Source organism: Mustela erminea, chromosome 18, assembly GCF_009829155.1.
Source record: "Mustela erminea isolate mMusErm1 chromosome 18, mMusErm1.Pri, whole genome shotgun sequence".
Classification (NCBI taxonomy): domain Eukaryota; kingdom Metazoa; phylum Chordata; class Mammalia; order Carnivora; family Mustelidae; genus Mustela; species Mustela erminea.
The window spans coordinates 38369943-38476906 of NC_045631.1; the positions used below are offsets into that span (position 1 = coordinate 38369943).

Sequence of the window (106964 nt, forward strand, 5' to 3'; positions counted from 1 at the left end):
AGAGGTGGCAGGCAGCCCAGGGACTGTGCCGCTTTCCTGGATCAAAATGGGGAGTTGAAGAATGGGCAAGGGGGTGATGGTGCCCTAGACACGGAGGGCCACACACGACTTGCACGGTCCAGTAGCTTCAGTAATAAAACACAATTCTTAACCTCCCAGTCTGATGGGGGGCAATGGACAGTCAGCCGGATGGGTCAGAGAGGAGGGTCTCAGGTGGCAGGACCTGGGGTGTCTCAGGGCTCAGGGAAGGCGGGGGAGGGGTGGGCTTGTGCCTGGGAATTGGTGTCTGGGGAAAGATGACAAGGGGAGAACTGCAGGAAGCAGGGCGGCTGGTTACACTGGAGGGAACAGTCTGCTAGAAGGTTCCCCTGGGGGGACAGGATGTCGGGGACAGAGCAGGTTTGCCAGGAAAGTGAGGATCCTGTGCAGGGCTCTGCCCTTCCTGGAATGAGCGCTGGGAAGGGAAGAGCTGCCCTCCTCCAAGCACTTCACGTGCACATAGCCCCACTTTACAGATAAGGAAGACGAGGCTTAGCAAGTTTAAGGAACTTGCCCAGGATCATCCACTGAATAATGGCACCGTCAGTGCTGGATAATGGAGTTAATAGTTCCAGAGCCAACGCTTTCCATATCGGCCTCCTGCAGAAGTAGACAGAGGGCACTGTCACCCAGGGCAGAGGGTGTCCCCTGTACCGCCTCCCAACTCCTACAGAGGCCAGCAGGCTTGTTGTCCTCTTTACTCAGGGAAAGAGCAGTTCTGGTCCTTTCTGGGGGCCCTCTGCCTCCTGGGGCACACCCACCTTGGAAGCAGCATCAGGGACTAGCAACCCATAACCACTGGGTGCCCTGCTTCCGCTAGCACCAGCTACCACCAGGAAACTGGGCACTCGCAAAAGTGAAACTGACTCGGCCGGTTTCCCGCCCCCGCGGAGGGAAATGGGGAGCAGCCTCGGCTGGACAACAACCAATTAGGCACTTTTTATTGCCCACACTGTCATAATCCTCCGAGCTTGGCCCCGATGAAGAGGAAATGGGATGGCAAGGAATTCCAAGATGCCTTCAGAGTTCACGTCAGCCATCCCCTTGCTTCTAGGTGCCCCCCCCCCATGCCATCAGGAGAATTTTCCCTCCAAGTGAGGTCCTCAGTCCTGGAAGTCAGCAGGACTTTGTGTCCAACCAAGTCCTTTAGCCTCTGAAACGGGGTGTTCTCTTGTTCTTTGCTCCAGCAACTCAGGGAAGAGGAATTCCACGCCTGTTTCTTTCCAGGACAGGGACAGCAGGAGCTCCTTTCTAGGATGGAGATGTGGTGGTGGAGGCCTCTGGTGGGTGCCCCCCAGGATGTGGGCATCAGGGGTCAGGGGAATTGCTGGTTTTTCCTTAGTACCCTCAGACTCCTCTCTCAGACTGGCAGCTCCCAGAGGACAGTGGACTTGTCTCTTCCAACAGATTGAAAATTCCTCAAGAAGCTATCTTTGCCAGAGAAAGTCTCGTTTGGATTCTGCCCTTTGCCTCAGTTGCCCAGAGCAGAGCTTTGTCCATAGTAGGTCACTCTCGCTGTCCCATACAACGACTGTGGCTCTGGCCCACAGTGGGCAGCCTTCTGGGCAGGAAGTATAACCTCCATCTGTCACAGTCTTCATTTCCACATCTGTAAAATGGGGGTAATAAATGGACCCACCTCAGCTGTAGTTGTGAAGATCACAAAGAAAATGTTAGCACCTGGCCCATACGAAGGGCTCAGAAAATGAAAGCTCTTGTTAGCTTTGGGGACAGCTGGCAGAAGGAAGACAGCAGCTTTCCTCCCGTTAGAAATCAGGATGGAATTCTAGCAACCCAGGCTTAAATAGGGAAGGCCAGAAGCCAGCCAGCCTGGCAGCTCTGTGGGGATCTCTGGCTGAGACCCAGGTGGACAGGTCGGGTCCCTTCTCTCTAGGAGAGAGCAAGAAGAGCTGCCATCAGCATGGGTCACCTCAGGGACCCAGAACAAAGAGGGCTACCATGAAGGGGGATGTCAAGTTAGGACCCTGCTGTCAAGGCAAGTGGAGAGAAGGGTTGTGTGCTTCATTCCCTTAGAAGGCCATGGCAGCCTCTTTGCCAGGGTGTTGGGGGTCTCAAACCCAATGGAGATGTTTATCCAGCAAGGTGGAGGGTTGGGCATGGATGGACACAGTCACCTCTCCCAGACCATGGGTCCCAAAATCACCTGAAGGAGGGGAGGGGACAGAAGGACGTGAAAACATACTCAAGGTGAGCACGCATTCATCTTCCCTTTCATGGGTAGACACACGCCTGGGTTCAGAGTGGACCACAAGCTGCTTTACATATCCATACTGCCTGTCCTTAAAGAGAAGGGGGTCTCAGGCTTGGCAGCTGCTTCAAGGAATGAGAGGCACTGCCTCCCCAGCTGATTCTGCCCTGAGGAAGGACCCTGGGTGGGGCTGAGCAGGCTGACACTGGCAACGAACCAGGGCCCTCAGGCAGGCCGGACAGGCAAATGGGAGGAGGATGGAGCACCATGCCATTACAGAAGAGCTGGGACAGACTCTACCTTCCTCGGTCTTGGGCCTGGAGGGGAAACAAGTAGGACAGGGAGCTGGGGCTGGAGGAAGGCTCTGAGGCTCTTCGGAGAAACTTGGTGGTGGGGGGGGGGGGTGGGTAGAATGCTCTCTCTTCTTCCTTTCTTCTTTTCAGTTTCAACTTAAGAGTTTCCACAGTGGGAAGCTTCCCCCCTTTGCTCCCTGGGCTTACCTTTGCAGGGACTTGTTTACTGAGTAGAGAACTGAACGCCCCTCCCGGCCTCCCTCCTCGACCACCAGTGGGCAGGGGAGGCCTGTGACCAGTCCGGAAGGCCACCCCTTCAGGGAGCTGTTGGTCAGATAGGGGAGACACAATTCTTGACCACAAAGATTTCCCAGACTGATGGGGGAGATAGAGCACATCCCTGATTCATCAAGAGTCACAAGGACGGGCAGCAGACAGATGCAATTCTTGAGGTGGGGCTCAGGGGCTAGGAAGACCCTCTGGGGAGCGGGCTGAGGGCAGTCAGTGGGGAGAAGCTCCTAGAAGAGAAAGTGTCGGAGACTTAGGGGGAGGGTCCCATGAATGCTATTTATCCTTAAGCCAGGCCCGTTTATCCAAAAAGGAAACTGCCTGGGACTTCACAGGAAATGTTCATCTGAGCCAGGATTCAAAGTTGTTCCTTTGCCCCAGGGGGGAGGAGGGTGCTAGGAGAAGGTGGGAGGTGGGGAGGGCTGAGGGACAGACAGGGGACAGACTGAAGGGGGAGGGGGAGGGGATGCATGCCATTTTGGTGAAGTTCCTCCCTGGCCCATGGATGAACCAAAGTCACTTAAATGAAAAAGAGAGAGAGAGAGGCGAGTTGAACAGGTCCCTGTCTGGCGGCTGTGAGTCAGGGAGCCGGTCCTCTGATCCTATGAGCCAAATCCCTGAATCTCCGGGGCTTTCAAGGCTCTTTGGGTCCAGCCTCAAAGCCACCGCCAGGTAGGGATCTGCCCCCTGCCTGACCTCCCTCTTTTCCTGCCCTTTCGCTGCTCTCTGACCTCCGACCCTGGGGCCTCCCTGGAAGGCTGAGTTACTTCTCCCCCTACCCAGATTTGGGGTAGACTTGGACAAAAGGGACAGAACGAAGGGGCTGTGTAGCCGGGCACAGGACAAGGAGCTGGAGAAATCCATGTTTCTCAGCCCTGGCTGCTGCTGGACCCCACTCTGGTAGCCACAGGGGAATTGGCCTATCAGAAAGGATGCCGGCATGCGTGCTTCAGGGTGGGAGGGGGAGAAGGAGGAACTAACGTGGGTCCCCAGAGCCCCCTCTGTGTGGGTGCTAACTGCCTTTAGAGGGAATTCCTTAGGGGGCACACTGCAGGGGCCCAGGAACCTTTGGCTCTGGGTCTGACCCTCTAGGGACCTCAGGGAACTCCCCGATCAGCCCCCCGCTCTGGGGAGGCCCATGTGGGACCAACCCGGAGGTTTCCCTTCAGGCTCTTCCCAAGTCGAGACCCTTGAACTGTCCTACTTCTTGGTGGGAAGGACCGTCTGGGGGGCACCGAGCCCATTCTCCTGTCCAAGGGGAACCCTCATGGGGGGTGGGTCCCCTTTCCTGAGCCAGTGGTTCCTGATGGCCCATGAAGACATGGTGGGACGTTGGGGAATGGTAAGGAGTGGACCGCGTGTTCCCTGTATTGTTGAGGGAGAGCCCCCCGGACACTGTCTTCCAGCCCCTGGGAGCTGGCACACGGGCCTGTGCCTGACTGGCTGGGGAAGGCTTGGAGCCTGGCTGAGCCCCAGTCTCAGGAGGGAGGGAAGAGCGTAGTGAGGGGGTGGGATGCCTCTTCCGCCCTGTAGATTAGGGACTCTGAGACAGGAGAGGGCCTGTCACCGGGCCCATAAATAAAGCAGCTGAGTCTTTCCCTCCATCTGTGTTTATCTGTCTGGCCTCGGGTTTCCGGGAGAGGAGATGTCTCAGCAGCCCCAGCAGCAAACCCTGGGCGCTGGTGGGGAGGAGGGCAGCTTCCTTGACTTCGCCTGGCTCTCACCCTCTGTTTCTCTGTCTCAAATCCCTGCCTCATGGTCGCTCTCTCTGCAACCTGGACACTGAGTCCAGCAGCCCCTCTGAGACCAGGCAGGCAGGGTGCGGGATGTGGTGGGAGGGTCTCTGACAGTTCTGCTGTCCCTCCCCATGGGTATGCACCCTCTTTGGGCTGTGGAGGAGAGCCCCTGGGGCCCCCAGGGAGGTGAGGGGCAGGAATCAACAGGGTGCTGGACAGGGGTTGGGGGGGTGGTCTGAGTGTGTGAACTCCTGGTCTGTGAGGGGCAGCCTCAGAAGAGGGAGGCAGGCCTGATCCTTACTGATGAGGGGAGATCCTGCTCTCCCCTTGCACATCCGCAGACTCTCTTCTTAGCACCCTCCTCCCCTCCCTGCTTCCCTGGGGCTCTGTGAGAGCTCCAGGCCATTCCCACAACCCAGGACATGTCACCAGGGCTCTTCCAGTGTGGGTCCCCAGACTACCTGCACCAACGTCGCGCTGGCAAAGACAAGGGAAAACGCTTCTCTAAATGCAATGTTCCTGGGCCACATAGACTTGCTGAACAGAGAGGGACCTTTCATTTTGTTCACTTTAAGGATTTCATTTATTTCACACACACACACACACACACACACACACACAGCATGTGTGTGCACAAGCATGGGGAACAGCCGGCAGAAGGAGAGGGAAAAGCAGGCTCCTCACTGAGGAGAGAGCCTGATGCTGGGTTTGATCCCAGGACCCAAGATCACTGCCTGAGCGGAATGCAGAAGCTTAACTGACTGAGCCACCCAGGCATCCTGGGACGTTTCATTTTAATGAATGTCCCAAATGATGAGCATGAGAACTGCCACCTCGTGCTGTCTGAGGTCTGGCTCTCTTGTTCTCCACCACAACCCCAGCACCCAGCTTGGTGCCCGGAACAGAGTAAGTGTTCAATATGAACATCCACCGATTGAATGCATTTCTAGAGGGTGACTACCCCTCCTTTCAGGTGGGGCCTTCTTCCCTGGCCTCTCCAAAGACCCTGAATCTCCCTGGAGGAGTGGGGGAGGGTCCCCAAGTTCCTGCTCTCAGAGGTAGTGGTGATACCAGAAGATGTCAGCCAGACCCCCCCCCCCCACATAGTGTCGCAGGACTGTAAGCGGAACACAACTGTATATATCACTGGCTCACACAGAAATACTCTCATCACAGGGATTTTAGGCCACTTGGGGAGCTCTCACTAGGGCAGGTGAGGCCTCCCAGCTCTCCTCGGAGTCCACAGGAGCCACAGCCTCCAGCACCCATCCTCGGGGAGCAAGAAGGGGCAGGAGGCTGGGAAGGGTAAAATCATAGAGAAGGGGAAGGACCAAAACTGTCAATGAAGAACCACAGCTAAATGAGGTCTGCGGGGAGAGGAGAGCACACCTGTTGCACAACTCAGGCCAGGGGTTCCTAGAATTTTCCAAGGGACTAGGCATCCCAGCCAGGAATGCCTGAATAAATCACTTCTCTTCTCTAAGCCTCAGTTTCCCTGAGTGTCAAATGACCATCTCTGGAAAGGAAGGCAAGGCTCCTCCAGATGAAGGGTCCTCTCCCTTGGGGGAGGGCCACTCAGGTCGCTGCCCCTGCACAGCTGGCTTACTCGGTGCAGCAAATAAATTTGCACTCATTTGCTTCCTGGATCAAAAAAAGAAAAAAAAATGTAGTCTGCAGATGAATAGAAAGCGGTAGGGTTCCAAGGTGAGGAGCCTGCCCAAGGTGGGGACTGGGATGTGGAGCAGGGAAACACGGGAGGCCTGGCCTCCTGCAGCTAGCAGGGGCCCCTCTGGCAGACTCTGAGAGCCTTTCCAGCTCCAGAGTGGAGAGGGCACTCTAGGCCTTGAGGGGCTGCAGGGTTGCAGACGCCAGGCCGTCTGGCAGGGGAGAGAGCAAGGGACCCAGGCATTCTGGGGGAGAGGGGGTAGTGAGGGGGCCCTGAGGGTGAAGGGCAGCTGAGAAGGGCTCTCAGGCCTCCCAGGGAGCCTGGAGCCAGCCCCAGGAATGTACCAGTAAGGCAGATGGCAAATACTTGCCCTGAGGCCCTAGAGAGGGATGAGGGAGGCAGGAGACTGAGAGAGGAGGAGGAGGAGGAGGAGGAGGACAGGGATGAGGCAGAGTGCAAGGAGTCTAGTTTCCTGAGGAAGAAGGAGGCAGACCCACTCTCGGGCAGGAGAGGGTGATGGCGAAAGTGGCCACCCTGGCTGTGGTCTGGGGTTGAAGGGGAGGCTGAGAAATGAGAAATCAGCCAGGGGAGACCTGGGAAAGGCAGGCTAGCTGGGTCCCTCCCCACTATCTAATGGCTCCAGCCAAATCCAGGAGGGGGTCAGATAGAGGAGGCAGCGTCCTCCACCCTAGGGAAAAGTCCTAATTGATGGCAGAGACACAGTCCCATCCAGATGGGGCCTCTATGTCCCACTGACACAACCCCAGGTCCTTGGGAAGTCCTTAGTCTCATGGAGGACACAAAATCCTTGCCTCAACCTGGGGTCAGGGGGCGGGGGGTTGGGGGTGGGATGCACGATGGGACACTACACATATCTTCAAATTACTTAGAAACTCAGCAACACAGCAGCAAGGGCACACACAGGGGACAGCTGTGAATGCTGAGCCTTTCCTAGATGGAGGGGACCCCAACATAAAGGAGCAATTAGTTTAGCAGAATGACTCAGAAGAGGCTCCCTCAAGTGGATTTTGAGTGAGATTTTGAAGATGCAGAAAGACAGGGGTTAGGGGTTCATCCTTGACTGGCCTGGGACTGCGATTGTAGAGCTGGTGAGGACAAAGAAGGGGACAGTTGACTCAGAGTCCTCTGGCCAGCGACACTGGATGGCAGTGGTGCATAAAGAGGACTCCAGGTCTGGAAGAGCCTTTTTTCCCCACCCCAGAGATGATCATTTGACATTCAGGGAAACTGAGGCTTAGAGAAGAGAAGTGACAGGATTGGAGTGAGCCAGCAAGTTAGGGGCAGAGCTGAGACCAGAGAGCAGATTTTAGGGCTCCTAGTCCTGCGCTCTTTCTCCTTCCCCAGCTGCCATGCTGACAACCTGGGGCCGTTGGCAGAAGGTTCCAGGAGCCATCCTCCAGGTGTTTTGTTAGTAACAGGGGAAAGTACCTAAATTTCTTAAGGCCTCTTTTTCTCCATCTGTACTTTGGGCTCTCTCATCAAGGAGGGGGAAGGCCTTTGCAGGAAGGCTCCACAGGATTCCAGGTTATTGGTAGGACTTGCTAACAGTTTTCCTGAAGCAAACATGGGTGGCCAGAGAGGGAGGCCAGAGGCTGGGGTACCCACAGCTGATGGGGACGTGCTCTGCTGCCACAGGGGCCTGATCTGATGATTTTTGAGGGGGGGGGGCGGAGAAGAGGACCAATTTGCATTTTATTTGCATATCAATTGCGTGAATTCCAGGCCTGGCCACGTGCTCGGGAATCTCCCTGGCTCTGGCTCCCTCCGCTGTGGTTTCCCCACCTGCCTGAGAGCCTCCTGGTTGCCAGTTGTGTGGCCACAGCTGGGGAAGGGGCGGGGGGAGGGGTGGTTCGGACGTGGGCCACTGGCTTCCCCGAGACCAACAAAGCAGAGCCTTCCACGCCCCAAGCTGGCGCCCCGGGCCCTCCCGGCCTCACTCCTGTGGGGTACCCAGGAGGCCTCCCCCGACGCCCTGCGGGAGGCTCCAGGCTGGCTGAGGGACGGCTCTAATCACGCCCAGGGCCTCCTAGCGCTCTGCCTTCCTAAACGTGGACCCCCCTCTGAGGGGGACCCAGCGGGAGTCCCTCGGGCCCTCCCCAGCTCACTGGGGAGAGCGGCCCCTGCACCCCCATCCCAGCGCCCTCAGCAGAGGCCGGGTGCTCAGCGGCAGTGGGCCGGCGAAGGGCTGTCCCCTCCCACTGGAGCCAAATAATTGCCTCCTGCTTTGTTGTGTGGTGTCTGGGGCCCGGGGCCTCTCATTTGTGGGGACGTGCTGTGGCGAGAGCCTCCCTGCGTAATTACCCCCTCCCCATCGCCGCCGCCGCCGCCACTGAGCCTCCTGCGTCCGCTGGGCCTTACTCACCCCGCCGGCCTGCAGCTCCCCCCACGGCCCAGACGCAGGGAACTCCCCTCCCGGGTCCCAAACTGTCCTCTTCCGGCAAGCCACCGCTTGGACTCTCCCTATGCGCCCCGCCCCCCCAAAACCGGGGTGGGCAGAAGTTGAGCCGATGGGGGTCTGTCTCCCCGAAGAGACCTGAAAGAATCTTTCTGATCTGAATACAACCCTCCCCACCCCGCCCCTGCCGACAACCAGGTCCTCAGCCGGGGAACCAGACCCAGGATTGGGCTCCGGGCACGCGCCTCGCGTTGCGCAACATCTGGACAGGGGTTGCACCTGTCGGGACTTGTTCCCAGTTCGGGTTGGAGCTACCTGCGACCCTGATACCTGGGAGAAAACACTCCACTCTAGCCACTCTAGCTCCGCTTTTTCTCTCTTTCTTTCTTTCTTCTTTCTTTCTTTCTTTCTTTCTTTCTTTCTTTCCTTCTTCTTTTTCTTTCTTTCTTTCTTTTTTTTTTTTTTTTGTTTCCTATTCCTGCTTCTTTGTCACCTGTTTACCTATTTGTTATAAAGGAAACGAAGAAGAGCCACCCTTCGAGCTAGCATGGGAGCCTGAGACACACCCACGCACCAAGGAAGGAACAGAGACACTCCCCAAGATAAAGGGGGAGACTCCAGCAAAGAAGCTGAGACCCAGGCCGCAGAGAAGCCTGAGCGGCCAGCCAGAGGCGCACAGAGGCAAAAGGAGGGAGGAGTGGAGAGGTTTCCATTTCTCTCAAGTGGAAACTCAAAAAGAAATAGAATGGACAAACAGATATAATGAAGCTCTGGTTTCTTGTTATATTTTATTAAATCTTGGGTAACTCTTGGAGACTAGACCACGGAAGTTGCGTAAAGGCTGGACTTGGAGGGGAGGGGGGAGGACAGAGAGTAAGAAGCCAAGATAGATTAGGAAGGGAGCAACTGTCACAAAGGTTTGTACACAGCAAGCACTCAATCATAAATAATGGCAGGGGGACCCCTCTCTTCTGAGGCCAGGACAATTGAAAATTTAAATGGCAACAATGCCCCCCTCCCCCAATCTGGCTGGCTCAGTTGGAAGAACATGTCACTCTTGATCTCCCAGTGGTGACTTCAAGCCCCACGTTGGTGGAGATTACTTAAATAAATAAATAAAGTTTAAAAAAATAAATAAGTGGCAGCAACAGGGATGTAGGATGGACTTTTCTGGAGGAGGGACTTTCCAAGCATAAGAACCATTCATGAAACAATAAATGTTTTTAGAGCCTCTACTATGTCCCAGACACTGTTCTGGGTGCTTCAGAGGCAATCAGTGAACAAAATGAACAGAGATCCTTGGGAAGAGTTGAGGAGGTTATGGACTCTGTCTGACGGCAGGAAGGTCAGAAGAACACAAATCCCTCTTCTCTGCACGTTGTAGAGGAGTTACTTAGAAAAGATGAGTTTTGAGAATTCTGGGATCTGCCAGAAAATTAGAGAAGGTGAGCTCTAGGTTTGATGACAGAGACAGCCAAACTGGTGGAGACCAGGTTGCCAGTGGAACACCCCCCCGAGTTCAGAATAGGAAAGTGTGGGCCCCTCCTGAGGTCACATAAAACAGGCAGAGTTTCAGTATCTGGTATGACCGTCAGAGTGCAACACCATGGAGCCTAGGATGCTGTAAGGAGATCTCATCTCTAGGCAGGTCGGTATTCAAAGCAACCTTCATCCTTCTCTTGGTTCTATTCTCACTCTCTCCAGGGATTTCTTCACATCCCTGTTATCAGGAAGCTGTCCCTGAAGGTCCAGCTCCAAGCCCTTTCCCTCAGTGGTAGTGGAGGCACGCAGTGTTTTCTGTCCTTTTCCAGGGTAGAAGGACAAAGAAACAAGGATGTCATTTGATGAGGTGGGGACCAAAGTCTCCTTCACAAACACCCCTCCACCTCTCCCCAGCTGCCTCTTTTAGGCCCTGAAGCAGAGGAGGGAGATGAAAGGGACAGAGGTGACCATGGGTGGGGTGTGTGTGTGGGGGGAGGGTGGGACCCGACTGGGAATGGATTTCAGGAGCAGATAGTGGGGGTGGGGCTGAGGCAAGCAGGGACTCTGGCAATCTCATTGGCTCCCTTGGCATCAAAGCTTCCATTGGCTTTCTGCAAAGTAGAACTGATTAGTGTGCTTGTGTGAGTGTGCTTGTGTTAGTGTGCTTGTGTTGACTCTGCAAAATTCCACACACACACACACCCACTTTTACCCGTACACACGTAGTCAAGAGATTCTCCAGGAATCCAGCCCTGGCCGATCTTCATTCTTGAGTGACCCCTGTGATCTTCCAGCTGAAGAAGGAAAGAGCCGTGAGATCCCCTTCAGGGAATCATAAAACAAAATTTTGGTTGGATGTGTAAAAAATGTTTTGTAATATGAACATTTATTGAACCATGACATGCAAATAGAAAAGTGTCGTAAGTATATGACCTAAGTAAATAATAAGTAAAAATATGGGGTGAACTTTCACCAAATGAACACACCCGGGTGACGAGCGCTCAGCTCAAGGACCAGAAGGTTACCACTGTCCCAAAGCCCTCACTGTGCCCTCTTCTGAACTAAATCCCCTAAGGGAAATGGAATCCCTGACTTCAAAGAACAAAGATTGGGTTGGGGTGTGTGTGTGTGTGTGTGTGTGTGTGTGTGTGTGTAGGTATTTTTTTTTTTTTAACCTTCCTATAAATGGTGACATGTGCTATGCACCCTGTGTCTGGCCTCTGTCTCTCCACATGGTTGTGAAGTCACCTTTTGTTTGAGTTTGAAGCCATCCGTGAGGGAAGAGATGAGATATATCAGAGACTGTCCCCTTTGGGGCTCAAACTCAGGCTCCCTTTCAGAATTTGGCGTCAGCATCCCCACTTTGCCAGTCCTCTGGACTCCCAAGTCCCAAACAGGATGAACATTCTGGGAGACCTTGTCCTCCTGGGGCTCCTATCCAAGCTGGGATCTGGGAACTGTTGGTCCCAGACCGCACCTCTCCAAAGGGACTCCAGAGGAAGTCCCCGACCTGGGCGGGGTTAATTAGATGGCGCTTTGAGATCTCAGGATGAAAGGACTGCCTAGAGCCATTGTCCTTGGCCTCTTGTCCAGCTTGGCGGGGGACGGGAGGGAGTACCTTGTCCCCTCAGGCCCCAGAGATGGGGGCAGCAGCCCACAGGACTGGCATTGCCAGATTCTGAAGGATTCTCTGTTCTGAGAAGCTCCTGCCCAGGGAGACAGGGTGCTCAGGGCTGAGATATTGGGGAGTGGGGAGTCCAGGGCCCACACCCCTGGGGTCCGCCTCTCCGCCTCCCGGGCAGCACCCAGACAGCCCGGCTCTGGTGCCGTGTGTGGTTTCAGGATAAGCCTCCGATGCCACCCAGAGCGCCCTGCTGACAGACAAGGATCTCACCCGCTTTCAAAGACGCCCTTTCATCTGCCAGGGCTTAATTACACCTGCAGAGCGGAGGAGAGGGCACGGGAGCCAGCCCCCTCCCTCTTCCCCCGTCCCAGCGCCCAAGCCCCCTGCCTCAGGAACCCTTCTCCTCCCTCCCTTCTGCCTGTCCTAAAGCTCTGGCGGCAGCCTCGGCACCTGCCAATTATGGCTTCCTCTAGGGACAAGTGGCCCTCTCTTCTGGGAGGGAGGGTGCCTGCGAGCAGAGGCTGGAAACAGGGCCTGTGTGTGGACCTGAGGATTGGGAGTCCGGGGGTCTGGACAGCACTGGGAGGCACTAGGGAGTGGGTGAGGGCCTCGTGAGGGGGAAAGTTCACATCTGGGATGGCAGAGGTTTAATGGCGGTCGTGAGCACGTGGGCTCTGACTCAGGCAGCTCTGGGTGGGAACCGTGTTGCACTGCTTTATCAGCTGCATGACTTTGCATCTCACTTATTTAAGCCTCAGTTTCCTCTTCTCTAAAGTGGGGATATGCCTGCCGACCTCATGGGGTGGTTGTGAAGAATAGATAAGACAATGCACGTAAAACACTTAGCTTGTGGCAGGGGTATATCTGAGCATGGGAAAGTTGTCACTTTGTGAGGGAAGGCCTTCGGGACCCCCAGGACTGAGTTGGTCTCCCAGTTCTTCATGCTTATTCCTCTTCCAGCACTTGAGGCTCTGCTTTTCAACAATCTGTTTAATTAGTCCTGGTCTCCGGGGCTCTGGGGTGGTACAGTCGGTTAAGCATCTGACTCTTGGTTTCAGCTCAGGTCATGATCTGAGGGTTTGTGGTCTTGGGGTTGTGAGATCCAGCCCCTGGATGGGCTTTGCGCTCAGCGCAGTGTCTGCTTGGGACTCTCTCCCTCTGTACCCCCCCCCCCCAAAACTCTCTCAAGAGTCTCTCTCTCTCTTTCAAATAAATAAATCTTGGGACTCCTGGGTGGCTTAGTTGGTTAAGCATCTGTCTGCCTTTGGCTCAGGTCATGATCCCGGGGTCCTGGGATCCAGCCCCACCTGGGGGTCCCTGCTCAGAGGGGAACCTACTTTTCCATCTGCCTCTGCTTGCCGCTCCCCCTACTTGTGCTCTCTCTCTCAAATGAATAAGTAAAATCTTTAAAAAATAAATAAATAATCTTTTTAAAAAATCAGCCCCAGTCTCCTTTGACCATGCAAGCAAATCCCTTGAAACACCATATCTATGTGTCTTCAGCCCCGTGCCTGGAACATAGCAGGTGCCCACTACAGGGGCTGCAGTGTGGAAGTCGAGAGTGTGATAGAGACTCATGAGGGAAGGGCTCCTCTGGAGTGGGGGAAGGCCTTAGGTCAGCGTGAGCGCGCGTGTGACCACCATGTGTCCCAGCAACACAACAGAGGGGCTATGGGCGTGAGCACGAGTGTGCGCACTGGTGGTTGCCGCGGGGTTGCCCATGGAGTGATTCTGCCGCGCCTTGTCTGCCCTGGGGTCTGAATGAGCCTCTCAGTGAGGGATGACCTGGGAAGCTGTGTGGGTGAGTGAGGTGTGTACGTATGTGCGTGTGTGTGTGTGATGTCAGGGGATCTACCTGTGTGATTCCATGCAGAACTCTGCACAGGAGAAGTCCTAGCCACCTGTGTCTGCAGGTGTGGGGGCAGCGGGGAGGAACATGCAGGTGTGGCTGCTCCTGAGCATCTGATTAGGGCTTCCCATGGGGCTGAGCTCTTAGACGAAGATGAGGTCCCCAATCGAAGGGCTTCTTCCCTGCCAGGCCCCTGGCATCAAGGCTGGGAGAGAAATGGGGTAAGAGCCCATCCCTTCCCCAGAGTGGGGTGAGTGGGAAGAAGCCACCACCCGAACATCACAGTCCTCCACGCCCCTCCTGGTCCCGGTGACCAGCTGAGCTGCTGGGGATGGATTTCTTGGGGAAGCCCAGGAAGCTGGGTGGGTCTGGGGAGCCTGGGTGGGAGAGTCAGAGCTCCCTGACTAGAGGAATGGGCAAGGTGGCCATCTGCTCTTGCATGGGACCCATGATGGCACACTTCCCATGTTGTCGGTAGAGTCCTGCATGCAGGCTCTTGGTGGTCCTATTACCCAAAAGCAAGAAAGTTCTCAGTGTCTAACCCAAATCCTCCATATTCCAGGCCAAACTGGGCCCTGTCCTCCCATTGTCAGAATCCTTACCTAGATACCTTTGACCACTGGTACTCTGATCCTCAGGCCAAGGGGCCCTGCCATCAGGCTTCCCCCCTTTTCCTTCTATCTTAGTCTTGTCATTTCGCTTCACTTCCTGCATCCCCTTCTCCGACCCTGTCCATCCCGGGGGAGAGGTCGTCCCCCAAGCTCATCTTGACAGCAGGTCGTTCTGGGAGCCTGACCGACTTCCCTGATGTTCTCAGGCTCTGTGAAGGGGCTGGGTGCAGGGAGTCCCCACTGGAACGGCGCGATGAGACGGGGTCTGACGGCCCACTGAGGTCACAGGCGCTGATGTACGTCAACAGTGGGTGTGGATGTCCCAGCGGGCCACACAACCTCCCTTTCATCCTTTGTTCCTGCCGGCCCGGCCCATTCCCACCGCGGATTCTCAGATTCCCAGCGTGGCGTGTCCGATGAGCCAGAGTCTTCGCCCTGACACGATCCTCTCCCAGCCCTGCCCTCTGCTCACCTCCTCCCTGTCTCTCTCCCCGCCAAGGGGAAACCACTGGTTGGGGGGGGGGGTGCAGTTGCCTACAGCCTCCCTCCTACCCCTCTCCTTGCCAAGCCTCCACTGGCCACCAGGGGAATTATGGTTGGACCCAAGGAGAAACTTCGAAGGGTGTTATCAAGTGGAGAACTTGGGCAGGTGGTAGGCCCCACTTTCCCTGGGAGCAACAGAATGCTGGAAGAGAAAGGAACAGTGTGCCCGGTGGGGGGGCGCAGAGAGGTGGGCCAGGTGACTTCTCCAGTCTCCCTTCCACCCTCGGACGCCATCCCCAACACTTTGCTCCCCACAGATGTCTGGCTGCTCCGGTCTGGCAGCCAGTCCCAAACATTTCTCCATCCACCCTGGCTTAAAACTCTGTTTCCACATCACTGGAAATGGCTGCCTCTGTTGGACCCTCCCAGCTGCCTGCTTGTCTGGGCTCCCGGTCCCTTCCCAGGCACCATGAGGCCTCCCCAACCTGGGTCCATCTTTTTCCACATCTCCAAGAGATGATGCAGCTTGGATTTTCTACTCCAAACACCTCCTCGCGTCTTCCTTCTGTCCTTCTCCAGGAAGCCCTCACTGGGGCCTGGCTTCCCCCTTCCTGCCTTGGCCCATCTCCCCAGTCCTGACGCACCCCCCACCCAACCCCCTTTTCAGTCAGAGTCTGCCAGTGTCTCTCCTGGAATGTGTGGTGGCTCTTGCTGAGGTAAGTCAGCAGTTCGCAGAGGATGAGGCTTGGATCTCGCTCTGCCCCGATTAGAAACACCCCAGAAATGTCCATGGGAGTGGGGCCTGAAGAGGCAAAAGGGGAGAGGAAGGCGATTATCAGGGGGAGGTGCTGAGAAAGAAGTGGCGAGAGCGGAAGTAAGAAGTGTGTCTCCCCTGAGCTCGGGCCAGGCTGGAGGGCAGCAAAGAGAGGGGTTATGAAAGGGTGGTTGGGGGCGGTGGGCGGGAGGAGAGAAGGTCCAACGGCTCCTCCAGTCGGTCTGACCGGAGGTTCCCTGGAAGAGTTTTCCAGAGCAAAGGTTTGCTGTGGGAGCCCGTTGTGGAGGGCAGAGGAAACCCATTCTGTCTGCCCATCGTCCCCTCTTTCTCCTCGCCTAGCAGGAGGATTTGGATGCCGTGGCCCGAGTGGAGCAGTTCAGAGCCATCAGAAGTGCAAACAAAAGTCCCCAGGCAGTCTCCAGTGTTGGCCTGGAAGAGAACCCACTGGATTCTAATCCTGGATCTGCCATTAATTAATTTGCTGAGTGATCTCTGGCAAGTTCCTCAGCTTCTCTGGGCTTCCCCTTCCTGTCCCCGCCCCTCCACCCCGCGAACAGGTGCCTGAGGGAGGAGGCGGGGCCTCTTCCAGGCTGGCTCTGAGGCCCCAGGATGGATGGGATGACCTCCCGGGTCCCTTTCAGCCATGGTCCTGGGCCCTTTCTCTGGCCAATGGAGGACGTTGAGGAGGCGGATAGAGGGATGTTTCATTCCTGATGGGAACATTAATCTCTCCACACCTTCTTCCTACCCCTCCTCAGAGAGCCCCCCACCGAATCCCCTCGCGTGCTCTGGGCCCCCTCCCCTGACACTCCCCATCTTCCTGCCCACCTGGGGGCCTTGCCTGGGAGCAGGAGCTAACTCTGGGGAGAGAGACTAGCCCAGCACTCCTGATGAGCAATAATTTGTTTTATGACAGAAAAGGAAATTGTCTTCAGTTTCACAAGAGCGAAACGAATTCGTTTGAAGTAGTTTGCCCCGCGGCGGCCCGAGAAGGTTTCTCTCCGAGCTTGCCTTCGCTCTCCTCTCCCCCTCTCTCCCTCTTCCCTTCTAATTACTGCAGCTTCCAAGCTGTTGGCCCGAGTCGATGCCAGCCTGTCAGATGCCAACTGCCCCAGGATCTCACCTCTTGGGTGTGGATGGGGGGGGGATGGAGCCACAGGAACAAGGTGGGGTGGCTCTCGGTTCAGCCTCTGCCGTGCCCGAAGCCTCGCCTGGCACCATCACCGAGGGCGGGGGCGGGCTGGGGCAGAGGGCGGCTCGCCAGCACCCGGGAGAGCAGTCAGCTCCCAGGCCTTGGACGACCTCGACCTCGAGGGAGCACCTTGATTCCCCGGGGAAGGGGCCTGGTGGGCTTTCCCGCATGTGCTGCCCCTGTAACCCCACCAGCCCCCCTTCTTCATCCTTGGATTTCAGTCTAGAGGCAGAACTCCCCGATGGCATCCAAGTAAGAGAATGGACGGACCATGGCTACCTCCCAGTGTCAAGACTCAAAGATTCATGTGGGGGCAGCCAGGATGGGGAGAAACGCATCCGTGAGCCATCAGTGCCCTCATGAAGAGTCCGGGGACTGAAAAATCCCAGGATCCTACTGGACCCCTTCTAAGGGTTCCCTCCTGCGCGCTTGCCCGTCTTCCACCTCTCCATCCTTCCTCCCATTCATCCACTCAACACACTTCCTGGAGTGTCAGGCACCCACTTAAGCCCTGGGAATGGTGGGACAGAAGCTCCCACTGCCCTGGAGCTTCCATTTGAGTGAGGGGTGTGTTAGAGACACAAGAAAAAGACTGTGCCCAGCACGTGCCTGGAACAGAGTAGGCGCTCGCAAATATTTGCTGAATGAGTGACTAAATGCCCAGGGCGAATCAGAGGTGACACTACAAAGAATTCAGCTGGTGAGGAGAAAACAGAATCACTTGTCTAACCCCTCTGCCTCCACGCCCGGCCTCCCTGCTCCCACCTTCTCCAGGGAGCCCTCCCACCATGGGCCCCAGGGAGGGCACAAAGGGGCCGCTGGCTGCACAGAGAGCAGGTAGCTGCTGGGTTCCGGGGCTGCCGACCTGGCACCGCTGCTTGGCGCGGGGCGCCTCTAAAACAACAAACTTCATGTCTCTAATTCGGCTCTTCCTGTTTGTCTTGATATTATCTCCTGTCCTTGAAGCCCACAGGCCCAATCAGAGACCGGGCAAAGGGCAGGAACTTTGGGGACTCAGAGACAGGGAGAGGCAAAGCTTCTCCCCTGTAGGTTTCTAGCCTGTGCCGTAGGGCAACTTGCCTCAGGTCTGAGGTCTCATTAATGCTCCTGGGCATCAGTGGGGAGCACCCACGCTACAGGAAGTTCCTAGATCCTGGGTTCTGGCCATCACCGGTTCTTGGATCAATGACACTCTCGCTGCTCTAGGACTCTTGGCTTTCTGAATGCTTCAGCAGAGGGAGAATTCAGGGTGGAAATCATCAAGCTTCACTGCCTTCTCTTTCTCATTGACAGCATAGCTGGAAAGTTTCTCCTCCTCCTCCTCCTCCTCCTCCTCCTCCTTCTTCCTCTTCTTCTTCTTCTTTAAGATTTTTATTTGTTGGGACACCTGGATGGCTCAGTGGTTTAAAGCCTCTGCCTTCGGCTCAGGTCATGATCTCAATGTCCTGGGATCAAGCCCTGCATCGGGCTCTCTGCTCAGCAAGGAGCCTGCTTCCCCATCTCTCTCTGCCTGCCTCTCTGCCTACTTGTGATCTCTGTCTGTCAAATAAATAAATAAAATCTTTTAAAAAAAAAAAAAAGCCTCTGCCTTCGGCTCAGGTCATGATCCCAGGGTCGCATTGGGCTCTCTGCTCAGCAGGGAGCCTGCTTCCTCCTCTCTCTCTGCCTCTCTCTCTGCCTACTTGTGATCTCTGTCTGTCAAATTAATAAATAAATAAATCTTTTTAAAAAAATATTTTTTATTTGTTTATTTGACACAGAGATACAGTGAGAGAGGGAACAGAAACAGGGGAAGTGGGAGAGGGAGAAGCAGACTCCCCGCCCAGCAGGGAGCCTGATACAGGGCTCCATCCCAGGACTCTGGGATCATGACCTGAGCCGAAGGCAGATGCTTAATGACTGAGCCACCCAGGTGCCCCAGGAAAGTTCTTCTTGATGTCTAACTTCAATATCTCTCACTAGCCTTTGGGGAATAGCTCTGATTTGGGGTGAACTGTCTCAGGTTCCTGAATCAGTCCTGTAGGCGATTTACAGATGAACCTTCTTCCAGATTTTGAAGTCTCCCTGGGACCATCTGTCTCCCCAATCAGCCCCTCATCTTGCGTGTGTCCACTATGCTAGGCATCGGGATGGCTATCCCGTGGGTGGTAGGATCAGGGCAAATTCCAGACAGGCCCCCACCCCGGCCAGAGGGGCAGCCTCTGCCACCCCCAGAACTCCAGGTAATAACCTAGGGGCCACGCCAGGCTCGCCAGCACCTGAGCCACCGGCAGCAGATAATGATGGGGGAGCTGGGCGGGCAGAGCCAACCCCTCAATCAGGAAGCAAATTAAAAAGGGGAGGAATCTCCCAGACAGACCACAACAATGAGACCGGCCCCCTTTCCAGGGCACTGCCTGCCCTCCCCACTACCCGCCTGATTTTGCCTGCCAGGTCCTGATACCAAGCCCTCCCCTCAAATTCCCCTCTCATGGGATCCTGGTGGAGGTTCTCGCGGCGCCCCTGGTTGCAGGTTGGCGGCAGTGTTCAGTGGACCAGGACACAGGGTGCAGGACCTGGTAGTGCCTTGTTTGCCAACCTGATCTTAGATTCCTAAAAGGGCATTCGGTACAATGGCGGGGGGCAGTGAATAAGGAAGATCAAGGCACACTTTTTGAACAGCCTCTTTAAAAAAATATATTTTTATTTATTTATTTGAGGGAGAGAGAGGGAACGAGAGAGGGAGCAAACGAGAGAGCACAGAGGGAGATGAGAAGGAGAGGCAGACTCCCCACTGAGCAGGGAGCCAGACGCAGGGCTTGATCCCAAGACCCTGGGATCATGACTGGATCAAGACCCTGGAATCATGAGCTGAAGGCAGACACTTAACCGACTGAGCCACCCAGGCACCCCTCAAGCAGCATCTTGATGCCCACAAGGCAAACGATGGGTGGCTGTGACAAAGGAATTTATAGAGAAGCCACCAACTTCCTGCCTGGCAAGCCCCTTATCCTCTGCCAAGGAAGCATATCAGTCTAGCACAACATTTATTTACTCTGCTCCATACTGGTCCCTGTAGGAGATGCTGGGGCAGGGGTACCAGGATGACCACAGAATGACCAGAGAAAATTCCAGTCTCCCAAGGGGCTCACAGATTGACACACACACAACTACTCTATCACCCACCAATGTTAAGCCCTCTATACTTTCGGACTCTGGGACACAGAAAACAGTAAGCTGGAATACTGCAGAAGGCTTCATAGAGGAGGGGGCATATGAGCTGGGCTTCACGGCATCAGTAGGAGCTCCCAGGCAGAGAAAGGAGGAAGAGCATTCCAGACAAGGAACAGGATGTGTCATAAAAATGTGTGGACAGGGGGACCTGCATGGCTCAGTCGATTAAGTAACCAACTCTTGATTTCGGCTCAGGTCACGATCTCGGAGTCATGAGATTGAGCCCTGGGTCGGGCTCTGCACTCAACAGGGAGTCTGCCTGCAATTCTCTCTCTCCCTCTGCCTTTCCTCCCCTTCTAAAGTAAATAAATAGATCTCAAAAAAAAAAAAAAAAAAAAAGTGGACAACAAGGATAGACTAGAAGCCTCCTGTGGCCGGGACCTGGCGAGGGAGAGGGGTGAGGCTGGAAGGTGGGCTGAGATCAGATGGGGAATGAGGCTTCCATTTCAGGCTGAAGGAATGGACTTTCTCCTGTAGGTAATGGGAAGCTAGTGAATGTTTTTGAGCTGAAGCATGACATAATCAGCCACCCTAGCAAGGATTTTAAGTGCCCACAGAGGGATAAAGGGAACTCTGCTGTTTCTGCCTCTGCTCTTCTCCATGGCTGCCAGCCCACCGGCTCTTTCTCTTAGTTCCGACTCATTGCTCTTGCTCCCTTTGCTCCAAACTTCAAGTCATTATTCCAAGCAGGCTGACAGGACAGAGCCTTCCCCCATCCCTCAGCGCTCACCCAAGCTCTGCGGGTCCCAGATATACTGCGGGGTCCTTCCATCACACAAGCAAGCAGGGGCCAGGGTGTGTGCGTGTGTGTGTGCGAGTGTGCATGCGAGTGTGTGTGTGTGTGTGTGTGTGTGTGTGTGTGTGTGTGTCTGGGAAGCTGGGCTCACTTCCTTCATAAATCTTTGGGTTTCAAGGCCTCTGTTGTGTCTTCCTACCTACCCCAGGCTTCCACCCTCACTGCTACCCTCCCAAACTGAGGAGCTTCTGGAAGTCTTGATTCCAGGGAAGCAATTTTCGAATTCACTCAGCCATGGCTTATCCACCTTTCTCAGAGACAGGTGCCAGGTGGTGTGCATGGCATGAGAAGGATTGCCCCTGGGGCGCCTGGGTGGCTCAGTGGGTTAAGCCTTTGCCTTCACATCTGAGGGTCCTGGGATGGAGCCCCTCATCAGGCTCTCTGCTCAGCAGGGAGCCTGCTTCCCCTGCCCCTGCTTCTCTGTTTGCTTGTGATCTCTCTCTCTCTGTGTCAAATAAATAAATAAAATCTTAAAAAAAAAAAAAAAGAAAGAAAGAAAAGAAAAAGATTGCCCCTGCCCTCCAGGAGCCTACTGACCGGTGGGAAAGATAAGAAAACAACTCCGTGGAAAGGGGGCATGTGGCAATTAGCATTCGGGAAGTTCTGAGGAGCAAGCCAAGGATGTGCTAATAAGGGAAGACCTCATTAGAGAAAGCAGGCTTTGAGCCAGGAGCTGGAAGGCTGATCTGCTTTCCTGGGGCAGAGATAGGGCAGCGGGGGCGAAAAGAGTTGGAGCAAAAGTAGGAAGGCTGGACATGTTTGGTGGCTGGACATGCATGCGGTGCTGGGCTGCAGGGTTTGTACAAAGATCAATGGAAGTGGAGATTGCAAAAGGGACAGAAGCCAATGGGTGGGTGGGGGGGTGTCTTCCCAGGTAGCACTGGGAGCCACTGGAGGACTTTGAGTTGGAGAGGGCCAAGTCGGACCGGCATTTCAGCATGATTCATCTGTTACTAGTTTAAGGGACAACTTAGGTGGCTGGGCCAGAAGTGGCAGAAATCCCATAGGAGATCTGAAAACTATTCCAGGAGAGAAGTAATTCCTGTTGCCAAGTTGACACTTCCCTGGAATTTTCACAGACAGTGCCCACTTCCAACCCCTTCCTTCATGCCTTCCTTCCTTCCAGGAAGAGAAGTAATTCCTGGAGAGAAGTAATTCCTGTTGCCAAGTTGACACTTCCCCGGAATTTTCACAGACAGTGCCCACTTCCAACCCCTTCCTTCATGCCTTCCTTCCTTCCAGGAAGAGAAGTAATTCCTGGAGAGAAGTAATTCCTGTTGCCAAGTTGACACTTCCCCGGAATTTTCACAGACAGTGCCCACTTCCAACCCCTTCCTTCATGCCTTCCTTCCTTTCTTCCTTCCTTCTTTCCACACTTATTTATTAAGCAGTTACTAGGTACCAGAAGCCATTTTAGGCTCTTTCTTCTTTACCCCTCCGTCTTGCTGACTTTCTTTCTTTCTTTTTTAGATTTTATTTATTCATTTGATAGAGAGAGACCACAAGTAGGCAGAGAGGCAGGCAGAGAGAGAGGGAAGCAGGCTCCCTGTTGAGCAGAGAGCCTGATGCGGGGCTCGATCCAAGGACCCTGAGATCATGACCTCCAAGGACGCTGAGATCATGACCTGAGCCGAAGGCAGAGGCTTTAACCCACCGAGCCACTGAGGCGCCCCTCTTGCTGACTTTCTGATGAGAAGACAAAGGTAAACTGTCGCTCAGGGCACCTGGGGAACCTCAGCCCAGACTCCTCATTTCTACTCAAACTAATCCGGTAGCTTTGGTCTTCAGAGCAGGTATATGGTGGGAAAATGAGAGAACCACATACGGTAAGGGTTTGTGGGTAGCGTGAGGTAGAAAAGCTTGAGGGCAGGAGGGTGAGCAGCTGGGGCAGAAAGCTGTTGGTGGATGGGAGGAGCAAAGCTGACCACGGAGTGTGGAGGAGATGGGCTGCCTGGGGGAGGGAGGCTGGGCAAGGAGGAGAAAGATGGAGGACTAGAAGGAGGCAGGCCTCTGGGTGAGGATGGGGGCCAGGAGGGAGGGAGGGAGGGACAAACCTGAGAGCTAGAGGAGGAAGTAGAGTCTTAGTCTCTTAGTCGCTGGAGGTGGGTGAAGGTGGAGGTGGGTAAGGGCGGAGGTGGGGGCTGGGAGGCTAGGGCAGAGGAAATGGGCCCAGTCGCTGGAGACAAAAGTCTGGGAGTCTGAGCCTCTGCGGAGCCACCTGGAAGGTGTAGGCAGCGGCAACATCAAACTTGGGATCCAGGGTTGGCTCTGAGAATGACTGTAGTTGGGGGAGGGAGTGCCGGGGGGTGGGGGGGTGGCAACTGGGGAGTGGGGGGAGCCGAGAGCAGGAGAGGGGCCTGGATGGGCCATTAAGGCCCCTGGTCTTCGGCCTCCTCCAGGGCTCCTCACCTCCCCTCTGAAGCCCAGATGCGGCTCCAAAGCCCCCCCACCCCAGCACAGAGCTCTAGGCCCCTGCTGTGCCCAGGGCAGTCCTCTCCCCTCCACCCCTCATCGCTGGTGGGAAAGCACTTTGTCGGGTTGTTCCCGAGGTGCGAATAGAAGGGGAAAAGGGGTCGCCTGCCAAATAGGGTCTGGGTCACCTTCATAGCTCCTCTCTCAGCAAAGCAGTCAGGGTCTCCATACATCCTTTACTGATCCAAAGGCTGGGAGAAGGCGTGTGGGCCAGCAGGTCCAGGCCAAGGACTAAGTCGTTTCCTCCCCCGCCAATCCCCCCACCCCAAGATTCTCCCATCTTTTGGACTGGACCTGCTACCTAAGCATATGGAACCGATTGAAAGAATTTGTATGCTCACCTTATAATTTATGCAAATCAACTCTGTAATTAACTATAATTTGGAGGCATCCTTTGGTATTTGAGACATTTATCCATGAGGAAATGCCCTAGTGATAATGCTCCCGTATTAACATTATTTACTCCACCTGTGTGGTCTCCCCAGCTTGTTTCCCCCCCCCTCACTCTGATTTTCTGGGCTGGAAGGTGGGGAGGGACAGGGAAGCCCCTCCCTGGAGCCCGCCACAGTCCTGACGCCTGGGTTCTCCCGGGGAGCCGCGTTGGCCCTGTCCTCCCAACTTGGCTTAGGATTGAAGGAAGGGGTGCCGCTCTGCCTCCGAAGTCCCCTGCCACGCTACTCTCCCCTGCCGGGTGGGTAGCTCTCTGCTGAGCTTTTGAGTGCTCTTCCGGGCTTCAGTGTTCTCATCTCTGAAATGGGGAGAGGAAGGACCTGTCAGGGCCTTTACAGGATAATTGCTGAAAAGCTAATGAAGGGACTGGGAATCCCCAGTCAGAGAGATTTCTGGGGGTGTAGGGGGAGGGGTAGGACAAGAGTTCAAGAGGAAGGCTCCCTGACTCACCCTGTGCTAGACTCGGTGGGGGAGGTGGCATGCAAGGCTTGGGTCACTGGGTTCTGGGCGGGTGCAGAGGATGCACAGCAGCGCCCGTCCTCAGCGCCAAGGGTGCTGGGCTATGGCTGAGCATGAGACGTGACCCCTGGAAAGGTCTCCAGGCCACTCTCCGATGTGGATCAGAATTGCTAGCTTCAGACAGCTGTGGGAAACCGGTCTTATTCTGTTTCATCTCCTTTCTCCTTCCTGGTCTGTTGTCCCCCTCCGCTCCAGGACATGCTCCTGTTAGCCAACATGCCTAAACTTACAACCACCCTAAAATTAAGTTCATGTAAATAGTTGGGGATGTGGGGCCACCACCTAAATTCCCCTCCAGGCCCCATCTCCCTTCCCAGGCCATATTCCCAGCCTTGTCACTCTCCTGGAGTCCCAGGATTCCTGAACTATCTGTAAATGTCCTTGGCTGGGCTCTAACTCTGGTCTTAGGTGACCTCTTCTTGTCCAACGCAAGCTGCTCCACCCCATCCAAAGTCAGGGAGATGGTCTTCCCATTCCATTTCACAATGACAGATCCCAGATCCAAGGAGTGGATTGGGTCCTGGGGGTTCCGAACTGGAAACTATCTGAAAAGGGAATGAAGGAAAGGAGAAGGAGAGGCTTCAGCAGAGGTGGGAGAGATGGCTTCAACAGGGATGGGGAGCTCTACAGGGAGGGATTGATCAGCTGGAAGGGTGAGTGTGTGTGTGTGTGTGTGTGTGTGAAGTCTTTAAAAGTGGTACTTCTTGGGGCGCCTGGGAGGTTCAGTGGGTTAAGCCTCTGCCTTTGGCTCAGGTCATCATCTCAGGGACCTGGGATGAGCCCTGCATCAGGGCTCCCTGCTCAACAGGAAGCCTGCTTCCTCCTCTCTCTCTGCCTGCTGTTCTGCCTGCTTGTGATCTCTGTCTGTCAAATAAATAAATAAAATCTTAAAAAAAAAAAAAAGTGGTACTTCTTTCTTTCCCACCAAATCCACAGAGAAAACCTCAGAAGGAGGGAGATGGAATGTGAGTTCCAGCCATCCGAGATCTCTCAGCTGGATTCCGTAAGGACCACTTTGTCCCTCTCCCCCTGCCTGTCCTACCTCTGGGGAGGGAAGGAGGGAAGACGTCCTGTTCTCCATCCCCCACCCCCAGCTGCCTCTTCTAGCTGAAATCCTCCTTTCCTGGCAGACCTCAGAGACTCAGATCTCATCCCCTACCACTCCCCCAGGAGAGCTGGGGGGCCACTGTTTCCTGGATTATCCTAAAAGCTTCCGAGAGGCCGTGAGGACTTGGCAGCAACCCTGCCTGGGGCTCTCACCCGCCCCCCACTCTGGCTCTGGCTGTCGCCTCCCTTATAAAGCTTGGCTCTCACATCACCCCTACCTGCCCCTCACTGCTGCCGCCAGCTCTAGGCTCCATGGACCGGTAAGAGGGGATGTTCCCTGTCCAGCTCAGGGGGCAAGAGGATCTAGTCTCCTCTCTAGAGGGACCGTTGAGAAGGGTTTGAAAGGCTTGATTCTTTCTGAATCGGGGAGGAGGAAATAAGAGGGAGATCTTGGGGGGCTTTGTATGGAGACCCAAAGAGGATTCCTTTGGAGGTCTTTGCACTGGGCCATGCTGAGACCTCGGGGAGAAATGGAGTGGTCATTAACCAGCTGCCAGGGGCTTCGTCCTGAGAGAAAAGATGGGCAGATATTAATAGACACACAGGGCACACACTCACCCCACGGAAATTTGTGCATTCTAGGACACCTGCAGAAGTAAGGGAGAAACCTCTGTGCAAATCCCATGGGGAACTCCATGATGGAAGAGAAGGAACAGACACCCCACCTTCAAGCCCCTGGCACACACAGGCATGATGGGTACACACACACAAGTGTGGGCACACACACATGTACCCCAGGATATGGATGCTCTAGACTCAGCTGGTTTCATCCTTTAGACTGAAGACAGATGTGGACACTAGTGATATTTGGATTAAAATAGAATTAGGATCTGGTGTAGTGCCCGGTCTCCCACGTAAACCCTCAGTAAGTGTTGGCTGAATGAAAGAGAACCATTTTGGCCCCAGCTCTGGATTCCGTCTAGTTTCCTAGGAACATAGGAGGGCAGGGTGGGAAGAGGGAAGGAAAGGAGGAATGTGTTGGTGTCCAGGATCATTAATTTGCAGGTTTCCAGGTGCAGCCTGAAAGTGGGGGTGTGGAGTGGAGAAGAGTGAATAATCAGGAATTAGGAAACCAGGGTTCTTGTCCCTGCTTTGTTTCTAACTTTCCGATGACTTTGAGCTATTTGCGTCTCTGTTCTGGGGTTCAGTTTCCCTACCAATAAAACGAGGACTTGCACTAGACCATTTTTATAGGCAGAAAAGCTTTGGTATTTTCCTAGTGCAGTCTCCACAGAAGGACAACTGAGGTTTAGAAGGGACCACAGATAGAGCTGTGACTTGTCCCAGCAATCCAAGATGGGACCAGTTTGTCCTTTTAAAGGCACGGTCATGGATGGCTTTGATCTGGACATTAGCTGGAGAATGCTATTTCCCTCACCTTCAGCATTTAGGGGAGCTGGACTCCAGGGGCCAGCACTGCTGCCCTAGCAAGGTCGGAAGGAGTGGCAGCCAGAACTGGGCTTTGGAGCCTGACAGATCTGGACTCAGTTTCCTTCTCTGTCTCACTTAATAGCTCTGTAATCTTGGGCAGGTCATTGAATTTCTTTGATCCTTGGCAGAATTCCTCCTCTGTACAATGGGAATAATAATAACAAGTTTGCTGCATGCCCATGAGAGTTCAAGACATTTGTGGGTTTGCTTTTTTTTTTTTTTTTTTAAAGATTTCATTTATCTATTTCAGACAGAGAGAGAGAGTGCATGAGCAGGGGGAGGAGCAGAGGGAAAGGGAGAAGCAGGCTCCTGGCTGAGCAGAGAGCCTGATGCAGGGCTCAATCCCAGGACCCTGGGATCATGACCTGAGCCAAACGCAGACGCTTAATGACTGAGCCCCCCAGCCGCCCCTGAAGATATTTGTGTAAAGTGCCTGGAACATAGTAGATGCTCAGTAAATACATGGTGGTCATGATGACCGTGAAGACTAACCTGGTCCAGGAGCAGAATGATTGCATGGTAGAAATGAGGTATGAGAAGAGGGGTAGCAGGATTGGACACTTGTGGCAAAATCTGTCTATCTACCCCTTTGGGGAAAGGAGGAAGCAAGACCAGAAATGGCCTGAGTCTTGGGCAAAATCTATTTGTGTGGGAGATGTGGTGGGCTGCATTGTCTAATTTTGAGAAGACATAAATAGTACTGGGCAGTGGTGATGTTGGCAGTCAAGTCGACATGAGACCAGGGGCACTGTTTAGTAGGAAGCCATCTGGCAAGGGGCTGGAGGGGACAGGAATCAGAAGGCGAGTAGAGGGCGACCTGAAAGGAAGATAGTACTCTGAGTGAGAGGCAGAAACCTAGGCAGGACAGGAAAGCAGGATGGCTGTTTTCTGAGATAACTGTATTAGGAGCCACAGGCAGATGGAGGGTCTTTGCTCCTGGGAACCCTAGGCGGCTGTCGGTCAGGGTAGGATGGAGTTAAAGGGGGGTCTGGGAGGAAAGTGGGGTGGGAAGTCTACCATCCAGGGGCTAGACCCGTTTCCCTGTTGCTTTCCAGGGAGAGACAGAAGGAGACAGGAAGATAAAATAATCTGGTGCCTGGAAAAAAGTGGGAATGGGGTGGGGGGGGGGACTCTGAGCAGATCCCTGCTCAGATCCCTTAAGAGCAGTAGCTTCTGTGGGCTGCAGGGAGGAAGGAGGCAGAGAATGCCTATGGGTCAAATCAGACTTAACACAGGAGCCTGAGTCACAGGCTCTGTTCTGGATGTGGTTGTGAGCAGAGTGAAGAGAGATAAAACCACATTGATAGAGAGCTGTCGATGTGGCAGTGGCCCCAAAGATCCTGAGCAGTTCTTGAGAATCAACATCATCACTGGCGTCTGAGTGTCCAGAAGACTACTGATCAGAAAGTATAATCCCTTGCATTCCAGCAACTTCTCCAGGCTTTCCAAGCGCCTGTCTTTTACCCTGCAGGGTAACTGCTCTAACTGCATTCTAACCCAGAGGAAACTGAGGCTCAGTGCAACCTAACCCACCAGATCAGCTTAACAAGTCCAGGGCCGGGGCAGGATTTTAGGTGAACCAAATTCGAGTCACAAGATCTTGCGAATATTCCTCAATCCAACAAACGTTTGCTGGGAACCCACTTATTTAATAATTATAACAATATCTTCCCTTTGCTGTGAGCTTACCAGGGGAACCAGGGGCTAAGTATTTTCCATACATCAATTCCTTTAAGCCCCAGAAGAGTCTTCCAACTTGAACTCAGGTGGCCCAGATGAGGAAATGGAATCTTAGAAAAGAGGCAGATGAACCCACGAATCAGACATTTACTCCGGATATAAGACCGTGTGTGTTTTGGGGGGATGGGGGGAATCACGCAGGCAAAGGCTGATTTTCAAGGGGCTGTGGATTCAGTTTAGTTGTTCTGTAGTGGCACTTTGAGTATGTCCCCAACAGAAAATCGAACCGGGTCAAGCAATGGTGGTGGAACAGAGGCTGTAGAGGTGAGATTGAATCATCCTAAATTCTGGTCCTGCTGTGCCTGATAGACTGTCGAGACAAAAAACGAAATTTAAAAAGCCGATGGCAAAGCGCGTAGGGAAAACCAAATAGCGCAAAGAAAAAAAATATGGAAATCGATCAGAATTCCCCTGCAGGAAAAGAGTTGTTTCGGGAAGTCCGCGCAGCGGGTGGAGGAGGCACGGATAGAGAAGGGAACAGCGGACTACCCGGGTTCACAGGCCAGTGGGGCGAGGAGGAGGAGGAACGCCTCTAATCACCGGCGCTCGCTCCATATCTCGACGAAATGGGACCTGGAGAGAAGTTTTTCGGTGGGGGCCGTGAACGACCTGAAATTTTTGCCAGAATGGTGCACTGTGTATGTGCATTTGTTTTCCTTAAAGGAAATCCCAGACTCTTTCCCAAACTTAGGAAACTTGGGTTTAAACATTCAGGTGAGAATCGTGGCAAGGGGTCGATCAGTTCTTTCCAGAAGTGTCCCTTCCCAGGGCCATTAGGGCGCCTCCCCAACTTTCAGAGCCGGGCGCGCAGGGGGGCAAAGGTGGAGGGCATACGGAGGCTGAGCAGCTCCGGGACTGAGGGGATTCGCGTATTTGAGAGATGGACTTAGGACGCGCCTGCGGCTGCTGCTTAAGGGGAAATGGGGAGTGAGAGCTGAGGGGGGCCTGGGAGACGAACAAGGGCAGGCAGGGGGGAATAAGGGCAAGTGGGGGAACAGGGGAATGGCAGAGGAGAGGAGGCAACCCAAAAAAGGCGAGTGGCCGGAGAGGGAGAGGAAGAAAGCCGGAGCCAAAAGGCCAGGGGGTGGTGGTGGTGGAGAGAAGCGGCGGGGGTAATGAGGTGAAGGAGGGCGGCAGCCCAAAGTTCTCACGGCCTAGGCCTGGGGTGGACCGGACACATCCTTGGCGCTCAGCCCTGTTTCCTTTTTCTCTCAGTACCCCGGCCAGCGCCGCCCCGCCGGGCGAGTGGGTCGAGCGCCGAGGAAGCAAGCGGCGCCCGAGGGACGCTCCTAATCGTCCCGAGGACCCGCCCCCTTCTCCAGGCCCCCGGGTCTGAGTCCCGCGTACCCCGCCAGACCCAGCCCGCTCCGGGGCAGTTTGGCTCCCGAGGGGCGGGTCTCGGAGCCTGGGAAACGCTCCGCCCAGGACCCCCGCCCGAGGAGCGGAGTGGCCGGGGAGGAGCCAGGGAGGGGCGGGAGGCGACCTAGTTAGCGAGCCCGCCCCCTCTCCTCCAGCCCGGCCGCGCGGGCCTCCCGTCCGGCCGAGCCCGCAAGGGTTAAAGGCGGCGGCAGGTGAGGTGGGCGGGGCCGCGGACTCGGGGAAAAAGGAGCGCGGGGCAGAGGATGAAGGCAGAGAGCGCGGGTGAGTCACGGGCGGAGCTGGGCTCGCTCGCTCGCTCGCTCGCTAGCTCCCTGGCTCCCGCCCGCCCTCCGCCCTCCCGCCGGCCCTCCGCCCCTCCTCCGCCGCCCGCTGCCGGCCTCCAGCCGCCCGCCGCCGGGTCTGGTCGCGGCCCCCGCTCGTCTTCGGCTCCTGTGCCTTGCGGTTGGAGAGCCCGCCGGCGCGCAGGGCCCATGAGCGCCCGTCCGTAGCGCGCCAGCCTGCCGTGCCCGGAGCCCGAGCGCAGCCTCGAGGTAGGAGCCAGGGTCGGGGCGGCGAGGGGTGCGCGCTCCGGGGATCATCCCAGAAAGACGCGCCTCGAACTCGCCGCAGCCTCCGGTGGCCTTGGGGGTGGTGGTCCTAAAGAATCTGAGGGGCTTAGCGTCCCCGCCGAGCGACAGCTGGGCGGAAGGGCGAGACGAGGGACCGAGGAGACTGAAAACCGGGGAAACTGGAGCGACTGGGACAACCGGAGGACTGGAACCTTGAGGACTGGGAGTGCGGAAGTCCTGACCACCTGAGCGCCGGTGATCGGGAGAGGGAGACTGCGGAAGGGGGAAGAAGGGTGTTTCTATCCGGCTTCCTGCACTGGGGAGCGGGAAGCCGAGAGTGCGCGCTCTGCTGTCTCCCTTCCCGAAACTTTGCAGGCTGGCCATTGCATCCCAGGGCTGGACTCCTCGGCTCTGCGTCGAGAGAGGCCACTCTGGAGCCTGGGTCGTTCACCTCCCCACCCCCTCATCCCTGGGGCAGTTCCCAGACGCCGAAAGCTATTAGGGTCCCAGGCCTCCCGGCTCCTGCCCAGCTCCTTCTGGGCTGCCCCACCTGGGCCCGAGGCTCTTTTCCTGCTGCTTCACCCTGTTCCTTTCTTGTGGTAAGGCAGCTAGAGGCTGAGTAGGCGCCCCGGTTCCCCTCTCTCCCCCTCTCCCAGAATACCAGGGCCACCTCTTTGGTCACAGAGGCCACAGGTAGCAGGGTCAGCCCTGCTGTAGGAAGAAGTCCCTGACCTAAACCACTGCACCTCCTCTCCCACCATCAGAGAAGGCTGGGCGACCAAACTCCACACCTGAAGGGCTCCCAGGTCTTCGGGAGAGGTGGTGGGAGGAAGAGGACCTTCGAGTCACAGATGCGTGGTTAAGAACGGGGTAGATGTCTTTAGGTTGCCAACCCTTTAGGGAAAGGATAACAGGTGGGGAGTCCAGGCACCTGGTTCACAGAGGTACATACAGTGCATACTGGTTGATTGAACAAGTAAATGAAAGTCTGTTCAAGTCATTTCTCCAAATACTGCCTGGGTTTCCTCTTTTTTAAAAAAAATAAGAGGGTTGGCCTGAGGCAATGGTTCTCAACACTTAGCTGCATATGGGAGCCATCTGCAGAACTCCTAAAAATGACCCAGGTCTAGAATGCACCCCCCTCTATAATCTCTTGGGGTAATTCGTAATTTCTGTGATTCTGGTTTTTCTTGTTGTCCTTCGCTGTCCCCACTGTGACTCTGCATCTCTTAACGGGGTGACAGTTTTACCTCCCTGAGCTGGTTAGTCAGCTCTTCTCTCGCTGGCCCCCTTCTGGGGGAAGCTGACCCCTCCCAGCTTCACATCTGAGTCTCCCCTAGATTGGAGGAGGGCGTGGATAGCAGCAGACAACTGGCTGGAGTCTGTGTGGGTCAGCACAGGAGAGGAGGAGGCTTACCTTTCTCTGGTGGGGAGATGTCCCCTGGTAACTAGCACTGTGGCTGCCCCCCCCCGGGGGGGGGAAGGGGTAGGGACCAGGCATGGAAGTGGGTTTGGGGGGGGTGGTGGCAACCCAGCCAGGCAGAGAGCTGAGGCGAATGGTACAGAACAGTGAGATGCTCTTCACCACTGAACATTCCTCAGGGATGGAATGAGGTCTCCCCCAGTATCTGAAAACCTGCGCTGGGCATGGAAAATCAGGTCACCTCAAGCTCTGAGTTTCAGAAACAGACCCCCACCGTCTCCTCATCTGTGTCCTGAGTTTAGACTAGGGAAGTAGAGATGGGTCTAGGCCCTCCATTGGGGGTGGCGGCTGGTCTGCAGGGGGGTAAATGCCACCAGCTCTCTGCGCTGGCCTGGGAACCCGGGGTCCGGATGGTCCTAGCATTTTACTGTAGGAGTTTTTGACTTACCAGCCTGGGACTAGCCCAGCTCTCGGAATGAGCTAGGTCCTGTAGGAGGGATCAGCTTCAGCGAGGAGAAGGTTGACTTACCCCCTTGGCTGAGAACCTGATATCCTCCAGCCTTCCTAGCTCTCCCCAATTCTGTTTACTGGTCTTTAGTCCCCTCAGAGCTGTGTCCCTCTTTTCACCTGCCAGGCAGCTACAGAGAGGAGCACTTTGCAGGGAGGGGATCTGGGTCAGGACTAAAAGTGAGTTGGTTACTTTCCTCATGTCACCTCTTCTTTGCCTCCTTTAGGTCCCACTTGAGGTGCCCCTGACCGTCCCTGTTCCCCACCCCACCCCGGATCCCGGCAATGCTAACCGCTGTCTGCGGCTCTCTGGGCAGCCAGCACACGGACGCGCCTCACGCCTCCCCGCCGCGCCTCGACCTGCAGCCTCTCCAAACATACCAGGGCCACACGAGCCCGGAGGCTGGGGACTACCCCTCCCCGCTGCAGCCTGGAGAGCTGCAGAGCCTCCCGCTGGGCCCGGAGGTGGATTTCTCACAGGGCTATGAGCTGCCGGGGGCCTCCTCTCGGGTAACCTGCGAGGACCTGGAAAGCGACAGTCCCTTGGCCCCGGGACCCTTTTCCAAGCTCCTGCAGCCGGACATGTCACACCATTATGAATCATGGTTCCGGCCGACTCACCCAGGCACGGAGGATGGCTCGTGGTGGGACCTTCATCCGGGCACCAGCTGGATGGACCTCCCCCACACTCAGAGCGCGCTGACCTCGCCTGGCCACCCCGGGGCGCTTCAGGCTGGCTTGGGGGGCTACGTCGGAGACCACCAGCTTTGTGCCCCGCCGCCCCACCCACACCCGCACCACCTTCTCCCGGCCGCCGGAGGGCAGCATCTCCTGGGGCCGCCCGACGGGGCTAAGGCCTTGGAAGCGGCCGCCCCGGAGTCCCAGGGTCTGGATTCCAGTCTGGACGGAGCAGCCCGGCCCAAAGGCTCCCGGCGGTCAGTGCCCCGCAGCTCGGGCCAGACCGTGTGCCGCTGCCCCAACTGCCTGGAGGCGGAGCGACTGGGGGCTCCGTGCGGGCCCGACGGGGGCAAGAAGAAGCATTTGCACAATTGCCACATCCCAGGTTGTGGGAAAGCCTACGCCAAGACGTCGCACCTGAAGGCGCACCTGCGCTGGCACAGCGGCGACCGTCCCTTCGTGTGCAACTGGCTCTTCTGCGGCAAGCGCTTCACGCGCTCTGACGAGCTGCAGCGCCACCTCCAGACCCACACGGGCACCAAGAAGTTCCCCTGTGCGGTCTGCAGCCGCGTCTTCATGCGCAGCGACCACCTGGCCAAACACATGAAAACCCACGAGGGCGCCAAAGAGGAGGCTGCCGGGGCGGCCACCGGCGAGAGCAAGGCCAGCGGAGCGGTGGAGCCCCCCGGGGGCAAAGGCAAGCGGGAGGCGGAGGGCGGCGCGGCTCCCTCCAACTGAGCTGCTCTGGTACCGCCCCCCACGCTGGTCTCTCCTGGGGGCATCAGAAGAGCTTTCGGGGCCTCCCTCCACTCCCCCCGCCCCGGCCTGATGCCTTTGGGGGTTGGGGGACTCGCGTCAGAGGATCAGGTGGTTATTTATTAAGGGGGAGGAAAAGTGGTGCGGGGTCAGGGGGACGGGACAGTAGGGGGTTTTTTAGTCTCTGGGGCTGGACGAGACGTGTTTGACTGGCTGGGCTGGGAGGGGCTGCGCATGCTGCTCTGTCCTCCCTGTCCCCACTACTCGCTCCAGTGCCCGGGCTGGGGGGTTGGGGTGGGGTACCCCTACCGCGGCTGCAGGGCGGAGGGGACCTGCTGGAAGAGACAGCGCGTCCCCGGAGCAGAGAGGAGTGGGGCCGCCGCAGGCGCTGGGGATAGCTGTCTGGACACGTCCTTAGTGCCTGGGAACCGGCACTTAAAAGCGCCTCCGGACCCGCCCTGCGGCCCAGGTCCCTTTCATCCCCCATATAGTACTTCTGTTCCTATGTTTCCCGAGGGAGCGCTCACCTGGGGTAGGGGAGACAGGGGTACCCTCTAAGGAGGGGTCTCTATCTGGTTGGGAGGGTTGTTGCCCTAGAAATAACTCCTTTTATGTGCCTCCTGATTAACCCTTCCCAACCCATTCTGATGGAGCCGTGAAGGAAGAGGGGAAGAGGCCAGAATCTGGGACAGCTTCCCAGCCAGAGCAGTGGGGTGGAGGGACAGCTAGACCAGGAGGGGGAGGGCAAAAAGTCCTCTTCTTAAAATGAGAGGAAGGAATTGGGTAGGGCAATGGAAGGAACTAACCCCTTATGCCTCTAACTCGGATTCAGTCCTTAACTCATGGTTTTCATGAAAAATAAAGTTCGGTGTGTAGTTCACATTCCCCATCCGTTACCTGATCTAGGTTTTCAAGGAACCAGAAGCCCCAGCCCCCACCCTAGAATGATGTAGTGTCTCATCCTGGCTCCCTGTTCCCACCCCTCCCCCCATCATTTGCTTTCTCCTTAGGGATGGAAGGAAGAGGGTTACCTGGGTTGCCTGGGGAGTAGGTGGGGTGTCCCAGCAGAGGGACCTCCAGCGGTCTCCACTCAGGGTGGATGTCCAGCCATCTTCTACTCACTGGGAAGAGAAGGCCCACTCTTTCTCTTCTTTCCCATCCCCTTTCTCTGCTGCCTGCAAGCCTTGCCCTTCCTGTAGAGCATTAGGAGGCTCCCTTCTCCCCATCTCAATTCTGGGCAGGGAGACTTCCCTTCCATATGAAGGAGGTGTTCTCCCATTGGAAGGGGTCTGCCTTCTGAGGTGATGTCCAAGAAGCTGTCCCTGTCCCCTTCTTTAGATGCTTGAGATCCATCCTGATTGTGATCTTGGAGTGGAGCCTGGGGAGGGGGAGAGCCTGGCAGGGATGGAGCCAGGCAGAGGGAAGGAAGCTGATAGGGGGTCAGAGTCTGGGACTAGTACCCTTTCCCAAGCTAGAGGTAGAGGCCCTAAGATTCCCTCTGACCTCCCTGGACCCCTTGCCCCCTTTCTCCACCCAGAGCCCTATGCAAAGATTAGTTGTGTATTGATTTTTAAGTTATAAGCAAAAGGTATTTTATTTAATATTAGGGCATGTGTGTGTGCATGTTGTTTGTACGTGTGTGTGTGTTGTGTGTGTGTTTCTCTACTGAGCCTGGGGTCTCCAGCTAGAGAGACCCCACCTTGTTCACCCTGTCCAGAGCCCTAGGTCTTAGGCTTACAGCATCTCTTCCTCCCTTGGGGATGCTGAAGTCCAGTCCCAGGACTGGGAGCTAAATGGGAAATGGGTCTGGGGTCTGGATAGGAATATGCGTTTGCATAGAAGGGAGCCCTTCTTAAAAGGGACAGGGTGACTCTCCCTGAGAGACTCATGGGCCTGGGGTAGTTTAAGAAGTAACGTTCTTTCTTTTTGCTCCCTCTTCCCCCTACCTCTTGCCACCCCAACCAGAGGTCCCTTTCCTTGCTGAGAGGGTTGGGGGCAGGAGAGAGCTCGCAGCGCCTGCAGGTTGCCTGGCCAGGCAGAGAAAGGGGGAGAGAGGGAGGGCACTGTGGGTGTGGGATGCCTTTCTCCTCCACCCATCGAAACCAGCCACCCCCTCCCTGTGCTACCAGGACAGCCTTCCCCAGTGACCATTGTAAGGGGAACTCCCGAATGGGTGTTGGGGTGGCGGGGAAACATTGATGTTCCCCTCCGGAGGCCTTGAGTTCTAAGGGTGCTGGTGAGGGTTTCGGATGGGTTTTCTTCTGCTCCCCTCGTTTATAGATCTAGGTTGCTTGGCTGTCTACCCCCTTCTAGGCAGCCCCCTAGAGGAGAAATGTAGGATTTTTTTTTTTTTTTTTTTTTTTTTAATTTAAATGATTTGAACCCAGTTTGGGGGGGAGAGGAGGAGGAAGAAACAGCCTGTGTTTTTTATGCCGTAATAAAGTCATCAAGCACATCATTGCTTCATTTGTCTTCCAGCTCTGGTTTTCTTTTTGACTCAGTGTCCCTCAGCAGTGAGGACCAGGCCCAGGCCGGCTGCAGGGTGGGGTGGACACTTCCTTTGATCCAGCACCCTGGCCTGCAGCCTCTCCTCCCTTTGTTTGGGGCAGAGCCCAGCTGATGGAAGGGTCAGATCCTTTCCCAGGAGGTGGCTGGTGTGGGGAATGGGGAGGAGCTCCCTCAGGGTTGATAGCTGGGCTGACTGTCCCTCCGTGGGGCTGAGAAGGTTCTAGATATTTCCTTCCTCCTCCACATGTAAGCCCCCTCTTTCTCCTCCCCTGAGAAGAACGCCAGTTCCCTGCCTTACCAGGGAGAGCCAGCCTCCCAGCCTGGTCACCCCGCCCCATGGGGGTGTGATCAGTCCCTCTGGCTGTGAGCGAGGCGGGGGTGACTGACAGCGATTTCTTCACCCAGAATGATCCCTATCAGGGACAAGGCGATGAAAGGCAGCCAGGCTATCTGATGGGCTCCCGCCCAGCTGGAAAGTCTGAGGGAAGGATCCTACTGCAACTCCCAGCTAGAGGGCCCGCCACAGTTACACAAACACCACACACCAGTGCACCCTCACCCGACCCACTGGGAGGTCTGGGATGTGCAGAAACGCCCATCTGTACACACTCTCCTGGGCTGCCCAGTGCCTGCGATGCAGCCGGTGCCCAATTCAGATGAAATGATTAAAAAACAAAAACAAAACAAAACAAAAAACGCTTATGAGTCCAGAGGCCCAAAGCTAGGAAGGTTGATAGCTGAGAAGGTTCAGGGTCCAAAAGGGCAGGCTGGACTTTGTGCTCGTTTACCTTCCCCGCCTTCATTTTGGCCACAGTTATCTTCCCTAGTGGGATTCCTGTTTCCCACACTCCACCCCGGACCCAGTTTCCTGGAGCCAACTCTGGTATCCACACTGGCTCATCCCATCACCTGTTTGGGAGAATCTGCAGTCACAGAGTTGAAGGTCACTTTGTGATAGGGGTTACAGAAGGAAGCAGACTGGTTTTTAGGGGAGGAACTCTTTGCTTTCTCTTGCTCCTGGATTTCGAAGTCCAGGAGGAGGAGGGGCAGGCCTATGCCCCACCCCACCCCCCTTGCCGGCCCCACTCTGTGGGCACCTCTTTTGTCTTCCTGGTTCAGTGGGAGTTAGACCCCAGGACCCCGGGGAGCCCCTTCCTCCTGCAGCCCATCGCTGCCCCCAGGGACAGGAGGGCAGCTGTGGGGCTGGCTGGGCCTGTCTGGGCAGGGCTGGGGCCACCCCTCCTCCCCTCACAGCTCCTCCTGCTGACCTGCATTCTTAGCGGGGGCCTTTGGTGGGGCTCTGATGTTTGCTCACTGGCCCGCATTGGCAGCAATGCTGCTCGGCTGGCCGGCCCCCTACCCCCCACCCCTGGAGCCCAAGGCCACCACTGACCCCTCAGATCTGACGCCCCCAGCGGGATGATCCTGGAGGGCCAGGGAGAAAGTAGGGAAATCAGGCCACGTGGGCTCACCCTTTGGACAACCTCTCTGAGCCGCCAACCTCCTCTCCTGGGAGGTGGGAGTACCGGCCCTGGAGGGTTGGTGAGTGAAAACAGGAATGGGAAAGTGACAGAGGAGCCGGCAGCCTGGGAACCGCAGCCTGGGGCAGCGCTGTGGCCCGCAGACACTCGCTTCTCCTCCGGCCCAATCCTGCCCCACTGCGGGCGGCTGGGGAAGTGAAGGAAGGGGCCCACTGAACCACCCGCCACTCTGGGTGCCCGCGTCCATAGACATACAGCCTTGACTTTTGCTTCTGGAATGACCCCCGACGGCAACCTCACGACACCTCCTCGTGGACTGCACACCCTAAGCAGCCTTCACTTTCCATTAATTCTGGTGAGCTCGACGGCTCAGCGTCCTATCAGTGTGGGTTTGAAAAGCAACTCAGGAACCCAACAGTCTGGCTGTCTCCACCCGGTACAGGGCGTATTAGAGACACCCAGGGAATTCCTGAAGCCATCCGGATTAACTCTCCAGCACTCCAAGTGATGTCCTTGGGGGTGTATTAGACCGGCGTTTCTCAAACTTTACAGTGGGGATGTTGTTAACATGCAGCTTCTGATTCACTAGGTCTGAGGTGGGGCCCAAGATTCTGCATCTTTTTTAAAAAATTATTTATTTATTTGGGGAGGGGGCAGAAGGAGAGGGAGAGAAGCAGAGTTCTTGCTGAACTGGGAGCTCCATGCGGGACTCAATCTCAGGACAATGAGATCATGACCTGCACAGAAATCTAGAGTCCACTGTTTAAAAGACTGAGCCACCCAGGCGCCGCAAGATTCTGCATTGTTAACAAGCTTCCAGTGACGCTGATGCTGGCCGTCCATGGACAGAGTATGAAAATATTCTGTTGTACAGTGGAAGTTGTGTGGTTGAAAGCAAATTGCTCCCCTCCACTCCCCACCCGTGGTGGAGAATCACAGATCTAGTTCAATGCTGTCATTTTACTACCGGGGAAACTGAGGTCCTCAAAGAAGTGACCTGCCAAAGAGACACTCCAGGTCCACTGCAGAAGCAAGACAAGATGCCAGTGTTCTGAGTTTCAGGTGATACTCTTCCCTGCTCCCTGCCCAGCTTCTAGATAATTCTTCTCTGCAAGTGGCAGTGCACCTTCTGAAAGTGAAGTCCATCTCCTTGGGGACAGCTTCCTTTTCAGAATCAGCCTTGGATACCTATAGGCAATTAAGAACTATCTCAGATTTCAGATCCCCCAATAGCCTTATCTGGTGCACCTGCCCATAGCCTGCCTCCTGGGGAAAACTTGGTCTTCATTGCCCTCCCAGGAATGACCCCAGGCTGCCACGCTGTCGCCAAGGGCTCTGAGCAGCAGCCTTATTTGTTGGCAGGATGGATGTGGGAGAAGTAGAGAATCTGCAGTATCTCTCCTGTCCCCAATCCTGGAGGGCTCCACAGAGCAAAAAGAGTAGCATACATTTGCTTAAGTGCCGGTTACAGAGAGGGTTAATAGGGGAAAATGACCTGGAAAGCAGAACATTTGGGATCAGAGTCCACCCACACAAGAATATGTGCCCCCTTGGCCAAGACTTCTTTGCTGGGGGCGCCTGGGTGGCTCAGTGGATTAAGCCACTGCCTTCGGCTCAGGTCATGATCTCGGGGTCCTGGGATGGAGCCCCTCTCTCTCTGCCTGCCTCTCTGCCTACTTGTGATCTCTCTTTGTCAAATAAATAAAAAAAATCTTAAAAAAAAAAGATTTCTCTTAAAAAAAAAAAAAAGACTTCTTTGCTGTTTCAGTTTCACTCTATTTAACCCACTGAGCCACCCAGGCGCCCCTAGTTTCACTCTATTTAAAGGCACCAAATCTTTGGACTAGAAATTTTCAAATATCCTTTCAAAGCTATCTTTCTAGGAGTTCAAGCACTGTGGGGCAGAATCCACCTTTTGGGGTCAGGTGGGTTTTGAGAATATGTGCGTTTTAAAAAATGCATTAACTTAAGTTATCCCTACACCTTCAGCCCTGTGACAATCTGACAGATCTTGCGCCCTGGTGGGGACTGGGGTAGGTCGCACCTTTGTAATTCAAACCAGGACACAAGTAGCTGAGTTCTCTCCTCCAGATGCCCCAGCAATCGGCGCTCTCTAACAGATCTGGTTTTTCTTTCCTCTCTTTTCACGTGGGCTTCTTTCCACCCCCAGCTCCTGCTCCCCATAGGGACCCCATTGGAAGTGCCCCCGGATTCGTCTCAGCCTTTTTCCAGCCTGAGAGCGGCGCCGGCAAGGACAGGTTGCCTAACAAGGTTTCCGAGGCCGCTCGGCTCCAAGAAATAGTGCTGGCGCGCGCCCTGGTGGAAGACGGTAGAACTGCAAGCTCTTGGTTCTGGCTCCGCCTCCCGGGCCAAAGCCTTCCAGGTCACCTGGGAGCCTCCGCCCAATGACCCGAACCGGAGGCGGTGGCGGTCGGGGCTAAGCTGGGGATCTGGGAGGGAGTGAGGTTAGGGGCAGACCGTATTGGGGAAGAGAGAAAATGGGGATAGAATAGGGGCGTGGAGGGAGGGGTAGGGTGGCGAGGGAGGGGGTCCCGCGACTGCGCCGGAGAGCCGGGCTCCCGTGCGTTCTGCGCCCGCCTGCGGAGCCGCGAGCCTGGAGCCCAGGCCGAGAGCTGGTGCCTCCGCCGCGCGGTGCCTTCGCCTGTGTACGGTGCTGAGCATCGCGAACCCAAAGGCAGTGACCTCCGAGTGTCTCTTGACACGTGTTGGGATAGGGGCTCCCAGGGGGCTGAGCTCTGGCCAGGATGGTGGAGAGGTCGCCCGAAGAGGACCCATTCCTCCCCACCTCTCCCCAGATGATGGCTTCTTGGAACCCCGACGCCCCACGTTCCTGCGATTGCTTTGTCTCGGTACCCCCGGCCTCTGCCATCCCCGCCGTGATCTTTGCCAAGAACTCTGACCGGCCCCGGGACGAAGTGCAGGAGGTGGTGTTTGTACCCGCAAGCACTCACCCCCCTGGGAGCCGGCTCCAGGTGGGTTAGGCCTTACGGAAGAGCTAGGAGCTGTGGCAGATCTGAGCCTCCGCCTCAGACCTGCCTCCTCCGCTTCTCAGGCCCCTGGAAAGCCACCACAGGTGCGGGAAAGACCATGACCTTCCGGTCTACCAGCCTGGACCTAGCCTCTGACTTAGCCTGCTCCTGGGCAAGTGGGAATACTAAAACCCTTTCTGAGTGGGCTCTCCCCTTCTCCCCTCTTACCTGCAGTGCACCTACATTGAGGTGGACCAGGTGTCAGAGACTCATGCGGTGATCCTGAGCCGACCTTCGTGGCTCTGGGGGGCAGAGATGGGCGCCAATGAACATGGTGTCTGCATTGGCAATGAGGCGGTGTGGACCAAGGAGCCAGTTGGCGAGGGGGAAGCCCTGCTGGGCATGGATCTGCTCAGGTGGGGACACTGCCCTCCCTTATCGTCTGGTGCTGGAAGTCTGAGAGCTGAGTGCCATTCCCCCGTCCCCTAAGCTCGGGTCATGGGACCCCCATCTTTTTGTCCCCCTTGAGAGCCCAGACAGGCTGCCCCCGCTCCTCCTCTCTCCCGGCCCCATCTCCAGTCTCTTAAGGAGCTCCCAAGTATGGCCCCTTCTGTGCCTCTCCTGGCCCAGAAATAGGGCAGTGGTTTCACATTTCTTTTTTCAGTAGAAGCGCTCCCCCCCCGCCCCCCAATGGAGTCCCAATGTATGAAGCGAGTTAAAGCAGAGCCACTCGGGTTGAAGAGAGGCTGGGGGGCCCGGTGCGCTTCTCTCTGTGGGACTATGTTTCAGGCCTCTTCAGGGGACCCTCAGAGCCAAACTTGAAAACCCCTGGCCTAACTGCGCTCCACACAACCACGGTGGGCAGATTGTGTAACGCGGGCCTCCCCGGGCTGCGTCTGTCCACTGGGGCTTCTGTCACCCGCCGCCAGTACCTCACTGCCCTTCTGGTCCCGGCCCGTCTCCCCATGCCAGGCTGGCCTTAGAACGGAGCCGCTCTGCCCTGGAGGCCTTGCACGTGATCACGGGCTTGCTGGAGCGCCATGGGCAAGGGGGCAGCTGCCGGGAGGACCCTGCCCCGTTCTGCTACCACAACACTTTCCTGCTGGCTGACCGGACTGAGGCGTGGGTGCTGGAGACAGCGGGGAGGCTGTGGGCCGCACAGAGGATCCGGGGTGAGGGCCTGGCACTGGGGCCTGCCTCCTGGAGGCGTCCCCTTTGGTCAGCCTTAGAAGGGGGTGGGATGAGGGCCGGGCAGGGCGGATCCAGGTGCAAACCTCAGGGTGGTCGGCGTACCTGAGGTGGTGGGAGATGAGCCCACTGAGGACCCTTTCCCCTTCGCTTGCTTAAATCCTTTGTGCTCTAGCCTGCCACTTCCTCTGGCGAGCCTTCCTGGACTCCCTGGCGGTTAGCCCCCTTCTCCCCCCGTATATGCAAGCAGGTGCTTCTTCCTTGCACTTGCCACAGCCTCAAGCTCACACGTCTGTCTCCGTCTCCACGAGGGAAGGGCTGTTTTCTTCACTGCCCTGTTCTCAGCCCCTGGCACAGAGTAGGTGCTTTATGATAAAGGAGCCATTCCCTCCCCTTCCCGCCTCCTCCACAGAGGGGGCCCGCAACATCTCCAACCAGCTGAGCATTGGCACAGACATCTCCGCCGAACACTCAGAGCTGCGGACCCATGCCCTGGCCCAGGGCTGGTGGGGTGGGCAGAGCACTTTCGACTTCGCTCAGGTCTTCTCCCTGACTCAGCAGCCTGTGCGGATGGAGGCTGCCAAAGCCCGCTTCCAGGCCGGACGAGAGCTGCTGCAGCAGCAGCGAGGTCAGTGAGTGGATGGCAGTGGCCTGGGGGCCCAAGGACCATGGCACTCCCGGCCTCTCTCCTCTCCCACAGACTTGACCGCGGGCCAGAGGGTCCCCTTCTGCCCTGGGGGCCCCTCAGCCTGTCCTCCTTCACAGGGGGCATCACGGCAGAGGTGATGATGGACATTCTCAGGAACAAGGAGAGTGGCATCTGTATGGACTCGGGAGGCTTTCGCACCACGGCCAGCATGGTGTCCATCCTGCCCCAGGATCCCACACAGCCCTGTGTCCACTTCCTCACTGCCACACCAGACCCATCCAGGTGAGGGGAATGAGGGTGGGGAAGGCAGGGGAGAGCTTGCCAGGCGGGGTATGTGTGTGTGTGTCCGGGGGGATGTGATAGCCTTCACTCCTTCCATCTCTGTCCCATTAGGTCAGTGTTCAAACCTTTCATCTTTGGGGCGGGCGCGGCCCCAGCCCCCCAGGTGGTGTCCCCCACTTTTGGAGCACAGGATCCTGTTCGGACCCAGCCCCGATTCCAGACTCAGGTGGATCGCCGGCACAGCCTCTACCGCGGACACCAGGTGGCCCTGGGGCTGATGGAGAGTGGGCAGGTAAGCCCCGGGGATTAGGGGCTACTCTGGGGACATGACTCACTTCTCCCATGCCCAGTTGGGATTCTGGAAATATGAGTGGACCTGGGAGTGGAGGGGAGACTCTAGAGCTGCCGGGAGGAGTCTCTGCCTTCAAAGCTAGCTGCCCAGGAGAATGTCGGGGACCCTGCCCTTTCTCCTGCTTGTGGGAGATGGCAGGTATCTCCCCGCGATCTGGAGGGAAGCCTGTCCTGGGGACTCATCTCTGCCTTTCCTGGGCAGGATCGGGGACAGCAGCTCTGGCAGAAGCAGCGGGACCTGGAGCAGGAAGGCCTGGAGGCTGCGCGGCGGCTGCTGGCCGGGGAGTGGGCCCCACCCCCACAGGAGCTGGGCGCCCTCTTCCAGGCCTTTGTGGAGAGGGAGAGCCGGGTGTATGGCTGAGCGCCACAGCTGGTCCTGGCCTGGGGTGGGCACAGGACCCCTGGGATGGCGGGATCAGCACAAGCCCTTCACTTCCCTCAGTCCTGTTCTGGGCGGCCAGCTCGGCCTTTGCCTTAATAAAGTACACTATTTCACTGTTCAGTGAACTTGATCCCGGCTCTAGTGGGGGTGGGAGAGCCAAGTGAGGGCAAAGGGCAGCCCTGGGCCTCTGGTTGTCTGCTGGGCAGCACAGTCTTCTCTTGGGGAATGGGGACTCGATGGGGGAGGCTGTGGCAGGGGTCTGTGAGGAGAGGTGGTCTCCCCAGGTGTGTGAGCGGGTATGCCCAAGAGAATGTGCCTGGCATACTATGGGGCTACTGTTTAAGGAGAATGAGGACCACGGGTTTTTGGTCCTTGGCTTGAACCTTGGAGGGCACGTCCCAAGGATGGCAGTGAGCTGTGCCCTCTGGAAAATGGCATCTTCCACACCGTGAGGCCTGCTCAGGGCCCAGGCAGCCAGGTGGGGACCTGAGGTGGGCCAGTCCTTTGGGTGGTTCCCAAATTGTCCAGAAACATGTTCAGTAGAGTTGGGTTCTGTATTTCTGTGACTCCTTCCCACTGCCTTGACTGCTTGATGCCCCCCAATGACATGAAAGACATACTCAGGGCTGGGTGACATTTTACTGGGGGAGCCTCCTGTCACAGGTGAGGGGAATGAGGAGGAGGGGAGGCCCCACCCATGCCCTTTTCTTCCCCCTTCCTCGTTCCTGTGGAATTGCTGGTAGGGACGGGCTGCCCTTCACTTCTTGATTCTTTTGGTCACAGTTTTGGTTGTGCTGGGGGCCCTCGACACAGAGGCCTTGGGGCCTGTGGCTGCTTTGGTCCCCTTCTTTGCCTGGACAGTGCTTTGCTGGCTGGAAACCAGAGGGCAGGGTTTCTTGGTGGCAGAGGTGGCTTGTGGCAAGGAGGCAGGCTTGGGGGGTGTCTCCTTCCCTTGGCTGGGGGTGACAGAGGGACTGCTGTCCTTAGCCACGGACCCCCCAGGCAGCAGGGGGAGGTCAGTGAGGGCGGGCTTCGTCTCCATCCTCTGAAGGTGCTCATTCAGGGCTGTCTGCTGTCTGCGCTCCTTGTGTCTGTCCATCTCCTGCTCCAGCTCCTGGAGGAAGCCTGGGAGGGACAAGACGGTAGGCGGTAGACGGAGCCCTGGGCTTGGCAGGAAGGCCCTTGGCAGGGAGGTCTCTGGCTGACCCTTGGAGCAGACTAACCTGCTGCCATCCCTACGAGGAGGGGCCCGGGGTTGGGGTGGGGAGGACACGTCACTTGCATCCCAGACTGACGCCTGGCCCTGGCAGGACTTAGCTGCCCCAGTGCCCCACAGGGCAGAGGAGAGTTCTAGAGAGGGTGCAAGCCTTGGAAGGCAGGACCACCTTGCTCTGTGCAGAACGGGCTGCTCAGCTCCGGGAACTCCTCCTCCTCATCGTCTGAGGCTTTCTCCTCCTCATCTGAGGCCCAGCGCTCTAACACAGGCTGCTTGTCCAGGTCCAGGAGCAATGGCAGGGCTTCTGTGACCAGCTCCCTGTAGGGAAGAAAGAGCAGAGGATCCCCCACCCCGGGAGAGCACCCATGGGTGGGGAGCTTGGGAGGAAGTGCAGACACAAGCCGCAGCAACCACACCGGGAGGGCTGGTGTTCACAGGCGGGGAGATGGGCCTGTGGTCAGTCCCGAAAAGCTAAAGGCTGGCTCCATGTGGACCTCGGGGTGGGAGAGAAAAAGCGTCCCACTTGAGCCGGGGTGGAGAAGGCGCCATGGATAGTGACCAGTTTGCAGGCTGAGAGGGGGCCTGCGTGGAGGTAGAAGGAGGAGCTCGGCCACCCCCCATTTCTTCCTGCCCTCATGTCTTCCTCACCTGTATCCATCCTGGTTGGTGCAGCTGTTTCCGGTCAGGTTGAGGATGAGAAGGCTCTGGGGGAACTCATCTGCGTGCACCAGGGAGAAGGGAACAAGGGTGTCCTACCCCTCTCCCTGCCCAAAGCCTCTGTCTCTTTCTACAGCCTTCCCAGACCCCCAGAGGCCGTGCTGCCAACGCAAGCTTGGGGAGATGGTAGCAGAGAAGTGGGGGGCCCACACAAGGCTTATCCCATGAGCTGGGGCCAGGGCCTTCCTACCCAGCTTCAGTGTTTCTATCAGGTTCTCAGAAAGGTCCAGAAACTGGAGATGTGGGAGGTCACGGAGGTTTTCCACCTGCTTGATTTGGTTTCCTGCCAGAGACAGGAAGCTGCGGGGGGAAGGAAGGGGTGCAAAGACAGAGCCGCATCATGGAACCACGGGAGGAAGGGAGGAGGACTCCAGGCACCCGGGGGCCCTGGCTGAGCAGCCTGATGATGAGTGGGGACTCGTGGCCCCCTGGGTGGGGGAAGCAGAGCAGGGCTTGTTGGGTCCTCGGTGGACAAGACATTAGGCTTGGAGAAGTCTGGACCAACTAGTTCTCTGGGGCATGGCTGGGTCTCCCCTTCTCCCCGCTCTCTCCCTCTCCCCCAGGCCTGAGCCCTGTACACCACGTACCGCAAGGAGGGGACACAGGCCAGGTTCTCAATCCGCTGGATCTTATTCTGCAGAAAGCAAACGAGTTGGGGAAACTGGGTAGACCCTGTCCCCTGTTGCCGCTGGCGAACTGGCGCTCTGGGAATGACCCCCTGCCCCCTGAACTGGTTCTCGCTACCCGGGGATGATTTGCTTTCTCTGGGTGGATGGTCAAGGGGAGTCAACTTGGGGGCTAGCTATGCTTCATCAAAGTATACGCTGCTCAGCCCACAACCACAGAGGGGCCTGGAAGTCAAGAAGGAGACCAAGGGGCCATGGGGCAGTAGTGGAGGCCTGAGCGGTGGCTTAGGTACACACAGGGAGTAATGGGCACACGTGACTTTGATTCATAAAGTTCCTGTGGGGAAAGACGAAAGGAGCGGGGTACAGTCAACCTGGAGGACCCTGAAACTCAGTCAGTCAACCACCACCACCACCACCACCTCCGACAACAAAACAGCCTTCAAGGTTCTGAAGGATGCAGTAGAATCTTCTGGCTCCCTCTTCCACTTCTATAAAACAGGAAATGGGCTGGAGCTATATATATATAACATGATAAGGTAGATATCAAAAAGAACTTTGAGGCCCAGAGAAGATGTTTGACAAAAAAACCAGTGATTCAAGAGCATGCTTAGGATTTCTTCAGGGAGGATTGCTCTTCCTACTGAAGAGAATTCCTGATTCATCTGGGAACAGTTCCTTCCTTCTTTTCTTCCCCTTCCCTCTTTCCTTCCTTCCTTCCTCTTCTTCCTTCCTTCCTTTTCTTTCTTTCCTTCCTTTCTTCCAAGTAATCTCTACACCTAATGTGGGGCTTGAACTTACAATCCTGAGATCAAGAGTTGCATGCTCTACAGATAAGCCAATCAGGCGCCCATCTAGGAACAGTTTCAATGAAGGTCTGCCTCCCTGAATGGCAGGGAATGGGCAAGGTGACCTGATTGGCTGTTTTTGGATTAAACAGACTTGGTCCACAGAGGGTGAAGGGGGAAGAAGGGCAGGAGGCAAGAAGTTACCGCTTGCAGATAAAGGCTGTGAAGGTTCTGGAGGCCCTCAAGATTCCCGATAGTGGTAATCCCCTCCCGGTCCAGGCGGACAGTCTGCAGTTCAGCCAGAGTGTGAAACCTGGAAGAACAGTCAGCAGGTGTTGTAATGGAATGCCACTTCTGTGTTGTCTCAGCAGGGAAGATGGGAGGGGGAGGAAAGGGGTTTCAAGATAAGTGCCTTGGACGAGATGTCAGGAACTCATGAGGCGGTGTCCCCATCATGAAACCATGAAACTGGAGCCCTGGATCTTGGTCAGAAGCACTGGGAAGGATCAGAAGGTGAGAGGAGTAGAAGGCCCTTGGACCAGGAAATGGGTGATAGCAGCTTATGGTTCCTGGAGAGACTCAGAGGCAAGGGAAGACTTCCTTGAACCAGCGTGGACGGTGGAAGCTGGGACCGGGGCAGAGATGAGGCAACTCGGAAGGAGGATCCTTCCTTCCTTCCCTTTTGAGTGGTCCATGGAAGGAACTTTTCCCCATTCACTCATTCATTCATCCCACAATATTTACTGCATGCCCACTCGAGACAAATGAGAGTCCCTGCCCATCACTATTCGAGAAGCCGGCCAAACATCTAGGACAAGTGGATGACAGACACAAGTACAAGGGACCAAAGGAGTGCCTGAACTGTGCATGGACTCCTGAATTGGGGGAAACGGAATGCTTCCCAGAGGAGGTGATGTAAGTGGGAGTTGGCTGGGAAGGTGAGAAGGGGATGAGGAGAAGGCATGTCAAACAGAAGGAACAGTGTGTGCTAATCCAGGCTTTCTCCAACTTTAATGTACCCATGAGTCCCTTGGAATTTTTGTTCAAATGCAGTTTCTGGTTAAGTAGGTCTGGGGTGGACCTGAGAGTCATTATAACAACCTCCCAGGTGATGTTGCTCAGCACTAATCTGAGAAGTAAGGCGCTAAGGTGTGAGAATGTCGGGTCTTAGAGGAATAGTGGAGAACGGCCAGAAATAAGGCTAAAAAGGCAGCAGAGCTCAACTCATGCTAAGGCATTTGGATTTTATTCTGGAAGTACTAGAGAGCCAAGGAAAGTTCCATCAAGGTGTGCCTGATCAGATTTGTCATTTAAAAGGATCACTGTGGTAACAGTATAGGGATCCAGGCCCGGGGGCAGGGGAAACTAATTAGGAGTTTGTTGAGAGGTGATGGCCTAAGAGCCTTATTTAAGGCAGTTCAGTGGGCATGGTAAGAAAAGAAAAGAAAAGGAATAGAATAATGTTTAAGGAGGCAAAATCAATTGGACATGACCACTGATTGAATGCATGGAGTAAGTAAAGAGAGGGATAAAGATGAGTTGACAAACCAGTACAGCTCAGGGGACTGGTCATCCTGTGTGTTTCAATCGTCCACCACCTCCTTCTCCCCCTGGCACTCACATCTTCTCTGACAGATCCTCATCTTCAGGGAACGTCAAGTTCCGCTTGGTGATAAGGGCTTCAGTAATGCAGACGCCCCGTTCCTCTGGACTCTGGGCAAGATTAGCTGTGAAAAGATGAGTCCAATTGTTACGTTTCTTATTCTTGGAAGCCCGACTGTACCGTTATCCGAATCTTCTACTCACCACCCTATCCCCTACTCACCTCCGGGCATCATTTAAAGGCTATTGGCCTAGCATGGGCTCAGGACGAAGGGAAGCCGACCAACTTGGATAGCCCCGGGGGTGGCGGAACCCAGGATGGTGTGAGGAGGGAGAACCTCGGAGACTCGAGGGATAAGGGAAAGGGGATGATTCAGAACATTATAATGCATGAGGTGCGGTAGAAGACAAAAGTAAATCTAGGCGGGGGCTCAGGAGTTTGACGAGTGAAACGGGGCTAGTAAAACTGGGGGATTGTGGGTAGAGAGTGGCGGGTGCGGATGGAAAGAAAAGAGCTGTGCCCCAGAGTCTAAGCGTCGTTGCTAGGAGACTGGACGCCCGGTTGGGCGTCAGTGGGGCGGGCTCGCAGCGGCTCAGCGCATGCGGATTGGTGCTCCAGCCGGCGGATTCGCAGGCTGTTTCCGGTCCCAGGACTTCCCACAATCCTTAGCTCCTTCTGTCCCTCCCGGCTCCCGTCTGTGCTTCCGGTGGCGATGGCTGCGGCCGTGTTTGGGATGCTGCGAGGGGGTCTCCTGCCCCGGGCGGGTAAGGAGCGGCCCAGGTCCTCATGGCGCGTTCCGGACGGCGCTGTCTAGTTCTGTCTCCCCTCCTCCACTACTGACCCTCTCCCCCAGTCTCTTACTCCAGACAGCTCCTGATGACCCCTGAACTCAGCTAGATCGCTGGTCTCCTTCCTCCGTCTAATTCCCTGTGGCTGCAGACATTAGTAGTAACAGCAGCGCAGCAACAATGATAACGACAACCACAGTGTTTCTTCCCTCCGCCCGAGGCCCCCTTCCTTCTCTGGGTTTCTGTAATCCACCACCCAGCTCCTGCTCGCCTCCACTTTCCTTTGCTTGTACCACTGCCCGCCCGGACCTTGGCGCTGTGCCAACCTTTTCACGGTCTCGGCCTAAATGTCACCTGCTCAGGCCTGCCCTGGCCACCTTCTGCAAAGCAGGTTTCTATTGTTAAAATGTGTATTTTGCAGCCTCTTTGTGGACCCCTTTCACTCCTCAGTCTGTAATTTTGCATTTTTTTATGTGTTGTTTCCTGTTTTAGACTTCACACTCGGTAAAGGCAGAACCCTTGTGTTCATTCAGCATAGCCGGCAGGTGGCGTGGTGCCTGGCATTAAGCATGCAATAGACATTTGTTTAATGAATGATTTCACTCACATAATGTAGGCCAGGCACAGTGGTAAATAAATGATTTACATGTATTATCTCATTTAAATCTTAAAGCATGTCACGGAGAAGTAAGTCATGATCATCTCCTCTTTACAGGTGAAGAATTTCAGGTTTAGAGCAGTTGAGTGACTGGTCAAGGTCACAGCTAGTAAGTGGCAGAAGAGATTAAAATCTTATTCCATCTAGGGGGGCACCTGGGGGGCTCAGAAGATTTAAGGATCCAACTCTTGGTTTTAGCTTGGATCCTGATCTCAGGGTGGTCAGATTGAGCCCATTTCAGGCTCGGTGCTGCTGAGCTTGGAGCCTGCTTGGCATTCTTGCTTTCCCTCTGAGCACCCCCCCTACCTCTTTCTCTTAAAAAAAAAAAAAAAAATCTGGTTCATCTGATCCAAAACCTGTGTTCTTAACTTAGGTTTTGTGGCTGCTGGCAATAAAACCTCTCACTCCAGTAAACCTCCATGCTCTCTATTAGAGCCACCTTCTAGCTGACCTTTTCCCTGAGACCCCATCCCAATCTTGGGAAGGGCTGAAGCTCTAGCCTGGGTCCTTTCATTGAAGATGAAAGGGTCAGTTAGGCTTACAGCTTTCAAGTGGCTCCCTTATCTTCTGAGGCGTGCTCTCCAGCGATGCCTGTAAACAAGAACAAGGGAAGGGGAGGCTTGTTTGGGGGAGCTGTGATGGCCGTGTAACTTCTTTTCCCTCTTGCTTCAATTCATGGGCGAAGGCTTCAGAGAAGTTCTAGAGCAGTGGTTTTGGACTTCAGCATGCATCTGTAACACTTGAAGGCTTATTAGAGACCACTGTTTGCTGGGCTCCCCTCCAGTGTTTCTGATTCAGGAGGACCAGGACAGGCCGTGAGAACTTAGGTTTCTAACCAGTTACCAGGATATGCTGATGTTGCTGGCTGAGTAAAGGGAGCACACCTTGAGAACGGTTGGCTTAAACCAGGGGTTGCCATATTGCGGCAGGACTGGTCACAATGTTTTATAAATAAAGTTTTATTAGAATACAGCCACTTCTGTTTGTTTCATATTGTCTAGGGTTGTTTTCATGATACGATGGCACAGTTGAGTAGTAGTTGCAGACTGTATGGTTCTTTAACTTTAAAGATTTACTATTTGGCTATTTAAGAAAAATTTGCAGGAGGCCTGGGTGGCTCAGTGGGTTAAGCATATGCCTTCAGCTCAGGTCATGATCCCGGGGTCTTGGGATCGAGCCATGTGTCAGACTGCCTGCTCAGCGGGGAGTCTGCTTCTCCTTCGCCCTCTGCCTCTCCACCCCTGCTCTGTGTTCTCCATCACATTCTCTCAAAGGAAGAAATAAAATCTTAAAAAAAAAAAATAGGAAAAAAATTTGCTCAATCCTCTCCCCCCTTTTTTAATGTGTTCAAATATACTTTCTCCCTTGTTCTTATCTACCCCCCCCCCCACCCATCTCTGTACATAGAGAAGAGCTGGAGAAGTGGGAGCCTCAAAGGATCAAACATTTGACCTCAGGTCACTCATTAAAGAGAAGGGAAGTTTGGGGGATTTAGAATTCCTAGCAGACAATTCCTTGTCCCTCTCTTGTGTTGGGTCTAGCTCTGTGAGCCATGGTTGTCTTGGTCAGGGGTGGGCTTTTTCTCCATCTGAGACTAAGGACTCCCAGAAGCTGCATGTCCCAGCGTTGCCATTTCCCCTCCTAGGTCGGCTGCCCACCCTCCAGACCATCCGCTGTGGCTCTAAGGCTGTTACCCGCCATCGTCGTGTGATGCATTTCCAGCGGCAGAAGCTGATGGCTGTGACTGAGTATATCCCCCCAAAACCCGCTATCAACCCAAGATGCCTACCGAGTCCTCCCAGTCCCCCACCGGAGGTAAGGAGGACACTGCCCGTCCTTGGTGCTGGGATGGTGGATTGATGTGACCTTGTCTCTGACGCCATAATGAAGTAGCTCTCCAGGACCTACCCCTCCACATCACTACTTCCCCTCTTTGACCCCGTGGGCCAGATGTTTTAAAATGAAATGCGCGCTTGAATCTGCTTGGCATTTTGGGCACTATGGATTGGATGGGCCTCCTGGATTTCCTTCATTCTATACTTGTCTCCCTCACATTGTGTGAAAGTTATGCAAGCAGGTGGAGATAGGGGAGAGTATCTCTGTTGTCCTGAAAGGACTTGAAGCTTCTATATTTTCCTAGAGGAACGGGAGGAACTTTTTTGTCCTTAAAAAGAGCAGAAAGACCAGGGGAATTTGTACCTTTATGCTTGTTGTCAGGCCCACATGCTGTCAATTTTGAGAAATACTGTCTTCAGAAAATGAAGTCTTCTCCTCGGTTCTGAATTAACACTGCAAAAGAATTATCTTATGTTTATAATTGTTGAATTGATTCAACATGAATGCAGCATCAGAGAGAGAAAGTAATTTTGACTACATTATTGTCAAATGTTGACTGGGTCAGACCAGTGACCAGGTCATGGGGACGAGCTTTGTCGGGTGTGACAACGCTGCTCTAAAGACCGTGGTTATCCGACAAAAACGAAGGGCAGAATGGGAGGGGGAGCATGTCCTGAGAGGCAGGGCCCCAACCCTCCTCCTGAACACCGATACTTCCCCCGTTTGGGCATCCCTGCAGGTCCCAGCACCCGTTCCCCTGGGGAGAAAGGGGGACAAGGAGAAGGGCAGCTGATGTGCCCTGGGTCATCTCTTCCTGACTACAGGAAACAGGCCTGATCCGCCTCCTCCGTCGGGAGATAGACACGGTTTTCCGAGAGAACCGAATGATAGCTGTCTGCCAGAATGTGGCTCTGAGTGCAGAGGACAAGCTGCTCATACGGCACCGGCTTCGGAAGCACAAGATCCTGTTGAAGGTCTTCCCCAACCAGGTAGGGAGCAGCCCTCTGGTGCGGGCACCCTACTCCCCTGCCTCCGCCAACGCGGACTGCAGGGCCCCTTCCCAGATCAGGTTCAACCCCCCCCACCCCAAGCAACCCTCCAGTCTGGTGCCTGCACTGTGGCTGGGGGCCGAGGAGACTGTCAGCTTGCACCCACAGCCTGACTTGGCCTGTGACTGGGGTGGGCAGCCTTTCCTCCCACTTGTCCCCTGGAAGCCGTTTATCCTGCTGTTCCAGGTTCTAAAGCCCTTCCTGGAGGATTCCAAGTACCAGAACCTGCTGCCCCTCTTTGTGGGGCATAACTTCCTGCTGGTCAGTGAGGAGCCCAAGGTCAAGGAGATGGTACGAATCTTGAAGAGTGTGCCCTTCCTGCCACTGCTAGGTGAGCAAGCACCCTTGTGGGTTGAGGATGGGGATTAAGGGGAGTGGGTGCTACCGTGGCCTGATGCCATCTGCTAAGTACACGTGAGTAGAACTGTGGCCATCCTTGTGGGGGGCCATCACTCACAGATGGGGCCTGAGTCAGTAGCACCATTTGTTGAGGGCTACCTGTGTCCTTCCGGAACCTATGTTGGCTCACCACTCTGCGTCTATCCATCCTTTCTTCTCCCTCCCTCCCTCCATCTCCCTCTCCCTTCTTTCTTTCTTTTTAATATTTATTTATTTTAGGGAGCGGGGGCGGGTGAGGGGCAGGGGCAGAGGGAGGTGGGGAGGGAGAGAAGCAGACTCCATGCTGAGCAGGGAGTCCCATGCAGGGCTGGATTCACAAGCCTGGGAGCATAACCTGAGGCAAAACCAAGAGTCGGATCTTAACAGCCGGAGCCACCCAGGCGCCCCCAGTCCGGCATCATTTCTGCCCTGGGGAGAAGAGGGGGGAAAGCAGAGAGGCCTCTGCAAGGAGAGGAAGTTCAGACACCTTGAGTCTAGCAGTGGGGTACAGAAAGCCACACAGACGGTGATACTTTTTTTTTTTTTTTTTTAAGATTTTATTTATTTATTTGACAGAGAGAGAGCGATCACAAGTAGGGAGAGAGGCAGGCAGAGAGAGGGGAAAGCAGGCTCACTGCTGAGCAGAGAGCCAGATGTGGGGCTTGATCCCAGGACCCTGAGATCATGACCTGAGCCGAAGGCAGAGGCTTAACCCACTGAGCCACCCAGGCACCCCATAGACGGTGATACTTAAAACAAACCCCCCCAGATAAGGGACACCAAAGGGCAGGGAGCAATGTTTCCCAGACTCCTCTGATGCTGGGGATCCCCAGAGATGGTTCTTTTATAGAGAAGACTGGTTTTATAGGTCTCTGTGGACCACCCCCGACCCCACTAATACACACCCTGTGGTTCTTTTATTTTTCTCAAGATTTTATTTATTTATTTGACAGAGATCACAAGTAGGCTGAGAGAGAGGGGAAGCAGGCTCCCTGCGGAGCAGAGAGCCCAATGAGGGGCTTGATCCCAGGACCCTGAGACCATGGCCTGAGCTGAAGGCAGAGGCTTAACCCACTGAGCCACCCAGGCACCCCGCGCCCTGTGGTTCTTTAAGAAAGTTTAGGAAACCATGACTTAGTGGCAGTTGGGCCAGGTGGATGTCCTATGTCAGGGTTTTCTAGGGAAGAGTTTGGAAGGAAGGGAGGCGAATAGTCCCCGACTGAGGGGGAATTGGGCAGGGCACGCATGGGAACCAGATTCGGGGAGGGCTGGGAGGTGGAGAAGGGCAACAGAGCATGCGTTGGGACCTCGATCGTTGTTTTCAGAGGAGAGAGGCATTCGTGGTGCCCGGCTGACCCTGTGTTCTTCCAGGTGGCTGCGTTGATGACGCCATCCTCAGCAGACAAGGCTTCATCAACTACTCCCAGCTTCCCAGCCTGGCCCTGGTGCAGGGCGAGCTGGTAGGAGGGCTCACCTTCCGCGTGGCCCAGACCCACCTCTTGCTTCAGCACCAGTCCTTCCAGCTGACGGCCCTGCTGGATCAGTACATCAGACAGCAACAGGCGGGGGACTCTGTCGCGCCGGCCGGCGGGCAGCCCACTTCTCCTGACCCTATTCCGAACTCCTAGTCAGCCTGTTGTACCCGGCCCACCCATAAACACACTCTGCCCCTGTGGGCCACACCCTCATCCATCAGAGATGTGGGAGCACTTGGGGTGGGGAGTGGCGTTTGTGACCTGACTTTGCTGAGCCTGACTTCCCAGACACAGGGCCACACGGGAATGCAGAGATACCCCATTTCCGAATAGAGGCTCTGAATCACTGTCTTTGTCTCCAGTATTCCCACCCTGGGACCTAACAGGAACAGGCTTTTGGCTCTCCGGGCCCAGGGCAGAGAAGCTGAACAGACGAAGTTGCACTCTGCCTCCATGTCATTGTCCCTTGCTGCACGTGTCTCCTGGCCTGTCCCCTCGACGGTGCGCTGTGCTGGATTGGTTCCCCCTCGGTGCTTGTGCTGAGAGCCAGGCTCTGCTCACCACTTGACATACCTCAGTTCTCACTATGTCTCCATATCACACCCATTTCACAGAGTTCAGTAGTCTGCCCAAGGTCATGCAGCTAATAAGAGGCCAAACAGGGACTTGAAATGGGCTCTCTCTCTGCTCAGAAGATTGTTCCCTGGATTTCTGCCCTCGAGCTTCCTCATTAGGGTCCGGGGTGTGCCTGAGTATTAATTCTCCACCCTCGGGGTGTGTCACATTATGGAAAGGTTGGGAGCACTGGTTGATGATAAAATGAAATGCATTTTACTTCCTCTTGTTTTGCTGTGTGTGAGCTGATATATCTTCTCTGTAGTCTTATTCTCACGGCCACCTCTGATTCTCGCTTCCCCTCCTAGAATGTCCTTTCTCTTTCCATGTCCAGGTCCCCTGCCTCCCTGGACCAATCCCACATGGCATCTCTTACTTGTTTGTCCTTTTGAAGGCGGCTGCCAGCTCTGCCCATTAGCCAGCATGATCCACGTGATTCTGAACAACAGCTGGGCCAAACGAGAATTCTGTATTAATGAGGGGGTCTGGAGGCTCTTGATGGAAGGCCTCATCCCAATCTTGGAGAACCAAAAGTTCCTAATGAATTAGAATGTTTAACTAGAAGCCTGCCCTTGTCCTTGATTGGAGTAGGGAAGGTGGCTGTTGTGCTTTCTTCCCAGATCTGAGGCCGTGCCACAGCCGCTCTGGCTGTGTTCTGTTCTGTGTCCTGGTCTGGGTCCGATTTCCCACGGTTCCCAGCTTGGTGTTATATGCCCCAGGGATGCTTGATCAATCTGAAGTGAGTTAAAAGGCTCCGGAGGCTCGTGGATGTCAGAGCTGGTCTGGCCAATGCTGCCCAATGCCCTCCCTGACTCCCAGACACCTGCTGGATGCCAGCAACGCCCTCCTGGGTCAGCAGGAGCTGTGCTGAGGCTATGAATGGCTGAGAAAACAGGCATCTCTCAAGAAATGTGTTGGATCCTGTAGGGTAAACCGAGGCCTGGGGGGAGGAGGTTGCCCATATTCCTTCTGGACCAAAGAACCCGCACTGCATCCTTCACCTGCTGCTGATGCCTGAGGCCCTGCCATTAAAAACTCACTTCCCAGAAAGCCTCACTGCTTAAAGCTGTGAGTCCATTTTGCATTCATTTTAACCAGGGTTAGACCTTTTTTACAAAGACTTTATTAAGAATGCATGTATGAGAGTGGGGGGAAGGAACAGAGGGGCAGAGAGAACCTCAAGCAGATTCTGCGCTGAGCCGGAGCCCTCCGCGGGGCTTGATTTCCAGACCCCGAGCGGAAGAGAGTCAGAGGACGCTTAACTGACTAGGTCATCCAGGTGTCCCAGGTTTCTTAAGAGTTTATTTTTTTAAATGATTTTATTTATTTATTTGACACTGATCAAAAGTAGGCAGAGAGGCAGGCAGAGAGAGAAGGGGAAGCCCCGACATGGGGCTCCATCCCAGGACCCTGAGATCGTGACCTGAGCCGAAGATAGAGGTTTAACCCACTGAGCCACCCAGGCGCCCCAAGAGTTGATTTTTAGTTAGAATCCAGTACTGAGCTCGACACAGTACTGCAGCAGAACAGAGGTGCTCAGAGAGGGAGGCCGGGGGTCCCTGAGCTGGCTCCAGTCAGCCCTTCCTAACAGCCACCTGGTCACTGCTGCAGGCCTGCTCCCGGTCCAAGGACTTCAAGTTGGGGATTTTGTGTTACGTGTATAGGTGCCTCCAGCCACAGTGGGTCCCGCCCCCTACCCCGGTGGCGGCTGCTGCCTGGCCCTCTGAGATGTGGCTGCGTGGCTGACTGTGCTGTTGGCACTGTCTACTGTGGTCCCCCAGGGGCATCCATCCCTTCCCGTCAACCTGATACCTTTGCTGTCTCCAAATTTTGCAGTCTATTTTCAGATGTAAAAGGAGAGGGGGGTGGTTAATAAGGAAATGGCCTTCGGTACTAACTGGGGTCAAGGCCATTCTAGTCCGAGTAAACCCTTTACCAACGCTGGCCCGAGGCCAGCAGCTCCCTAGTCCTCCGTGATCTGTCTGGAACGGCGCCCAGTGGGGACTCTGCCCCCACTCCCAAGCTACCTTGGTGCTGGGGAGTCCGTTCAGCCCTGAGTCCTCCCGGGAGCAGGGGGGCAGAGCTGAGCGGCTGCCCGGAGCTTGGCGGAGGAGGGGCCGGGGAGGGGCAGGTGGGGAGATCCGGCTGGAGGGGAGGCTCCGACGTCTCCTTCCTTCCTGGTTCCTGCAGCAGCTGCTGCCACTGCTCAGCTCCGTGAGGAGGGAGCGGGCCACTCGGAGACGGTGACTCAGAGGCAGAGCGGTGCGCGGGCCAAGGAGCACTGGCGTCCATGGACCCTGGGGTAAGGGGGCCGCGCTGGCATCAGCTGACATCCCCTGGGCAGGCTTCCTCCCCCCTGAAGCTGGTGGGTCTGCCCCTCCGGAGATGGGGGTGGGAATGGGAGTAGAAATGGGGCACCGACCTGGCTCACCTCGATCCCGCACCCTCTCGGGGCAGAGCCTCCGCCTCCACCCGCCTGCAGTGAGGATCCGGGATCCTCCACGGCCAGGAAAAGGGCACAGAGGTACCCAAACACTGGAAGAGTTTGGGAACTTTCAATGGCCAGAAGCAGGAGTTTTGCCCCCCAACCCCCCGGGTCAGCGTCTTGCACTCTGGACCCCTCCGTCCCGGCCTCCCGGCCACCACCACAACCCCACCGCGTCCCTGCCCCTTCCTGGTCTCAGCTCCTCAGGTGCTTGCTGGCTCCATTGGAAGATCTGAGCTGTTTGCCCAGCCTCGGGCCAGCCTCGCCCCTCCAGTCCCCTCCCTGTCTCACACACACGGAGCCTCATGCATTATTGATCTCCCCGTGGAGCCAGGACGGCCAGGGCTGGTGCCAAGGGCGCCTGTGGGCACTGCTGCGGGACCTGTGTGGACCTTGGCATATTCTCGGTCACCTCTTCTCCTGCACACGGTGCCTCCATGGGCCCAGTCCCCTGCTCTCTCCGGGTGGGTGGTACTTCTCAGGAGCCCCAAGGACTGGGAGGATAAAGGGAGGCTTTGTGGGGGGGTACTGAGGGTCTCAGGCAGGCATCCCACGGTGAAGGCGCAGGGAACAATGGGGATGGGGGGGTGCGGTCTCAGGCCTCAGTTTCCCCATGCAGAAGATAGAGGACCTGGAGACTGATTGGTAGGGAGTTGGGATAAAGGGGTTACGAGCGTTCTGCAGGGTGATCACGGCAGAGTAGTCTCCAACTGACGGTGGCGGCAGCGGGGTGGAGCGATGTCCAGGGGTCCTGAAGGAAGTCCAGTCTCTGAGTTCCTCTGTCCTTTTTTAGAGCCTCTTTTTTCACTCCCATGCCCCATCTCTGATCACCCCCAGGGAATCCTCCAGAGAAAGCACTGAGTGTTTCCTAGAGCCAGAGAGTGTGGGCCCAAGGTGGGGCTGGGTGGACTCTTGTGGTTTTCTCTTGGCACCGGCCTGCGGGCTGCATGCTAGTTCAGCCCTTTCACCTCTCTGAGCAGTGGCCGCAGCCATGGGGTATGGGCAGGGAAATCATCCCAGGGTGGGGAAGGGACAGACTCGGAGAGGCCTGGCCAGTGAGCAGAGACATCTGTGAGCTCTTATCTCAGACATTGCGGGATGGGGTGGAGGCGGAGAAGGTGATAGCAGGGCCTGTGCTCACGGGGTCTCTCTCTTGCTTCAAGGGTCCGCTCAGGACAAGGTGACATCCTTCTGCTTCCACCTGCTCCACCTTCTCGGCAGGGAGCAGCCGCTCCCTTCTCCATGGACTTCCAAGAGAGGGTCCCTAACTCGTTGGCCGAGAGCATTCAGTCTACAAAGCTGAGCAGTGCCCAGCAGGTCTGCGGGTGGGGAAGCAGGCAGTGGCGGTTGTGGGGGGTGCAGATAGAGCTTGGCCCAAAAGTGGGGGGCAGATTTGGTCACCTTTCCAGCCACTGTCCTTCCTCTCTGTCCTGGACTGCAGGCCTCCGAGCTGTGGGAGGTGGTCGAGGAGCCTCGGAGCAGGCTGGGAGCAGAGGGTGTCATGCCAGAGAGGAAGGAAGGCCACCTGCTCAAGAAAAGGAAGTGGCCTCTGAAGGGCTGGCACAAGGTGGGGTGGGCAGGGTGAAGGGAGGGGCCAGATGCAGGGGCGGGGAGGGGGGGGCGGGGAGGCGGGTAGGTGGGGGAGGTTGCGTGTGTGTGCGCACAGAGAAGAAAAGTCCACGTGTGTGGTTGCTCTCTCCCCAAACCCTTTTCTCTCGGCCTCCTGGATTCTCGTTCCTTCTGGGCCGCATCACAGAGATACTTTGTGCTCGAGGATGGGATCCTTCATTATGCAACCACGCGGCAAGACGTGAGTCAGGGCCTCTGCTGGGGGTCGGGGGGATAAGTGTGGCCCCAGAATGCTCCGAATAGGCAGGGGACTTCTGGAATCCACCAGAGCAGGGTCTGATCCCAGTTACACCATTTCTGGGTGTGGGGTCCTGGGCAAGTTCCTTCCCTGGGCCCCAACTCCCTCATCTCTAAGATGGAGAGAGTATGACCCCCTGTTTGTCGGGTTGTCCTCTTGGCAAAGGCCCTCGAAACACTGCCTGGCACAAAAATTAGCGTCCAGGAAGCAGGAGCTTTCTTATCTGTGCCCTCATCCCCTTCCTGTGCTGGAGACAGGAACCGAAGACCCGCGTGCTCAGGTTCTCCCTCCGAGAGGGTGTTTGCCTTCTCGGCCTTGCAGATTTCTGAGAGCAGTTTCCCTTGCTCCCTTACTCCCTGAAATTCAGAATGGGACTTGACATAGTGGGGTGTTGTGTGCTCGGGAGGATGACTGACAAGTTCCTGATGATGCTGTGACTTGGGGACGAGGGTGAACCCACTGCCTGACCCTTGAGCCTCAGGAAGATGGTGGCTCTGTGGTCCCCGGGGGCCTAAAAACAGTTCCATTTTCCCCCTGCCAACCCTCCACTCCAGATCACCAAGGGGAAGCTTCATGGCTCCATTGACGTCAGACTGTCTGTCATGTCCATCAACAAAAAGGCCCAGCGCATTGACCTTGACACTGAAGACAACATCTACCACCTCAAGGTGACATTCCTGGGAGCCAAGTAGTGGCTTGGGCCCCAGCCTAGCAGAGACACAAGGGCACTACTGGAAAGAGGAGTGGGGGCATGGGGTCTGTCCCTGAGGTTGACAGCAAGGGAGTAACCGTCTATGCAATGGCCAATGGCAAACCACCTTCCTTCTTGGTTGTTGGGTAAACAACCAAGGGGGAAGCTGTGCCCTGCCTCCCTGCAGGAAGCCTTTGCCCAAGCTGGGGACCACAGGGGGAGACTGCTTGCCTGGGGATCAGAGCCCTGACTTCCTGCCCCAGTGAAGCAGTCCTTCCTTTCATGTTTCTGTCCCCGTCTCCACCCCCTCTGCAGATCAAATCCCAGGACCTGTTCCAGAGCTGGGTGGCGCAGCTTCGTGCCCACCGCCTGGCCATGCCCCGAGGTTCACTGCCCGGCACCACTCACCGGAAGGTAAGAAGGGCCCTGTGCAGGGGCAGGTGACAGAGGGATGGTGGCTTCAGGGAACCATGAGACCAAGGGAGGCGGGAACTGTCCCGCCTCACCCTTGACTCACCCCACAGGTTCCTGGTGCCCAGCTTCCAGCAGCTGGCAGCGCCTCGACTCTACCTGGGGTTGGACCTCGGGAGAAGGTGTCTTCCTGGCTGAGGGACAGTGATGGGCTAGACCGCTGCTCTCATGGTGAGGGGCCCACGGCACTGCGCCTCTGTGGGCAGGGCCCGTGCTATTGGGTCTAGATGGCATCAGCAGTCACAAGAAGCAAGACTGTCCCCTGCCTCCGGGAACCTGGGCTGCTGGAGGAGACAGCCTTGGCCTCCAACTGACCAGGTCTACTTGGGCCTGCCCTGGGGAGCACCAGTCCTAGAGAGGAGGACAGGCCTGGTGCCCCGCACACACCGATAGGACTCAGAGCCCAGACTCCGCAACCAGAAGATACAGCATGCCAGTCCAGGGAGGGATGGGGTGGGCCCTAGAGCTGGGTTCCTGGAGGGGCGCCTGTGATGCTGTCCCGGGAGAGGGAAGGGCCAGCAAGTGGGGACAGAAAGGGTCAGTCTGTGCAGAAGCAGCAGAGTTAAGGTATGTCATGGAGGCTGTGGGGGGTTGGGATGGCAGCCCTTTCAGGAATCCAACATGAGGCCTGGCCCCAGGGTGAGATGTGGCAGCTGCCCTGGGCTCCTGAGCTGAGGGTCCGGGGTCTATGGCTGCTGGCTGAAGTGTTTGGAGGAGGACGGGAAGCGGAAGGACAGACTTTGGGGTACCTGGTCAGTGTTGGGAGAGGGACTTCCTCATTCCTTCTTCCCGCAGAGCTCTCAGAGTGTCAGGGGAAGCTCCAGGAACTACACAGACTCCTCCAGAGCCTGGAGTCCCTGCACCGGATCCCCTCAGCCCCTGTTATCCCCACGCACCAGGTGAGGGCAGCGGGGAGAAGCCCAGGGGACTCCCACCGCTTCCTTGGGACAGAGCCCCAGGTCCCCTTACAACGCTACACTTCCCTGGAGACCCATGCGTGTGCCTGGCTGGCTCCCCTTCCATATCCAGACTGTCTCCTGGTCTCTCTCTGCCCCTTGGGGCTGAACCTTTCCTGCTGTACCAGTGCATCTGTAGGGAGTCTTTCTTCTTCCTCTGAAATGTTTCTGGGGCCCCCCTCTGGGCCTGTCTGCCTCTTTCCTTGGCTTTTGTGGGTGCTGCCCTTCTCCCCACCTCGAGTGACACACCCCCCAACCTCCCCACCGTCTTCCATGTGCCAGGCCTCAGGGACAACCGAGAGACCCAGGAAGGGGAAGCGGACCAGCCGCATGTGGTGTACACAGAGCTTTGCCAAGGATGACACGATCGGGCGGGTGAGTCAAGGTGTGGACCCCAAGCTGCCTGGTGGGAGGCCCCAAAAGAGGCTGTCACCTTTGACCCCTGCCCTTCACCTACAGGTTGGTCGTCTCCATGGCTCTGTTCCCAACCTGTCTCGCTACCTGGAGTCCCGGGACCCCTCAGGCCCCCGCGGGCTGCCGCCTCCCGACTATGCCCACCTACAGCGGACTTTCTGGGCTCTGGCCCAGAAGGGTGAGTGCGTGGGGGCGGGGCAGCAGCGACCAGGCAGGTAGAGGGAGAGGAAGAGGAATCTGACGACTGCCCCCTGTCCCCACAGTGCACAACTCCCTCAGCAGTGTCCTGGCCGCCCTCACCGCCGAGTGGGACCACCTGAGGGACCTGCACCAGGGTTCAGAGCTGTCACGGACAGGGGTGAGGCTCGGGGACCAGGGAGACATGGGAGGAGAGGGCTGGAGGCCGAGGCCCGCAGGCCTGGGGCGAGAGCCGAGCTGGGTCTGGGGCGAGAGCGGTGGACAGAGGCAGAGATCAGCGTGGTGGGCGGGGGAGGGCTCTGTCCTCCTGGCCCCGGCCCCTCACCCTCTCCCTGCAGGTCTCTGAGGCCTCCGCTGGCCCGAGGCGCCTCCATTCGCTCTCCGTCTCCTCGGACACCACCGCAGACTCCTTCAGCTCTCTCAACCCCGAGGAGGTAGGAGCCAGGCTGAGCTGTGGGGACCCTTTCTCCTGCACCTTCCTCCTCGGCAGAAGTGAAGGCACCCTTGGTCTTCAGACCCAAAACAGGGCCCAGGAGTCCTAACTCCAGCCCTTTCTTGTAACATTGGCAATGGCCTCATCGTGGTCATTCCTGCCCGGCCAGTGTGTGCAGAGTGATTTTACCATTAATTCGGAGTCCTGTGAGGCCATGGTCCTTACCCTCAAGTTCATGGTGGAGGAAACGGAGACTCAAAGAATCTGACCGATGGGGGCCCAGGCTCCCACAATTGCGGCTTGAGGGTTGGCTGAGTGGGACTTAGGCATTCTGAGCACAGACTCTGGGGCCAGGCTCCATGGTTTCCATCTGGCTCCATTGCACGCCTCCTTTGTGACCCTGAGCCTCAGTGTCCTGACCTGTAAAGTGGTGGTGGGGGTGTTGTCCTAACTGTACCTGCCGCATAAGGGGAGTGTCGGGATGGCTTGTGTTAATACTCATGGAAGCCCTGGAGCCGGGCTCAGAGTCGGCGCCCAGGCTGGGTGAGTGGCTGCAGGGAACCTGTGTCTCCTTGCTCCCAGTTCCTTCCATCACGCCTTCCTGTTCCACCATGTTCTCTCCCTCCCCGGGGAGCCCAGCCTGACATCTGTCCTTCCCACAGCAAGAAGCTCTGTACATGAAGGGGCGGGAGCTGACCCCCCAGCTGTCCCAAAGCAGCATCCTGTCCCTCGCCGATTCCCACACAGAGTTCTTTGATGCCTGTGAGGTTCTCCTCTCTGCCAGCTCTTCTGAGAATGAGGTAAGGTTGTGGGGGGACCCTGGGGAAATTGGGATGGGGTCCGGAGAGACTAGAATTTGTAGATTCCCAGCCTTGACTGCTGTCTCTGGCAACACGTCCAGACCTGCTGGGTTTGTGTCCCTGCTCAGAAGTCTCTGCTGGGAACTGTTCCTCCAGTTTAGTGTGCTTTACCCGTCTCGGTTCTCCAGCAAGATGGCTGCCTCAGCCTCACCCCGCCATCTTCCTTCGAGCCCCTCAGCCCCAGCACTCCCCTGACCCCTGACCTCTGCCCCGGAGCCTGGATCTCAGCAATGCCATGCTGCCCTGTCCCTGTGTGCCACCAAGTCCTTGAGCAGTGAGAGGGCCAGGCATCCCCCTCCCAAAGTAGCAGGGCACACTCTGTGAGGCCGGGCTTCAGGCTCAGACCGCCATGCCCCCCTGGCCCGCCCAAATACACATCTTCCCCTTCCCATCAACAGATGAGCTGGGCAGAGTCTTGCCAGGCCCTGGGTACTGCCCAGCCGCCCAGGGAGGCCCAGTCTGCCCAGCCTCTCATCTGTCCTATCCCAGGGCTCAGAGGAGGAGGAGTCGTGCACCAGTGAAATCACCACCAGCCTGTCCGAGGAGGTGTTGGACCTCAGGGGAGCTGAGCGCCATCAGAAAGGTGCCCACTGGGTGTGTGGCCACGGAGGGGCTGGGGGAGGGGTAGAAATGGTGTTTGTCCACAGCCCACGCCCCTGGGAGGCAGTCTCACAGGGTGGCTGGTGGACTGACAGCTTGGGATGCTGACTGCAGAAGTGACCCCAGGAGATGAGGAAGGCTAAGCTGTGAGCTACAGAGTGTTCCCAGGGTGGCTCCGGGGAACTAGGGGCTAGCGTCTGGTGCAGGCTTCTGAGAAGGTTCGCATAGGGCCCGATACAGAGGTGGAAGCTGCCACCTTGCCACTCTTTAGCAGTGTGGCTTTGGACATGACATTTTACTTCTTGGAGTCTTGTTTCCTCATCTGTAAAATGGGTTGAATATAACCTGAAATCGGTTTCTGTGTTTATGGAGGGGAACTGAAGATAAGGGTGGGGGCTTCTGGGGTGCAGGGTTTCCAGCGGTGGGGACCGCCCCCTCGGAGTGATTCTCACCCCACTGTCCCCCTAATTGCCCAGAAGCGTGTTTGCAATTGACTCCCTACCTCCGCTGCCCTGAGTCCAGAGATGGGCTTGGGAGTGAGTCTATCTAGGAACCCCTCTGTGGCAGGGGCACCACCTTGGGCTGGCCTGTGCACCAGCTGGGTCTGGGTGCCGTGCCCAGAGGGGGAGTGACGTGGCCGGGTGGGCCCCAGGGGCGTCTGTTCCAGGGAGAGCTGCGGGGCCCCCGCGTCGCCGCTGTCTGCCGGCAGCCAGCGGGCCAGGAACCGATGTGAGCCTGTGGAACATACTACGGAACAACATTGGCAAGGACCTGTCCAAGGTGTCCATGCCCGTGCAACTCAACGAGCCGCTCAACACCCTGCAGCGGCTGTGCGAGGAGCTCGAGTACAGCAGCCTCCTGGACCGGGCCAGCCGCACGGCCGACCCCTGCGAGCGCATGGTACCCCAACATTTCCCGGCCCGGCTACTCCTCGCTGCCGCCCTTCCACCTCAGCCCTGGGTCGGTCCTTGCCTGCAGTGGGGTGGCACCCCCTACTCCCTGATCCCCCGCCCCCGACCCAGCCGGCTCTCCCCGCCCTCCCCCTGCAGGTGTACATCGCGGCCTTTGCCGTGTCTGCCTACTCGTCCACGTACCACCGAGCAGGCTGTAAGCCCTTCAACCCCGTCCTGGGGGAGACCTATGAGTGTGAGCGGCCCGACCGGGGCTTCCGCTTCATCAGTGAGCAGGTGTGGGCCTCGTGGGCTTTTAGGGCCGGGACCTGGGGGAGAGCATGGGGGCAGCCGGCCTTCTCCAGGGAGCCCCCTGCTGAGTGCCGGGGACCTACTGGAAACGAGGAGTGGCTGTGCCAGGTTCCAGAGCTGGGACCCCGGAAGCTCACTGGCCACTAGTCAGTTCCACCTGGGAAGGCAGGCTCTGGGGGCTGATGTCGGGCTAAGCCTTGAGGGAGGAACTGACAGGCACCAGGAGTATGGCGTGGGCGGGGCGTGGAGAACGGGATGCTCCAGACCGCATAAAGGGACAGCGGGAGCCTGGTTAGGACGAGCAAGAGACACAGCTGGAAGCCAGCCAGGGCCAAACCCTGAGCAGCCTGTAGGTGAAGTGGTTGTTTCCATATCCTGAAGGCGAAGGCGATGGGGGGGTTTAGGCAGTGGAGTGACAGGCTCAGAATTGCACTCTGTAAAGAACATTGGTGTGAGGCCGGGTGAGAGAAGGCTGTTAGAAGGCCATTGCGGTCAGCCCTGTGAGAGCTGCTGAGGACCTGCCCTTGGCCGCCGGATCGCGTGGACGTTGGACTCGGCAGCTGTGTGTGTGTGTGTGTGTGTGTGTTGCTCCTCATAGGCCTCGGTGGTCAACAGAATGTTGTTATGCCTAAGGGACAGGGAAGGTGGTCGACGGTCTGGAGACGTTGGGGTGGCCTGGAATTTCTGGTTTGGGGGATTCGGCAGGTGTGTGGCCGTGCCAGTGAGCAGGATGGAAAGGGTGAGAGGAAGGTAACTGAATTAGGGAGACTCCTTGTCCACGTGGGCTTGACTTCCAGGGGGAGATGTCCCAGAGGCCCTGAGCCCTGTGGGCACGGATCTCCTCGAGCACAGGATGGGGCCGACAGACCCAGGAATCGCCCGCTTAGAGGACGGGTGACGTCACGGGCTGCTCCAAGGGAGGGTCTGGAGAGGAGGGTGGGCAGGGGAGGCAGAGGAGCTCTGAGGGGAAGGGGTGGGCAGATGGTCCACAGGACTTCCAGAAAGTGTCGTTGGTTTAACCAAGTGAGGGAGGTTTCAGAAGAAGGCTGAGGGCCAAGCCGGGATTACAGTGGGTGTGTAGTAAAAAGAAGTAAAACAGAGAAAAATGTTACTTAAAATAGAATTAAATGGGTCATCTGGCTGGCTCAGTCAGTAAAGCATGTGACTCTTGATCTCAGGGTTGTGAGTTCAAGTCCCATGTTGGGAGTAGAGCTTACTTTAAAAAATAAAATTAGGGGCACTTGGGTGGCTCAGTCAGTTAAGTGACTGACTCTTGATGTCAGCTCAGGTCATAATCTCAGGGTCATGAGATCGAGCCCTGTGTGGGACTCTGTGCTAGGCAGGGAGACTGCTTGGGATTCTGTCCTCCCTCTGCCCCACCCCACTTGTGTGTGAGTTTAATCTCTCTCTCTCTCTTAAAATAAATTAAATTTAGATTAAATTAAAATAGAGAAAAATGCAGATTGTTTCCAAAAAATTTTTACCTGGAGGGAAAGAAGAGGGAGAGCGGGTTTCAGCCAGAGGTAGGGGTGAAGTGGAAGCAATTTTTTGTTTGTTTGTTTAGATTTTAATTGTTTTTTTTTTTTAAGATTTTATTTATTTATCTGACAGACACAAGTAGGCAGAGAGGCAGGCAGAGAGAGGGGAGGAAGCAGGCTCCCCGCTGAGCAGAGAGCCTGATGTGGGGCTTGATCCTAGGACTCTGGGATCATGACCTGAGCCGAAGGCAGAGGCTTTAACCCACTGAGCCACTCAGGTGCCCCTGTTTTTGTTTTGTGTTTTAAATGAATTTATTTATTTATTTGAGACAGAGAAAGAGAGAGAGAGAGAGAGGACTAGCAGGGGGAAGAGCAGAGGGAGGGAGAAGCAGGCTCCCCACTGAGCAGGAAGCCCAACTTGGGGCTCGATCCCAGGACCTCAAGATCATGACCTGAGCTGATGGCAGATGCTTAACCGACTGAGCTACGCAGCCTTTAAGTGTTTTCGAAAACAAAGTGAAAAGTTCACACAGTCCTAAAGTACGGTAGAAAATGATCCCTGGCTCACCCTTGTGAGGGAACCAGTGCTCCTAGTGTTGGTTTTGTGCATGTTTGGGCGAAGGTGTGTGTGTCCAGAAAAGAAAGATTTACTCTTTATTTTTTTTAACTCTTTTTTTTTTTTTTAAAGATTTTATTTATGTATTTTAAAGACAGAGAGAGTAAAGGGCAGGGGGGAGGAGCAGAGGGACAAGCAGAGTGCCCTGAGTGCAGAGCTGGCCGCGGGGCTCGATCTCAGAACCCCGAGATCATGACCTGAGCCGAAACTAAGAGTGGGATGCTCTTAGTCGGCTGAGCCACCCAGGTGCTCCAGGGTGGAAGAAAAGAAAGATATTTCTGCTCAGAGAGGAAGAGAAATGGAGAGGGAGGGCTGCAGGGCAGGGGGGATGGGGAGGGAGGAGCCTGCAGGGCTGGGCCTGGCAGTGGGTTTCAGGGGAGTGGCATCAGGGTGGGAGCCAAGTTGGTGGGAGGAGTTGCCCTCTCTGCTCTCCCTGATTGTGGGGGTTCGTGTGGTATGAAAGGGATGGTTTGGGGGTCGGTCCTCAAGTTCCCAGTGTGTTGTTCCCAGTGCTGTGTGCCCCCTGCGGCCCAGTGGCCGTGTTCTGAAGAGCAGGGAGCCAGGGCTGGGCACGGAGGAGGCTGACTGATGCTAGGTGTTGCGATGGGTGGTGGCGGCGGGTTGTCCAGGGTGCTGGGTGACAGGGTGCAGGTGATGGAGCGAGCTCAGCCAGGGGGGATGGAGGTGAAGCCAGGGCTGACGGGCCACTACGAACCAGAGCAGCCGGGCATTTTGGCAGGGGCCATGGGCCCCCAGGGAATGGGAAGAGAGACCAGGCTGTGGGCTGTGGGATACCCGAGTTCAAGTTCCAGATATGGAGCTGTTCCAAGGAGATCAAGGCCAGGTTTTTCCAGAGCTGTGGTGTGGAGGCTGAGGGAGAAGACAATGTGGGGAGAGAGGGTCCTCCGGAGGGCTGGCTTCCAGGCAGGGCACCGGAGGAGGCCCCAGCGTCACTGCTAAAGGACGTTGTCAGCTGGAACAGGGCTTCTGGGGCTCTCGGGGGAGTGAATGAGAAGGGGGAAGGTGAAGCCCCACGGGAGAAGAGAGGACGACAGAATTTGGGTGGTGGCCGAAGACGACAGAGACAAGCGACCTGGAACTAACTGGTCTTCTGGGTTGAAGGGGAACTGGGAATGGGGGTCAGGGAGTTCAGGAAGCCGTGGGGTCACCAGTGGACCCCACGGTCCTCTGGGTCAGTGTCAAAGAACTACTTTGCCCCCCAAGGTCTCCCACCATCCCCCCATCTCGGCATGCCATGCAGAGTCTGAGAACTTTGTCTTCTGGCAAGGTAAGGAGTGGGGGGCATGGTGGGGTGGATGTGGGGGTGAAGGGCACGTGGTGGGAGGGGGGTGCTGGAACTCTCTGGTCTCATTTCTCCCTCTCTCCCAACCCACCTCTAGACATGAAGTGGAAGAACAAGTTCTGGGGCAAATCCTTGGAGATTGTGCCTGTGGGGACAGTCAACGTCAGCCTGCCCAGGTGGGTGTTCATAAGTGCTCAGCAGCCCAGGCCCAGCCCACAGGCATCCTCTGGGCTGGCGTGGCAAGGTGGTAGGGACAGGATAGAAAGGTCTGGCCTGAAGCTGCTTGAGATGGGCCAGAATCTACCTTTTACACCTGCATTTACAGCGCTGTGCATGCAGAAAGGTGAAAAATCTTAGAATAGTAGAGCTGGAAGGGCTCATCAGGGTTATCTGATGCAGCAGCTTTCACACTTGTTTGACCATGACTCACAGTAAGAAATGTATTTGAGACTTCAAGCCAATGCACGGACACACCCAGACACCCCCACCCCCGAAATCTAAACTGACCTCAACACCAATCACAAACCACATTTGAAACACCCTCATTAGCTTGTTTTATTTTATTTATTTTTTAAAAGGTTTTATTTATCAGACACACACACACACACACACACACACACACACACACACACAAAGTACAAGCAGGGGGAGCAGCAGAGGGAGAGAGAAAAGCAGGCTCCCCGCTGAGCAGGGAGCCCAATGTGGGGCTCGATCCCAGGACCCTTGGGATCGTGCTGAAGGCAGACGCTCAACCGGCTGAGCCACCCAGGCGTCCCTCATGCCATTTTAGAAGTGGGGGCCACAGCCAGAGAAGAAGGGGGCTTAGCCTATGTGGCCCAGGTGTTAGCTAGAGGCCAGTGCACAGGCGGGAAGCCCCTGACCTTCAGAGTCCAAAGTCCTGTCTGGGAGTCTTGGTTCTGCCACTTAATAATTAAAGCAAGCAGCGAAGAGACTTGCCCCAGAGCCTCAAGTCTGCTCTTGTATAATGTAAGGGTAGTGAGCAGTACCCAGTGGCCGTGGGGAGTGGCCCAGGGATTATATGTGAGCATCGCTACCCGGGTCCCTGGCTCCCAAGGGCAGGGACCCTGTCTATGTATTTATTCCTGTGACTTCAGCCCTCAGGTACTTTATCAAATGAGCCGGAGACATATTGGCTCAAAATTTTCTGCGGAGGCTGCTCTGCTTGATAAATCCGTCAATCCCTCACAGCGGAAGCTGAACCAGCACCCCACACTCTCTCCACAGACCTCCTGTGCCCCGCTCCCTGGCTCAGGGGGGCACTTGCACCGGGCCGGTCAGCTGCCCTCCCCCGCTCTGTCTCTCTCAGGTTCGGGGACCACTTCGAGTGGAACAAGGTGACATCCTGCATTCACAACATCCTGAGTGGCCAGCGCTGGATCGAGCACTACGGAGAGGTGCTCATCAGGAACACACAGGACAGCTCCTGTCACTGCAAGCTCACCTTCTGCAAGGTGGGCATGCCACCCCGGCCCTGCCTGCCTGCCTGCCTGCAATGGCTCCGCTCCCCCCACCAAGGGAAGGGTCACGCCCCTGAGTGCCGGTCCCCAACCCCGCCCCCCATCCCAGGCCAAGTACTGGAGCTCCAACGTCCACGAGGTGCAGGGTGCCGTGTTCAGCCGGAGCGGCCGTGTCCTCCACCGACTCTCCGGGAAGTGGCACGAGGGCCTCTACCGGGGGACCCTGCCCGGCGGTCAGTGCATCTGGAAACCCAGTAAGTGGGGAGGTCAGGGAGGGTTGGGTGGGGGTGAGGGCAGCTCTGGCACCCTCCACCAGCCCCAGCCCCTTGCATTCCCCCCACCCCAGACTCGATGCCCCCAGACCATGAGCGAAACTTCGGCTTCACTCAGTTCGCCTTGGAGCTGAATGAGCTGACGGCAGAGCTGAAGCGGTCACTGCCTTCCACCGACACGCGGCTCCGGCCAGACCAGAGGTCAGTGTCTGCCCGGCCCCGCCCTAGAACCGCTGGGCTCCTCACTGCCCAATGTGGGTTTCCACCAGAGTGGGCCTGCCCTCCCTTCTTGGAGTTGCCTCAAGGAGATGGGTTCCTTGTGGGGGCAGAGCTGGGCACGGCATAAAGGGCTTGGGTCTGGAGGGAGCAGCTCCACTGACTGCCGTCTGGAAGCTCAGGTACCTGGAGGAGGGGAACATACAGGCCGCTGAGGCCCAGAAGAGAAGGATCGAGCAGCTTCAGCGGGACAGGCGCAGAGTGATGGAGGAGAACAACATCGTCCACCAGGCTCGCTTCTTCAGGTAGCTCTGCCCTCTCTCAGGGTCTCTGCCCTCTAGGCCCCCCTCCGCCTCCCCTAGCGCCTTCTTGCTCTGAGCGGGGGCGGCTGTGGGAGGCAGCATCCGGGAACCCCGGCCTTGATTCTGGCTGTTCCGCCCTCTCCTTCCCGCAGGCGGCAAACGGACAGCAGTGGGAAGGAGTGGTGGGTGACTAACAACACATACTGGAGGCTTCGGGCCGAGCCAGGCTACGGGAACCTGGATGGGGCTGTGCTCTGGTAGCCCCGGCCCTTGGGGGCAGGAGGCTTGGATTCCTCCCTCCTGCCTCTGCCCCCCACGGACACACGGGGCAGGCCAGCTTCCCCCGCTCACAGCCCCGGAGACCAAAGGGGCAGCTCCGGCTCTGGCTCCGTCCCTTCTGCCGGTCAGAGGGGCTGCATCTCAGCCCATTGCCCACCCTGTTTGGGCTGGGAAGCAGGATCTGTGCTTCCCTAGTCTCGTTGCCCTGGACAACCAGCATGTAAACCCCTTCTTGCTCCATCATTTCCCCTTCTGTCCCCCTTGGGGTCCTTGGGGGAGACTCCAGGCTCTCCAGGATCTGTTCCCCGTTTAGTGCCTTCCTAGGACACAGGGGACCCCTTGACGCTCCCCAGGCTTCCTATGCCCAGGGTTCTGGCCCCAGCTGTGCGGTTGGACTGAGTGAAGGAGAAGAGACGGTGTTTTCTTCCTCCCCCGTCCGCCCCATGCTGCTCTCCAGCATCTTCTGCCCCGTGCCCTGGCCCGGTGGGGCTCCCTTTGCTTGGCCCTTGACAATCTCTCCTATTCTCCTGGATCCCCCTTCCCCCAAATTGCTAAATGCCTGTGGCTTCTAGCTCCTTCGGCCTTGTCTTCAAGCGGTTTCCTTCCGTCACAGCTCAGCAGGTCCCTCCCAGAGGTGAGGAGGCCTGTCCCAGAGGCAGGGAGCCCACGGAGCAGGCAGGGCGCCTGGCCTCAGAACCCCCGAGAGAGTGTGAGTTTGTGTGGGAGTGTGTGCATGTGTGCGTGTGTCCGCGTACTGCTTGCAGGCGAGCAGGGTTCCCCAAGCAGCCTGGACAGCCCGTGCCGGGCGTCCACCCGTCCTGCTGCTCATTTCCACACGGGCTGCTTCTGAGAAAGGTGAATCACAGTGACATTCCAGCTCCAATAAAGACTGTCCCAAAGTTTGGCCTGAGACCATTCATTTGAAAACGCATAACCTCGGGGTACCTGGGCGGCTCAGTGGATTGAGTGACTGACTCGATTTCAGCTCAGGCCATGATCTCCGGGTCACGAGATCGAGCCCCTTGTCGAGCTCACAATCTCCAGATCATGAGTTCGAGCCCCACGTCGATCTCCATGCTGGGCATGGTGCCTATCTGGGATTCTCTCTCCCTCTTCCCCTGCCTCTGCCCCTCTCCTACCCACTAAATACATACATACATAATACATATATACATACACATATGCTCGAGCTCCGTGAAAGCCCACAGCTACCCACTTGCCTGGAATAAACGTCGCATGTCCTCTCTTGCATAGTCCTCACATCCTGTCCATTCTGTCTCAGATTTCTCAACTCTGGCTCCTTCTCTGGATTGCCCCGGATTTAGGCTGGGCCTTTAGCAACGCTTGCCTGGATTATCACCTTGAGGCCCCCTGGGGCACTTCTGATGCTGACTTTTGGGGTGATCTGTTAAAAGAGGGGGGAGGCTGTTTCAAATAACGCCCATTGCTTCCGAGTACCTAAAGGAAAACCTACACTCTTCAACCAGGCTGAAAACTGCGCAGACCCTGTCCCCCTCTGGCGTAGAGGGCTGATCCCCACGCCCGGCATCCGTGGTCAGGTCTCCTCCAACCCCAGACTGATGAGTGTCCAAGGAGAGGCGGGAGTGGGGCGCAGGGTTAGAAAGGACCAGAGAACAAGTTCTGCTCCCCACCCCCCCACCCCAAACCAAAGCTGAGTCCAAATCCCAGCTGTTGCCACAGCCGTGTGTGGTCTCAGTCACGTGCTTTCCCTTCAGTTCATTTGGCTTCTCTTAGGTCAGAGGAGCATGTATGGGAAGTGGCCCAAGCTCCCGATATCATCAGCTGTCCCTTAGCCCCTCACCCTGTCCCGCTAAAACGACAGGCCCCCAGGCCCTGCTCTGGTTTGACGGATGTGCCCAGAGCACGTCACACTTTCTTTGGGTGGGGGTGTGTGGCAGGAACAGGGGGGACCCCTGAACTATGGCAGCTCTTCCAACCCTACTCCTTTTCTCCCCTCCCCCCCATTTCCAGTTTATTTCGGGAGGGTGTGAAAGTTAAAACAAATACACTCATCCTGACACCACATACCAGAGAGAACCTCAACCCGTTCCCCAAAAAAAGCCAACGCAGGCATACATTGAGGTTTCTTAAATACATGGTCCGCTGCCCTCCTCCCCACCCTTTCCACTCTGGGCAACACAGCACCTGACCGGCCAGCGCACGTTCCACTTGCACGTATTTTAGGAACTAGAGTGTCCAACAGACCAAATTCCAGAGTTGTTTTTCAACTTCTTTGCCCACAGAAATCGGGCCCTCTGTGGCCTGACCAGCATCCTCCCCTATCCCCGGGTGCCAGCTCACTGGCAGGAAGATGGTCAGATTGGTTTTGCTCCTGGGAGGGCCTTCCCTGCCGAGGACTGTCGTCTCCTTAGAAACCCCCTCCTTCTGGCCCAGGTTTGGTAGGTCCCCACTGACAGGGCGCTCGGGCCAGACTGAGGGGAGTCTGAAGCTCGGTCCCTCGGCTGTGCTCCGTGGACAGTCTGTGCAGGGCCCACAGCAGCTGTGGGTACAGAGGACAGTGGCCACCTTTCAGCCTCTGGGAAGACAGGTGTGGGGGTGTCCGGTCTGGTCTGAGGAGGGAATGGTGGACCCCATTCTCAAGAGTATCTCAGTCTTGTCTGGTGACACATGGGAGCACAGCTTACCACTGGGCTTGGGGCAGCCCCCACAGACCTGGACCCTCAGCCTTGGTTGGAGGATATGGTGGTCCTTAGGCAAAGGGAAGGAGATGGTGCCACATCTCGGCTTGGGAAAGGTGAGAGGCAGAATGTACCTGGTCTGTAAAGCCAGGGACCTACCTCCCTGGGGGAGTAAGGGTCAGAGCTTGAGAAGCAGGGAAACACTGGGGCCCAGCAAGGCGGCAGAGGGAGAGGGAGGCGGACAGGAGGCGTCAGTCCTCACCTCACCCATTTTGGGCCCTCTGACCCCAACCTCTCCATCCAGAGAGAGGTAAAAATGGTCTTTTTAAATTTAGCTATTGAAGAGCTAATGGCGACACCTGGATGGCCAGGGGCAAAAAGGCCAAGAACACTTATAACCTCCAAATTTCCCAGATCTTCTGAATAAAGGGTGGTTTGGGGGTGTGGGCATATGTGTTTATAATAAACCAGAGAAGCGGAAGACTGCTGAGCCAGCCAGGGAGCTAGGTGTCAAAGATAAGCACATTAAAGGGGTGAAAACAGATTTTATTCCGTAACCACTGACAGTGGGGGGAAGAGCTGAGCTTCTTTCGACCTGTGCAGAGGTGACTGGGTTTTTCGAGGGAGGAGGGAGGGGCGAGTGGTGGGGTCGCTGGGGCGGGGTGGTGTCCAGTGGTCAGAGAAGTGCAAAATGAAAGGATTGGCCAGGGTAAATGCAATTAGGCCAGGGTTGCCTGCTAGCTGGCGATGATCAAAGTCCAGATTCTATCCTCCCACAGAGACTGGGAGCCAGGCCCTGTCCTTCCCTACGATCACATTTCAAAGGAATGGCTTTCAGATCCTTGAGAAAGACACTCCTGCATTGCAGGAGATACAGATATACCTCAAGGGGATGGAGGAAGGAGCCATAATTGTAAGCCCTTTTAGGGACATGCTCTAAGAAAGGCAAATGGAGGCCTATCAGCAGGTGCTTGCCAGAGCAAACACTGAATTCTTCGACAGGCACTTTAAAGAGGGGCTGGGGTCATCCTAGGGACATTTGAGGGATCCAGCCCTATGCTTCTAGAAGCTGTGCTAGAGTTCGGTGCACGGGGCTCAATACATTTATTAGATGCTGAATTCTGCTGTTCTTATGAGCACCTCACATCCCCTCCTTGAGATCAGGGTGAGGGCCTGGTCCCTCTGAAGCTGGAGCGGGTGTTCACGGCGGCGGAAGGAAGCCAACAGGCCAGCACTCGCCTCCCTGCTTTGCCTGAGGGCATGTGTCTAAGACGGATGGCCTGGGGTCTCCCTCCCCCACACTGTGCAGCAGAAGAGAGGTAAGCCATGGGAGCAGTGGTGGGCACCCACAGCTCCTGACCAATGCCATGGTACAAAATTCTCAGTGTTGGGGCATCTGGGTGGCTCAGTTGTTAAGCGTCTGCCTTCAGCTCAGGTCATGATCCCAGGATCCTGGGATCCAGCCCCACATCGGGCTCCCTGCTTCTCCCTCTCCCACTCCCCTTGCCTGTGTTCCCTCTCTCACTGTGTCTCTCTCTGTCGAAAAAATAAATAAAGTCTTTTTTAAAAAATTCTCAGTGTACAGTGTACAGAAAGGACTCCCTCCTTACACAGTAGGGAGCTGGAAGCATCTTCAGCAACCGCAGGTAAGTCCCAACCATTGTCACTTTGCCCCATGATACCAGGACCCTGAGGATGCTGGGTCCTCCTGGTTCCCAATAGGAGGGGGTCTCTCAAAATGCTGGGTGGGTCGGGTCATGGGAAAGGTGTAGGTGGAAGAGGAAATCGGAAGATCAGGCAGGAGCAGGAAAGGGAGGGAATGGGACTGAGAGTTGACTTCTGTTAGCCCAGGACCAAGATGGTGAAATTCTCCAAGCATCCTCAAGAGGGCGCCTGGGTCTCTTGAAAGGACCAATTCAGGCGCAACCTGAGCTCACCCCGCCGAAGGCTGTACCCACTGTCCGCTCAGAGCATAGCCCCCCCCAAGAATCTGGCAGTGGCCAGCGGCACGGGTCAGCAGTGATAAATGACTCGCCAGTGTAGAAAGAACGCGCTCTTGGCTAATGACTGATCGCCACAACTGTCATGCATTAGAATGGGGTAAACGCAGTGGTAAACACAGTGTAGACGCCGTCCTGCCCACATTCCCGCAGACTGCCGGTGCACTCGATCACTGGCCTCCTAGGCTTTTCGGAAAACACAGAGTCAGGAAACCCCTTCTTTAGGAGACCCAGGTGTCCCCAACCACTCCTAGCCACTGCCCAGGTGTGCTGGGGGGAGCGGTCAGGCCCCCTTTGCTCCCTCCCTCCCAGGTAACTGCCGGCGGAGGACAGCTGGTACAGGACCCCCTTCCCCCCTCCCCATAGCCATGAGAAGGGAACTTTCCCCTGGGTCTCCACTAACACCCGTCCTGCTTCTGCAGCCCCCAGAACTATCACACACTGGAGCGGGAACCATGACTGTACTTCACGGGACTAGGATCCGAGGGGCTGAGGGAATGAGCTATGGACTCCTCACAGATAACATTCTGGGTACCTGGGACCCTGGAATTCCTAATCAGCTTCTAGATCTTTCCCAGGTACACCCTGTCAAGGATGGACTGTGCCCACCACTGCATTTACCCCATTCTAGTGCATGACAGATGTGGGGATCAGCCATTAGCCAAGAGCCTGTTCTTTCTACACTGGCGAGGAGCTCAAGGGAGTGTGAGAATCCTAAATTCCAGCTAGCCTTTCCCGGTCATAATGAAGTTATATTCTGTGAAGGCTGGAAGACAGAACATATTTTAAGCTGTTAGGTCTGCTTGTCATCTTTAAGTATTTAGTGTACGATTTATGGGCCCATGTTCTACTCCCATCCTGGGCCATCCAAATGTTAAGGACAGGCCTGTGTAGTGCTCCTGAGGGTATGGCAGGGAGAGTCCTCTTGTGGCCTCCTGGGAGGGATGAGATTTGGGATGAGATTGGGGACAAGAAGGAAGCTGGGCCAGGGCCAGCTTGTCTGGTGGGGGAAGGCAACTCACCAAGGACCCCTGGGGAGAGCTAGCGAAGGCAGGAGGTGGGGAAGACAAGTATCATTGGTCCTGTCTCCCTTCTCTGTCCTTCAGCACGGCATTCAGGCACAGGGTAGGCTCTCTCCTCCTAGCTGGGCCACCGGAGGCCACCACACTTCCCTTCTGCCACCTGCCAGGCAGGGTGGGCAGGGAAGAGCACTGGACTAAGAGCCAGGAGACCTGAGATCAGGGACTGGCTCTGCAGTTTCTTCCCTTCCCGTTTCCCCTTTGCAGAGTGAGCATCATAACAACAGCCCAGCTCCTTCTTGGGTTTTTCTCTCCTTCATCAAAGGAGACCGTGGGACTCAGCACTGTCCCAGCAGTGGAGCACCAGGCAACTATGGCTTGTGTCACCAGTGGCTCTGGGGCCCCCCACTCCCAGAGCCCAAGCCCCACCCCCTTGCAACGGCAGATGCTCCCTGAGAGAAGGGAGCAGAGTTCAGAGTGGGGGTGCATGGACTCCAGTTGCTGCACTAAGTTTCCCAATACTTTTGCCAAGAAAAGATGCAAAGCATCTCTCCAAATAGTGAGGAGGTTCACACATTGGTCAAGGGAGGGGGGCAAACCCCCAACTCTGTGGTGCCCTCACTGTCAGCCTCTAAGACAGAACGCAGCATCCTTTTGTCCGCGAGCTGATGGATCCCCTCCCCAGTTAGGGAGCCCCCGGGGCCGTGGGAACTGCTGTCCCCCCAACTCACACGACCCGGGAAACCTGCCCAAACCGGCCAGACAGTCCTCAAGGCCGGGAAGCCAGGGCGGACAAAGGGGAAGGTCGAGGGGGCAGAAATGGGCAGGTGCTCCCGGGCATCCTCTTGAGCGCGTGCGCTGGCACGGACACCGGGTGGCCGCGGCCGGCGGGTGGCCGGGGCGCGTGCTGGCCGCCGGCGTCGCGGGAGCCCTGGGGAACTAGAGCGGCGCCGCCCAGCCCGGCGATGGGTGCAGCCGGCTCGGTGGCCGCGGGGCGGAGCCCGAGGACCGGAGACGCCCGAGCATCTGGCCTCCGCGGCGGGGAAGGAGCGGGCGCACCGCGTCCTGGGTCGCCTCTGGCCGCAGCGCCGCAGGCGCCCCGGTTGCCCCAGAGCCGGGCTGCGGGGCTGCGGGGCTGCGGCGCTCGAGACCCGCGGGGTGGCGGGGAGGCAGTCCTCGGACCCCGTGGCCCGCGGCGGGGAAGCCTGGCTGGGACGTGGGACGGAGGGCGCGGGGAGCCCCGACTCCCGGGCGGGACCGAGGAGGCCGGAGGCGCCGCGCACACTAAAGCGGGTCCCCTCCCCGACACGGGCACACGGGGACCGCGTCCCCCAGACGGCACGCCGGGCAGAGAGAGCTGGCACTGCAATCCTGGACGGCCTCCCCGGGCACAACACCCTCTACTCCTCGCCCCCTGCTCCATCTCAGTGGGTTTGGGGTGTGTCAGGGGGTGACTCTCTGAAGAAGAGTGTCCTGGCTCTGAGGAGGATGGAAAAGGGAGGAACAAGGGGCCGAAGAGCTACAAGGGGTGAGAACAAGAGGCGTGGAGGCGGGATGTCTGAGGCAGATTAATTTAGGGCCCCGTGTCTGGAAAGGAGGTGGTGACCAAGTTCTTTTTCTAGGTTGCCGGTTTCACTTTGTAGTTCTTTTCTCTTCTCTCTTTTTTTTTTTTTTTCTTTCCCTTCTCTTCTCTTTTTTCTTTTATTTTTCTTTTGACTATTACAAAAGTTTATTTAAACAAAAACTTTCCGTAGAAAATGCACATGACCTGATTTTTATGTTGTAGTGGAACAGGTGTTATGGAGCGGGGACATGTGGAAGGAGTTGGTTTTTCTGCTGAATACACTCATGGTTTATGTTCCGTTCAAGGCTTCTAACGTGATAAGACTATTTCTTCGTATTCCCACCATTCCAATATTATTCTGCTGCTCACTAGCTCCCATCTCCCCACACTCATCTGGCACAGGATTCATAAAGGTATCAAACCCCCCGCACCATTCAATGTCCATGATAATTTCTTGTCCATATATGTTTTCAACTCGGGAAGGGGAGCTTGGTTCATGGTGTTTATTTGGGAGCCCAAAGATGTCGCCAAAGGGAATTCATGGCGTCCGTCATGGTCTCCTTGTATTTCTTAAAAGGACTGCATAGGGGTTCCTGGGTGGTGCCCAGTGGGTTAAGTATCTGACTCTTGATTTCCGTGGAGGTCATGATCTCAGGGAGCTGGGGCTGGTTTTGGAGGGAGGCTTCACCCTGAGCGGGGAATCTGCTTGAGATTCTCTCTCTCCCTCTGCCCCTCCCCCTACCCCCCCATGTTATATATAGATAGGTAGATAAATAAATAAATAAAATCTTTTAAAAAACCACAAAACTCTGACAACATAGCACAAGTTTTTTTGTTTTACCATTTCTCACCCTTGTTAAAAGTAATGCATGTTCATTGTCAGACCATTAGAAAATAATGAAAAAGAGAAAAGCAAAAATACAAATAGTTCACCATCTCATATCCCAGGGACTATCTTTCTTTCTTTCTCTCTCTTTTTTAATTTATTTTTATTTTTTTTTATTTTTTTTAAAGATTTTATTTATTTGTTAGAGAGAGAGATACAGAGCACAAGCACAGGCAGACAGAGTGGCAGGCTAGAGGCAGAGGGAGAAGCAGGCTCCCTGCCGAGCAAGGAGCCCGATGTTGGACTCGATCTCAGAACGCTGGGATCATGACCTGAGCCGAAGGCAGCTGCTTAACCAACTGAGCCACCCAGGCGTCCCTCTCTCTCTTTTTTTTAAAAGATTTTATTTATTTATTTGACAGAGAGAGAGAGAGCGAGCACGCACAGTACAACCGGGGGGGAGGAGCAGAGGGAGAAAGAGAAGCAGACTCTCCACTGAGCAGAAGCCCACTGTGTTGGCCCCATCCCATGACCCCAGGATCATGATCCTAGCCAAAGGCAGACCCTTAACCTACTGAACCATGCAAGCACCCTATCTGTTTCCTTTTTAAAGGTTTTAACATTTTTTATTTTTTATTTATTTATTTTTTTAAAGATTTGTTTTTTAAGTACTCTCTATACCCAATGGGAGCTTGAACCCACAACCCCGATATCAAGAGTCGCGGACTTCACCAGCCAGCCAGGCGCCCCCAGGGACTTTGAATCGTTCACATTTTCTGCTATAAATATTACACGATCACACCATACATGGTTTTCCATCCTAGTCTTCAAAACATGATTTTTAAAGTATGTGGAGTATTCCATTGGAGAATAAGAGGCTTGGGTTTATATCCTTTAAAATATATCATAATAATATGGTAATCAAAGTCCTTGAATCTTTGTCCTCGTCTGACTTTTTAGGCTAAATTACTAAAAATGGAATTATTAGATCTAATTCAGTGGTTTCAAGCTTGGCTGCACATTCCATTGCTCTGGGGAGTTTTACAGAAGGCCATGGGTGGGGTCTGGGCCTTGTGTGGGGTTTTGTTTTGTTTCGTTTATTTTAATTTTTTTTGAGTAAGGAAGCTCATCACCTGGAGATCAAGAGTCACATGCTCTCCTGACAGCCACCCAGGTGCCCCTGGGTCTTACTATTTTGAAAATGTTCCTTCCCCAGGAGATTCCTGTGTGCAGCCCCAGTTTGCAGAGTAGGGATTTACGGGTAGAAACATTTATCTTAGTTTACTTTTATCCTGAAAGAAATATGTACTTCTAGAAAGATATTCAAACAGAAAGGAAGGAATAAAAGGCCTCAGACATAATACCTCAGACAAGATAACCAACCAACCCACTTTCTCTCCTACTCCTAGGGGATCCCCGTTAGTTGTTTGGGGCTGGTGGCCCTGCCTTTTTGTGTGCATGTGTATGTGTATAAATATACATATATGTTTGAAAACAAATATGTATATGATGGGTACACGGCAGATCAGGCAAATAACAGCACCCCCTTTAAACAAATAAATAAAATAATATCTACTCATTATTAAAAACAAATAAAACAATATAGTAGTATAATATAATAGTGTACTCCAAAAAAAAAAAATAGGTTCAGACAGCTGGCAACCTGAGTCCAGTACCACTGAAACTAAACCACAGTTCCCACCACTATCAGCATTGCATTTTGAACACTGGGTTTTGTGAAAAGATGGAATGAAGGGGACCCACAAATGTTTTGGGGAGGGTGGCAAAGAGCAAACTGTTCTGCCTCCTGCATAAGCTAGCACTCACTTAGCTAGTGCTATAAACCGAATGTTTGGGGCGCCTGGGTGGCTCAGTGGGTTAAAGCCTCTGCCTTCAGTTCGGGTCCTGATCCCAGGGTCCTGGGATTGGGCCCCACATCGGGCTCTCTGCTTAGCGGGGAGCCTGCTTCCCCCCTCTCTCTCTGCCTGCCTCTCTGCCTACTTGTGATCTCTCTCTCTCTCTCTGTGTGTGTGTGTTAAATAAATAAATAAAATATTTTTATAAAATAAAATAAACTGAATGTTTGTGCCCCTCTCACCAAAATTCATATGTTGAAACCCAATCCCCAGTGAGATGGGATTAGGAAGTGGGGGGACGCCAGGCTGGTTCAGTTGGTAGAGAATGCAACTCTTGAGTTCAAGCCCCACATTGGGTGTAGAGATTACTTAAAAAAAAAAAAAAAAAAAAAAAAAAAGCAAGTGTGGCCTTTGAGAGGTAATTAGGTCATGAGGGTAGAGTCCTCATAAATGGGATTAGTGCCTTTATAAAAGAAACCCCAAAGAGTTGGCTTCCCGATCCCCCAGTGAGAGCTCCCAGCAAGATGGCGGTCTGTGAACCAGGAAGTGGGCTCTCACCAGACAGCAAGTCTGCTGCTTTCTTGATCCTGGACTTCGGAGCATCCGGAATGGGTGAGAATTAAACTTCTGTAGTTGAGGGGCCCCTGGGTGTCTCAGTGGGTTAAAGCCTCTACCTTCGGCTCAGGTCATGATCCCAGGGTCCTGGGATCAAGCCCTGCGTTGGGCTCTCTGCTCAGCAGGGAACCTGCTTCCCTTCCTCTCTCTCTGCCTGCCTCTCTGCCTACTTGTGATTTCTGTCTGTCAAATAAATAAATAAAATCTTAAAAAAAAACAAAAAACAAAAAACTTCTGTGGTTAATAATACACCCAGTCTATGGTACTCTGTTATGGCACCTGAAGGAGGTGGTGGCACTGTCAGCCTTATTCACCAAGCTCATACACACCTGGTTCCCTCTCAGTTCCTAGACTCCACATTCACTGATCCGTCCAAGCCTCCCTCTAAAACCCTCTGCTTGCTAGTCCCTCTCTTTCCTGCTGCCCTCCAACCTTGGATCTTCCCATAGTCTGCTCCTGCATGTGGAGCATGAGTGTATGATAATTATATTTCAACTAATATTGTTGAAATAAATTCATTTGACAAAGAAAAAGTCTGGGTGTATATTCCATCTGCGGTCATTATCTGAAAACCACTCCATACACATTTTAAAAATAACTTTATACTTTCTTTATTTTTCTTCTTTTTTTTTTAAGATCTTATTTATTTATTTGACACAGAGAGAGAGAGAGAGTACAAGCAGCGGGAGAGGCAGAGGGAGAGGGAGAAGCAGGCTTCCTGTAGAGCAGGGGAAACTCGGTGTGGGGCTCGATCCCAGGACTCCAGGATCATGACCAGAGCCGAAGGCAGTGGCTCAACCAACTGAGTCACCCAGGCGCCCCAAAATAACTTTATAATTTCTATTGTTATTTATTTTTTCATTTGTTCTGTGGTTGGACACTAAGTTGTTGCTATTAAAACCAATACTGCAGGGGTACCTAGATGCTCAGTGGTTTAAAACCTCGGTCTTCAGCTCAGGTCATGATCCCAGCATCCTGGGATCGAGCCCCGAATGGTCTCTCTGCTCAGCAGGAAGCCTGCTTCCCCCTCTGTCTCTCTGCCTGCCTCTCTGCCTACTTGTGATCTCTGTCAAATAAACAAATAAGATCTTTTAAAAAAAAAAAAAACCAATACCACAATAAATATTCCTTGTTTGTGTTGTTGTTGTTGTTGTTTTTAAGATTTTATTTATTTATTTATTTATTTTAAAGATTTTATTTATTTTATTTGACAGAGAGAGAGATCACAAGTAGGCAGAGAGGCAGGCAGAGACAGAGGGGGAAACAGGCTCCCTGCTGAGCAGAGAGCCCAATGTGGGGCTCGATCCCAGGACACTGAGATCATGACTTGAGCTGAAGGCAGCGGCCCAATCCACTGAGCCACCCAGGCGCCCCTAAGATTTTATTTATTTATTTGACAGAGAGAGAGAGCTCAAGTAGGCAGAGCAGCCAGCAGAGGGAGAGAGAGAAGCAGGATTTCCACTGAGCTGGAGCCTGATTCAGGACTCGATCCCAGGACCCTGGGATCATGATTCAAGCCAAAAGTGGCTGCTTAACCGACTGAGCCACCCAAGTGCCCTGGTTTGTGCTTTTATATGGGATGGTTTCAAGATCCAGGTGTCAGGGTCAAAGAGCACTTCTCTTCATGAGTGAGTGAGTCCAGGGGGTGAAGCTCTAAAGCCTGAGGGCCCGAGCAGGAGTGAGCGCTGCTCAAGACCACAGCAAAACTCTCCATTGTCACCCCTCACCCCGCACCCCTACAACCCCCAGCCTTGTAGAAATCAAGATGCTTCCCTATTGCCTGCCAGCCTTACCCTACTCAGGCTCAGACGCTTTAACAACGCTGACAATTAGTACACCACAGCAATTAAAGTAACATTCATAAAGCTTTAGTAATGCCTGAAACTTCCTGTGGAATATAAAATTTTACATCAGTATGACCACAGCAAGGAAAAGGGAATGCACTAAATAGAAAGAAATTATCTTCGAAGGCGGCATTCGTCATGGTTTTCAGTGGCGGAAACATGCAGGATTATTTTGTCCTCCTTGCATTTCCACATTTTTCTGTGCATGAAGAGGACCAGGTTATTTTTAAATGGTATGGTATAAATGAAAAGTTGGTGGGCGTCTTTTATAACGGAGGCTTCAGGTGATTACCAACCGGAGCCACAGATCAGTATTGGCATCACTAAGAATGGAACAACCTGATGGTATGTGACTTCCAAGGACATGAGATGTGAAGTCCTTAGCACCGCCACTAAGCACCCCTGAAAGGTCCAATAGGAAACTTAAACCTGAATCTAATCAAGACTTTAGACCTGACTTTGTGTTCACAGGAAATACTGAGGATAAAGGAACAAGTTCAGTGCCATCGCAAAGGCACAAAACAGACAAATCTGGAATAGAGGACGTTGTACAGGATAACTGAGCTGTTTTCTTCAACAAGGTAATGGTATGAAGAAGGGTGAGAGCAAGGAATGCTCTAGATTAAGAGAGCGTGGACTTGGGGTGCCTGGCTGACTCACCAAAGGAAAACGAGACGCTTGATCTCAGGGTTGTGAGTTTGAGCCCCATGCTGGGTGTAGAGATTACTTAAACAAGTAAACAAATACATAAAGAAATAAACTTTTAAAAAAGAATATCCAGGGGTGCCTGGGTGGCTCAGTCGTTAAGCGCCTGTCTTCGGTTCAGGTCATGATCCCAGCGTCCTGGGATTGAGCCCTGAGTGGGGCTCCCTGCTCAGCGGGGTGTCTGCTTTGCCCTCTCCCTCTGCCCCTCTCCGTACCCCCACCCCCACCTCTCTCGTTCACTCTCTCTCAAAAAAAAAAAGTGTGTGGACTTAACCAGATCCAGATTCAAATGAGGGAACTGTATAAAAAGACATTCTTGGAACACTTGGAAAATCTGGAAAGCAATGGACTAGATGTCAGACAACACCAAAGAATAATAATAATAATAATAATAATTATTATTATTATTATTATTTTAGGCATCGTAACGGCAGTGTGGTTTTGAAAAAAAATCCATATGTTAGAAATGTAGAGTTGAAGAGATGTGAATTCTGGAGTTTCAAACACTTAATACCATAAAAGAATAGATTAGGCAAGTGTGCCAAAAGCTTGATAATTGCTAATTTTGAGGGACGGAAATATGGAGTTTCCTTGTATTTCCTCTCTACATTGTCCGTTTTATATTTTCACAGAAAAATTAATAATTTACAAAGCAGGTGAAGGTCACAAATAGCTGGTGGGCTTCTGGGAGTGACATTTCCAGGGGGAGCATCTTGCATGATGCAAACAAATGGCTTGTTTTCAAGTAGCTCTGATGAAAGTCCTCAACGGTCCCAGCAGTAAAAACAAGAATAATGATACCAAAGGAGCAATTTGGATCAAATAGTTTCATAAAATGAGAGAGCGACAAAGCAGTATTTCTAAATTGTATGATTCATCGTATTATTCCATATAATGCCTTTTAATAGAAAAGTGTAGTAAAACTAACTAGAGGTTATGAAAGAACTTTCAAAATTGCATAACGAGAGGCGCCTGGGTGGTTCAGTTGTTAAGCGCCTTGCCTTCAGCTCAGGTCATGATCCCAGGGTCCTGGGATCGAGCCCCACATCAGGCTCTCTGCTCAGTGGGAAGCCTGCTTCTCCCTCTCCCACTGCCCCCCTGCTTTTGCGTTCCCTCTCTCGCCGAGTCTCTATCAAATAAATAAATAAAATCTTTAAAAATAAATAAATAAATAGATAGATAAATAAATAAATAAAATGCATATGGAATGTTTTCAGGTAGACTACCGAATGAGCTCGGGTACATACTTTTTCTCCCTGCCAAAGCACCAGTAAATAAAATGAAATACATTTAGTCGAAGTATAATTATCATGCAGTAAAGTTTACCCTTTATAGAATGCAGTTCTATTACTTTTTTTTTAACAAATTTTAAGATTTTATTTATTTATTTGACAGAGAGAAATCACAAGTAGACGGAGAGGCAGGCAGAGAGAGAGGAAGGGAATCAGGCTCCCTGCTGAGCAGAGAGCCCGATGCGGGACTCGATCCCAGGACCCTGAGATCATGACCTGAGCCGAAGGCAGCGGCTTAACCCACTGAGCCACCCAAGCACCCCAGTTCTACTACTTTTGACAAATACATACAACGGGGAGACCACCACCACAATCACCTCCCAGAATTTGCTTTGTGTTGCCAACTCCTGCCCCTACCCCTAGCCCCCGCCCAATCATGGATAGGTTTGCCTAGTCCCCTAGTCCTGAATGGCCTACACGTGGGATGATACAATACTTAGCTTTTCAGTCTGGGTTCTTTCGCTTAACCATAATGCATTTGAGATTCTCGCGATTGTACGTATCCACAGTTCACTTCCTTGTGTCACGGGGGAGTTTCCCCATGTAAGGATGTGTTGTAATTTATCTGTTCACCAGCTGAAGGACATTTGGCTTATTTCCAGTTCTTGGCAATTATGAAGGAAGCCACAACAGACATCCTTGTACAGATTTTTGTGTGAACTTGAGTTTTCTCTTCACTTGGATAAATACCGAAGAGTGGAGGGGCGTCTGGGTGCTCTGTTGGTGGAAGCATCTGACCCTTGATTTCATCTTGGAATCATGAGATCGAGCCCTGCATCGGCTCTGCCCTGAGCATGGAGCCTGCTTGAGATAGTCTCTTTCCCTCTCCCTCTGCTGCTCCCCACACCTCTCTCTTAAAAAATAAATTAAAGGGGCGCCTGAGTGGCTCAGTGGGTTAAAGCCTCTGCCTTTGGATCAGGTCATGATTCCGGGGTCTTGGCATCGAGCCCCACATTGGACTCTCTGCTCGGCGGGGAGCCTGCTTCCTCCTCTCTCTCTGCCTACTGTGATCTCTGTCTGTCAAATAAATAAATAAGTAAATCTTTAAATAAATAAATAAATGTAGGTATACATGTGTATGTGTGTATATATATTCGAGGAGTGAAATTGCTGAACCTCATGCTAGGCGTACGCTTAGCTTTACAAAAAAACTATTAAGTGTATGTTTAACTTTATTAGAAACTGCCAAACCCGTTTCCCAGTGTGGCTGCCCCGTCTCTCATGGTGAGATCTGTAACTGTTCCACATCCTCATCCACCGTGGTCCTTAAAGCACTTCCGTTCTAATGCTGACTTTTAGGACGACATTTTGTTTTATTTTTTCAAAGATTTCATTTATTTATTTGACAGAGAAAGCAGGAGCGAGCGGGAAGGAGGGGCAAAGGGAGAGGAAGAAGCAGGCGTCCTGTTTTTAGCTATTTTAATAGACCTAGTGGCATCTCATTGTGGCTTTAATTTGCATTTCACTAAAGATCAATATCTTAGGATTTTTTCATGTGCTTGTTTACGATGAATAAATCTCCTTTGGGGAAGAAGCTATTGGAGTCTTTTGCCCATTTATTATTGTTTTTTTTTTTTCTTATTATTGAGTTTTAAGACTTCTTCATATATTCTAGGTCCAAATCCTTTATTGGATACATGTTTTGCACATATTGTCTCCCAGACTATGGTTTGTCCTTTTCTTCTCTTGAGAGTGTTATCTGAACAGTGTAAGTTTTTTGTTTTCTAAGATTTTATTTATTCATTTCAAAGAGAGAGAGAGCACAAGCAGGGGGAGCCATACAGGGTGAGGGAGAAGCTGGATCCCCACTGAGCAGGGAGCCTGATGTGGGACTTGATCCCAGGACCTGGGGACGGTGATCTGAGCAGAAGGCAGATGCTTAACCAACTGAGTCACCCAGGCACCCCCAGTGTAAGTTTTTAAGTTTGATGGAATCCAGTTTTTTCTCTGAGGGATCATGATTTTGGTGTGGTGTTTAATAGATTTCTGCCTAACCTAAAGTCAAAAATATTGTCTCCTGTATTTTCTTCTAGACATTTTTATAGTTTAACGCTTAGGTCTGTGATCCATTTTGGACTAATCTTTATAGTAAATGTTATTTAGAAGGATTAAAAATAAGGAAAAATGAATCTTACTGTCATTTGAATTTTTATGATTTCCACCACACTTCATTTTTTTTTAAGATTTTATTTATTTATTTGACATAGAAAGCGAGATCACAAGTAGGCAGAGGCAGGCAGAGAGAGAGGGGGAAGCAGGCTCCCTGCCAAGCAGAGAGCCCAATGTGGGGCTCGATCCCAGGACCCTGAGATCATGACCTGAGCCGAAGGCAGAGGCTTTAACCCACTGAGCCACCCAGGCGCCCCAACACACTTCATTTTTTTTTAGGCGGAGCCAAATTTCTGTCTGTTTTTGACATCCACAGCATTGTTTTTAAAAGACATTTACAGGGGTGCCTGGGTGGCTCAAAGGGTTAAGCCTCTGCCTTCAGCCCAGGTCTTGATCTCAGGGTCTTGGGATCGAGCCCCACATCGGGCTCTCTGCTTGGCAGGGAGCCTGCTTCCCCCTCTCTCTCTGCCTGCCTCTCTTGTGATCTCTGTGATCTCTTGTGATCCTGCCTACTTGTGATCTCTGTCTGTCAAATAAATAAATAAAATCTTTAAAAAAAAAAAAAGACATTTACAGACATTACCGACATTAAAGATGAGCACAGTGATTGAGATCGGAGACAGGATCCATGACATTTTGGAAGCTGAAAACCAACAGTGAGTGATAGCCAACCCAAGAAAGCTGCCTGTGGACCTGGCAGTGGGAAAAGCCTGGGGTGACCCTGATTTTTACATGGTTCCCCAAAGGCTCTGGCATGGAAGGTGCCAGGTACTTCTGGAAATGGGGTGAAAGAGAAGGTTGGAAAAAATGGGGAGGGAGGATTATTTAAGAGAATATTTAAGAAACAGTTATATCCTCTGGGCACCTGCGGGGCTCGGTCAGTTAAGCATCTGACTTCAGCTCAGGTCATAGTTCTAGGGTCCTGGGATGGAGCCCAGCATCAGGCTCCCCACTCAGCAGGGAGTCGCATTCTCCTTCTGCCCCTTCTCTACTGCTTGTGTGCTTGCTCTCTCTCTCTAGCAAAGATAAATGAAGTCATGGTTTTTTAAGATTTTATTTATTTATTTGACAGAGATCACAAGTAGAGGGGGTGGAAGCAGGCTCACTGCCGAGCAAAGAGCCTGACGATGCAGGGCTCGACCCCAGGACCCCAAGACCACAACCTGGGCCAAAGTCAGAGACTCAACCCACTGAGCCACCCAGGCACCCCTAAATAAAATCTTAAAAAAAAAAAAAAGAAACAGCTATATCCTCAGATTCTCTTCATACTCAACACGGCTCAACAACCTTCCCTTCCAATTCCCCAAAGAAAACTGGTAGCTTACTGTGTGGAGAGATTAGAATAAATGGTCTCGGAGCTGGCTGCTAGAGGCCAGATGTAGCAGAGGACAGGACCTCCCTTCAAGAACCAGAAAGATAATCAGGACACCTGGGTGGCTCAGTTGGTTGAGCGGCTGCCTCGACTCGGGTCATGATTCCAGCATCCTGGGATTGAGTCCCACATATGGCTCTTTGCTCTGTGGGAAACCTGCTTCTCCCTCTGCCTCTGCCTGCCACTCTGTCTGCCTGTGCTCACTCTCTCCGACAAATAAAAAAATTAAAAAAAAAAAAGAACCAGAAGGATAAGTGACATTTACATGTTAAATGTTGAGACCTTCTTCTCAAACCTCTTCTTTCACTTAGTGCCCAGGGTCTGGCCATGAGGCTTCAGCCCCATGGGCGAGGGGTCAAAGGGTCCTTTTTAGAGACTCTGACTAGCTCATGGGGGTAGACCCAAAAGGGTTCCCCACAAAAGATCCAGCCTGACCTCTACATAAGTCCGCTGTGGATAAACCCACTCATGAACTCAGCTCTTCCAATATGTGTTTAGTGCCCCATTCTCAAACAGAAGCAGACAAAAGGGTCGCTCAGTCTGCAAACCTGGTGGCAAGACTTTTCCAAGCGTTAGCCCATCCCCAAATGTGGATTTTTGACCCTCATATGTTGGAGCTAGCAGAAAGCTTTCAGAAGAGATTTCTTCAGTGAAGATAAAATAGATTCATATCAAAGCACATCATCACAAAACACACAGGCTAGTGATCTGGAGAAGAACCTACAAGCTTCCTGGGAGAGAGCAAAAAAGAGTTCACAGGTGAAAGATCAAAAATCAGAGAGGCTTTGGACCCCTCAAGAGTAACACTGGATGTTAGAAGGCAATGAACCATAACGTCTCTGAGGGAAAGTTATTTCTTTGAATTTTGTACCCAGGAAAACTCATAATTTCGTGTGAACTGAATGAAAAACTTTGGGGATGTGCAAATTCCGAAAATACTTACCTGTCACATAGGCCTTCTCAGGAAGCTGCTGGGGCATATACTCTACCAAAATGAGGGCGAAAACCAAGAAAGAAAAGACACGGGACAGAGGAATCAGGACTCCAGCTCAAGAGAAAAGCAACAGGACTAGCTAGGGTGATGATGGGCGGCAGTGTGGACAGGAATCAGCCCAGATCAGGGCAAGAGGGAAGATTTAGTTCAGGAAAGATACTTCCATCAGACGAAATGGATGAAAATTCTCGATGTCTCCAAGAGTATTGAGAAGAGATTTAGATAATTGGCAAAGTGTTTGGGATTGGAGTAGTGATATATTCATAGAACAGGAAAACAAAAGCAATTACTAACTTCAAAGGAAAAAAAGAAAAGCTGTTTCAGGGCACCTGGCTGGCTCAGTTGGTGGAGCTTGTGACTATTGATCTCCGGGTTGGGAGTTTGACCTTCACACTGGGCACAGACATTACTTGTAAAAATTTGTTCAGGAAAGTAATTCTATGAGTTTCAGTTATGAACAGGGTATTACATGGTCCCAATAATGTAAATATGGAATATTGATCTAGTGTATCACATTTCCAGCCATGTTTAGGATATAATTATATTGAGACTGTGTGGGGAAGCGAGCATGTTCATGAGATAAGGATTGGAGATGAGGACAGTAAATCCTTATCTTCCATACTGGGAAGTAAATAGATCCTGTCTCCAGGCAACTGAGTGGCTCAGCTGGTTAAGCATCTGCCTTCTGTTCAGGTCATGATCTTGGAGTCCTGGGATAGTGTCCTACATCTGGCTACCTGCTCAGCAGGGAGACGGCTTCCCTCTTTTCCTCTGCCCCTCCCCACTGTCATTCTTTCTCTCTCTTTCAAATGAGTAAATAAAAACTTTAAAAAATAAATAGATACTGTCTCCAATGTTCATACTTATGTGAATAAGTAGCTATATAAACATGTTATTTTGAGCTAAAGGAATCAAGGGAGGTTGCCTCGAGAACAACAGAGCTTTTCACAAGACTTCCAGAATAACTGAGCTCTTTAAACTACCGTATGATGAGAGTTAGAAAGAAAAAATAAATTTTAAAAATTAAATGATGAAGAAGATTTATATTTATTGACCAGGAAGGAAGCATTTTTATGATTGACTCTTGAATAAGAAAAGCAAATTTCATAGTAATGTCAACCACATGATCCCATATTCATTATTTTAAAGTGAAAAGAAAAAAATCATGACCCCATGTATATGTTTCCATGTTTCTAGAAGCAAAAAGAATGGTCTGTAAGGATAACACTAAACTCTAAACCGTGGTTGTCAGGGGGATGGAATAGGGTGGGAAGCGAGAGAAATTATTATAATCATCTTTATGCCTTTTGCATTATTTGGCTTGTTATTATGAATATATACATATATTACTTCTGTAACAAAAAAGTTTAATGGCATGCTCTTTACAACTTGACAATGTGATTCTAAATGTTACTGGTAGTCTAGAAGAATAAACACAGGAGACCACTTAAGAAAAAAAATTGAGGGCGCCTGGGTGGCTCAATGGGTTAAGCCGCTGCCTTCAGCTCAGGTCATGATCTCAGGGTCCTGGGATCAAGTCCCGCATGGGGCTCTCTGCTCAGCAGGGAGCCTGCTTCCCTTCCTCTCTCTCTGCCTGCCTCTCTGCCTACTTGTGATCTCTCTCTGTCAAATAAATAAATTAAAATCTTTTAAAAAAATTAAAAAAAAAATTGAAACACAGTCCCCCCGCCCAACAATCAAATGTTTAATTTTCAGGACTTGTGCATGTGTGTGTGATGTTATCTTGCATTCTGTTTCAGTTATTTCCTGCTGTTTAACCAACTGCCCCAAACTATGGCTTCAAACAACTATTTGCTCGTGGTTCTGTACCCTTGGCAGGCTCGGTGGGAGCTCTCTGGGTCTTGCCGTTGGCCCATATAGCTGTATTCAGCTGGCCGGTCAGTTGGGCGGAGTAGTGATCAGCGGGGACAGTCAGGCTTCTCTCTCTCCATGTAGCCTGGGGGACTTTCTGTTCCATCTCTACTTCATCTCCCCAGTGGGGGGTATCTGGACTTCTTAAATGGTGACTCAGGGCTGCCAAGAGCACAAACACAGAACACAAGATTGACACCCGGAGCTGGCACACTTCTACCAAAGTGCACTGATTCAAGCAGGTCAGAGGCTAGCCCAGGGCCAGCGCGAAAGGGGGACTACCAAGGATGGGGACATCAGGAGCTCTGGTTCACTGGGGACTGCCCATGTGTCTCACTGCCAGTAAGCCTCCTGGAGGTACTAACTGTACTTCTAGACGCATCTCTTGTTTGCTCACTTAACTCTCAGGATGTGAGACCTTCCCTTGGCAGCAAATGTGCTGCCAGGAGGGATGAGCTGGGAGTTCGTCTTCTGCACACGAGGACATCTAGATCCTGCCTTTTCCATCGTGGGGCTCACAGTCTGTTTCCACAGCTCTGCAGGTGGCACTCACGCGCGGGCCTCTCAGCAGCAGTGATGAGCAGGGGGACGGTGCTGCCTTCCCCCTCATCGCTGCTGCTCCCGGCTCCAGAGGCAGCACTGCCAGCTACCCTGACTCACGCTCCACCCAGAGCGGTCTTCTCCAAAAATGTGTGTAGTGAGCTGCTTCCTCAGGAAGGCTGATTTCCATATTTTAGAACTTCTTCAGCATTTCCAGTTTGCAGGCACTATCTCTGCACCCCTGCCTCTCTCCTGTCCTTCCCTGAGATTTGGTGTGAAAGGTGCAGAGGTGTGCCTCCTCTACGCTGCCAACGCAACTCCAATGCACATTTGCCATAACCTATGTGACAGTTTCTTCCATAAAGCCCTAGCCATGGGTACTCCTAGGACAGTCGTTTTCTCAGCCCTGCCTGGCCCAGCCTTGAATCCTGATCCCTCCTCCCACTGTCCTCCACCACCACCACCACCACCAGCCCGCCCCGCCCCCCCGCAACCTGCGAAGCTGACAGACACGTCTAAGAGGGTGGTGATACTGAGCAGAATATAAACTATGGGGTGGGGGGCAAGCAAACAGCAAGTGCACTTCAGAAGGCAATAGACTAGAAATTTTATCGGCCTGGACAGTCCTCCCTTCTGCTCCTAACTACGTGTCCCGGTCAAGTTTCCAGTCCCTCTGGTGGTCAAGCAGGAATACCAGATCCCAGATTCAACACAGTGCAATCCATGGAGAAAACAGGTCCTTTACGTCTAGTATCTTCTGTCGGATCCCCTCCCCAGTTAGGGAGCCCCACCCACCTCACACGCCCGGGGAAACCTGACCCAAACCCGCTAGACAGTCTTCAAGGCCAGGAAGCCCGGGCGGACAAAAGGGGAAGGAAGGTCGAGGGGGCAGAAATGGGCAGGTGCTCCCGGGCATCCCCTTGAGCACGTGCTCTGGCACGGACACCAGGTGGCCGCGGCTGGCGGGTGGTCCGGCGCTTGCGGGCCACCGGTGTCGCAAGAGCCCGGGGTGGGGGCGAAGGTACCAGAGCCGCGCCACCCAGCCCGGCTAATCGGCTGCAGCCCGCACCGTGGCCGCGGGGCGGAGCCCGAGGACCGGAGACGCCCGAGTGCGGGGCTTCCGCCGCGCGGAGGGAGCGGGCGCGCCGAGTCCTCGTTTGCCTCTGACCGGAGCGGCGCGGGAGCCCCGATTGCCCTGGCGGTGGGCTGCGGGGCTGGGGGGCTGCGGGGCTGCGGCGCTCGGGACGCGCGGGATGGTGGGGCGGCCGTCCTCGGACCCTGTGGCCCGCGGCGGGGAAGCCCGGCTGCGACGCGGGACGGAGAGCGCAGGGAGCCCCGACTCCCGGGCGGGACCGAGGGGGCCGGAGGCTCTGCCCACACGAAGGCGCGTCCCCTCCCCGACACCGGCACACGGGGACCGCGCCCCACCCAGACGGCACCCCCGGCAGAGAGAGCTGCCCACCGCACCCCGGCCACTGAGAGTTACTGACGGGACGGAAAAGGCACCTCGGGTCCCACACATTAAAGGACTGAGGGTCGAGAGGCGGTTGGATTGGGGGAGGGGGCACTTTGGAAGAAAAAGGCTGTGTGCACGCGCGGGGTAGGTGGGGGGGGGCGGTGGGAGGTGTGGGAGGCACGAGCCACTGCCATCAGCATCTTACACCATTTATACAGGGTCTGTGGACCCTTTCCAGGCTGAAATGCTCTTCGCATGTATTTGATTAAGTCGCTGCTGGCTTCTTTCTTGCAGATAAAAGCGATGCAAATCGATTGCAGAAAATTTGTGACAAGATTCAGAAAATTATAAGCTGCTCTTAATCTTACCACCCAGAGACAGTCATTGGTAAGCAAACTGTATTTAAATCCCTTTCCTGCTTTCAAGCTATAACATGATCTCAAGATCACTTTCCCATATCATCAAATAATCGGTGAAGGCATGATTTTTGAAGTTGTTCCCTATTTATGTGGAAGGCTATATGACCACTTGTTCAGCCAGAGTCTCTATTTGCTGGCTGGTGAGGCTGTCAATCTCTAAATAGTGTCTCGGAGCCGCAGCCAAGCCGCAGCCAACGTCCTCCCACAGGGATCTGAGCCCACGGGGGAGCTTAGTCTTTTAAGCATGAGAACTAAGAGTAGGATCATTGAGTGACTATACAAATGCTCTTTCTCAAATTTATTTGAATTCTAAAAGAAGTACCAGCTCCTTGGGAAATAAAAAAGCCAAAGAAAATACAAATTCCCTGTAGACAGCAACAACTCATCAAATAACATTAGGAAAGAAAGCAGAGTCAGAACTGAGAGCATCTTCCTGACTCACACTGTCCCCATATCTGCTTTCATGGTCATGGTGGTAAATCGAGGCCCACTCTCTGTGAGGGTCTAGAGGAAAGGCCCTCAGACCCTTGAACCTGGGGTGCTGGTGGGGAGACCCCAGAGTGGGTTAGTGCAGGTTGGATGGAAGCTATGATGCCAGTGCCATTAGGACCCATGGTTCTAGAGGACAGGGCGCTGTGCTTTGAGTGTCAGTGGTGGTGGTGGTGGGGGGGTGTTCAACAGGGAAGTCTGGGTTTCTCATGTGCTCCGGGGTGTCGATCTGTGTCTGTGCAAGAAATGCCCATCCTCTTCCAACCCTCGTTGCATGTAGGACAGGCCCCTCCCGTAGCCCTTTCCCAGGGCCTGGCTTTGGACAGGTTCGGAGGTGAGCCTAGAAGGGTTCCCCGGATCTCACTCCTGGTGCCAGGACTGAGCCAGTGTCCTATGAAGCCCTCTCACCTGGCTCTGAGCATACCCTAACCTGTCCTTCTGGCCAGAAATCCTCTTAGAAGCTTATGTTGTATCTCCTTATCCACCATGTTCTGGGTGCCCCTGCCTGGGCCTGGCTGTGCCCTGCCACTCAGGGCTTGTGTTCTGGTGAGGTGCCAAGGTAGATAACGATACTGAAAGATGTTGAGGGGTGTGGGGAGAATTTGGCCTTGATTTTGTACTTTTTCTGTGTAAAATGGGGCAATAGTATTCACCAAGTAGACTGGTACAAGGATTAGAAATAAAAAGGCATGTGAGGTACTTTGGATCCTCCCAACTGTGTTCCTTCCCTTTCTGGAATGTCTTTCCACCTCCTACTTAAGGGACTTTGAGATGACGCCTATGACGGTGTTTGCAGAGATCTGAGTTTTTCACACTGCCTGTTGACAGTGGTGGGTCTGATGTAGTGGGCTCCCTCCTGCTCTTTAGCTCTGAAGGCAGAGTTGACATCCCCCAGGGAACCCCTAGGGTGGGGTCACCCCCCCCAACAAGGCAGGTGAAAGGGGAAGAGGGTACAAGTCTCAACTCGGCTAGTTCCTAATTAAGTTCTCAGGTGTTCATCATTATCACAACAATTATGTTCTTTCTTTCCTAATGTTATTTGATGAGTTGTTGCTGTCTACAGGGAATTTATATTTTTCTTACAATGATTAATTTAATTTCAAATAACTCTGACTTTTGGTTGTGTGATCTGCTGTTGCCCCATCATACACACATATACAGTTTAGGTGTGTCTCTCCCTCAGTGTCTACGGGAAAATCTTGAACCCTCTCTACAAAAGTTTCAACAGTGAGTGGCACCCCAGGACAGTTAGACAAAGAGGGAAGGGGTAGGTGTTTGGTGGTCTCTTTTGGACCCTTAGGATGGCTTTTATATTTCCCAAGGAGCTGGTACTTCTTTTAGAATTCAAATAAATTTGAGAAAGAGCATTTGTATAATCACTCAATGATCCTACTCTTAGTTCTCATGCTTAAAAGACTAAAGCTCCCCCGTGGGCTCAGATCCCTGTGGGAGGACCTTGGCTGCGGTTCCAAGACACTATTTAGAGATTGACAGCCTCACCAGCCAGCAAATAGAGACTCCGGCTGAACAAGTGGTCATGTAGCCTTCCACATAAATAGGGAACAACTTCAAAAATCATGCCTTCACCGATTATTTGATGATATGGGAAAGTGATCTTGAGATCATGTTATAGCTTGAAAGCAGGAAAGGGATTTAAATACAGTTTGCTTACCAATGACTGTCTCTGGGTGGTAAGATTAAGAGCAGCTTATAATTTTCTGAATCTTGTCACAAATTTTCTGCAATCGATTTGCATCGCTTTTATCTGCAAGAAAGAAGCCAGCAGCGACTTAATCAAATACATGCGAAGAGCATTTCAGCCTGGAAAGGGTCCACAGACCCTGTATAAATGGTGTAAGATGCTGATGGCAGTGGCTCGTGCCTCCCACACCTCCCACCGCCCCCCCCACCTACCCCGCGCGTGCACACAGCCTTTTTCTTCCAAAGTGCCCCCTCCCCCAATCCAACCGCCTCTCGACCCTCAGTCCTTCAATGTGTGGGACCCGAGGTGCCTTTTCCGTCCCGTCAGTAACTCTCAGTGGCCGGGGTGCGGTGGGCAGCTCTCTCTGCCGGGGGTGCCGTCTGGGTGGGGCGCGGTCCCCGTGTGCCGGTGTCGGGGAGGGGACGCGCCTTCGTGTGGGCAGAGCCTCCGGCCCCCTCGGTCCCGCCCGGGAGTCGAGTTTCCCTGTGCTCTCCGTCCCGCGTCGCAGCCGGGCTTCCCCGCCGCGGGCCACAGGGTCCGAGGACGGCCGCCCCACCATCCCGCGCGTCCCGAGCGCCGCAGCCCCGCAGCCCCGCAGCCCCCAGCCCCCAGCCCCGCAGCCCACTGCCAGGGCAATCGGGGGCCCCCGCGCCGCTGCGGCCAGAGGCTACCGAGGACGCGGCGCGCCCGTTCCTCCGGTCCTCGGGCTCCGCCCCGCGGCCACCGTGCCGGCTGCAGCCGATCGTCGGGCTGGGCGGCGCGCCTCTGGTCCCCCAGGGCTCCGGCGACGCCGGCGACCCGCACGGACCCCAGCCACCGGGTGTCCATGCCAGCGGGCGCGCTCAAGGGGATGCCCGGGAGCACCTGCCTCCTCAACCTTCCTCGGGCTTCCTGGCCTTGAGGGCTGTCTGGCGGGTTTGGGTCAGGTTTCCCCGGGCGTGTGAGGTGGGGGGACAGCAGCTCCCACGGCCCGGGGGGCTCCCTAACTGGAGAAGGGGTCCGTCAGCTCACGGACAGAAGGATGCTGCGTTCTGTCTCAGAGACTGACAGTGAGGGCACCACAGAGATGGTACTACACTACACCGCCATCGTTTGAGAGGGAACTTAAGTCTCCAGTCTTCTCTGTTCCGCCCCCAACTAAACTGTTTTTTTAGGAACTATTTCTGAGTTCCACCTCTGGTTGGCAGGATTCCTGTTCCTCTCCTCCTTCTGAGGGATTCCATCTCCTGCAGGAACCAGACTGCCGCTGCATTGCCTGAGCTGGGAGATGTTATCCCTCCCCACTCCCCCACCCAGACTTACAGAGGAAGAGACAGGCTCAGGGAGGTGACAGTGGCCATGTGTGGAAGCTGGGTCTGTTCTAGAGCCCGGTGTCGTTTCCTCTGCCCCCCACTCCCTCTGTTCTGGGCAGCAGGGCTGCATCCTGGCCTTGCTGGCTGCTGGAAAGGTGGCCTTGGGCTGGATTGTAGGGAGGAAGGGAGAGGAGGAGAGAGTTTGGGCTAGACCTCCCTTCCCTAACCTCCACCTTCCCAACCCTTTGTGACCCAGGGGCAGTGATGTCTCTAGTCAGTCAGGAGTTCTGTACAGAATCAGGGCCTGGGCTTGTTCTCCCCACCTCAGCCATCACCCTCTCAGCGGGCAGACAGAAATCTCCATCTCCCCTCCTCTTCATCCCCCTCCTTACAGCTCTCTCTGAGAAACCATAGATGAGGACCAGAGCTGGATACAGCTTACCCAGCTCAGACTCTGGTCGGACTCGGGTAGCTAGGGGAGGGGTAGGAGAAGAATCTGTGATGGTGTGTTAGGACCATTTGAGGACCCAGCGGGTCTGACTCCCCCAGGGGAGGGACATCAGAGTGAGGGGACAAGCATATCTAGGCATGGGAACACCTGATGCTCTTTTTCCTAAATATCCAGTCAGTCCTCAGGAACACAGGTTCAGGGACAGTGTCTAAGGTTGGGGATATCTAGGTCTCTGAGTAGTGAGTATATTGGGGTGCACACAGCCTGAATTTGGAGGTTTCCATATGAGTCATTTCTCATGACTGGGTAGCACTGTCACCCATTGTCACCCACTTGTGGTCTGGGTCTGACTGACCTGCCTTGGAACAGATACTCCAGTAGAAGTAAATGAAGGCCTTAAGGCCCATGGGCTCTCCATTATGAAGTGGACTCTTTTGCGCAATTGGGTGCCCTCTTGTGGATACTTGAGAAATTTCACTCCCCCCCCCCCCCCCCCCCCCCGCCCCCAACGCCGAGTAGTTCAGGGACCCTTTCTACCACCACCACCTCCACTACAGGCCTATCCAGGGGTCTCTTTATTAAGGGCAAAATGTCTTCTGGTATCCCCAAATTGGATCTCCATGCATGAAATCCTAATATAGTCTGAACAGGCATTTGCATAGCACGTATTATGGACTTCACAAATAATAGCTCCTTTATTCCCTACAGCTAACCTGTGAGGTAAGTAAGTACTATTATCATCCTTACTTTACAGATGAGGAAATTGTGGCCCAGAGAAGTTAAGTGGCTTACCTGAGGTCACACAGCCACTCTGGATTCTAGACTGTCGCCATGCTGCCTCTCACTGGTGTGGGAGGCCTCACAGAGCAATGCAGAGTCACACTCAGAAGACAGCTGTGTGTACACCAGAAAGAATTTCCCCAGCTCCCCAGGCTTCTTCTCTGACTCCCCCAGAGCTCACCCCACACACCCCGGGGAGGACTCTGTCCTACCATGTGAATAGAGGATTGGGAGATTTACAAGAACCCCTCTTTTTGGACCTTTTTGGTTCTTTCTACCATTGTTGGGAAGTAGAACGTGAAGGAGGAAGCAGGGCTGCTCAAAATTCAGAATCTCAGGGAGCATCAGAGTTCCCCAAGACGATATGGTGCCATCACTAACTGAACCAGAAGCCAGTGTAGACACAGGCCAGTCAGGAGGCATCCACACTCTCTTTCCACTCTCGACCCTCTTGGCATGAACCGGGTCCTGGTGAATGATCTTAGGACTTGCCTCTCTTCTGAAACTTGAAACATGGGGGTGTATGGGCTCAGAAGAACTCCATTTCTACCATGTACAGATAAGGAAATGAAGCCTCTTCCTAAGACCTCCACTCACTCACCACATGTTAGCTGACAACCCACTATGGGTGTTGGGAGATGGGGACACAGAACAGGGTGAAGAGCAGCTCTCTGCCTTTGAGGAACTCTGTCTAGCAAGCGAGAGACAAATGAGGAAACCATAATTGCAGTCAGGGTGCTGGTGTACAGGAAGCTGACTGCTACAGCAAAGGAGACTGGACCCTGTTTAGGCGGGGGCAGGGAGGCTGTGAAGGAGGTAGCCTTCGCGATTAGTCTTAGAGGGTAGATTGGGCTTCATGGAGGGGAGGGAGAGTACTCCTGGTTGAGGCTCCTTCATACATGCAACGTTCTGGAACAACAAGGCAAGTGCACGCAGTAGTGAGCTTTACCTGGCTCCCACAGAGGCTGCCTAGGAAGAGGACAGGACATTGGCTGGCAGTTGGGGTCAGCTGGCAAAAGTCTCACTTGCCAGGCTGAGAAGTTCCGACTCAACACAGTAAGTGCAAGCAAGGGCCGGTATTGTCCTCTCCAAAGACCCTGGCTGAAGGGGTGTCCCTGCATGCTCAGAGGGGGTGAGGGTCAGGGAGACAGGCACTGGGGACGGTTCGTCCAGTCAGGTTTTCATTAAACTGTTATGGAGTTCTCTATTAGAACTCTTTCCCTTACAAGTGTTAAAAACCCACTCAAAGCAGTTTAAACAAAAAGGGAATTTGTTGGTTCGCATACCCAGGGGAGGTCCTGTGAGAGAAGGAGTGAGGAAAGGAGCCCAGGAGCCAACGGAGCTGGAACTCAGGAGTCAAGGCCATCAGAACTCCTTCCCTGCCCATGTCTTTTCTCCGCTCATCTCTGCCTGGCTGTGTTCTGCAGAGACTCCGTTCATGCGGAGGCACTGTTGGCTAAGCATCCGACTCTTGGTTTTGGCTCAGGTCGTGATCTCAGGGTCGTGAGATGCAGCCCCTTGTTGGGCTCCAGGTTCAACAGGGAGTCTGCTTGTCCCTCTTCCTCTCTCCCCCCCACCGCCCTTTCTCTCTCAAATTTATTTATTTATTTTAAGATTTTTTTATTTTTTATTTATTTGACAGAGAGAGAAAGATCACAAGTAGGCAGAGAGGCAGGCAGAGAGAGAGAGGGAAGCAGGCGCCCTGCCAAGCAGAGAGCCTGATGTGGGGCTCGATCCCAGGACCCTGAGATCATGACCCAAGCCAAAGGCAGAGGCTTAACCCACTGAGCCACCCAGATGCCCCTCTCTCTCAAATTAAAAAAAAAAAAAAAAATTAGCCAAGGGAAGAAAGGAAGAAGGAAGTTAAAAAAAAAAAAAAAGAGGACTATATAGAGGAATAGACCACACAGAAAAGGCAGGTTTCTGTCATGGACAAAAGGGCAAAACGTTTCGTGGTTCCTCGAAAGACGGACGCAGAAGAATGTTCTGTTCAGTGAGAGGAAGTGGCAAGTTCAGATGGCACATTTGGTGGGGAGTGGGGGGGGGGGGCGGCCATGGGTCAGTCGGGTCAGTAGATGACTGGATGGATCCAGAGGTTGAAGGAAAAGATGAAGCTGCGGAGATCATTCGGATTCATCCCAGTGGATGGCAGCCGGAGCCAGGGGAGGAGGCGTCACCCAGTGAGAGTGAGAGGAGAGCTGCAGACGCACAGCTGGTGAACACCCACACGGGCTGAAGGGGTGAACACAGAGGGCACAGGAAGGAAGACGTCTGCGAAAGGAACAAGTGCAGGTTAGTAACACATTGTGAGCAGATGCTCTGTCCTCCGCAGATGCACTTGTCTCTCATTTGAAACCATCCAGGGGATGATTACAGATTATCTTCAAAGGAACAAACGTCAGATTGTCATCAGACATCTCATCAGCAACCTCAGTGCAAGAAGACAGTGGTACAAAGCCTGCAGACGGCAAAGGGGATGGCAAGACTACTAGTTGTCCCCAGTCTCTGTTCCCCCAGAGGCAGGCCAACAGGAGGGCGGGTAGATGCTCCAGCATGCGTGTAATTCTACTTCAGAAATACAACTTTGGGGGGGTTGCCTGAGTGGCTCAGTGGGTTAAAGCCTCTGCCTTCAGCTCAGGTCATGATCCCGGGGTCCTGGGATCGAGCCCCGCGTCGGGCTCTCTGCTCAACAGGGAGCCTGCTTCCTCCTCTCTCTGCCTGCCTCTCTGCCTGCTTGTGATCTCTGTCTATCAAATACATAAATAAAATCTTAAAAAAAAAAAAAAGAAATACAACTTTGGGTTTTTAGCTGGTCACGTCGCCTTCCAGAACCGAGGGTACATTTCCCGCCTCCCTCGAAGCTAAGTGTGTCCGTGTGACTAAGTTGTGGCTGTCCCTTTTTCCTTCTTTGGACCTTCTCCCATGCATCCTGCTACCTGGAAAGTTAATATGAGGCCATCGTCTTGGACCATGAGGACAAGGACCACAGCTTGCATGAGTCAGAGTAGAAAACTGGGAGACGCCTAGCCCCCAGAAGTCTTTTACATGAGAAAAAAATAAACTTCAGCTTGTTGGAGCCACCGCTATTTTGGGTCTCTTATTTATAGATAATCCTAACTGATATTAGGGGGACATTATACCCAGCCAAAATATCAGCCATATATGGGAATAAAATAAAGTTATTTTTACACAGGTAACAATCCACAAAGAAGTTAGGAAATAGACATTTAAATATGTTATTTATAATATATATGTTATAATGTATATTGTCTGGGAAACAGACAAAGGTCTCACTTAATAACCTTTTATTTTTTTATTTGATGTTATAAAAATGAGCACTTTTTTTTTGTTAAAAAATTTTAACATATATATGTTTATTTATACATATACATGTACATGTATATATGTATATTTAAGCATATATATAAAATTTAAACATATATATATTTATTTGACAGAGAGAGAGACAGCGAGAGAGGGAACACAAGCAGGGGAGTGGGAGAGGGAGAAGCAGGCTTCCCGCTGAGCAGGGAGCCCGATGCAGGGCTCGATCCCAGGACCCTGGGGGTCATGACCTGCGAGGAAGGCAGACGCTTAACAACTGAGCCACCCAGGCACCCTAAACATATATTTTTTTAAAGAGAATGAGGAAGGGAAATAACAGAGGTTTACAGTCTAGAAAATACCACAAGCAGAAGGACAGGACCAGCAAGGACTCGCTTCCCTGGCAGTGAAATCAGGTGTCTCTTAGCAAGTCTGATTGCCCCTGATTTTGGCTGCTGTCTGGATTTATCTCATCCGTTGTCCTCCATGGCCAGTTTAAAGAGAATTCCCCTCTCGGGAGGTGTCCTGCTCAAGTGCCCCATTTCCTGCTGGCATAGTTAGAGTTGGAATTATCTCAGGGCTGAGCAATCAGAGGCCCCCATTTGCCAGGCTTGGGATTTCTCTAGTGATACAACTCCCTTAAATCCTAGTTGGCTGTCTGCCATTTCAATTCCTAGGGATGCCATGTGCAAGTAACCAATGCCAGAAATCTTGCCCAGTCATGAAACTTGATTCTGAGCCGGTCTCTTGTGGTTCGTCTCTTAGCAACAGGCTCTGACTATCCATCTAGGCCTTAAGTTAAGGTTCTTCCTTGGTGTATGGACTTCTGGGGTTTATAGCATCCAAGGATGTTTATAGCATCCCTTCTGGACTGAGATCTTGAATTTCCTTTGGGAACCATCTCTGCCCATCTCCATCCTTTTCCAAGAGATTTAATCTGGGATTGCTTTCTGCCCCCACATCTAGAGGTATGTCAATCAGTATGTTCCCATGGACCCAGCCGAAATGATTGTTCAGAGAGGGACACATGATCTACAGCAGCCCCAATCAGAATAAATCACAGGACTGACTTTTGCTGAAAATGCTGGGACTTTTCTTGCTCTTTCTTCTTGATATTGAATAAGGAAGCTTGTAGCTGTAGGAGCTGCTGTCAGCCAAGAGGGCTGTGGAGACTGTGAGTTAAGTTACCCAAAGTGGCATAAGAGGTATGAGGTAGGATAAGACAAAGATGGGGAAGATAGGGGGAAAAAAATAAACAGATTATGATTATGATTACAATGGATTGTTTGCTCTCCCTCCTCCTAATTTTAGCATAGAAATAAAATTCAACTTTTGCAATTACATGTAGTACAGAATTATCTCTCGGTGGTCTTAGATCACTGATCACGAAGAAACTAGATGATCTTTCTTAACAAAGCTAATTTTCCAGTCTCCTTTGATGGTCCAGTTTAAAAAAAGGTTTTTGTCATCTTGTAGCACCATACTGAAGACTGCCCATTGTATATCGCATTCAATATCTGTTATTTTTCTATCAAATCCCCAGTGACTTCAATACCACTGGGCAGTATCCACTTTATGAGAGCCCAACAGTACAGTAAAAACGGTAGCCTAAATCCCACACAGGTCAGAGTGGGGAGTCTAGACTTCCAACCTTGCCAGGCTATAAAGAGGTGACTGACTCTTCCGTTCTTCAGCCCACTGGACTGGTGTCAAGGCAAGGCTAAATATAAAGTCAGAAATTTCATCCCCACTGAGGGCAATCCCCACCCCCAACATACACAGTGTCAACAGGAATGATGTACAGAACCTGGACATTCACCTCCACCTGAAAGTAAGGAAGGGATTCCACCTCTTTCTTTGCCTGAGCAGTGTCAGAGGAAGCCAGATAAAACAGAAAGATTAAATAAGATCCAGCATATCAGAACATAATACCCAAATGTAGAAATTTCAGTCGAAAGTCACTTGTCCTATCAAGAACAAGGTAGTTATCAAACTGAATGGAAAAAGAAAATCGGGGTGCCTGGGTGGCTCAGTGGGTTAGGCCTCTGCCTTTGGCTGAGGTCATGATCTCAGGGTCCTGGGATTGAGCCCCACTTTGGGCTCTCTGCTCGGTCGGGAGCCTGCTTCCCCCCTCCCCCGCTTGCCTCTCTATCTACTTGTGATCTCTCTCTCTCTCTGTAATAAATAAATAAATAAAATCTTTAAAAAAAAAAAAGAAGAAGAAGAAAATCAATAGATGCCAACAGAGTTGACAGACATGTTACTATCATCCGACAAAGATTTTTTTTTTTAAGATTTTTATTTATTTATTTGACAGACAGAGATCACAAGTAGGCAGAGAGGCAGGCACAGACAGAGAGAGAGAGGGAAGCAGGCTCCCCGCTGAGCAGAGAGCCCAACTCGGGGCTCGATCCCAGGACCCCGGGATCATAACCTGAACTGAAGGCAGAGGCTTTAGCCCACTGAGCCACCCAGGCACCCCGTCCAACAAAGATTTTAAAGCAGCCATGATAAAAAGAGCTCAACAAACACACTTGAGACAAATAAAAAAATACATAAGTTCATTAAAGCAGTAGAAATGTTTATTTTCTTTTTTTTTTTATTTTTGAGAAAAAGAGGGAGGGAAGGAGGGGCAGAGGAAGAGAGAGAAAATTTTAAGCAGGCTCTGCCCTCAGTGCTGAGCCTAATGTGGGGCTCAGCCTCACAGCCCTGAGATCCTGACCTAAGCTGAAATCAAGAGTCAGACACTCAACAAACTGAGCCACTTAGGCTCCCAAAGGAATAGTAAGTTTTAGCAAGAAATAGAAGATATTAAGAAGAACCAGATGGGAGTTTTAGAACTGAGAAGTATAATAACAGAAATTTTTAAAACTCAGTGAAGGCAGGGCACCTGGGTGACTCAGTTGGTTAAGTGGCTGGTTACTGATTTCAGCTCAGGTCATGATCTCAGTGTCCTGGGATTGAGCCCCATGTGGGGTTCTGCTTTTGATGGGGAGTCTGAGGATCCTTTCTCTCCTTTTGCTCCTCCTCCTGCTCACACATATTTCTCTAAAATATATATAAATAAATCTTCTTTAAAAATAAGGAAAAATTAGGGGTACCTGGGTGGCCCAGTAGGTTAAGCATCAAGCTTTGGCTCAGGTCATGACCTCAGGGTCCTGAGACTGAGCCCTGCACTGGGGTCCCTGCTCAGAGTGGGGGGTCTGCTTCTTCCTCTGCCTCTCCCTCTGGCTGTGAGCTCTCTCTCTTTCACTTAATCTCTCTCTCAAATAAATTAATAAAATCATTTAAAAATAAGAAAAAGTTAAAACAACAACCACAACAACCCACAACTGAATGGATGCATTCAATAGCAAACTAGAAGGGATAGAGGAAAAATCAGTGAACTGAAAGATAGAGAAATAGAAATTACCCAGCTGTACAACAGAAAGAAAATAGACTAAAAACAAAAAACAAACAGAACCTCAGAGACCTGTGGGACTATAACAAAAGATCTAACACTCCTGTAATTGAAGTCTCACCAAAAGAGGAATAAAAAGGCAGAGATAAAAAAGTACATCAAGAAATAATAACTGAGGGACGCCTGCATGGCTCAGTTGGTTAAGCAGCTGCCTTCAGCTCAGGTCATGATCCCAGCGTACTGGGATCGAGTCCCACATCAGGGCTCCTTGCTTGGCAGGGAGCCCGCTTCTCCCTCTGCCTCCATCTGCCAGTGCTCACGCGCACTCTCTCTCTCTCTCTCTCTCTCTCTCTGACAAATAAATAAATAAATAAAATCTTTAAAAAAAAAAAAAGAAGAAGAAAGAATAACTGAAAATGTCCTAAATTTGGCAAAAGCCATACACCTACAGATTCAAGAAGCTGAGGGAACTCCAAATAGGGAAACTGAAAGGAATCCACACCATGACACATCACAGTCAAACTTCTGAAAACCAGACAAAGAAAAAGTCTTGAAAGCAGTGAGAAGGAAATGACATCTTTCCTACAGGGAAAAAACAATTCAAATGGCAGTGGATTTCCCATCAGGAGCCATAAAGTCCAAAAGGAAATGTTACATTTTCCGAGTGCTGGAAAAAGATCTGTCAGCCCAGAAACGTATTAGTCAGCAAAAATATCCTTTAAGAATAAAGAGGAACTGGGCGCGCCTGGGTGGCTCAGTGGGTTAAAGCCTCTGCCTTCGGCTCAGGTCATGATCCCAGGGTCCTGGGATCGAGCCCTGTGTTGGGCTCTCTGCTCAGCAGGGAGCCTGCTTCTTCCTCTCTCTCTGCCTGCCTCTCAACCTACTTGTGATATCTGTCTGTCAAATAAATAAATAAATAAATCTTAAAAAAAAAAGAATAAGGAGGAACTCAAAACATTCTCAGATTTAAAAAACTAAGAGAATTTGTTACCAGCAGAC

At 53.9% G+C, this 106964-nt stretch overlaps 5 protein-coding genes, 2 long non-coding RNA genes and 1 pseudogene across 11 annotated transcripts; 5 read left to right on the forward strand and 3 right to left on the reverse strand.

Moving 5' to 3' along the window:
* Nucleotides 1-954: 954 nt before the first annotated feature.
* LOC116578323 lies at nucleotides 955-8857 on the reverse strand. Its single transcript, XR_004280822.1, has 2 exons — nucleotides 8615-8857; nucleotides 955-1648 (listed from the first exon to the last, which is right to left on the reverse strand). It is a non-coding gene; the product is annotated as an uncharacterized LOC116578323 (long non-coding RNA).
* A 21052-nt stretch (nucleotides 8858-29909) lies between these two features.
* SP6 (Sp6 transcription factor) lies at nucleotides 29910-36131 on the forward strand. Of its 2 annotated transcripts, none has more exons than XM_032322296.1 (2): nucleotides 29910-30301; nucleotides 32477-36131. In XM_032322296.1, exon 2 carries the CDS (start codon nucleotides 32535-32537, stop codon nucleotides 33663-33665), a length of 1131 nt encoding a protein of 376 aa, XP_032178187.1. In that variant the 5' UTR covers nucleotides 29910-30301; nucleotides 32477-32534; the 3' UTR covers nucleotides 33666-36131. The 2 variants fall into 2 exon arrangements, with proteins under 2 accessions (XP_032178187.1, XP_032178188.1); XM_032322297.1 differs by lacking the exon at nucleotides 29910-30301 and adding an exon at nucleotides 31689-31763.
* A 3911-nt stretch (nucleotides 36132-40042) lies between these two features.
* Nucleotides 40043-43693, forward strand: SCRN2 (secernin 2). Of its 3 annotated transcripts, XM_032321436.1 has the most exons (8): nucleotides 40043-40137; nucleotides 40492-40665; nucleotides 40897-41078; nucleotides 41635-41834; nucleotides 42412-42478; nucleotides 42616-42781; nucleotides 42893-43073; nucleotides 43335-43693. In XM_032321436.1, exons 2-8 carry the CDS (start codon nucleotides 40492-40494, stop codon nucleotides 43676-43678), a joined length of 1314 nt encoding a protein of 437 aa, XP_032177327.1. In that variant the 5' UTR covers nucleotides 40043-40137; the 3' UTR covers nucleotides 43679-43693. The 3 variants fall into 3 exon arrangements, with proteins under 3 accessions (XP_032177327.1, XP_032177326.1, XP_032177325.1); XM_032321435.1 differs by lacking the exon at nucleotides 40043-40137 and having other exon boundaries at nucleotides 40160-40665; nucleotides 42263-42478; nucleotides 43335-43588; XM_032321434.1 differs by lacking the exon at nucleotides 40043-40137 and having other exon boundaries at nucleotides 40161-40665.
* A 416-nt stretch (nucleotides 43694-44109) lies between these two features.
* LRRC46 (leucine rich repeat containing 46) lies at nucleotides 44110-49033 on the reverse strand. Its single transcript, XM_032321437.1, has 8 exons — nucleotides 48687-49033; nucleotides 48483-48588; nucleotides 47066-47174; nucleotides 46035-46081; nucleotides 45638-45747; nucleotides 45379-45448; nucleotides 44900-45048; nucleotides 44110-44639 (listed from the first exon to the last, which is right to left on the reverse strand). The coding sequence occupies exons 1-8, from the start codon at nucleotides 48697-48699 to the stop codon at nucleotides 44272-44274; spliced, it is 972 nt and encodes a 323-aa protein (XP_032177328.1). The 5' UTR covers nucleotides 48700-49033; the 3' UTR covers nucleotides 44110-44271.
* An 88-nt stretch (nucleotides 49034-49121) lies between these two features.
* On the forward strand, nucleotides 49122-55492 carry MRPL10 (mitochondrial ribosomal protein L10). The gene is made up of 5 exons (XM_032321438.1): nucleotides 49122-49228; nucleotides 51556-51725; nucleotides 52571-52735; nucleotides 52982-53126; nucleotides 54545-55492. Exons 1-5 carry the CDS (start codon nucleotides 49177-49179, stop codon nucleotides 54799-54801), a joined length of 789 nt encoding a protein of 262 aa, XP_032177329.1. The 5' UTR covers nucleotides 49122-49176; the 3' UTR covers nucleotides 54802-55492.
* A 1906-nt stretch (nucleotides 55493-57398) lies between these two features.
* On the forward strand, nucleotides 57399-72288 carry OSBPL7 (oxysterol binding protein like 7). 2 transcript variants are annotated; one of them, XM_032321519.1, is made up of 23 exons: nucleotides 57401-57565; nucleotides 58912-59065; nucleotides 59190-59315; nucleotides 59505-59558; nucleotides 60170-60283; nucleotides 60622-60720; nucleotides 60831-60948; nucleotides 61573-61676; nucleotides 62016-62108; nucleotides 62193-62325; nucleotides 62411-62505; nucleotides 62684-62779; nucleotides 63441-63578; nucleotides 64128-64221; nucleotides 64891-65138; nucleotides 65288-65425; nucleotides 68759-68822; nucleotides 68935-69013; nucleotides 70165-70309; nucleotides 70425-70569; nucleotides 70662-70788; nucleotides 70986-71108; nucleotides 71258-72288. In XM_032321519.1, the coding sequence occupies exons 2-23, from the start codon at nucleotides 58991-58993 to the stop codon at nucleotides 71364-71366; spliced, it is 2517 nt and encodes an 838-aa protein (XP_032177410.1). In that variant the 5' UTR covers nucleotides 57401-57565; nucleotides 58912-58990; the 3' UTR covers nucleotides 71367-72288. The 2 variants fall into 2 exon arrangements, 1 of the variants encoding a protein (XP_032177410.1); XR_004280621.1 differs by lacking the exon at nucleotides 71258-72288 and having other exon boundaries at nucleotides 57399-57565; nucleotides 70706-70788; nucleotides 70986-71089.
* A 6628-nt stretch (nucleotides 72289-78916) lies between these two features.
* On the reverse strand, nucleotides 78917-79125 carry LOC116576923 (annotated as a pseudogene).
* Nucleotides 79126-81804: 2679 nt separating this feature from the next.
* LOC116578207 lies at nucleotides 81805-86397 on the forward strand. Its single transcript, XR_004280773.1, has 3 exons — nucleotides 81805-81921; nucleotides 84240-84349; nucleotides 86368-86397. It is a non-coding gene; the product is annotated as an uncharacterized LOC116578207 (long non-coding RNA).
* The last annotated feature ends 20567 nt before the right edge of the window (nucleotides 86398-106964 follow it).

Excerpts from the sequence above, each read along its gene's own strand:
- SP6 (XM_032322296.1), top strand. The coding sequence starts at position 32,535 with ATGCTAACCGCTGTCTGCGGCTCTCTGGGCAGCCAGCACACGGACGCG.
- SCRN2 (XM_032321434.1), top strand. The coding sequence starts at position 40,438 with ATGGTGGAGAGGTCGCCCGAAGAGGACCCATTCCTCCCCACCTCTCCC. Across the intron at positions 41,079-41,634 it reads CTGGGCATGGATCTGCTCAG|GCTGGCCTTAGAACGGAGCC; the intron begins GTGGGGACACTG and ends TCCCCATGCCAG. Across the intron at positions 42,479-42,615 it reads GCTGCTGCAGCAGCAGCGAG|GGGGCATCACGGCAGAGGTG; the intron begins GTCAGTGAGTGG and ends CCTCCTTCACAG.
- LRRC46 (XM_032321437.1), bottom strand. Across the intron at positions 47,175-48,482 it reads GAGGATCTGTCAGAGAAGAT|GTTTCACACTCTGGCTGAAC; the intron begins GTGAGTGCCAGG and ends CTGTTCTTCCAG. Across the intron at positions 45,449-45,637 it reads GATAGAAACACTGAAGCTGG|ATGAGTTCCCCCAGAGCCTT; the intron begins GTAGGAAGGCCC and ends TGGTGCACGCAG.
- MRPL10 (XM_032321438.1), top strand. The coding sequence starts at position 49,177 with ATGGCTGCGGCCGTGTTTGGGATGCTGCGAGGGGGTCTCCTGCCCCGG. Across the intron at positions 51,726-52,570 it reads CTCCCAGTCCCCCACCGGAG|GAAACAGGCCTGATCCGCCT; the intron begins GTAAGGAGGACA and ends TCCTGACTACAG. Across the intron at positions 53,127-54,544 it reads GCCCTTCCTGCCACTGCTAG|GTGGCTGCGTTGATGACGCC; the intron begins GTGAGCAAGCAC and ends GTGTTCTTCCAG.
- OSBPL7 (XM_032321519.1), top strand. The coding sequence starts at position 58,991 with ATGGACTTCCAAGAGAGGGTCCCTAACTCGTTGGCCGAGAGCATTCAG. Across the intron at positions 59,559-60,169 it reads ATGCAACCACGCGGCAAGAC|ATCACCAAGGGGAAGCTTCA; the intron begins GTGAGTCAGGGC and ends CCTCCACTCCAG. Across the intron at positions 60,949-61,572 it reads GCTAGACCGCTGCTCTCATG|AGCTCTCAGAGTGTCAGGGG; the intron begins GTGAGGGGCCCA and ends TTCTTCCCGCAG.